Raw genomic sequence first — 102,266 nt, 5'->3', positions numbered from 1 at the left:
CTGGATTTTTTTTGTGGATTGCATGTGTAATTTGTCTGCTTAAATCTTAATAAGTCTTTCAGACTTGCGTTAGGAGGCGCAGCACAGGGCCGCCGCTAAGCTCCGCCCCTGGCCGCGCCTCCGGTCAGCTCCTCCTATGGGTGCATAACGCCCTTTTTGCGTTGCGCCGACATGCGCCAAACGCACCAGGTTTTATTTTTGTGTGCTTGGCGCAGTGCGAAAAGGGCGCATGCGCCGGCAAAAACACGGCCAGCGTACCCAACGCTAAATATAGGGTACGCTTATCGCATGCAGCGTCATGCGCCTATAGGAAGAGCTGACTGGAGGGGGCACGGCCAGGGGCGGAGCTTAGCGGCGGCCCTGCGCCTCCTAACGCAAGTCTGAAAGTAGCCTAAAATTAGTTTGTCACCAAAAAAGCAAGGTAAATGTTACGCTGTGTTTTATCAGCAATTTTGCCAGATTTCATGATTTTCAATGGATAAAAAAAAGCTGCAAAAATATTGAAAGAATTGACATGCTGCCGGTCTTCAAAAACAGTGAAGAAAAAAACCAAGCTTGTGCATGAGATATCTGAAATGCCACCTTTTGCTGGTACTGTAAAACGCAGCTTAATTCTCTGATAAAACTGCTGCAGAAACTCTACATGTACCAAAGATCCGGCTCTGGACCCTGGAGCACCGATCTCTAGTTAAGGAAGGGATTGCGGCATTTTTTTTAAAATTAACAAAAAAAATTTCTTCATATACAATTTTGTTTATTCTGCTTTTATTTTGGCCAAAAATGAAACTTGCTAGCAGAATGTGGGTCAGGTCAGGAGTCCTGTGTATGTCTGCAGGGTAGGAGATAAGAGCGAGCAGAGTCCAGGCACAACTCAGCACAGAGGATTTGGATTTTGGTGCCATTCAGTAGCCGTGGGGCTAAAGTCCGTAACAAGGAAAGCTTTCCACAGGGAATCTGACGTGGCTTTTTATTACCATTCTCACTGCGGCAAAGACATGACCTCATCCATAATCAGCTACTTTATCCTAGCTCTGGAACGCCATGATCTTGGTTGGATCCGTAAATGGGAGACGCTCACAATTTGGATTCTTTTTAATAATAATCCTGAAGCACAAACTGGGGTCTCGGTATGGTGACCCCTGATGGTTGCACACTGCGCCACTGATGTGGCGTGAACGCTGCCTAAGGCCCTGTTCACACAGGTTTCTACAGTGCGGTCAGGAGATCCGCCTTACGCCACATTCAGACATCAGTGTTTTTCACGTACTCAAACAATGGTCCCAGTGTCATCCAGTGAGGTTCACGCCTGGATAAGTCACAAAGCTTCTCCCATACATCACAATGGCACCGGCCGATGCTGCGCGCTTTTACAGACCCATAGATTTGTATTAACTATTCCTTCTTGATACTGTAAAAAACAGAAAAATACTACAACTGCAGTTTGCCTGCACCTGCTTGCTATGGCTTCTTCGAGGGATTCAGGCAGGTCCTCCTGCCGCACTCCAGAAATGTAGTGTGAACAGGACCTGAAGCTGAGTCCATGGCTTCCATAGGAAATGGATGATGAGCTCATTCTCTCACCAGGATCACCTCCAGCCTCAGGTGGTCCTGGATGGGATCAGCTAGAGCCTGTCCTATCCCTCTCACATGGTCGCGGTTATCAGTGGCTGCTAATGTCGCAATATCTGAGCAGAGACCTGTGAACTTTGTCTGCCCAGGAAGACGAGCTGCCGCCGTCAGCAGTCACTCCCGTCCCGGGCTGCGCCTCCTGTGTGACGGGAAGTGTCTCCTGTATGCCGGGAAGCACCTGCAGCACAGCACGCTGGCAGCCATGGCTCTCCCGGAGCCCAGCGGGCCCTTGTTACTCTCCCTCACCGCTATCCCCGTCTCCTACATGGTGAACTCCATGGCCGCCGTGTCAGAGTGAGTACCCTGCACAACGTGTGCGCCGGTGGGAGGCCGCAGTGTCCTAGTGCTGTGTGTCAGGAAGTCGGGGGGTCCCCAGCCCCTGCTGCTGCCTATGTACTTTATATACATGACCCTCCTAGAATGTACTTCTGATTTCACACAGTATTTTGTGTTTTTTTTCTAGTTATAAATATTATTGCTTTATGACTTTGAGGGTTGTCAGCTGCGGAGTTTCTGTAGATTAGCTGTGATTAGCGGTACATCTCATACACGATTGCATTAGATCTGCAGCATAAATTGTGCTGTGGTGGATATCAAACAACAAATAGTAAGGTTGCACCATAATATACAAAGAAGGATTACTCTACAGCATTGAAACTGCATTGCTGCTGTAGGAAATAGGAAGAAATGGAAAAAAAGCGCTATATAATGTACACATGAAATATTTATCTGCAAAAATTGCTATGAACAAAGGAAGGTTCTTCACGCATAGATTGGCCAAAATATGTGAGCCCAATTGCCACGTCCAGGCATCCTTCATAAATTGAGTCCCTATCCTGATGTGTCACCTCTCCTGGGCAAAAAAGCCTACAGTTTATGGGGCATGAATGGACCAGCTAATCTGCTTAAAATCACCTGTGGCTAATGGTGGATTTAAAAGTCGCACAGTAATTTGCGCTGAAGAACGAAGACGAGCTTTTGTGGGATCTCCTATGCCGCCGCCGCCACCACCACCACTACTGTGCCACTATTACTACTGCTGTGCCACTACTAATACTGTGTAACCGCTAATGTGTCACAACTACTGCGTCACTACTATTACTGTGCCACTACTAATACTGTCACCGCTACTATTACAGTGCCACTACTAATACTCTGTCACTACTATTACTGTGCCATCACTACTACTATGCCACCAATACTATTACTGTGCCACCACTGCTATTACAGTGCCACTACTGCTATTACAGTGCAACTGTAATTACTGTGCCATCACTACTACTGTGCCACCACTACTGTTACTGTGCCACTACTAATACTGTGTCCCCACTACTGTGTCACTACTGTTACTGTGCCACCACTACTATTACTGTGCCACCACTGTTATTACAGTGCCACTACTAATACTGTGTCCCCACTACTGTGTCACTACTGTTACTGTGCCACCACTTCTATTACTGTGCCACCACTGTTATTACAGTGCCACTACTAATACTGTCACCACTACTTTGTCACTACTGTTACTGTGCCACCACTGTTATTACAGTGCCACTACTAATACTGTGTCACCACTACTGTGTCACTACTGTTACTGTGCCACCACTACTATTACTGTGCCACCACTGTTATTACAGTGCCACTACTAATACTGTGTCCCCACTACTGTGTCACTACTGTTACTGTGCCACCACTTCTATTACTGTGCCACCACTGTTATTACAGTGCCACTACTAATACTGTCACCACTACTTTGTCACTACTGTTACTGTGCCACCACTGTTATTACAGTGCCACTACTAATACTGTGTCACCACTACTGTGTCACTACTGTTACTGTGCCACCACTACTATTACTGTGCCACCACTGTTATTACAGTGCCACTACTAATACTGTGTCACCACTACTGTGTCACTACTACTGTGCAACCACTACTAATACTGAGCGAGCACTACTGTGTCACCACTACTACTGTGATACACAGAATGCTTTGTGCAGATCTCACCCTCTGTATTTATGTTGTGTGTTTTCCTCACAGCAAGTGGATGAGACTCTCTAGAGCCTCCCCAACAATGCTGGTAATTTAAAGGGATTGTCAGTCCTTAGGCTACAAGTCTGCAGTTATTCTATGTGACTGCAGACTTGTGACTCCTCACACCGCAGGCACTGCTCCCTGTGAGGTATCTCAGGTGCCAGGATCAGGTACAGCAACCGCTACATTACGACTAGACTATTTCCGGCCTCGCTTAGTACACTTGCTCTGAGTGAGGCCGAGCCCATCTAGTTGGCATGTGACTGCATGTATGGAAATCAGAGAATCCTCACAGCGTGTGATGTTTTTACATCTGTATTTGCTAAGTATTCTGAGTATCTGTAAGCCAAAACCAGGAGTGGGTGATAAATCCAGAAGTGGTGACGTGTTTCTGTTATACTTTTGCTCTGATTGTTCCACTCTTGGTTTTGGCTTACAGATACTGATGAAAACACACAAACCACCCACCAATGCCAAACTTAGGCAAGAAAAGGAGGTCAAGAGTTATTTTATATATTCAATCATTTTATTAAATAGACAAAATTAGAAAATCAAAAAAGAATACCGCTAACCAAGCAGTTAAGTGGGGAAAGTTTCATCACAATAAATATAACCAGCTTCCGGATGTATAAAGGAAACCTTTATGGACCATAAAAAGATTTTATGCCTAGTATTAAATATAATAATTCTAAATAAAGAGCAAATGCTGTAAGAATTATAGTGCCAGCAACATAGGATTACAAAATATCATAATAAATACATAATAAAGTGACAGTGCACAAGAAAATTGCTAATGGCAATGAAAAAATGCCTTTAGTGCATATGACTAAGACCAGCAGTGCCCTAATCAATACCCTGGTTCATAAGACTAAAGTGATAGTGCACAGAGACTTTATCAATCTCGGACCGCATAAAAGCACGTCATGATGTCCACAGAATAAATCAATGACCTACCAAGTAGAGTACAGAGGCCAAAAGTTAAGTAACTTACATGTGAATGAAAATTAACCCCCGCCTGCCGCCTTAACGCGCGTTTCGCCGTTCTTCATCCTTAAAGGTTTCCTTTATACATCCGGAAGCTGGTTATATTTATTGTGATGAAATTTTCCCCACTTACCTGCTTGGTTAGCGGTATTCCTTTTTGATTTTGTAATTTGTCTAATTAATAAAATTATTGAATATATAAAATAACTCTTGATCTCCTTTTCTTGCCTAAGTTTGGCATTGGTGGGTGGTTTGTATGTTTTCATGTGTTATGCAGAGTTTGGGATTTTTTTGCCATTAAGTGGAAATTTATGTGTATCTTACAAATACTGATGTAAAATGCTTACAAAATACTGAATGTGTGAATGAGGCCTAAAACATGACCACCCCTTTAACCTCTTCCCGACATGGGACGAGCTGTGTTCCCGCAAACTGCCATATATATGCGGCTTGGTATTCGCGCTGGCTCACCCTGAGCGCCACCATGATCAAATGCAGGTGTCAGCTGACACCTTGCAGCAGTGCCCACGATCGGTGCCAGCACTGTTCGCGGGTGATTAACCCCTCTGATGCCACTGTCAATAGTGACAGCGACATCACTGGGCATCACAGAGGGAGGTCACCCAGGGATGGTGGCCTGTCATGTCAGCTCATGCTCAGAGCGGGAGCTGACACGCCTCCTCCATGTGCGAAAGACCCTGATCTAGTGCTATGCAGTGCAAAAGCATTGCAGAGTATTAGATCAGCAAATCTGTCAGTATAAACATGATGTCCCATCCTGGGACAATGTAAAATAAAAGTTATTAAAAATTGTAAATATATACATTACCATTCAAAAGTTTAGGGTCACTTAGAAATTTCCTTATTTTTGAAAGAAAGCAGTTTTTTCCAATGAAGCTAACTTTAAATGATTCAGAAATACACTCTATACATTGTTAATGTGGTAAATGACTATTCTAGCTGCAAACGTCTGGTTTGCAATGCAATATGTTCATAGGTGCATAGAGGCCCATTTCCAACAACCATCACTCCAGTGTTCTTATGGTACTTTGTGTTTGCTAACTGTGTAAGAAGGCTAATGGATGGTTAGAATACCCTTGAAAACCCTTGTGCAACTATGTTAGCACAGCTGAAAACCGTTTGGCTGATTAGAAAAGCTATAAATCTGACCTTCCTTTGAGCTAGTTGATAATCTGGATCATTACATTTGTTGGTTCCATTAAACTCTCAAAATGGCCAGAAAAAAAGAACTTTCATGTGACACTCGACAGTCTATTCTTGTTCTTAGAAATGAAGGCTATTCCATGCGAGAATTTGCCAAGAAACTGAAGATTTCCTACAACAATGTGTACTACTCCCTTCAGAGGAGAGCACAAACAAGCTCTAACCAGAGTAGAAAGAGAAGTGGGAGGTCCCGCTGCACAACTGAGCAACAAGTCAAGTACATTAGAGTCTGTAGTTTGAGAAATCGACGCCTCACAGGTCCTTAACTGGCAGTTTCATTAAATAGTACACGCAAAATGCCAATGTCAATGACTACAGTGAAGAGGCGACTGTGGGATGCTGGCCTTCAGGGCAGAGTTGCAAAGAAAAAGCCATATCTGAGACTAGCTAATAAAAGGAAAAGATTAATATGGGCAAAAGAACACAGACATTGGACAGAGGAAGATTGGAAAAAAGTGTTATGGACAGACAAATCCAAGTTTGAGGTGTTTGGATCACACAGAAGAACATTTGTGAGACGCAGAACAACTGAAAAGATGCTGGAAGAGTGCCTGATGCCATCTGTCAAGTATGGTGGAGGTAATGTGATGGTCTGGGGTTGCTTTGGTGCTGGTAAAGTGAGAGATTTGTACAAGGTAAAAGTGATTTTGAATAAGGAAGGCTATCACTCCATTTTGCAATGCCATGCCATACCCTGTGGACAGCGCTTGATTGGAGCCAATTTCATCCTACAACAGGATAATGACTTGAAGCACACCTCCAAATTATGCAAGAACTATTTAGGAAAGAAGCAGGCAGCTGGTATTCTATCTGTAATGGAGTGGCCAGCGCAGTCACCAGATCTGAACCCCATTGAGCTGTTGTGAGAGCAGCTTGACAGTATGATATGCAAAAAGTGCCCATCAAACCAAACCAACTTGTGGGAGGGGCTTCTGGAAGCATGGTGTGAAATTTCTCCAGATTACCTCAGCAAATTAACCGCTAGAATGCCAAAGGTCTGCAATGCGGTAATTGCTGCAAAGGGAGCATTCTTTGACGAAAGCAAAGTTTGAAGGAGAAAATTATTATTTCAAATAAAAATCTTTTTTTTCCGAACCTTGTCAATGTCTGGACTAGATTTTAAATTAATTTGGCAACTTGTAGTATCGCTGTAATCATACTGACCCAAAGAATAAAGCTGCCTTATCAATTTCACCACACGCGGAATGACATAACACCCCCTCCAAAAAACAATTCCTGAATTGCTGGTTTTTGTTTATTCTGCCTCCCAAAAATTGGAATAGAAAGCGATGAATAAATGATATGTCCCCTCAAATGGTATCAATAAAAACGTCAACTCATCCAACAAAAACAAGCCCTCACGACTCCAGCCGAAATATGGAAAAATTATAGCTCTCAAAATGCAGGAATGCGCAATAAAAAGCGTCTTTTAGTGTGTGACAGCAACTAAACAGAAAAACCCGATATAAATGTGGTATCGCTGTAATCCCACCAACCCGAAGAATAAAGCCATCTTATCACTCATACCGCACGAGGAACTTTCATCGGGGTTTCTGTGTAAATCTCTGAAATACGTTTCAGATGGAACCCCCAGTGGGAGATTCCCTATAATAAGGCAGATGGAGGCACTGTGGACGCCGTCTGTGATCCGGTGGTGTCCGTCATTTTAGGCTTGCATAAAGCGCAGTTGGCCACAGTTGTATGTACTTCTGAAAAGGACAACACTAAAGAGAGGCCAGACGGAGTCCAGAGTAACTTTGCTCCCCCCATTTACATGGGTCAATTAAGACTGAGTAGTCACTGAGTGATATTGTTAAAGGGGTTGTCCGGTTTCAGGGTATGTCACGAATTACCAGAGAGGATATATTCATATATCCTACTGCTGCCACCAATTTGTCACATACCTTCTTCTCAGCACGCGACTTCGGGTTGCGCCTGCAAGGGTTAATCTGTCTCCTCTCACTCAGTCCAGCATTCAACCTCTCTTCTATGCTGCAGTGGGAGCATAAATCATATCCCAACACAGATCACACACCCTGCTCAACACCCTGCCACCACTCAACGAACACACGGGCGATGAGTACAGGGTTCATACTTATTAAAATTATAAGCTTTAATATAAAAGGTACAGTTCTTACAATAAAAAGGATATAAAAAGGGAAATAAAAAGTGACATGCAAAAACAGTGATAAAAGGGATAAAACTTACAGAAATATCTAACTTTGCAGTCTGGTATTTTGTCCCTGAGGGAGGAGGAAATATGAAATGGAGCACATCAGCTGTCCATGCTGCCCTCACATGTGAACCTTTTTTCTTTGTGTGTAGGCCTAATTTATAGATTTGACATGGAGATCCAATTTCTAGACCAGCCTCCCATGTTAATATTCTAATCCTTGAGTTGTGACTGGATCCTAGTTATTTTACCAATGAATACATTATTTTTTCCTTTGAACACTATTTGTGTGACCTTTCTCATAGTAAGATAGTGTCATGCTGCAATTGGCGTCTCTCCATCAAAGACACTAAGAGGTGTGAAATGTTTCCACTTTGTGGTTCTCAATAATCTCCCTGGCGAGATTGGAGACAGGAGACTGCCTTCTCAGGATGACATATGCTGTGAACTTTGTGAAGACCTGCAGTCTAAGGACAGATGTTAAATTACTGCTGGTTATACATCCATACATATACATATTTCACTACAAGGTACAAGTCACTTGTGAATCCTTACATTGCTTTGAGGACTCGCTAGTGCCAGATTTGAGAACAGCAGGCTCGTGACTGCAAGTGTGTGATTGGCATACATGCCATCATGTGCCGACTGGAAGTGCGGCCTCTCTCAATGCAAGTGTATTGAGCAAGAATAGCAAGTTTAGTTGGAATGTGGCTGAAGTATGTAAATCGCATACTTGCGGTCACATGTGATGGAAAACCACTGTTTGGGCTTATGGCAGGACTCGGAAGCATAGGAGTGACAGTTTAGAGCGCAGACTTTGATAGAATGGTCTGCACGCACCATGTCCTGTTTAGAGAGTCCCTGATGTGCCTAAACAGTGGAAACCCCCCACATGTAACCTTATTTTCTAAACTAATCCCCTGAAGGAATTTATCTAGAGGCATAGTTTTATAGTAATCATTATAATGCTTTTGGTTTTACTGGTGTATGAATTTCTTCTGCTGGAAAATGTTGACCTGGGACAATACGGGCACTATCAGTTTCATAAGTCATCTTCCTGAGTGCCAAACATTAGGGTATGTGCGAATGTTGCAGATTAGCTTTTGTAAAATTCTGCATGGATTCTGCATCTCTTGGCAGAAAACACAGTTGAAATTCTGCGTGGTTTTTATACATTTTTGATGCAGACTCTCATGCAAATTTTTCATGCGGATTTGTATGCATTTTTGTAAACTCTATAATAAAGATATATTATTTAACCCAAAAAAAAAGCATTGAGAAGTCATTTCCTTTTCCAACCTCTTCTTTTTCATTCTCCATTGAAGACCATAATATTTTTACATATATACATACAATTATATGTAAAAAAACAAAACAAATATAAGTGAACATATACAGTGTGTGTGTGTGTGTGTATATATATATATATATATATATATATATACATATGTGTGTGTGTGTGTCAGCCAGATACCTCATTAATAAAACTGACATACACACGAAATTTGCGTGAAAAACAATATCTGTTTACTTATTTTTTTTTTTTTAATTGTGTGGGCTCCCTCGTCATTTTCATAACCAGCAGAGGGAAAGACAACTGCTGAGGGATCATGTTAATATTCTGGGAAGGAGCCAATAGCCATAAAGGTTCCCAGGTTACTAATATCAACTCACAGATGTTTGCCTAGCCTTTACTGGCTAGTTTACAGGGGAACCCCTATCCAACCAGCAAAGGCTAGGTAGACCGCTGCAGGCTGATATTAATAGCCTGGCTAAAAACATCAGCTCTCAGCCGCCCCAGAAATACGCCAATTCTGGCCCTTAATTCGCTCTTCCCACTTGCCCTGTAGTGGGGTAATATTTGTGGGGTTGATGTCACCTTTGTATTGTCCGGTGACATCAAACTCACGGCTTATTAATGTAGAAGCGTCAATAAGACACCTATCCATTACTAATCCTATAGTTATATGGTAAATAAAGACACAGCCAGAATAAAGTCCTTTTTTAGAAATAATCACACAGACTTCTTTATTGAATCTAAATTAACCATACTTACTGAACGCCTTATCCCCGAATCCCTCGATCTCCTGCAACAAAAATAAAATAATAAACCAACATAAATATTCCCTGTCCGATGTAGTCCAATTACCGAGTGTCCCATGACAATCTCACATGTAGAACAGTCACATTGGGAGATGTGACTGCTCTACCCGGCCTCCGGTGATACACAGTAGATAATCGCTCCTGCAGTGTATCACTGAGAGTTCACCGGAGTTCATGCTCTCACGGCACCGCTGTGTGAGAATTTTCTCATGCAGTGATGCTGCAAGTGACAGCACGAAGTCCAGTGACATTTCATGGCTGGCCAGTGATATACTGCGGGAGGATTACCTCCTGTTAGTGTATCACCGGAGGCAAGGTAGAGCGGTCACATCTCCCGTTGTGACTGCTCTACATGTGAGATCGTCGTGGGACACTCGTTATTAACTGCACTACGGCGGAAAGGTAAGTATATGTTGGTTTATTATTTTATTTTTGTTGCAGGAGACGCAGGTGTCAGGGATTAGGTGTTTGGTGAGTATGAATGTTATTTTTTTTTGTTTTACAATTGAACACAGACTACTGTCCCATCATCGGCTCATGCTGTCACTGTTATATGTGAATATGTGACAGCAGACATAGCAGGATAGGAGTAGTCGTCCCATCAGACGATGCCTGGCTACACACACAGACACCCACAGACAGACAAGCACATAGTCTCCACCCACACACAGTCTCAGTCCACACACTCTTCTTCCTCCTTCCTTTCTGCAGCGTTTTTGGCATGCAAATCCACAGACCTTATTTACACCTGTGGTTTGGCTGCGCATTTGACTGACTCAGTGGTAGTCAATGGGTGCAGAAACGCTGCAGATCCGCAAAAAGAATTGACATGCTGCGGAAAATAAAACGCTGCGAATCAGTGCTAAATTCTCCGCAGCATGTGCATACCACTTTTGGATTCCCATTGATTAATTTTGCTTGAGCATTCCTTTGCGGATTTGGTGCAATTCCACGTGGAAAAAATGCTGCGGATCCGCAACGTGTGCACATAGCCTTAGAAGCTTGATGACTACCTTTTGAAACTGAAGGAAGGTCCCTGTATTGCCTGCAGATCTAAACAGCACAAAAGCATTGTACAGTGCCATCTGTACAATGTGCATGGCCAATTATTTGTACCATACTGTAGCGTTTCACATGGCACTGTATTGTTTCAGGGTATAATCTGAAAGATCTACATCCCCTATGTATTTATTATAATCCAAGATACAATCTGGTTTTGGGACTTGTGTTGTGGTACCTCGGACAGTTACATGGGAGTTGTTGTCAGGTGTATGGTTGTCAAAATAAGGGCATCCCTTTTGTCCTTATACTCGACCACCAGCATGTGGGCGTTGCAGTGGGCTCTGCTGTTGCTCTTTCTTAGCATTTCTCCAATTAGCAGCTTAGGGAGGCCTCTCTGGTTTTTTCACTGCTACTGTACCTCTGACCGAGAGGGTCTTGAAGATTGGTATGCTGGCGTAAAAGTTATCTCTGTATAAGTGATAACCCTTATCCAGCAGTGGGTGCAGCAATTCCAACACAATTTTCCTACTCACCCACAGGACAGGGGGGCATTCAGGGGGGTCAATATGGGTTTCCTTCCCTCTGTTGACCCTGAATCTGTGGGTGTGCCCTGAGGTACTCTTGCACAATTTGTGCAATTTAATTCTGTACCTGGCCCTCTTACTGGGCAGGTAATGTCAGAATTTTAGCCTCCGATAGCGATGTCCCTTTGGGATCTGCACGCCTCAGCAAATTTTCTGCTGAAGTGTTTAACTACTGGCTGAATTTTACATAGATGATCAAAGTTATGATCATCTCAGGGAGGACACTGCGCATTATCACTATAATGCAAACATATTTTGGATCGCTTCAAACCGTGTCCTTGTCACGGCCATACGGAATACCGTTGTGCTGTAGGGAATGTTAGTACTCCAGTATTGCCAAGCCTTGTTTTTCATGACTATGCCTGTATGCAGTAAAATACCCCAAAATGTGATCATCTCTGCTGCAGTTACAGGGGTCCATCTTGGGTATGATGATGTAGGATTTTCAGTGAAAAATTTATGGGCATGCAAATTTGTCTGGGCCACCATAAGATTTATTATTTCCTCATTGAAAAAGAATTTAAAGTCAGTTTCAGTGAGGCCTGTAACATCAAACTGGATTCCTGAGCTGCAGATGAAATCCGATATAACAGGCTGATACTTTTCGCAGGGTGGAATCCATATAAGAATGATTGCTGAAGGGGTTATCTGGTTTCTAAGATGCCTTGCTGGGGGTCACTCCTCACTAGATGAGGAAGAGGAAGAGAGATAAGAGTAATGTGGGATCTTCCTCACTGCCTGAATCTGTGTCGGAGTCAAGGAAAGTATATGCTTCCACTGCTTAATAGCTCTTCAAAACCCCGGGGGTAATGTGTGGTGCTTTTACACATTTATAGTGTGGAGTTTGTGTAAAGGGTACAACTTATTCTAAAAAGTAGAGAGAAAAAAGTTAAAAGGAAAAATTAAGAAGCACTTTAAAAGAAAAAAATTGAAAAGAAAAATCAGTAGATGTAAAAAAAAAAAAAAAAAAAAAAGGATAGAAGTTTGTATAAAATAAATTACATTGATGTTCACTACACTAATGGCCTGCCTATAAAGTTACTCAGCACTAACTATTCTTTTTCTTTGCAAAAGAAAAATGGACCTCACTAACTCTGGGACATATGCTACCCTAAGTCACTACCTATTAATTTACTGAGCTAACTATTCTTTCATGCAAAATAAAAATGGACGTCACTAACAAAGTGACATATGCTCCCCTATTGCACTAGCTATAAATTTACTCGGTGCGAACTATTCTTTTTTTTTTTTTTTTTTGCAAAAGGAAAATGGACGTCATTGACACTGCAACATACTCTCACCTAGTGCACTAGCTAAGAAGTTACTCTGCAATAACAATTCTTTTTTTATCGATCACCTGTGACGGAATCACGATAGAGGCGATCCGCCCACCAAGGACAGGAAGCCTATAGACTAAAAAGGTGGCACCTCTCCCTCGCATCAGCTGGTTACTTGTCCTTGATGAGGAACCTGTGCAAGCTTACCTGTGAAGATATCAAGGATGAAAGTTTCTTTCCCAGACCTGGTCTGCTGGCTGAGGCAGGATGCCTGGAAGTGCCACGATTGGTCCAAGGGGACTTCACACATGAGTGAACGCAAGGGAAACGGCATCCCCTCACTGGGGATGGACAGCTCTGGTGTGGCACCAGTTCCTGCTCTGTCCTGCATACGTTGTGCAGAGTGGCCAAAGCTGGAAGTAAGGGGTGGATGACGAGTGGTGACGCGACTGATGACATCCTAAGGACGCACCCCGTGACACGAGGTGAGGCGACCAGAAGGTGACAGCTCCATGGAATCACACTGAAAGGTGTGCAGAGGATGCGGGGATGCGATTCCTGCTGGAGGTGGTATATCATAGCGACAATGCCAGGAGGCATGTCAGACAAGAGCTACGTGTCCCATAAATGCCGGAGGGTACTGGTGAATGCAGGTTCCAGTATAAACGTAAGCTGGCACCAAGCTTTATTAAAAAATGCAATGAATGTTTAAACCGCGTAACTGTGTCTACAATTATGATGGAATCTATGAATAATATTTAATGTAGTAAATTTTTGCAAGCTTTGAAGCTCTCTTCATTTCTACAAGTGGTTCCTTGCAGATACGTGCCTTCTGGGATGCCTAGCTTAGGTGATCTGGTTAATACTTTTCTATCTCCCTGATAGTATGGCTGGGCAGATTGGAATCCCAGTTAAAGGGCAGGGTGGCAAGGGATGACATCTTGGCCACCATTCCGCTTATGCAGGTGGCAGTGGCCTTCCTATCTGATGCCTCAGCGGACTCTGTAAGTTTGGCAGCAAGATCGGCCGCCCTTTCCAATGCAGTCCGCAGAGCTTTATGGCTGAAATGGTGGCCAGATCGAGCATGTGTTCCACAGGACAGATGGGTGACCCTTTCCAATTGGCACTAGAGACGGAGGTCCTGAACTTGGTTCAGAAAGCCATCCTCCTGGAGGTCTCAGAGTTTCATGAAGGGAGGAGGTTCTACTCCCCTCTCTTTCTAGTAACCAAGCCAGAAAACTCCATCAAAACTATAGTTAATCTCAAGGCTCCAAACAAGTTTCAGAAAGTCGAGTGCTTCAAAATGGAATCCATTAAATCAACAATAAAGTTGCTTTTTCCCAGTTGTTTTATGGCATTCCTGGACATGTGGATTTCCTTACACATGGAACATCAGATATACCTTAGGGTTGCATTTACCATTGACAGAGTGGTTAGGCATTTTCAGTTTAGGTCCTTCCCATTTTGGTTGGCAATAGCCCCTAATGTCTTCACAAAGGTGGTTGTGGAGGAAATGGCTCATATCCGGGAAAAAGATGTCTTGATCATTCCATATCTAGATGATTTCCTGCTGCTAGGTAAATCAGTCCACCAGTGTAGTAATCGGTTAGATGTGTTGATGGCTACCTTAAAGGGCCTGGGCTGGTTAATGATTTTTAAAAAAAATCCAGATTAGTCCCCCTTAAGACTGAAGAGTTTCTGGGGCTCATATTGAAATGCAGGAGTGTCACCGGGTACTTTGACCTCATGATTTTCGGCAGTTCTGTGGGCGCAATTTCATTTGAGAATTCTGCAGTGGGATGTGTTACATAATGAATCTTCCATTAGGGGGCACCTGGAAGGCAGGATGACACTATCTCTACATACAGTTCAATCCCTTCAGTGGTGGTTGAATGAATCAAACCTGTCCAGAAGGGTTTCCTGGGTTGTGAATATTTCACAAATTGTCACCACGGATGTGAGCCCCATGGGATGGGGGCTCATCTAGGAAAGAATGTGGTCCAGGGAATATTTACTTAGAGTGAGAAAACAGTGTCATCAAATGCAAAGGAATTGCTGGTGGTAGAGCAGGTTGTAAGTAAATGCCTTGTATAGCTACAGGGCCAGCATGTCAGTATCCTCTAAGTAGACAGTCATGTATCCATGGCTTATATAAATCAACGGGGGAACTCATTCTAAAACTTTGAACAAGGTGACACAGAGTGATTGTTTTAGCTGGCAGAGAGTCATCTACTCTTCCTGGTGGATATGCATATAAAAGGGAAGGAAAATACCAAGCGGACTCCTTAAGCCGCAATCCTCTAAGATAGGGGTCCCCAACCTGTAGCTCGGGAGCCACATGTGGATTGCGGTCTCTTGATTTGTGGCTCACGGCTGTCTGCCAGCATGGTGCATAAGCTCCAGGTTGAACAAACATGTATGAAAAGCAAATCTCAAAATGGTGATTTTTTTGGGGTAGCCCTGCACAGAAGAGCAGATCTGGATGCACATATACTGGTCTTTGGGGTTTAGAGATAAGGTACGCTGGAGACAGGATGATACTACCTGTCGGAGGAGGTGCCTGAAGCTGGAAGAGACAGTGTGTTGGGAGTGCTGGATAGGAGAATACTGAATGGGGGTATTGTAGGGACCTCTGGATCTAGGTATAATGCTTTGGGGTGATTTCTGTGGAAAAGCTTTGGTTATCATTATACCCATAATGGGGACTTTGGTTGCCACTACTGTGAGAGGGGCAGTAGCTGGATGTGACTCGCAACCATCTCTCAGAGCTGAATGTGGCTCTCTATGTCAGAAAAGTTGGGGACCACTGCTCTAAGACAAGGGGAGTGGGAGCTGAGTCAGGACATCTTCAGTTAGATGTGGGGTCTTCCGGTCATAGACCTGTTTGCTAGCAGCTTAAACAGAACAGTAAAGGTGTTTTGTTCCCTGGACCCCATGGAAGATCCAATAATAGTAGATGCATTCCTGGCCTACTGGAACTTCAGCCTAGCATACACTTTCCCTTCAATTTGACTGATACCCCTAGTCATAAGAAAAATGAGGGAGGACCGAGAGAGGATTGTATTGATTGTCCCCTTCTGGCCCAAAAGATCATGGTTTTCGTGTCTAAGAAGAATGTCTGTGTCATGTCCATTGGTTCTGCTGGAAGTGCCAAATCTGTTTTCTCAGGGGCCAGTGTTCCATACTCAAGTAACCAGCCTCCACTTGACAGCATTGAATTTGAAAGGGCACTGTTAAGGGAGAGAGGTTTTTCCCCAAATCTCGTATATACTCTGCTTCAGAGTAGGAAAGCATTCACGAGCAGGATATATACTAGGACTTGGAGAACATTTTTATCCTCTTCATGTTCTAAGGTTGAAGAGAGGGCACCAGTGGTGAAGATCTTGTAATTTTCACAGTCCATGAGTTAGGGTTGTCCACCAGTACACTAAAAGTACAGGTCACAGCTTTTAGGGCACTGTACAGCGGTGATCTGGCCGTTAATTATTGAGACTTACGATTTATAAAAGCATTAAGATGCAGACCCATTTCTAAATTAAATTTAGTGCCCTGAGACTTAAATTTGGTCTTGACAGTCTTAATGGACTTTCCTTTTGAACCCATGGAATCGTTGTCCCTAAAGATTTTTTCACTTAAAACGGCTCTGCTGGTAGCAATGACATCAGCCAGAAGGGTCAGTGATTTTCAGACTCTCCCTATAGCCCCACCATTCACCCAAACTATAGATGATAGGATAGTCTTTAAGCCCGATCCAGCCTACCTTCCCAAAGTAGCGTTTCGATTCCATAGGCTACAAAAGTCGTAATCCTCTCCTTTTGCTCTAATCCAAAGAACCAGAATGAGAAAAAAGTGCATACTCTGGATGTTAGGTGATGTGTAGTTAGATACCTGTCCACTACAAAAGAATGGAGAACGGAGGAGGTCTTTGTTTGTATCCTTCCAGGGTGCTAGGAAAGGGTGTAGAGACTCAAAACCCACATTTGCTAGGGATATTGGGGAGGCCATTTCTCTAGCCTACTCAGCAAGTGGCAAGACGGTCCCAGAAGGTCTATAGGCTTATTATACTCAAGTCTTGGCAGCCTCCTGGGCGGAGAGGTCAGACGTCTCGATAGAAAATATCTGTAAGGAGTCTCCTGGTCCTCTCCTTCTATAGGCATTATAGATTGGATGTGGGTGTGTACGCCAACCACACCTTTGGGCGAAGGGTGCTTCAGGCGGTGGTCCCTGCCTAGATTGTTATTTTACTCTATAATCTCTTGTGGTGCTGTCATGGGTGATCGATAAAGTCTTAGTTACTTACTGGTAACAGGATTTTTCGGAACCCATGGTAGCACCCTTATATTCCCTCCCATCACGTGTGGGTGAGCACTCCTTTCACCACCATTATGTTTCCACACATTTAGTGGTTTAGGTGGTGTTAGTTGTTTTATGTTCTTTTTATTGTAATAACCATTGGTGGTCCTCTCATGCTCTGTAACCCAACTGATGCAAGAGAGAGGTGCCGCCCCTTTTAGCCTGTAGGTTTACCTGTCATTGGTGAGCAGATCCCCTCTCTCGCGGTGATGTCATGGGCCCCGAAAAATCCCATTACTGGCAAGTAACTAAGCCTTTTTTTTTTTTTAAGAAAAACGCTACATCTGTACCTATAAAGCTACTCGATACTAACTTTTTTTTTCTAAAAGTAAACCAGATGTCACTAACACTGTGTCGTACGCTACTCTAATGCGTTACCGCCCTACCTATTGTCATGATCTAGGTTGGATCTGACAGATAAATGCACAAAGTAACCTTTTTTTTCCTTTGGCTGTGTGCCAAGGTTTGGTTTTTGCCCCCTGTGGCCATTAGGATTATTGCACTGTGGTGTCTTTTGTTCTAAATTTTCCCCCCGGTGGTGGTGAGCGTCATTGCACTTGGTTACTTTAGTTTGTGCATGCAATTATGTAACAGGTGTGACTGCTCTATAAGCGAGTATCAGGTATGTTAATAATAATAATAATAATCTTTATTTTTATATAGCGCTAACATATTCCGCAGCGCTTTACATTTTGCACACATCATCATCACTGTCCCCGATGGGGCTCACAATCTAAATTCCCTATTAATATGTCTTTAGAATGTGGGAGGAAACCGGAGTGCCCGGAGGAAACCCACGCAAACACGGGGAGAACATACAAACTCCTTGCAGATGTTGTCCTTGGTGGGATTCGAACCCAGGACACCAGCGCTGCAAGGCTGCAGCGCTAACCACTGAGCCACCGTGCCGCCCACTGTTGGTGATAAGTTCCTCATTTGCAAGCAAGCCTGGGTAAAGAATGGAGCTGAAGGAGAGTCACTGGCAGCCCAGTCAGAGTGCTGGAGTAGCAGCTATGGTGTCTGCAAGGAGGGCTGGCATGGATTGGTGGAGTGTCAGCTATGGTGTCTGCAAGGAGGGCTGGCATTGCTTGATGGAGTGGCAGCTATGGTGTAGAGCTGCACTCAGGATGCTAGACTTGGTTGCTGAAAGCTGGACTCAAAATGTTGGACTCTTTGGCAGAAAAGCTAGACTCATTTTCTGGACTCTGTTTCGGGACAGCTGCACGCAGGTGTGGACTCTGTTTGCTCCAAGGCTGCACTATGGTGCTGAGAAGATCCGTTTCTGGACAGTGCACCCAGATGTTGGACATGGTGGAGGAAAAGATGTGCGCAGGTGGTGGGCTCTGTTGCTGGGAGCGTAAGCAACAGAACAAAGCTAAGTGGTGTTCCCCTGTTTTGTCACTTTTCCTTATGTGTGTTTAGTGCAGTGGTGGGATTAGTTTCCGCACCGACCAATTCCCTAGCGAGGGTTTAGGTGCAGGGCGAGTCAAGGTTTTTAGGTTCCTGATCGGCGCCCGGTGCGGAACCGGCCTAGGGAACGTTAGGAGTGTAGAGACACTGACTCAGGGGAGTGCAGGAGGTCTCCACTTCCCCGTTCCCTATTGAAGGGCCACCATTGTTATTGTTACCCAGGTTTTCCCTATTTCCTTGTCTTATTGTATTAGTTACCGGCCTGCGGGCCGTGTCACATACAACAGAACGCGGCACGTGTAATTGTCCTATCAGTTACCGGCCTGCTGGCCGTGTCACTCAGGACAGGGCACGTGACACCTATAAAGCTGCTCTGTACTAACTACTATTATTTATTTATTTTTTTTCAAATCAGTCTTCAATTACACTGGGATGTCCATTACGCTAACTAGCTAAAAAAAGGAAAAGTCCCTTTGGATCAGACTCTGATCAGCATCAATACTGATCAGAGAGCTGCGGCCACAGGAAGAGCAGGAATGCACAGCGCAGAACGCCCCACACATACAAAACCCGCAAAATAAGTGTTCAAAAAATACAGTTGGTAGTGGATTAGGTGGAGTGATGTGAAGGGGGTTGGAACAGGGATTGGGGAACTGCTGCTGTGATCACAGATCACTCACACAGCCGCTAGCACAGATCGCAGCAGACAGATAGCAGGTGTATCACACTGGCCAGCAATTATTTTCTCTCTATCAGGGTAACAACTCCAACTCTGATGGCGTGCAGTGCGGTGATAGCTGTTTCAGATTAATCCCTTTGGTGCTGATTGGTCAGTAACTATTGTTCAAGCAATCACCGCCATAGGCATTAATCAGGAGAGATGACGTCGTGATCACGCCGTCCATTGTGACTGCTTTGATTGGTGCTGTCTCACACTGCACCAGTATGTTACTTTTATTTTTATTTATTTTTTTTTAAAAACTTTATTGTGACATATCTGTGATATGCTGGTCATAATTGAATAGCCAGTCACAGCAATCTCCGAGGTGGGGGATGCTGTACAGCCCCCCCAGGGCAACGTTCATGGATGGCCTGCTGTCAGGAACAGCAGCCATCTTAACTCGGTCACCGAAAATAGTGGCTGCACTTTGTGGGAACACAGCTCCTGTAGCGCTGTATATATACAGTGCGTGTCGTGAAGGGGTTAATATTGCAATGAATAGGAGAAACTTTGCAATTTCCTTACTTATCACAGATGGTGAAACTGACACACTGACCAAACGCTGAAGGAAATTGAATCAGAAACACTGATGAACAGAAGTATGTGTTATTACATACGTGAAAAATCACAGATATCTAAATGAGGCCTAGACTGATAAAGTAGAGATGGAAGTTGGAGTGGTTTGCAGCAAATTTAATTAACACTTATTGATGTCTCAAAAAGGTAGAATAGGAAATATATATCCACTAAGTTTGGCTCTGGAAAAGTACACCATTTTCAACTATTTGGAGATCAGACACTGTCTTTTCTTGTTAATTTAAATAAAAATTTGGTCTAAATTTGGATATGCAGATTTTCTGGTTTCATAGATAAGAATTTACCTAATTTATTTTAGGCTGTTCTATAATATACAGGTTTATTGTCGCTATATGAATAAAACATGACAATAAAATACCTCTCTCATTCCTATTATAGTATCTGATTCCAGGCAGAAGAATCAAATAATTCAATTCTTGCAAAATGTATATTCTATAGTAACTTCTAAAAATGGTTATCAACCAATGGCAATTATTCTTAGGAGTATTTCATCGTTTAGAAATCCATATCCTTTTTATAAAGAGATCAGATTCAATTTTCATGCCAAGAATACCTGCAGTGTGAGGTTGAGTGTACAAGTGGATTCATTTTATTACCCTGGTAATGTGGAGCAGTTCACATGTGACCTTTGCCTCAAGGTATTAAATAAATGAAATCATGTGGCACATTCAGAATGGAGCAATACTTCTGAATGCACCTACAATACACAGCATCACAGTATCTTTAAGTGTTTACTTCTGTTTCAATAGACTTTTCATAAATCAGAATTATAAGCGAATATAAGAAACATTGTAATAAATTGCAGCAATTAGAAATTAGCTTCTTTCTCCATTTTCAGTCACATTTTCTTTCCCTTGCCTCCTGAATAGAAGCAGAGTGAGAGGCTGAGAAATGGTACTGCTGTTTTCTACTGAGTGTTTTATCTAACCCCAGTTTAGATTCTCTATTTCAGGGGTCAGGAGATCGCAGCGTTTGTCTACACGCATGCCTGAACTGATTGAATCTACCTTGCTTTCCAGTTAGCTATGCAGATTACCCTTGTATGTTGGTTTCAAGGGTTAAACGGTTTTGTTTGTCTCCTAGAGCTCTCCATGCTGAGTTATCTCAGCTGTTCTGATTTCTCCACTCCCCTCTGTTATAAGTACTCACCTTTTAGCTTGGGTAGTTACCACTGATAACTTTCTATATCTTGGAATTGGTTTGGAGCTGTGACGGATGGAAAGAGAAGTAGTCTCTGGAGATTTCTGTTTTTAACTTGTCTGGTGTCTTCCCTCTCCATATCTCCCTTTTGGTTTGCCTTTCCCTACCTTATCTTTTATACAGTCATGGCCAAAAGTTTTGAGAATGACACAAATATTAATTTTTACAAAGTCTACTGCTTCATTTTTTCTAATGGCAATTTGCATATACTCCAGAATGTTATAAAGAGTGATCAGCTTAACAGCAATTACTTGCAAAGTCAATATTTGCCTAGAAAATGAACTTTATCCCCCAAAACACATTTCAACATCATTGCAGCCCTGCCTTAAAAGGACCAGCTAACATCGTTTCAGTGATTGCTCCATTAACACAGGTGTGGGTGTTGATGAGGACAGGGCTGGAGATCAATCTGTCATGATTAAGTAAGAATGACACCACTGGACACTTTAAAAGGAGCTGGTGCTTGGCATCATTGTTTCTCTTCTGTTACCCATGGTTATCTCTAAAGAAACACGTGCAGTCATCATTGCACTGCATAAAAATGGCCTAACAGGGAAGAGTATCGCAGCTAGAAAGATTGCACCTCAGTCAACAATCTATCGCATCATCAAGAACTTCAAGGAGAGAGGTTCCCTTGTTGCCAAAAAGGCTCCAGGGCGCCCAAGAAGGACCAGCAAGTGCCAGGACCATCTCTTAAAAGTGTTTCAGCTGCGGGATCGGGCTACCAGCAGTGCAGAGCTTGCTCAGGAATGGCAGCAGGCAGATGTGAGTGCATCTGCATGCACTGTGAGGCGGAGACTCTTGGAGCAAGGCCTGGTCTCAAGGAGGGCAGCAAAGAAGCCACTTCTCCAGGAAAAACATCATGGACAGACTGATATTCTGCAAGAGGTACAGGGAGTGGACTGCTGAGGACTGGGGTAAAGTCATTTTCTCTGATGAATCCCCTTTTCGATTGTTTGGCACATCTGGAAAACGGCTTATTCGGTGAAGACCAGGTGAGCGCTACCACCAGTCTTGTCTCATGCCAACTGTCAAGCATCCTGAAACCATTCATGTGTGGGGTTGCTTCTCAGCCAAAGGAATGGGCTCTCTCTCAGTCTTGCCTAAAAACACAGCCATGAATAAAGAATGGTACCAGAATGTCCTCCGAGAGCAACTTCTCCCAACCGTCCAAGAGCAGTTTGGCGATCAACAATGCCTTTTTCTCCTTCGTCTCATTGGGGGACACAGAGACTGTGGGTGTGTGCTTCTGCCGTCTGGAGGCCGACACTAAGTGTACAAAAAAAGAGTTAGCTCCTCCTCCGCCGCATACACCCTCGCCCCTAGGCCGGGCGTAACTCAGTTTTTGCTTAGTGTCTGATGGAGGCACACGCAGTCTGGAGCTCCAGACTAGATTTTTTTTTTTTTTTTTTCCCTTTTTTTCTATGAAGATAAGACAGGGGCGACGGATCCTATAGAGAGGATCCGATCTCCCCAAATCATCAACGGGCGACCACGTGTGAGTAAACCTCCTCGTGTCCTCTCCCGCACCGAGGGACACATCTGGGACTTTTTTCCAGACAACTATTTTTTAAAAGAGGGGCAACGCGTCCTGATAAGAGGATTCGGTTTCCCCATAACTTCATCAGGCGAGCACGTGTGAGCAGAACCAGGGGTCAGCCTCCACGTTGTTCCTCTCCTACAACAACAATGTATGGAGGCCCCTTCCACCCCTTGGTAGTGAGTCCAGGGGCTGAATTGGAGGCGCAGGTGAGCCGATCTAGTTTGTGGACGTGGCGAGTACAGGGGGAAGAAACCGGTACCAGAAGTCCCCCCCCCCCCCTGCCGGGGATGGAGCCCACGGCGGATGGCCCTGCTCACCTTTAATATTTGGGGGATCCGCTCCTGGAGCGCACCGCAAGTTTGCCCCGGTGAGTAACGGTAGCCAGAGTGGCGTTGCACCCGGACGCCGCACACCGCGTGTACCGGAGTGCGGCCGGAAGCCCGCCGGCGGCCGCGGCCCCGCTGCAGGAGGAGGTCCGTGAGTATCGCGCGAGGCCGCGCGCCGACTTCCGGTGGTAGCCGGAAGTCCCGCCCACTGACGTCGGGGAGACGCGCTGCATAGGAGCAGGAGGCCTGGAGGTCAAGGGGTGGAAAACGGCGGGCGCACAGGTCCCGGAGAGGAGACTTCCGCCCTACCACCTCGCGTCCACGCATCCGGAGCTTCCCGGGGTACTTCAAACAGGAGTGGGACCCTGCCGGTGGGTGAGTGTAACTCCGTTTGGAGAACCACACTGGTTGTCAGGGAAGGGGTTACCCTCCTCCTCCTTCTACCCTGCCTTCAGCCTGTGCAAGTATGTCTGCCAAAGGGAAAGCTCACTCTTTCCTTTACGCGGTTTGCGTGTCCTGTGGGGTCAGGCTGCCAAGGGCACAGGCGGGTAAATATTGTGAAGCCTGCGAGTCGGAGCGCGCCCAGGAGCCCCCCACTGTTTCTGAACCCAGGGGTCAGGACCCCCCGGAATGGGCGGTGTCCTTATCGCATTCTATGCTGTCCCTTACAAGGGCAATTGAATCCCTTCAAGGCCCGGGCAGGAACAAGGATGGTGGTCTGCCAGCGGAAGAGAGCTCGTCCTCGTCTCAGGACCCTCCAACCATTAGAGGTCGCTCCAGTACCAGGCAAGCTCATATCAAAAGGGCTCGTTCCCCGTCGGCCGGGCCCTCCGGGGCTTCGGCGGCGGGTATTAGGGCATCCCGTTCCCCGTCGCTGAGCTCAGGGAGCGATCAGGATGAAGGAGAGGAGGAGGAGGCCTGGAATCTAGAAAGCCTGGGGTTCCAGGACTCGGTGGACAGTCTCATTGAGGCAGTCAACCAGACATTAGAGATCGAGGACGATGTGCCCACAGCCTCAGGTCACAAGGTCTCTTTCAAGAAATCCAGGCGACCACATAGAAGGTTTGCCACGCATCCGGAGTTTGAGGAGCTAGTCCAGAAACATAGAGAACACCCGGATAAGCGTTTTGCAATGCAAAAAGCGCTGCAAGCAAAGTATCCGTTTCCTCCTGAGCTCCATAAGGGTTGGGTAGAGTCGCCAGTAGTGGACCCACCGGTATCACGTTTAGCATCAAGATCGCTATTGTCGATACCCAGTGTTTCTTCTATAAAGGACCCAACTGATCGCCTCATGGACGGGCTTGCCCGCTCGGTATATGAGGCAGCAGGGTCGGCTCTGGCCCCCTCCTTTGCGGCAACTTGGGTGGCTAAAGCCATGGTTTCGTGGGGGGACGCTCTGTATAAGGCCCTCCAAGACAAGGATCTGCCCGCGGAGGTCTTGAAGGTGGCAAATCAGATATCAGGAGCGAGTGATTATCTTGTCAGCGCCTCACTGGACGCGGCCGAGTGTTCGGCTGTGGCGGCAGCGAATGCGATCGCCATTAGGCGTGCATTATGGCTGAGGCTGTGGAAAGCGGATTCTATCTCTAAAAAATCCTTAACCTCATTGCCTTTTCAGGGCAATCGGCTGTTCGGTGAGAAGCTGGATAGGCTTATCTCAGAAGCCACAGGGGGGAGAAGTAGTTTCCTCCCGCAGCAGAGAAGTTGCCCGGCATTCAGGCAAATGCAGAGGCGTTTTCGACCCTTTCGTAGCCCCTGGGGGGGGACTTCGGCCAGGGCATACTCCTCCGCAAACGATGGCCAGAGTAGGGAAAAGCAAGCCTCTTACAGGGCCAATCCGCTGGGTAGAGGCCGAGGCCGTTTGCCCAGAGCGAGGGGGGCCAGGTCCCAAAAACCTCCAGCTAAATGACTGGAGGCGCTCCGTACCTACGGACGACAGAGTGGGCGGACGCCTACTAGGGTTCAGCCACGTTTGGGTCGCAGTGACACGCGACACTTGGGTGGCAGAACTAATATCGTCCGGGTACAAGATAGAGTTTGTCGGACGGCCACCACAGCGATTCTTCCGTTCCCGACTTTCCAAGACAGATTCGCAGGCGGAAAGTTTGTTACAGGCTATAATGACGCTACAGCGCAAAGGGGTCATCGCCCCAGTGCCGCAGGGCGAAGAGTCGCAGGGGTTTTACTCCAATCTGTTTTCGGTCCCCAAAAAAGACGGGACTGTGAGGCCAGTACTGGATCTAAAGATCCTGAACAGATTCATCAGGGTCAGGCGATTCCGGATGGAGTCCCTCCGCTCGGTCATTGCAGCCATGGATCCAGGGGAATTCCTGGCCTCGATCGATGTGCAGGATGCATATCTGCATATTCCGATATTTCCCCCACACCAGAGGTTCCTGCGATTTGCGATCGGAGGACGTCATTTCCAATTTGTGGCTCTGCCCTTCGGCTTAGCCACTGCCCCCAGAGTCTTTACAAAGATAATGGCGGTGGTTATGGCCATCCTGCATGCACGGGGCATAACGGTGTTACCTTACCTGGACGACCTTTTGGTAAAGGGGCCGTCGTTTCAAGAGTGCCAGGACAATGTCAGTATCACTCTGGATACCCTGGTCCGTCTGGGCTGGTTGATCAATCAAAGCAAGTCGTCCTTGGTTCCAGCCCAAAGAATCGTGTTCCTAGGCATGATTTTCGACACCTCCCGGGGGCTGGTGATCCTCCCTCAGGACAAGGCGCAAAAAATCAAGCAAGGGGTACGGAACCTTCTACAGCCGGGCACCAGATCCATCCGGTACGGCATGAGTGTGTTGGGCAGAATGGTGGCGGCGATGGAAGCAATCCCGTTTGCCCAGTTCCATCTCCGTCCGCTTCAGCATGCGCTCTTGACAGCATGGGATCGGAGGCTGCTGTCTCTCAGTCATCGGTGCAAGTTGTCTCCGCTGGTACGAGGTTCACTCCGGTGGTGGACTCGCGACTCGTCTCTGGTCCAGGGGAAACCCTTTCCCCCGGAACAATGGTTGGTGGTGACGACCGATGCAAGCCTGCAAGGTTGGGGAGCAGTTTTCCAGAGTCACATAGCCCAGGGGCGGTGGTCCGTTCAGGAGATAGTTCTCCCGATCAACATTCTGGAGATACGGGCAATACGATTGGCCCTGCAACATTTCCAGTGTTTCCTGAGACACCGGCCGGTGCGCATCCAGTCGGACAATGCTACAGCAGTAGCATATGTCAACCATCAAGGGGGCACGCGCAGCCAGGCAGCCATGCGCGAGGTCGGACTGGTACTGCGTTGGGCAGAGAAGAACCGCGTGGTAATTTCAGCGGTGCACATTCCAGGAGTCGAAAACTGGGCGGCAGATTTTCTCAGCCGACAGGGGGTCGCGGCAGGGGAATGGTCCCTGCACCCCGAGATCTTTCAGCAGATCTGCCAACGGTGGGGGACACCAGACGTGGACCTTATGGCATCCAGAGAGAATGCCAAAGTACAAAGGTTTGTCGCTCGATCCCTCGATCCGCAGGCAATCGCAGTAGACGCTCTGGTGCTCCCGTGGAGCCAGTTTCGTCTCCCGTACTTGTTCCCCCCGCTGCCGCTGCTTCCAAGAGTTATCAGGAAAATAAGGAGAGAGAAGGTTCCAGCAATTCTGCTGGCCCCAGACTGGCCCCGGCGGGCCTGGTATGCGGATCTGGTCCAACTAGTGGTGGACGTACCCTGGCGTCTTCCAGATCGGCCGGACTTACTGTCCCAGGGGCCGATCTGCCATCCGAACTTAGGGGCCCTGTGTTTGACGGCGTGGCCATTGAATCTTGGCTGTTAACACAGGCAGGATTCAGGCGCGATGTGGCGGCCACGATGGTGAGTGCCCGAAAGCCTTCCTCGGCGAGAGTATATCATCGAACTTGGGAAGTTTTTTTCCGTTGGTGTAGGGATCGTGAAGTGGCTCCTCTGGTTTTTTCGATCCCCAACGTACTGGCTTTTCTACAGGCAGGGCTGGACGCAGGGTTGGCTCCGAGTTCGCTCAGAACGCAAATCTCGGCCCTGTCGGTGCTTTTCCAACGAAAAGTCGCTTCCGTCTGGCAGGTTAGGACGTTTATGCAAGGGGTCGCACATTTAGTACCCCCCTATAAGGCGCCGACGGAATCATGGGACCTGAACTTGGTGCTCAGGGCCCTTCAGGAGGCTCCTTTCGAACCATTGCAAGAGGTCTCCTTGCCTTACCTGTCCAGAAAGGTCGTTTTTCTAGTAGCTATAACGTCTATTAGGCGGGTTTCGGAATTGGCGGCCTTATCTTGTAAACCGCCGTTCCTGACCTTTTATAAAGATAAGGTAGTTTTAAGGCCAGCTCCTCCCTTCTTGCCGAAGGTTGTGTCTGCATTTCATATCAACGAAGACATTGTCTTACCCTCGTTTTGCCCGGCACCGGTGCACAGGGTAGAGAAGGCTTTGCACACCCTGGATCTGGTAAGAGCTCTTAGAAGGTATGTGACAAGGACAGCGCCATTCCGCCAGACAGACTCTCTATTCGTGGTTCCAGAGGGGCGGCGGAAGGGGCTCGCTGCGTCCAGAGCGACTTTGGCCAGATGGGTTCGCCTGACGGTCCAAGAAGCTTATCAAATCAGTGGCACGCCGGTTCCGGCAGGGATCAAGGCTCACTCCGCACGGGCAGTGGGTGCCTCATGGGCACTGCGACACCAGGCTTCAGCGGAGCAGGTATGCAAAGCAGCTACCTGGTCCAGTTTGCATACGTTTGTCAAACATTATAACGTACATACCCAGGCATCCTCGGATGCAAGCCTGGGAAGAAAGATTCTCCAGGCAGCAGTTGCGCACCTCTAATCAGGGGCGCAAATTAGCATGGATTGGGTGAGCTAAGATCCCGCCCAGAGGACTGCTTTAGAACGTCCCACAGTCTCTGTGTCCCCCAATGAGACGAAGGAGAAACATGGATTTTTGTGAGTACTCACCGTAAAATCCTTTTCTCCGAGACGCTCATTGGGGGACACAGCACCCACCCTATCAGCCAGTTGGCATTTACTTATTTTGAGTTATACAAATCCTTGTACAAGGTTTAGGGTGGCCCCCTTTTTTCAGACATATAGTTTCTTGCCTGAGTTTAAGGCGCGTTCTCCTACTGCTTATGCACTAAACTGAGTTACGCCCGGCCTAGGGGCGAGGGTGTATGCGGCGGAGGAGGAGCTAACTCTTTTTTTGTACACTTAGTGTCGGCCTCCAGACGGCAGAAGCACACACCCACAGTCTCTGTGTCCCCCAATGAGCGTCTCGGAGAAAAGGATTTTACGGTGAGTACTCACAAAAATCCATGTTTCAACATGATGGAGCACCTTGCCATAAAGCAAAGGTGCTAACTAAATGGCTCAGGGAACAAAACATAGAGATTTTGGGATCATGGCCTGGAAACTCCCCAGATCTTAATCCCATTGAGAACTTGTGGTCAATCATCAAGAGATGGGTGGACAAACAAAAACCTTCAAATTCAGACAAAATAAAAGCATTGATTTTGCAAGAATGGACTGCTATCAGTCAGGATTTGATCCAGAAGTTGATTGAGAGCATGCCAGGGAGAATTGTTGAGATCCTGAAGAAGAAGGGTCAACACTGCAAATATTGACTTGCTGCATTAACTCATTCTAACTGTCAATATAACCTTTTGCTACTCATAATATGATTGCAATTATATTTCTGTATGTGATAAAAACATCTGACAAACACACATAAAAACCAGAGGCCAGCAGATCATGTGAAAATATAATATTTGTGTCATTCTCAAAACTTTTGGCCATGTCTGTATACCATTCCATTGTCTGGGTGCGCTTTTAGTGACTGCTGTTTTCTGCACTGTTATCTGTTTCCCTTTGTCTCTTTATATCTTTATTATAAAGCAGGACTAGCGTACCTGCTGCCTCACACACTAGCTAGGGCCATGCTTAGGGCAAGACAGGCATAGGAAAGTGAATGCCGCACAGGGTGAAAGAACCCGTTTAGGGACTTCAGGTAGCTTGGGCTTGCACAGGGGAAGTTTCAGGGGTTGTCCCTTTAACCTTTTCCTAGTGGCAGTGCTCCCCTTCCCATCCTTCTCGCTGTGCACTTTGTTTCCTTGGTGAAGCGTGACACATACAGCTCAGTACTGCGATATGTTGGGCTTTATGCTGCTGTTACTGTCTGTGTGTTACAGAGAAAGAACCGCAGAAACTTAGACATACTGCCTCAAGAGGGGAAAACTGGTAAAAAATTGCAGAATACAGGCCATATAAAGGACAGAAATGGTGTAATTTCTCATGTTCACCCGCAAGACAACTTATTCCAAAAAGCCACCTGAAGCAACAAAAAAATATAAATTATTGATCAAAATGCTTCAAAAAGAAAATAATTATGCTATACTTTTAAAAGAAAAATCCATTTTGTTTTCATAAACAATACATGAATGGAATTTTTATGTCTCAGCTCTTAAAGGGTTGTTAGTGGACCTTGGATTTTCCTTTGACCATTAATTTTAGTTACCCCTTTGTCTTGATCAACTACCTTCCTAATATTCTGACCTCAGACTGTGACCTGAGTACGCTTTTGTCTTTTCCTTTTGTCTATTACGAGCCCTCTTGGTACTGACCCTGGACAAGACTATCCTGCATCACATTGAATAGTGACTAGCGTCACAGAGATTACTTAAAGGAAATTCTAATGTTCATTTAAAGGATTAAAGTGTTAAATTGTGCTTGAGATTGTGGGGGTTTGTATATTACAAACCCATGGCATCCATACCTAATGATTGATCTCCCTAGTGTCAGCCAGGGAAGCATTAATTTTTTTTATTGGTGACCTCCTCCTGGCAGCAACATGTATTCTAGCTGCTATAAGAATGTATTACAAAAGCTTATATAAACTAAGTATAAAATCCTATGGTTATTTGGTGTTTGAAAAATGATTGCAAACATGAGTATTACAGCTTTAAAGGGGTTTATCAGGAATAATTTATTTAGGCCCACGTGCTCCTGGAACATACAGTAAACTCAGAGGAGGCCTGTAGGTAGTCAAAATCTTCTGGCTCCTCCAGCAAATTATTTCCTAATATATTGTCAAATTTACTGACAACATTTTTAAAATAAAAATTTTAATTTTATTAAACAGAACAAAAATTAAGTAATCAAGTTTCAGCATAACCCAGAAAATGTAATGAATGTCCACTTTAGATGTAGGCCTATATATTCCCATCTGTGTTTCTTAAGCTTTTACTCATGCCGAATGCTCTATTTTGACCTAGAGTCACCGAGAATTTGCGGTCACAGTTGCCATGTATGATTGCATAGATGCCCCTCCTCTACGACTCGTGAATTCTCGAATATACCCGACAACAGCCAAGACATCACTGTTGCTTGCTGTAATGTTCACATTGGAGCTCCGTTGCCCCAGCTGGCTGGACTGTCACCCTGATTATAAATTATTTAGGACCATAGGCCGGTGTCTACTATGCCTAATTGGTAAGGTAATTTGTATGTTGGCCCAGTGTTCGCCTAGAGGCAGTGATGCTGATGTAGATAGCACAAATCCAGTGATTTGGTGCAGTTTTTACGTGTGCTATAGTTGTGACCTCACCACTGCAGCCTGTGAACAAGGACAATGCAGTGATGGAGCAGGGGAGGATAAGTGACGGCTGAGTTTATTTTCAAGGAATGCAAGCCAATGGCCCTTAAAAAATATTACCGGAAAACCCCTTTAAAGGGAACCTAACATGTAAGACATGCTGCCCTATCCATGGGCTGCATGTATCAGACCGTGGCTGTATGATTTCGTTCATGTATGTGTAACTCTGAAACGCTGTAGTGTTTCAGAGAGAACCTAATTTAAATAGCCGGCGGGAACTAAGCCACATGGGAGACAGGATGGACAGGGTCCCCAGCAGCTTCTCCCCACTTGCTGCCCTGCAGTGACACATCTCTCCATTTACACACAGAAGAAGAGACCTGTCACTCTAGGGTAGTGGGTGGGGAGAAGCTGCCATGGACCCGTCTGTCCGACTAGTGAATCGAGCAGCATGTTTCAGCTGTCAGGTTTCCTTTTAGATATGCAATTGGAATACCAGAACTTTTTATCCTCTGCCTGGTCCACATGTCTGAAACGTGTTCATATTTCCTGACAGCTACTAAAACAAAGTGGTAAATTATCGGGGTAGATTTGATGGAACGATGAAAGTAACTGTCTTTGCGGATTATGGTGCAGACTCATGCCTCAGGGTCTGATCATACATTTTGTCCTTGTTTCAGTCCACTTGTCATAGCTGGCATGGGAGTGCTGGTGCTGCTGTCCTTGTTGGTCGTGTTATTTTTCTTTGCACAAGGAAACCCACCCAAAGATCCTTTATTTTATGGTAAGCAAAACACCAACTTTAGTTTCCCAATGATAAGAACACCTTGGGGATGCATTGCTTATACATGATTCTTTGCATTAAACTTTAGATTAATTCTGAGTGACTAGTGTTTCATACAGAAAACAAAAAAAACAACCTCCACCAGCAATGAAAATTGTGTTGTTTTTTTTTTTACACTCCTGCTTTCATTTCAGTTTCTACGGGGTGATAATTACCCGCTATAACATATCTAGGCAGCGACTGACCTCTGCGTAGGCAACTTGTGGTGTCGCTTACCCCTGTGACAGGGGAATTTTCCAGTAACCCAGCAGCCTTTCCCCTGAAGTGAGCACACTGATGGTGACACTAGTGCAGTTTAGGCGTCGCTGACCTCTAAGGCTGTATGCACACGCTGCGGATTAGGTGTGGATTCATCCGCGCGGATTTTGTAAAATCTGCAGGTGAAACCGCAGGTCAAAAGACCTGCGGTTTTACCTGCGGATTGCTCTGCAGTTTTGCCCTGCGGTTTTTCATCTCCTCAATGGAGGAGATGGCAAACCGCAGCAGAATCCGCAGAAAGAATTGACATGTCAATTCTTTCTGTGGATTGAAAACCGCAGATAATCCACGCGGAAAATTTTGCACCGTCTGCATTGCGGTTTTTGATTCCCATAGGGAATCATGGTACTGTACACCGCAGTAGAAACTGCTGCGGGTCCGCAGCAGCCAAAACCACTGCGGAACCGCAGCAAAATCCTCAGCGTGTGCACACAGCCTAACATTTGCTCCATCCATGCCACACAGAGCAGCGCCATCCCATGGCTACGGATCAGCCTCAGTCACAATAATAGAGGCCATTACTTCAGCGCAGACCAGTTATTGACAGGACGGAGCAGTTCTCACTGGTGTTCAGTGGTCCCTGTGACAGCTGCATTTTTTGGACAGCACATTAGCAGTTTATCAGTGGCCTCAGGAAAACTATAAAAGCTGTCCATCTGTATAAATCTTTTATTCTGCTAGCAAGCACTGAAGTGGGAAGACTTGTTTCACCTTAGTTTCTTTATATGGGTTTAATGTGTCTTAAAATGCTCTGTTTCATTTGATGTTGTGACTATGAAAATATTTCATTTGTTTAATGCCTCTGTCCTCCTGCTTGTCTATTAAACATTGGCATGCCACTTGTCCATTTATGAATATTTATTTCCTTCCTTTCCTTTCTTCAAACATATTTAGTCTTCGCAATCTTCTCCTTCACAAGTGTCATCGACTTAATAATCTGGATGGAAGAAGACGGCTACATCAGCGGATTTATGGAGTTCTACATGAAAGAGGTGAGCATTACAGTCAAGTGCACAGTCACTGCAGATGTGTCCTTCTCTCTAGGGTTCTCCGAGTATGGCTAATGAATTTCCACAAGAATTGCTCCTAAGAAATGGCCACCTGCTTTGAGTTTTTGCCAGTTTCAGTAAGATCCATATTGACTTTCAGCTTAAGCACTTTGTCTTCCTATAAAAAAAGAAACTGCAGGGATTGTTGGCCTAAACTATCTACCATAAGTACAGTAAGTGATATTAATAAAACAGCACGGCAGCTAGAAACATGAAACTAAAAAAATTGATTTTGACACATGGAAATATGTTTCATTCATAGCATGGCTAAAAACCTTTAGAGCCACCTGAGCGGAGGTGCTGAATATGCCGCCTCAGTACAGAAAGTATCCATTATACAGCTATTGAAGTGTTTATACAGCAAATTTTGCCTCGTGAGAACTATTTTTTAAAACAACAATTATTTCTGATGAATTAAGATTGATTGAGCCCGTTATAGATTTTTCAGTATATCTGTAAAGCAGTACCAGAGTCTGTAACAGATGTGCTGAATTATGCATGTAGGCAGTCAGTATATACCTCCTATACAAGTGCTGTGTCAGCTTTCTCAGTCTTCCAAAGAATGAGCTCTTGAACACTGAGTGAGTTTTGGATTTTCTGTGATTTTACATATGGAAAACAAGTACGACCTGTGTCATCTGCGCTCTTCTTGATCACTTGTGTTTGGAGGAACAGCATTTAGTAGGAGTATCCTCTTTCTGAAGATCCGAGCTTTCAATCCTTTTCTGTTGTTTCCTGTTGTTTCTCGTAAAGGGCACACTGCGAGCCACCGACGCTCTATTGTAAACCATCACAAATTCTGGTATGTCTTTGGGAATCATTTCTAAACTTGATAGTCCAGTGCCGGAAAAAAGGGTCAAATGAAAAGCTTTGTTCTCTCCAAATAGTAATGCAAAGCAGGTTGAGCAGAAAGCATAAAGGCACGTGTATGTTTTTTACATAGTGCCTACTCTGTTTCTGTGTTCAGTTTATATCAGCTGATTAGATTCATGCAGGCCTCCAATAATGTGTCCATGAAGTATTTAAAATAGAGCCTTTTTTGGCCTGATTAGTCAAGAGTAAACAATGTGATTGCTTTCTTGACACCATTAAAAGAAGTGAGAGCCTATAAAAAGTCAGTGTCAAGTCTATCTCACTAATCTTTCTGAGCCTGTGGCCTCAGATGGATGTAAAAGGGAGAAGCACAAAGACACTGAAGCTGGCTGGATCTAATATATCGGCAACCCTTCTTATACCTCCAAAGAAGCCATATTCAGCTATGAGAGAGGGTGGCGAGCCACTTCCTGAGTCCCCTTGAATAACATGCAGCTCCTGCCTCCCCCACTGTAATTACGTCTAGAGCCCCCATGAACAGTATAATAACAGCCAAAGCTCCTACCCCAGAAATGACACCAAAGCAGTATACCTATATCCATTTTACCCCCATTCGGTATTCTTGCATCAAGCATTCCCACCACACTATTGCATCCAGCTTCAAGCATCTCCTCTATTTGGCAGTGTCCTCCTATGTCCAGTTTAAAAAATGTACTTAATTTATATGTCCAACCCCAATGCCAGTATGTGTGCTTCCAGATTGACTCTTCTGTTAGGTGCAACTCAAAAGTCTGTCAGACAGCCGCACCTGGGAGCCATATGTGGCTCCTGAGCTACAGGTTGGGGATCCCTGCTCTAAAGCATTGAGCCTACTCTATGTAACCCAACAAATTGTACATAGTAATATAATTAAAAATCTCTCTTGTCTTGAGAATGGAGAGGATTTTTATAGGTAAATTGCAAAAGTTGCTTGTTTTTAGAAGCACTTGGCACTTTTAATGATTTAAGAACACAAGACAACCACTTTAAAGGTAGCCAAGCAGCCAGGGCTGGAAAAATGAAACGCCCAAAACATCCTGATTTATATAATTAAGACGAAGATTTACATTTTAAGCTGAAAACCACATTACCACTTCAAGGAGAAAAAAAGGAATCTGGTCATAACAGCATGAACATGCACTTAGCACACTGTGCTCATGTTGGTGGATTCACGCAGTCTGTGTTGTAACCAGCAGGCTAATTATTTCAGAGGAACTGTGAAGAAGAACTACGGTATCTAGTGAGAGGATTTTATGTCTTCTCTAGATTTGTGGAAAGATCCTAAAGCTGACAGCCCTCTTATTCTAAGTTTTAAAAAATGGAGGCGGCACACCAATAGAGGGGTGAAAAACTTGTGTTTTTTAAATAGCCCGTAATGGCAACGTTTTGGTTCTAAATGAGAAACTTTCTCAAGCAATGCAAGTGTGCACTTGTTTTATAGATGCTTCAATTATACAAGTGATTAAAAAATATTATATAAGAAAGACGTCACAATAGTAATAACATGATATATAAACAGCAAACAAGTGTAAAACATACAAGTATCATGTTCAAGTGCATAATAATCACAAAAATCAGTTCATAAAGCATAAAAGCCATTAAACACGTGAAAAAATTATATATAGCTACGGTATTACTCCCCCCATCATGTAGTCACAAAAATGCCATTTCCGGCGTCCTTACAAATCAATTGTGCATGTCTATAACATAAGAATAAGGAGAGAAAGGAAAAAGATCACCGCGCGTTCGCAAAAGTTCTCTGAAGTCTACTGCACATCTTAGTAATGGATTAGAATAAGGGTATGTACAGACATTCGGTAATTGGCAGCACTTTGGACGCATCATGTTCGCCGCGTCCAAAGCGCTGCCGGCTACTGAACGCAGGTGAATCCGCATGTGTTCCTTTAACCGTGCAGAATCACGGTATCCAATACATTGTATGGATGAGATTTACCCTGCGGAGATTTGCGTCTTCACAAGATAGAGATGCTGCGGTCTGGAACGACGCGCTGTATGTCCGTCTCTGCGGGTGATCCGCGGGTGTCTGTGCATGCTGTAACATCTGGATGCTGCAGGTTGGACGCTGTGCAAGTACTTGGCGTCCAACCCGCAGCATTTACTGACCGTGTGCAAGATGTGCGCATGCGCTGGAGTCGTTAATGGCATATTAATATTAACAAAAGCTCCAGCAGGGTTCACACATGACTCACAAGCACTTTAGGTTATTCGAACCCACAAACACCATATTTGAAAGGGGAAAAGACCTTTGTTTACCGGAAATATAGAAATGTGCATTTATTAATTTGCCAAATTTAGTGAATAGCTATTAAGATAGAGGATTTATATTAACCTGACCATACAATAGCAGGACAAATCCAACAGTATAACAGTATGGTTGGCAACAGTATGTATACCAGCCCCAGCTCATGGAGGGTTTCTCTGTGACTTTTGGGTTTGGCCTGTTATTTTATGTGGCGGATAATATAAATCCTATGTTAGCAGCATATTGGGAGTTGTAGTTTTACAGCAACTGTAGTGTAGGTATTTATTCCTGGTCTATGCCATAATATCAGGGACATAGTATCTTAGTCACGTTGCAATGATGTGCTGACACAGCAGGCATCTGCGAGAATTATACTATTTAAATTAATATAGATTTGCTGATATCACTTTCTACCTGTAGGGGGAGCCATACCTCCGTACTGCACATGGAATGCTTATTTGCCTGTGGGATGGGACTGTGCATTACCTGCTTTACTTGATAATGTTGGGAGCAATTGCTCAGGGGTAAGTAATGGAATTATTTGCTCTGGGATTTGGATATGTTATCTTCACATTTCTAAGCTTACTAGGCAAGTCTTAAATTAATGAAAAAATATAAGCTTTAACTTGTGAGACGTCATTTTCTTCCATGTATTCAGAATCGTGGAAAAACCCATTGTTGAAAAATATAAATTTATATTTTTCAAACTATAAGGATCAACAATGTTTTGGTACCAGAAAATAGGAAAACATGTCTCTGGTCATCTAAGGAAGTATAGGGGGCACCTTAAATTCATTTTCATATTTTTTTCTTTTGTGTTTCTCTGTTACTCATTTAAAACAACTTGTGGCAAAGCATGTGGCAGAGGGGTTGGGGGAACAAAGGATTGTTAAGAACATTTGCAAAATTGAACCAACATCAATTTTGTCTGATTCAGCTTTGCATAAAACTCAATAAAAGAGATACACTGTGGAAGAGCATACAGGAGAAAGCAGTACCTATTATTATAAAGCTGAATCCTCTTACAACAAAGACTAATTGCCGTCACAGACAAATGTTGAGGTTGGCCCGGAGGTGGATGGTGCTGTTCTTGGGGGCTTTAAATGTCTGCACAGATCTCTCCACGACCGCTATATGCGTTTAGCTTCTGCTTCCCTGTAATAATCTGATCAGCTTCCCTGGTCGGTGCTGGGTAGTGGGAGGAATAAAACTGGAGCAGCACAGTTCTCTCAGTAATCAAGCTAAGAACTTTTATTAGTGCCCGGTCATTAAGGAATCAATCATGGGGATGAGGCTTTCCCTCTTGATTATAGACAATAAGACTTTTTTTTGAAGATAGTTTTATAAAAAAAATAATCTAATAGTCCAAAAATACTGTTAAAATGGTGGAGAAAAGGTTGAATTTAATTTGCCCCAGGTCTTTTTTTTTTCAACCTATGTAACTGTTATCAAGCATGATTAGTTTGAGATAACCTGATAGTCCACACATGGACCAGTGCTCCATTGGGTCAATATGACTGTCATAGTATGTGGTCTCCCTCTTTGCTGGCTGATGAACGTTATTTCAAACCTAACTGCCTCCATACACAAGTAAAAAAAAGGGGAGAAGCCAGCGCTGCTTGTGGTCAGAACGCAATACATAAAGTGCATATGCACATATTAATTTCTAACTGTATTTCAAAATGAGACATTTAGCAAAAAAATTGATCAATCATTTGAGCTACCTCGCCACGCCAAGGCAATCTCAAATTCGGCAATCCTACTCTACGTTTTTTATATTCGCTGTGCCATTGCGGCCTCCTATATGTATTAAAAGCAAGACCATATTAAATGCACACTATACCTGAAGCGTTTCTGAATCACTCCCATGAAGCCAAAAAAGGTGAGCGCAGATAAATGCCAACCAGGTCCAGACAGACATTTCAGGTTTAACCTCCACACTCTCCTCACCAGCAATCACAGATGAAGGGTGATACAGGCCCAGACACAGGTGCACAATTAAATAGAGCCCTGGGGCAGGGCTGGGCTGCTGTGTGTGTACAGCAGCCTAGATCAATCATAATGAATACAGAAAAAACGGCGAACGTAACCCAGCGCAGACGGCAAACGTGGTGGTCAGCCACCACCCTGTATCACCCTTTATCTGTGATTGCTGGTCAGGAGAGTGTGGAGGCTAAACCTGAAATATCTGTCTGGACCTGGTTGGTCTTTATCTGCGCTCACCTTTTCTGGCTTCATGGGAGTGATTCAGAAACGCTTCAGGTATGGTGTGCATTTAATATGGTCTTGCTTTTAATATATTTAGGAGGCTGCAATGGCACAGCGAATATAAAAAACGTAGAGTAGGACTGCCCCCATATGAGATTGCCTTGGCATGGCGGGGTAGCTCAAATGATTGATCAATTTTTTGCTAAATGTCTCATTTTGAAATACAGTTACATAGAAAGTCATGTGTGCATATGCACTTTATGTATTGCGTTCTGACCACAAGCAGCGCTGGCTTCTCCCTTTTTTTTTTACTTGATGCCTCCATACACAGTAGACTCAAGTTGTTCGAAACGGCGGATGCGCCTACAGTCTAGGGGGGCATTGCGTTCTTTTAACCCTCCCCCCAATATTATTTGGAATTCTAAATGCTAACCTTTATGTTTGGCGCCAAGACGACCTGCTCTCTCGTAGAGAACACGGGAGCGCACGGTAAAGCCGATTATTCCTGTATATGGTGTAGTCGAGACAGATCGCTGCCGGTCAAACCATCCAGACGACAGTAATGTATACCAGATGTATGAAAAGATATTTCCAACAATGTGAATCATTTTCCTTCCCCATGGAGAATAGTCTGTTACCATATCCTTCCTGTGCGATACAAAAAGTTTTCCTTGGGTGACTGTGTGATAACTGCTAGGGCAGCAAAACTATATTAATCACAACAAGAAGTGTTGTGAATAATCGAGTGTGTACTTATTGGTCAGAATTAGTTATTTGGGCAACATATAGATAATAATAGCAGTCTACGATCGCCATGCCAGATTGTTCACGGCTAGGCTAGGGTCTTGGAGGCTACGGAATGATTTTGGTACTGTCCTGTAACCTTAGCCTTCTTTCTGATAAGAAATGTTGTACTTTCATATCTTTCTGTCCAGGAAGAACTACAAGACAGTGGGTCTTTTCTGGCTGGGCTCACTCGTTATGAGCATGCTGGTGTTTTTGCCTGGCAATGTGGTTGGTAAGTCAAGTTTAGTATCTATTGTTCATCAGCTTCAAGTATCCAGCGTTTATTTATATGGCACCGCACCCCTTCATTATTTACATGGCACAGCTCACTCACTGGTTAAGGGCCGCCGGCCCTTCACTCAGTTGATTGGAATGGAAGGGTTACCAGAAGTCAAACCTGCAAAAATCTAATATTGCAACCCTTTCCTAAGGCTAGATGACCATCAGTGTTTATTCTCTCTTTTGAGAGAATCTGTCGATTATGAAGATCACATGCTAATCAATCTCTGGTCAGCGTGTGATCCGATTCTCTTGTATGAGGAGAAGATGGAGAGAAAAATGTCTTGATCCTCTCCATTCTGTCAATCCGCATAAATCTGACTGCACTCAGATATCATCAGAGTGAAGCCCTGCTATGTGTCGCACAAGCTTCAAGTCTTCAAAGCGAGACTATTGAAGCAAGTAAAAAGTAGAAAAAAAAATATTTTTAAAAATATAAAAAAAATATAAAAGTTAAAATCACTCCCTTTTGGCCCAATCAAAACAAAACAATAATAAAGAAAAAAAAATACACGTATTTGGTATCGCTGCTTCAAAATATAAAAATAAATTTTCTGATCATTAAATGGTGTAACAAGAAAAAAAATCTACACCAGAATTACATTTTTTTAGTTGCCTAAGCATTGCAATAATAGGCAATCAAAACATCATATCTACCCCAAAATGGTATCAATAAAAACATCAGTTTAAGGTGCAAAAAAAAGCCCTCACCCAGATTCAGATACTGAAAATTTGAGATGCTATGGGTCTTGGAAAATGGCTATTTTTTAATTTTTTTTAATTTTTTTTTTTTTTTTTTTACAAATTTTGGATTTTCTTGTCACCACATAAATAAAAAAGAACCTATACATGTTTGGTATCTGTAAACTCGTAATGTCCTAGAGAATAATAACGGCAGGTAAGTTTTAGCAATGGTGAACATGGGAGAAAAAAACAATTGTGGAACTGCATTTTTTTTTTTAAATTTCATCTCACATGAATTGTTTTCCCTATTTTCTAGTACACTATAAGGTAAAATCAATGGTGTCATTCAAAAGTACAACTCGTCCTGCAAAAAACACGCACCCACACAACCATTTTTACAGATAAATACAAGTTATTGCTCTGGGAAGAAGGGGAGGAAAAAACAATAATAGAAAATCTCAAGGTTGTGAAGGGGTTAAAGGCATAGGAATCAGTTATCATGTGTAGGGAAAGATGTGCCATATATAGTGAAGGGGTTAAATGTCTAAAAGTAAAAAAGAAAAATGGAAAAATCAGAATTGCTGTTTTTGATCGCTGCCTTCCATCATTTTTCCCCACTTGAGATTGTTTTCCCTTGTTTTGTACATTTTTTTTTAAATGAAGGGTGTCATTCAAAACTACAATTCATGAAGCAAAAAACAAGCCCTCATATGCCTATGTCAATGGAAAAATATAAAAATTATGGCTATTGAAATAACTTAAGAGGAAAAAAAACAAAACAAAGAATCGCCAAGTCTTGAAAGCATTCAAGAGAAATTAGTAGCTACGAATTGACAAAATTGGATCAGGCTTTGTGTCACGCAATTCTTCTTCCATCCATTCACTGGGTTATACATTTTTTTGTACATATGTCCGTTACTTTGCTGCAGAAGCAAAGCAGTGTCATATGTCCCTTACTTTGCTGGGTGAGGGCTCATATGGCCGTGACTTTGCTGCAGAAGCAGTGTTATATGTCCGTTACTTTGCTGCAGAAGCAGTGACATATGTCCGTTACTTTGCTGCAGAAGCAGTGTCTTATGTCCGTTATTTTGCTGCAGAAGCAGTGTCATATGTCCGTTACTTTGCTGCAGAAGCAGTGACATATGTCCGTTACTTTGCTGCAGAAGCAGTGTGATATGTCCGTTACTTTGCTGCAGAAGCAGTGTGATATGTCCGTGAGTTTGCTGCAGAAGCAGTGTGATATGTCCGTGACTTTGCTGCAGAGGCAGTGTCATATGTCCGTTACTTTGCTGCAGAAGCAGTGTCATATGTCCGTTACTTTGCTGCAGAAGCAGTGACATATGTCAGTTACTTTGCTGCAGAAGCAGTGACATATGTCCGTTACTTTGCTGCAGAAGCAGTGACATATGACCGTTACTTTGCTTCTGCAGCAAAGTAACGGACATATGACACTGCTTCTGCAGCAAAGTAACTGACATATGACACTGCTTCTGCAGCAGTGTCATATGTCCGTTACTTTGCTGAAGAAGGAGTGTCATATGTCCATGACTTTGCTGCAGAAGCAGTGTCATATGTCCGTTACTTTGCTGCAGAAGGAGTGTCATATGTCCATGACTTTGCTGCAGAAGCAGTGACATATGTCAGTTACTTTGCTGCAGAAGCAGTGACATATGACCGTTACTTTGCTGCAGAAGCAGTGACATATGACCGTTACTTTGCTGCAGAAGCAGTGACATATGTCAGTTACTTTGCTGCAGAAGCAGTGACATATGTCCATTACTTTGCTGCAGAAGCAGTGACATATGTCCATGACTTTGCTGCAGAAGCAGTGACATATGTCCGTTACATTGCTGAAGAAGCAGTGTCATATGTCCGTTACTTTGCTGCAGAAGCAGTGACATATGTCCGTTACTTTGCTGCAGAAGCAGTGACATATGTCCGTTACTTTGCTGCAGAAGCAGTGTCATATGTCCGTTACTTTGCTGCAGAAGCAGTGTCATATGTCCGTTACTTTGCTGCAGAAGCAGTGTCATATGTCCATGACTTTGCTGCAGAAGCAGTGACATATGTCAGTTACTTTGCTGAAGAAGCAGTGACCTATGTCCGTTACTTTGCTGCAGAAGCAGTGACATATGTCCGTTACTTTGCTGCAGAAGCAGTGACATATGACCGTTACTTTGCTGCAGAAGCAGTGACATATGACCGTTACTTTGCTGCAGAAGCAGTGACATATGTCAGTTACTTTGCTGCAGAAGCAGTGACATATGTCCATTACTTTGCTGCAGAAGCAGTGACATATGTCCATGACTTTGCTGCAGAAGCAGTGACATATGTCCGTTACTTTGCTGAAGAAGCAGTGTCATATGTCCGTTACTTTGCTGCAGAAGCAGTGACATATGTCCGTTACTTTGCTGCAGAAGCAGTGACATATGTCCGTTACTTTGCTGCAGAAGCAGTGTCATATGTCCGTTACTTTGCTGCAGAAGCAGTGTCATATGTCCGTTACTTTGCTGCAGAAGCAGTGTCATATGTCCATGACTTTGCTGCAGAAGCAGTGACATATGTCAGTTACTTTGCTGAAGAAGCAGTGACCTATGTCCGTTACTTTGCTGCAGAAGCAGTGACATATGTCCGTTACTTTGCTGCAGAAGCAGTGACATATGTCCGTTACTTTGCTGCAGAAGCAGTGACATATGTCAGTTACTTTGCTGCAGAAGCAGTGACATATGTCCGTTACTTTGCTGCAGAAGCAGTGACATATGTCCGTTACTTTGCTGCAGAAGCAGTGACATATGTCCGTTACTTTGCTGCAGAAGCAGTGTCATATGTCCGTTACTTTGCTGCAGAAGCAGTGTCATATGTCCGTTACTTTGCTGCAGAAGCAGTGTCATATGTCCGTTACTTTGCTGCAGAAGCAGTGTCATATGTCCATGACTTTGCTGCAGAAGCAGTGACATATGTCAGTTACTTTGCTGAAGAAGCAGTGACCTATGTCCGTTACTTTGCTGCAGAAGCAGTGACATATGTCCGTTACTTTGCTGCAGAAGCAGTGACATATGTCCGTTACTTTGCTGCAGAAGCAGTGTCATATGTCCGTTACTTTGCTGCAGAAGCAGTGTCATATGTCCGTTACTTTGCTGAAGAAGAGTGTCATATGTCCGTTACTTTGCTGCAGAAGCAGTGACATATGTCCGTTACTTTGCTGCAGAAGCAGTGACATATGTCCGTTACTTTGCTGCAGAAGCAGTGTCATATGTCCGTTACTTTGCTGCAGAAGCAGTGTCATATGTCCGTTACTTTGCTGAAGAAGAGTGTCATATGTCCGTTACTTTGCTGCAGAAGCAGTGACATATGTCCGTTACTTTGCTGAAGAAGCAGTGTCATATGTCCGTTACTTTGCTGAAGAAGCAGTGTGGGACAGATCAATTCAGCCAAGAGAGTTACTCCGCTCCTATAGTGCTGGTGTTTGCAGTCTGTCTGTGTATTGACATGGCAGTGCTTCGGTTCAACATTACTTCCGTACTATCTGCTTGGTAAGAAGGTATACATTGGGGAAGATACAGTGATAAATGCAACTGCATTCTGGTTCAATTTATACCAAAAAACTAGGGTCCATGTCTTGCATTACAATTTAAGATATTTGTTTTTCTCCATACCTGACAGTGGGGCACAGCTTTGCATGGGAAGATGAATGGCTTAAACATGACCAGTTGCACCATGATTGTGGTGTTAAATATTTAGGTAGACTAATCTAATCTGTGGTATAAAATTATAAAACAAAATGTCTAGTTTTGTCATCCAGCATGAGCCACAGTAATAAATTCGGCACATTTTCGTGTAAGTAGATTTGTATCTAGCTCACCGTTACAGTTATAGACAGAGATAATGTTATCATGACTGAAGTGGAGTTGGGACCGTAAACATTTCAACCTTCTCCAGCCCTTGCAGATGTTGAGAATAACAAGCACAGCAATACTCACCTTCTCCTGTAGACGGCGCCCTCTCCAACACGGATTATTTTCAGGCCACAGTGATACACGACAGTTGCAGCCGATCACCAGACTCTGTGGCTCTGCCACTGTTGACAGCTGCTGAGCCTAATGATTGCCTGCAGCGGTTATGTGTGTTTTATTCATCACATCGCCACTAAAGCCTGTAAAAAAATCACCAGGAGCAGTGACAACGAGGCAGTGCTGGAACAGAGGAGGGTCTCATCCACAAGTCCTATGTCCTGAGAACACAGATTCTTTGTGACTTATTTTTGCAAAACAAGAATGGCGTATTTCATGTTGTCATTTTATTCTAAGCTTATTTCCAAAACAATCACATATAACTGTGTGAAAATGGACATGGAACGTAGTCATGATATTTAGATGCTATTGAAAATGTACGCTAAGAGCGTTTGTTTATTTGGTGGTGATAAACCTCATGAAAACCTCGCTAGAGTTTGCTCCTTCAGTTCCGTCAGGACGAACTGGTAAAACTAATGTTTGATTTCATAAGACTTGGGAATAAGTCTTGTCTCCTATATCCCACAGTGTCACAGTGATTTATATGCTGGTGTGTCATAGTGTCTTGGGAGACAGACGTACGTTTCTGCTGGTGGATCTGGGAGCGTATATACAGTACTGCCATGAAAACTCACTAGGGGGCCATGACTCAGTCAATGTCCCTTCTATCGTGCTGTAACATAAGGAATGCTCTGCGGATTTGGCCGTGCGGATTTTGAAAAATCCGCAGGTAAATCTGCAGGTCAAAAGACCTGCAGTTTACCTGCGGATTAGCCTGCGGTTTTGCCCTGCGGTTTATCATCTCCACGATGGAGGAGATGGTAAACCGCAGCGGAATCCGCAGAAAGAATTGACATGTCAATTCTTTCTGCGGTTTAGAAACCGCAGCAAATCCGCACCGAAAAATCCGCACCGTCTGCACTGCGGTTTTTAATATCCATAGGATATTATGGTACTGTACACCGCAGCAGCCAAATCCGCTGCGGGTCCACAGCATGTGCACACACCCTAAGAGGGATTATTTGGTCTTGTTCGTGTGTGATGGAATTTATATCTTTCTGCTGCAGTGAATTTTAACAAAGTCGTATTATTCTATTTCAGGGAAGTATGGGACAGAAGTCCGTCCTGCCTTCATTCTTAATGTTCCCTACCTGTTTCTTCCTGTCTGGGCAGGAATGAGAATATTCAGAGAAAAGCATGTCCTTACCAAAATACCAGCTGAACAGGTAACAGTGGCCGAAACATCCTTACACCCCAGTGTCCTGTACGGGATTTGGATGTTTCGTCCCCAGCACTTCGCCTCCGGGTACATTTCACCCCTCGCACATTTCGTCCCCAGCATTTTGCCCCCAGGATGTTTCACCCCCGCACATTTTACCCCAGCAGTTTGCCCCCGGATGTTTGTACCCTGTTTTGCCCCCCAGAATTTTGTATTTGGATGTTTCGCCAGTTTGTCCTTGTGGTTCATGAATTCCCGTCCGTCATCAATGTTTCGCCCCCGGATGTTTGTACCCTGTTTTGCCCTCGATGTTTCGCCCCCAGCAGTTCTCCCCCGGGTACATTTCGCCCCCGCACATTTCGTCCCCAGCATTTGGCCCCCAGGATGTTTCACCCCCGCACATATCGCCCCCAGCAGTTTGCCTCCGGCAGTTCGCCCTCGGATATTTGTACCCTGTTTTGCCCCCAGGTTTTTGTGTTTGGATGTTTCGCCAGTTTGTCCTTGTGGTTCATGAATTCCAGTCCGTCTTCAATGTTTCGCCCCCAGCAGTTCACCCCCAGATGTTTGTACCCTGTTTTGCTCCCAGAATTTTGTGTTTGGATGTTTCGCCAGTTTATTCTTGTGGTTCATTTATTCCCATCCGTCATCAATCCACATGTCACAAAAGTACTGTACAGAGTGCTGCACTTTTGTGACATGTTAAATCAACTGTTTCTATCTGTAAACCTCACAACTGATTGTATTATGGTGTCAGAGCATTTTGTCCGCAATTTTAACAAGACATTTTCCAAAACGTTTCTAAAACGTTTTTGTGTTACAAAAACAACACAAAAAAAATAAACGGATTCAAAAAAATGTTGTGTGAATGAGGCCTGATTTAGGTGGGGAATGTAAACCACTCTGAAATCAAAACTCTTCTACCTGATCTCATCGCGGCACTGCGCATGCGCAGCAGTTTCTTGGTGACAGGAGAGGCATCCTGCCCCCTGGATTGACTGATGAATGGGGCAGGAGTGACGTCATGTCAGTGAGCGGCCAGGAGACATTCGACCTCACTACCGCGGCATTCTTCATGCTTCATGGATAAGTGATCCAGGCAAGATGAAAAGACAGCCGGAAGCAGGAGAAGACATCACGGGGAACCGCTAGACTGCACTCCGTGATCCAAGGAGCTGCAGCTGCGACAGGTATGTATGTCAGTTTTTTTGTGTTCTAGGGTGACAATACTCCTTTAAGGCCAGCCAGAAGAGACACTGGGTGAGCTGCTGAAAAGGCAGCCACAGGAACCCCCCAGCAATTGGGGTCCTGTATATTGCAATTGGGTTCCTGTATATCTTACCCCCAGGTATGTTCAGCCCTAGATGTTTTGTTCTCTGCCTGTTGACCCCAAAAGCTGAGGGTGAAACTTCTGAGGTCAAAATGCTAGGGGCGAAACATCAGATGGCGACACATTCAGGGACAAAATGCTGTAGGTGAAACATCCGGGGGCGAAACATCCGGGGGCGAAATGTGTGGGGCGAAATGATAGGGGCAAAATGTGCGGGGGGGGGGGGGCGAAATGTACGTGGGGGCGAACTGCTGGGGGTAAAACTTCCTGTAACCGTCCTGTACAATATAAACCTTCTATTTTTATTGTTTTTTTCAGATAACATTGGCTCACAAAGAAGGAATTTTTCAACGCCCAGTAGATAGTGCACTGATTTTGTATCTGTTGGGCGCAATTACATTTACTCTTTTCAGAGGCCTGGTAAGTATAAATATAATGATGTTTGATCCACTGTTTCCCATTGTGGGCACAGTAACAACCCACTATATTGGTGCGATAGCTAAATGCCATGTTAATTGCACATTGCGATAGAATGTGTGATCTAGAAAGCAATATTATAATGAATAAACTACAAAACGCATTTACAATATATACTCAAGTATAAGTCAACCCGAGTATAAGCCAAGGCACCTAATTTTACCACAAAAAACTGGGAAAACTTATTGACAAATTTAAGCCGGGTATGCATTGTCCCCTCATCCCTATCCCGGTATGCATTGTCCCCTCATCCCTATCCTGGTATGCATGACTCCTCATCCCTATCCTGGTATGCATGGCTCCTCATTCCTATCCTGGTATGCATGACTCCTCATCCCTATCCTGGTATGCATGGCTCTTCATCCCTATCCTGGTATGCATGGCTCTTCATCCCTATCCTGGTATGCATGGCTCCTCAATCCCCATCATGTTATGCATGGCTTTGCATCCTTATCCTTGTATGCATGGCTCCTCATTCCTATCCTGGTCTGCATGGCTCCTCATCCCTATCCTTGTATGCATAGCTATTCATCCCTATACTTGTATGCATGGCTACTCATCCCTATCGTTGTCTGCATGGCTGCTCACCCCTGTCCTTGTCTGCATGGCTCCTCGTTCCTATCCTGGTATGCATGACTCCTCATCCCCATCATGGTATGCATGGCTCTTCATCCTTATCCTTGTGTGCATGGCTCCTCATCGCTATTCTGGTCTGCATGGCTCCTCATCCCCATCCTAGTATGCATGGCTCCTCATCCCCATCCTGGTATGCATGGCTCCTCATCCCTATCCTGGTTTGCATGGCTCCTCATCCCTATCCTGGTGTGCATGACTTCTCATCAATATCCTTGTATGCATGGCTCCTTATCCCTATCCTAGTCTGCATGGCTCCTCATCCTTATCATTGTATGCATGGATCTATATCCCTGTCCTTGTATGCATGGCTCCACATCCCTATCCTTGTATGTATAGCTCCTTATCCCTATCTCGCAGCATCTTGTTACAGTGCCAGCAGCTACTTTATGCTTGTAAGAGGGACATCATGCGTTGCTTACAAGCAGAGCACAGCTGCCGGAATACTCGCTGCTCTCCATGCTGGGACTATGTGCATGGAGGGCAATGGGTATTCATTGCTATTTAGTAGCGTGCACACTGTCAGCCACCAGCTTCCTGCAGTGGCCGGGCGGTCACGTGTGCCCACTATTTAAGAGAAATGAATATTCACTGCCCTCTACTCTCATGGGAGTGGAGAGAAGTGAATATGCATATGCGGCGGCTGCAACTACTGGTATCGCTATTACAGAGAATGAATATTCACTGCCAGCACAGTGAATATTCATTTCTCTTTAGCAGCGGACACAGACTGTAGCTGCATTAGGCAGCTCCTGCCTCCTGTGACCCGCTGCTCTGCCGCTGCTGCTCCCCCTCCATCTTCTGGGATCCTCACTCGAGTAGAAGCCCAGTGGAGAGTTTTCAGCACCAAAAAATGTGCTGAAAGACTCACTTATACTCGAGTATATATGGCAATTAACAAATCACGTTGATTTAGTCAATAGCACATTGAAATGGATTCCACCTTGTTACACGAATAGATACCTGACATAAAATATGACAAATGAGCATGTGAAGCGAGTATGTGAAGTTGAAGGCTATGCAAGATTTAAGATTAGAAAGACAGGGGGAACAGCAGTGTGATACCCCTGGTATCTCTAGTATTATATCTGAAAGTCAAGGATACAAAGAGAAGGCTGGTAGTGCAATAAGAGACTGCGCTGCTGTGGTAGAGTTCAAGGTATCTTTATTGCCAACGCGTTTCCTGAGCCAGTCCCAGCTCACTTCATCAGGGCATCAGTTGCCCTGATGAAGTGAGCTGGGACTGGCTCAGGAAATGCTTTGGCAATAAAGATACCTTGAACTCTACCACAGCAGCGCACTCTCTTATTGCACTACCAGCCTTCTCTTTGTACCAAGTCCTTGGACCTTGTGCAGACTGCTGCAGCTGTTTTATGCGATTATAGGTGTTGTGACTCTCACAACCCTATCAGGTGAGCCTAACACTTGCTGTGCACTCATCTACTTTCCATACAGACCTACGCATTGGAAGCGTCCTGTCTCCCCCTTTTCTTTGAAAGTCATTGATGACAGTAGCACGAATAGTTTCTTCTTACCTTAACACTCCGGGTTTTCCCAATATTAGATTAGAAAGTCAGGGTAGACAGCAGTGAGCAGCTTCTTTCCAAAGTGATCTTGCTATAAGGTGGACAGCAGTGTGAGAAGCCTCTTCTTACATCAGCACCCCTGATAGCTTCAATTTTAGATCAGATAGATATGGTGGACAGCAGTGTGAGCAGCCTCTTCTTCAGCATCCCTGGTATGTCCAGTATAAGATCAGGTAGACATAGAGGACATCATTGTGAGCAGCCTCTTTCTATCTTAACACTCCTGTTATCTCCAATATTAGATCACTAAGACAGGATTGACAGTAGTGTGAGCGGCGTCAGCACCACAGGTATCTCCATCATAGCTATAGACAGTAAATGGAGTAGAGGGCACAAATGCTTGCTTTTCCTCCATTCACACAGAACTATGTCACTATCAGTGTGGGTCCCAGGTTGGGATGCCTGTCTATTATACATTTATCACCAATCTTGGGAATGGTGATATGTTACTTATTGACTTTCAAATGTTTAAACGTATGCGTTCTTAGGGTGTTTAATGTAAATATGTTTAAGCCCAACTACTGGATAAGGTGTAATATTTTATATTCTACCCTCATTTGCATTTATAGTTGGCACTGGACTGTCCTTCGGACTCTTGCTTTACTTACATCTACCAGTATGAACCATACATACGGGACCCTGTGGCTTATCCTAAAGTTCTGGTAAATGTTTTCGATGTTTACTGTTGAAAAGCTTGAGAAAAGCATAATTAAATGAGCAATACTTTGAACCATGAAATTCTTTGAAAAATAAATAACCTATTTATCATTCTCTTAACTCTTTAGTGCAAAATTATGTATGTGTACTTCAATGCTGGGGCCACCATGTGCAGAGTGGCTCAGCAGTTGAGCTCTGTCCAATCTTTGAAATGGCATTTAAAGCCTACCTGTCATATTGTACAGTCCCATATGTGGACAGCTTGGTATAGAGAAGTAGAAGCTGAGCAGAATGATGTATAGATTTCTTGGAAAAGATTCAGTATTGATTTTATTTTATTCATTCAAATCAGTGGGTGGTCTTACTCAATGATTGATAGCTATCTCTGCATCCACAGTCATACAGGGAAGACTGTCAATCACTTGTATGATCGCCCATTAGACTCATATACATACAAACACCAAGGATTTCAATGAATAGAATGTAAGTTTTACGTAAATTTTACTGAATATTTTTCAATATGCTATTTTGAAAAAGTCTGACTTACCCCCAAAGGGTGCAATAGTTAAGTCAAAATTCTGACATACAGTCATTGGTCTCCTGCACAAGCCCAAATAAATAATATATCAGCAATAGTTAAATAACATAGAAACAAAATTTAACAGTTATTAGTTTTCAAGGACCTTCTGTCATCTGAATCTCAAACATGTCAAGAGATGTGTTTTCTGTGTTACATTTTATCTAGAAAGCAATATCTTACAGATAATTCCAAGAATGTCTGCAGCACTAACTGGTTTATTTACCTGAAGTCCTAAAAACATGACTTTATAAAGCTGCTATACAGTATAACTGGCATATGGCAATTAAAGGGGATCTGTCACCCCATTTTAGCCCTATCAGCTGCCGGCACCGCCATCAGGGGCTTATCTACAGCATTCTGTAATGCTGTAGATAAGCCCCCCGATGTAACCTGAAAGATAAGAAAAAAGAGTTAGATTATACTCACCCTGGCGTTCAGTCCGGTCCGATGGGTGTCGCCGTCCCGTCCGGCGCCTCCCATCTTCATATGATGATGTCCTCCTCCTTGCTTCTCCCTCAGCTCCTGCGCAAGCTTACTTTCTCTGCCCTGTTGAGGGCAGAGCAGAGTACTGCAGTGCGCAGGCACCGGACCTCTCTGATCTTTCCCGGTGCCTGCGCACTGCAGTACTTTACTCTTCCCTCAATAGGTCAGAGAAAGTGCACCTGCGCAGGAGCCGAGGGAGAAGCAAGGAGGAGGACATCATCGTATGAAGATGGGAGGCGCCGGACTGGACTGCGACACCCACCGCACCTCACCCGCCCCCCGGTGAGTATAATCTAACGTGTTTTCTTATCTTTCAGGTTTCATCAGGGGCTTATCTACAACATTACAAAATGCTGCTGATAAGCCCCTGATGGCGGTGGCCGCAGCTAATAGCGTTAAAATAGGGTGACAGATTCCCTTTAATGTAACATATTGACAAATTATAGATTATAGCTGTATTGATTATTTTCTTTATCAGCTCCCTCCTTTTGTCTATATATATAATTGCCTTAAATTGTCCGTCATCCACTTCCTTCTGGATGTCCCCAAATCCCACAATCCACCGTGCCGCACCGGAAGTACGCCGAGCGCCGTATTGGAATACCCAAATGATGGGTACTCCAATATGGCACCCACTGGTGGTACCAGGCCCTTCCACAGTACCACCAGCGGGACACCGCCCGGGACCCCGCCACCGCCGAAGCCCTTCCGCTGCCGCTGCTGGACCCGCCGCTGCCTGCCCACCCACCTCCGTCACAGCCGGCAGGAAAGACCGTGGCTTGCAGCCTGTGCTGGAGATGGGGTGCGGGCGCCCTCTGGTGGCGCCGCGACCCACCTCCTGCACAGGCCTCAAGCCGCGGTCTTTCCTGCCGGACCCGCCGCTGCCTGCCCACCATCTACGTACATACATACACACACACACGTACATACACACACATGTACTTACTCACATACATACACACATACTCACATACACACACACGTACTCGCATACACACACTCACATACACGCACACTCACATACACACATACTCACACACACACACACTCACATACAGTCATGGCCAAAAGTATTGACACCCCTGAAATTCTGTCAGATAATACTCAGTTTCTTCCTGAAAATGATTGCAAACAAATTCTTTGGTATTATTATCTTCATTTAATTTGTCTTAAATGAAAAAACACAAAAAGAATTGTCCTAAAGCCAAATTGGATATAATTCCACACCAAACATAACAAAGAGGGTGGACAAAAGTATTGGCACTGTTCGAAAAATCATGTGATGCTTCTCTAATTTGTGTAATTAACAGCACCTATAACTTACCTGTGGCACCTAACAGGTGTTGGCAATAACTAAATCACACTTGCAGCCAGTTGACATGGATTAAAGTTGACTCAACCTCTGTCCTGTGTCCTTGTGTGTACCACATTGAGCACGGAGAAAAGAAAGAAGACCAAAGAACTGTCTGAGGACTTGAGAAACCAAATTGTGAGGAAGCATGAGCAATCTCAAGGCTACAAGTCCATCTCCAAAGATCTGAATGTTCCTGTGTCTACCGTGCGCAGTGTCATCAAGAAGTTTAAAGCCCATGGCACTGTGGCTAACCTCCCTAGATGTGGCCGGAAAAGAAAAATTGACAAGAGATTTCAACGCAGGATTGTGCGGATGTTGGATAAAGAACCTCCACTAACATCCAAACAAGTTCAAGCTGCCCTGCAGTCTGAGGGTACAACAGTGTCAATCCGTACTATCCGTCGGCATCTGAATGAAAAGGGACTGTATGGTAGGAGACACAGGAAGACTCCACTTCTTACCCTGAGACATAAAAAAGCCAGGCTGGAGTTTGCCAAAACTTACCTGAAAAAGCCTAAAACATTTTGGAAGAATGTTCTCTGGTCAGATGAGACAAAAGTAGAGCTTTTAGGGCAAAAGCATCAACATAGAGTTTACAGGAGAAAAAAGAGGCATTCAAAGAAAAGTACACTGTCCCTACAGTCAAACATGGCGGAGGTTCCCTGATGTTTTGGGGTTGCTTTGCTGCCTCTGGCACTGGACTGCTTGACCGTGTGCATGGCATTATGAAGTCAGAAGACTACCAACAAATTTTGCAGCATAATGTAGGGCCCAGTGTGAGAAAGCTGGGTCTACCTCAGAGGTCATGGGTCTTCCAGCAGGACAATGACCCAAAACACACTTCAAAAAGCACTAGAAAATGGTTTGAGAGAAAGCACTGGAGACTTCTAAGGTGGCCAGCAATGAGTCCAGACCTGAATCCCATAGAACACCTGTGGAGAGATCTAAAAATGGCAGTTTGGAGAAGGCACCCTTCAAATATCAGGGACCTGGAGTAGTTTGCCAAAAAAGAATGGTCTAAAATTCCAGCAGAGCATTGTAAGAAACTCATTGATGGTTACCGGAAGCGGTTGGTCGCAGTTATTTTGGCTAAAGGTTGTGCAACCAAGTATTAGGCTGAGGGTGCCAATACTTTTGTCCGGCCCATTTTTGGAGTTTTGTGTGAAATGATCAATGTTTTGCTTTTTGCTTCATTCTCTTTTGTGTTTTTTCATTTAAGACAAATTAAATGAAGATAATAATACCAAAGAATTTGTGTTTGCAATCATTTTCAGGAAGAAACTGAATATTATCTGACAGAATTGCAGGGGTGTCAATACTTTTGGCCATGACTGTACATACACACACACGTACTCACATACACACACGTACTCACATCTCCAGCACAGGCCGCAAACCACCCTCTTTCCTGCTGGCTGTGACTGCATGGAGGTGGGTGGGCAGGCAGCTGCGACACACACACGTACATACACACACACACACACACGTACACACACACACCTACTCATACAGACACACACACCCCACACACACACTTCTAGTTTATACATAAACACTTTTATCAATCACAAATTAATGACATTCAGTAGTTGCTTTCATGAGCTGGAAGTACATTGTTTGCAACATAAAAATACACCAAAAAATAAAGATAGTAAAAAAGAATTTCAACCACTGGTTTGAGGAATGAGCGAAAGGACTAACCAAGCTCCCATGGACCCCATATATGAGAACGTGTCCTAGTCACCCATCTTAGGTGTTAAAGAGGTATTCCCATCTCCAAGATCCTATCCCAATATTTAGTAGGTGTAATAATGATTATATTAGCAAATGCCTCCAATTAGAAATGTAGTATAGTTTTTCTGATTCATTATGTCTACTCATTATTATTATATTATTATTATTACTACTTTCCTCGTGTAGGACATTGCAGGACCTTAGATATCCATGGTTGTGACCACTAGCAACTAGCCAACTATATCAGTGGCATTTAACTTCACAACTTATGACGTATAGGTATGTCATAGATTGTGTCCCGGCATTTGATGCGGACTCTGATCAGCTATCATGTGCCCCTAACAGCTGCGGATGGAAATGCGTTCCCCCTCCGCCACTTTTAACATATTAAATGCTGCTGTCAATCTCTGACAGTGGCATTTTACTTGCACAAACCGGATGCGTATCACTAGATCAGAAATGCTCGACTTATCAAAATATGAAAAGAATTAATCCGATCGGTAAGCGGCGCAATGAAAAAAAAATCAAAATGCCAGAAATACGTTTATTTTTTGTTGCCATAGCATTGCAATAACAGGCGATCAAAACATCATATCTACCCCAAAATGATATAAATAAAAATGTCAGACCTGCGCACAAAAAAAATAAGCCCCCACCCAGAACCAGAACCAAAAAAATGGACAGGCTACGGGTCTCAGAAAATGGTGCCTTTTTTTTTTTGTTACAAACTTTGGATTGCATAAATAAATAAAAAAAGAACCTGGAGAATCATAATGGCAGGTCAGTTTTATGATGTAGTGAACATAGTTAAAAACAAAAACATCAAAAAGCAATTGTGGGATTGCACTTTTTTGCAATTTCACCGTACTTGGATTTTTTTCTCGTTTTCCTATACACTGTATGGTAAAATCAGTGGTGTCGTTCAAAAGTACAACTCGTCCTGCAAAAAACAAACCCTCACATGGCCATATTGATGGAAAAAAAAAGTTGTGGCTCTGGGCAGAGTGGGAGGAAAAAAATGAAAACCCAAAAATGGAAAATCCCAAGGGAAAATGAAGGGGTTAACAGGTTAATTGTGGGAAGCGATTCGTACCATCCACGATTGTTGGAGGCAGGTCCTAGCTGTAGCACCTAGCTATTCCCTGCACCCTGTGAGCCCACTCCATACACCCATTTCCGATTTGAGCCATATATGTACGGAAGATTTCGTGAAGGGGTTAAAATATCACCCCAGTGTCTTATTTTTTTATTGCAGCGCTGGAGTGGTGCTACTAATCTGTGCTTCCTGTACTTGTAACATATGACTATGGAAAGAGCTGACAGATATTTCTTTTTTCCAGATGTTGGTGAACATGTTCTACCTACTTCCATTTCTGTGTGTTTCCATCTATGCTCTGCTGGTTCCTGGCTGTACATGGATGTTGAGCTGGGCAGTTGTATATGCCGGTGCAATGGCACAGGTAGGCTTAGGCCTTTTACTTTAGTTTCCACTTGGTTGCTATTGCCTGCACTGTTTTTTACATGTGTCTCTAGAAATTATTTACCCTCATTTCTCTTTGTAGGCTCAGTTCGCTCACATAGGATCTTCAATCTACCATCGAACTCCATATACTTACCGTGTTCCTCGAGAAGCATGGTGGGAGTTCATGATACTAAATGTTCTGTACACCCTGGGAATGCAACTACTGGCTTATCGATGTGTTCGAAACCCTGCCTACTTTCTTAGAGACACAAAGCAAACTGTGGAGGAAGGCAAGAAACAAGATTAATAGGATTTGTTATTGGACTAATGTGCTCCTTGAGTAAGCCTTGAATATGAAACAGGCGCTTCATGTTGTTGATAAAGCAAAAAAGGACACGTTACCTGTAGGAGGAACTCCACAACAATGCTTTTTTGTGTGTTTTGCACTGGATTTCTGCTAATAAATATGATTTGTCTAGTTCTAGTTTTCACTGTTTATTTTATATATGTAACACTTTTATTTTAAAAACATCTTTTCCTAAAAGGGTTATCTAGTTCTTTTCAATTGAAAAATGTTAATATTAGCTGGACTGGGATCGGATTCTGTCCTCCCCCTACCAATCAGCTATAGGAAGAAGTATGAACAATAAAGAGGTAGGTACCCAAGTCCCACAGCCCTTCCAAACAGAAGTGAGTCGGATCAAATATTGTTGGCAGGTTCTAAAGACTAACTATGTATTTTTTAAAAATCTAAATTTTTTAAAATTTAATATGTGATTATAAACAGCGACACACTGTCAAATGTGTTGTATTTGGTATTGTAGCTCATCACCATTCAAGTCCATAGACATTCACTGAATTCCAATACAGAGCCAATAAATGAGCTTGGTTCTGTTTTTAGAAGACAGAAAAAGTGTTTTTAAACTCCTAAACCCCCATCAAAGGAATGTTAAACTGAGAAAAAAGAGCATGCAAATAATTTCCCTGTCATCTGCATAATCTTCTCATTTTTATTCATGGTATTTGGTTCAAAGTAAAAATATACCTGAAATCATCTCTGTGAATTTGAGAAGCTTAGCCATGCCCCTCCTCTTCCTCTCTGTTCTGTTTCTGGCTGTAAGACAACTGGTTGCAGCTGAAGCCTCACCTCAGTTCTATTTTTGCAGTTGGATAAAAATTTGAAAATCTTTCTTCCAAGATAAGGGGACAGGTGTTAAAAAGACCACTAGGCAAAGAAGGAACTAAGATGGAAGGGTAAAATAATACTTGTGCTTCCTGCAATATTTCTACAAGACTCACAAGTTCAAGATCGGGCAGAAAATGCTGCATATTAGGAAGGCAACTATATTTCATGTTTAAAGGGATTGTTCGGTCCAAATTGATCAGTCTGTGTAACTGCAGACTTATGAATTCTTCCAGCGCACACACTGAGCACTGCAGGGATTCACTGTATTCTGACCCGAGAGTATGTATGAGCTATACACACTCCAGGTGCTGCCTCGCTTCCAAACACTTGTATGGCATTCTTTGTGCTATAAATTGTTCATAACCACAATGTGTTTGCAAACCACATCCATTCCCTTTTTATGTTTTTCGCTAAATAATGTCTCCTTTATAAATCACCCATGACAGCACCATGAAAGAGGGGATCCACCCTTCAAGGACAGGAAACCTACAGGCATAAAAGCCGGCACCTCTCCCATGCATCAGTTGGTTTCCTGTCCTCGACAGGGAAACCTCTTGCAGGCATACCTGAAAATCAGAAAATGGATGACCGTTTTCCCAGGCCCAGCCTACTGGTTAAGGCAACGGTATTTTCCCTGCTTCAGCCAGTGCGGGGCCCCTGGAAGCGCCACGGTGGGTCCAGGGGGATGTTCACGTTTGTGTGCGGGCGCAGGTGACCAGTATCTCTGGTAGGGATAGATGTCTCTGGCATGGCATGCGCCAGGAAAAAATAGGGGGCATGTGCAATGCTCCGGAGCGCCACCGGCGTGTTCGTTACGTGCAAGAAAGTGGGGGCGTGTCGAAGGAGGTACTAAGGTGTCCAAGTGATGTGCTCTAATGATACGGCTAGGGCGTGTCCAGATGAAGGGGCTTGCCTTGCTGACATGCAAGCCATGTGATCAACCTGCTGACCCGGAACTTCCGTGGGTTACTGGAGCCTGGAGGGGCAGGCAGTAGTGCTGCTGCGGCATTTAAGAAGCTACTTGGAGCATGAATCGGCGCTTCTTTGGAGGAGAATGGATGCAGCAGCATTAGCCGCAACAGGTCGTTGGGAAGCCCCAGCAACAAGCGGAATGTTAGCGTCCACATAGCCATATTGGTGGCTGTGTGGGTGAGATGGATATCTAGAGACAGTGACAGATCCAGTCAGAGGAGCTCCAGCAGAGAGTCTTCAGCCACTCCAGAAGGTCTTTCGACTGAGATGTGTCTTCCTCATAATCCAGTAAAACTTGATTGCCTCACACTGGTAAGTGATTTTTGTGAAAGTTCACTCTGTGATGTAGCCTTTCCCTTTTTGGCATTTTTATTGCCAGGGAAAGAAATGTACAGCAAAGTATATGCACAAGGAGTGTGTGCTTTGGAGAAATCTATTGCCTGACTGCTATCTGAAAAGACTTCATCAGTCTTGTATAGAGCAGACAGTAGCGGCGAAGACGCCTAGCTTTGCCACCAACTTAAGATCAATCATCAGGGCGGAAGTTAGAGAGTTCCTAAAATCCCTTTGACATGAAGATGTCCATAAGGGGAAGAAGGATAAAAGGGCTAGGTCCCCAGGGTCAGATGTGTCTAGTATTTCAGATAAGGATGAAGACTCCTCTGAATCCTCCCCGTCAGCCTCCTCCTCTTCAGACAATAACACAGGTCGTTTCTTTTTCCCTATAGACCAGATGGACAGACTTGAAAAGGCAGTTAGGACCATGATAGGGATAGTAGAGTGCAAGCTTGAAAAATCTGTTCAGGATATTATGTTTGGAGGCTTGGACCAAAATAGGCATTGGTCATTTCTTTTAAACAAAAAGATCGGCAACTTGAAACAGAGGGAATCGGGGGAAAAAAAAAGAAAAGAGAGCCCCCATCCTATGTTATTTAAGAGGAGATATCCTTTTGATAAGCCTTCCTTGTTAAGCTAGGACAAAGCCCCAAAACTGGATGCGGCCGTAGCAAAGGCTTACACAAAAACCTCTCTCCCCTTTGAAGACATGGGGAATTTTAAAAGTCCCCTTCGATAAGAAAGTAGACACCTTCCTTAAAGGTGCATGGAAGACGTCGACAGGAGCACTAAAGCTGCTACATATACAGCTAGATTCTTAATGGTTTGGTTAGACCATCTGGAGACCCAGTGTTATGGGTTTACCGTTACAAAGAGGAGACAGAAGACCGCATCTTCTGATTTCTCCTGCTCCTGCACTGGTTAGAAGCAATTCGCTTTCAGATTAAACGGTGTAAATTTCTTTAGGCAGTGCATGGGTTAATCTGCTTTGTTGAGAGCTTCTGGGGCTAAGGCTCTCAGCTGTGCACTGTTAGCCACTTCCATCTCCTATAAAATCTGGGTCCTGGCTAGCACTCATTGTCAGAGTAGCTTTAGCTGCATTGGCTGAAGGTTGGGAAAAGAAAGGAGAACACAATAGATTGTGTAGATTATGCACAAATAACCAATGATGATATTAAGGATATATAGAATATATCAATTAAAAAATGCAAGATGTGTACCAAGAATAAAATGTGTAAAAAAACAAAAAAGTCCCACAGTGAAAAATGTGCACTATTTGAAAAGAAATAATAAATAAAAATGCATGAAATGTGCCAAAAAATAACACAATGGTGAAATATGAGCTGCCTAGAAAACAGACAGTAGGTGAAGGAATGAAGCCACAGAGCGCAATGATATGCACTGCTAAGAAAACATGGGCCAAAAAATCAAGATGTAAAATAGGGCTAAATACCTGAAGGTCAGACCTGAGTGGGAGAAGCGGTATGCCAATAGAACGCGCCCCGACGCGCGTTTCGGAAAGCTCCTTCATCTGGGGGATGGTACAGACTCAGCTGGAGGGCTTATTTATAGTACGGTAAATCCGGTGTATGAAGCGATGCGGCGCATGCGCGGTCGCCGCTGACCGTAATTAACATGGCAATTGACGTCATGTGAGCAAACACCGCCCTGAAGGGGCGTGCTAAAGCAAATAAAGACGCCATTGCCATGCAACCTGCCAGAACATCAGGCCACACATGCGCACTGCTGCATACATGGTGGAAGGACATGATAGCTGCATAAGTCTGTGACACAGAATGTAATGCTGGCAGATGCTGCTCGCAGCAATATATTCAAATGCATAGGGAACCTAATAGGCATAAAGTAGAGCTATATAACAAGATATAATATAGGCAGATAAAAAACATCGCTCACAGCATAATATTCAGACAGAATGCTTGTATGCATAAAGACAAATAAACATTATATAAAAAAATTATGTATTACACGCTAAAAAATGAACATGATTACAGCAGGTGATAAATCATCTGTTGTCAATGAGTAGATCTTCTTCTCTTGTTCCTTCAATGAAATCTGTTCATATGGTGGCATACATATTTATAAGGGTCCACAATTAATGGCCACAAACCACATAAGCTAAGAAAAAATAAATATAAAAGGAAAATTATTTTAAAAAAGTATAAAAGAAACTATAAAAATGGTATAAAAGAAAGACTCTCATTGAGACCCAGTGGGGACACAGTACGTAGTGTCCAAATCCACTGGGTCTCAAGTTGGGCAAGTTTTTTGCTTATATTGCCACCTCTAATACCAACATGTACCATGTCAATACCAACCACTCTAAAGTAGAGTCACAGTTGTGGTACAGCTTGAAATGTTTCGGCAATGTCTTGAGAGATGAGATATCTTCTATGTCCTTGGCTGCCTTTATGCCTAATACGTGCTCAAGGACCCTCACCTTAAGTTGTCGGGTGGTGAACCCAACATAGGTGAGGGAACATGGGCACGTGGCATAATAAACTACCGCCGTAGAAGAACAAGTGATGTTTTTCATGATATTAAAGGTGTGGAACTTATCAGAGCTGGTAAAACAACCCGCTCTGATAATGTTTGGGCAAACCACACAAGACCCACAGGGTCTACATCCCCTGATAGAAATTTGTTTAAAGACAGAATTACTACTAATTATACCTTGAACATAGTGGCTTTTGACTAACTTATCACCTAAATTAGGTGATCTCCTGAAGGTGATATTGGGGCGGTCACCAATGTATTTGGAAAGAATAGGATCACATTTTAGAATTGGCCAAAATGTAATTAAATGAAATCTAAGACATTCGTGTTGTCCATTAAATTGCGTAATAAAACGGACCACATTGTCGGGTCTAGAGATGTTTGTATTGTATAAAGCGTCTGGACGCGACACAAATCTAGCTCTATTAAAGGCTCTTTTTATCGAGCGTTTGCTGTATCCTCTTTCTAAAACCTATCCTTCAAAATATCTGCCTGTTGATAAAAATCAGCCTCGGTGGAACAAATACGTCTAAGACGTAAAAATTGCCCAATCGGAATTGAATGAATCAGAGCTTGGGGGGTGGGATGATGAAGCATGAAGTAATGAATTGATGGCCATTTGTTTCCTATACAAATCAGTTTGAAGACAGTCTTCAGAGTCCCTCATAATTCGTACATCCAGGAACTTAATGACCTCAGTATGACAATGGTAAGTAAAATGCATATTAATAGAATTAGAATTTAGTTTCTAAATAAATTCTGATAAGGCATCATGGGTGTCTTGCCAAAATAAAGAACACGTCATCTATATAACGTGTCCAAAATGGGACATGTTCCACTTGTTTAAAATTACCATAAAGGAAGAGGTCCCTCTCCCACAGGCCCAGGAACAGATTGGCATATGAAGGTGCAAAAGAAGCACCCATGGCTGTTCCCTGGGTCTGTAGGAAGAAGGACCCCTTAAATACAAAAAAATTATGAGATAAAGCAAACTCTAATAAGTTGGTGAAGAAAATTATAGAAGCCCTGGAAAATGAAGAATACTGTAAAAAATAATTGACACCATTACAGACAATGAAAAGTTGTTAATGGCTAATAAATTGCTCAGTAGCACAGATGAACCATCAGAGCACGCTAGGGTTGTAAATCCAAAAGTTAGGAAAGAAAAATTAAAAGAGGTAGGAAGTAATCGACTTTAACGACCTTCTGACAAAAGATGAAGAACAAAAGCAATATGTCCTGCAAGTTGTAAGCAAATGCCGAGCATTATATTCTGACGTTTCTAAAACTACTTTAACAAAAGCTCTAGAATAGATTAGATAACTATGTAAAATTATCAACTCATGTAGGTTAGCGTGCTCTGATGGTTCATCTGTGCTACTGAGCAATTTATTAGCCATTAACAACTTTTCATTGTCTGTAATGGTGGGATCAAAAAACGATAATCCCACCCACTCTGCATTCAAATACCACAAATGGTTCGAAAATTTGGTCAGGGCTATTTCTGCAATGTTGTTGTCACATTCTTTATAGTCTAACAGACTATGCAAAATACCTAAAACTTAAAATACCTCAATTTGGATTTTTTCAAACTTTGAGCGACGAGCGGCATGGGTTAACGTCGTTTGATCGAGCTCAAATTTTGGCTCTCTCAATATCTGGAAAGGGGAATCGTTTTGTGGGGTCCAGACGAACAAGATTCTGACATTTTTTCCCCCCCATATGAGATCCGGTCACCCTACTGTCCAGCCTCTGTTTGAGGACTTCGATTGAAGGAGAACTCACCACCTCTCGTGGCACCCTGTTCCACTCATTGATCACTCTGTCAAAAAGTTTTTTCTAATATCTAATCTGTGTCTCCTCCTATTCAGTTTCTCCCATTGCTTCTAGTCTTTCCTTGTGCAAATGAGAATAAAGTTGATCCTTCTACAATGTGACGGCCCTTGAGATATTTGTAGACAGCTATTAAGTCTCCTCTCAGTCTTTTCTTTTGCAAGCTAAACATTCCCAAATCCTGCAACCTTTCCTCATAAGACAGGGTTTGCAGACCGGTCACCATTCTGGTCGCTCTTTTCTTTTTTTTTTAAATTCGTTTATTAACCATAAACAAGACAAACAACATACACACTTATATATGATAATAAGCATTACATAAAGCACATACACTTTCCACAGTATTGATATAAAACAAAATGCATATGTCAGTTTACACATGGAATAAAATGTAGTGTCAGGTAAACCATTCAAGCTTTTATATTGTTATTCGATCAATAAAATCTTTTTAACTTCCTAAACCAAACTATAACTACCAGTTCGCAGTCTAGTTCTACATAATCAGCCAATTATTATGCGATGTCTCCCTCCTACAAGGTAAGGTGAGAGGAATTCCATCTCTCCCAGATCTATTCGAATTTGCCCGGGCACCCTCTATTTCGATACAGCGTGCGCTCATATGGAATAACCGCATTCACCAATTCGATCCAAATCCTGAGAGAGGGACATGAGCTCCCCATCCAGCGCAGTGCCAGAACCTTTCGTGCCATAAATAACGTTTCCCGTAAAAAATCCCGATATAATGACCCCAAGATTCATCATCCCACACCCCAAACAGGCAAACCAACGGCTCAAGGGGAACAGGAGCTTGTACCAGGTAAGCTAATAATGACGTCACCTCCTTCCAATATTGTGCAATAATAGGACACCAAATCATGTGTATAAAGTCTGCATCCAATGAGTGACATCTCAAGCATTCCGATGATTGGAATCTGCCCATCCTGAATAGTTGGGTCGGGGTCAGATATGATTAATTTTTAATATATAATTGTGTCATTCTGTTATTGATAGACGGAGACACCCCGATCGGAGATTCCAGAATTTCTCCCCATTCCTCTCCCTGTGCATCGGGGATGAGCCTCTCCCACTTCCCTTTAACCGAGTTTATGGTGGATTCCGCCCCTACCGATAGCATATATGTGTACAAAGTGGAGATGAGACCCTGGGGACCTTGCGATTTAAGGATGCCTATCAAGGGCAGAAACGATATAGCTTTGTTTACCCCCATATTTCTCATGTGTGATTGAAAGGCCGACCTCAATTGTAGATAACAGAAAAATTGGGATCTTGGGATGTTACATTTGACCTGTAATTGTTCAAAAGACACCAAGGTTCCATGATCGTGCAAATCGCCTACCGAGGAAACATTGTGTTGAGTCCAGAACTCGGCAGACGGGTGTTCAAGCAATGCCGGAAAACAATCATTATTCCACAGGGGCATTTAAGCCACTATGTCTCCAAGTCGAATTACTCTCTTAATCTGCCTCCACACTGATCGTGCCAGGTGAAGCAGGGGCAGCAAACGGGGGACATTTATTTTTCTCAATTCTAAGAAGCCCAGCGGCAGCTAACTCGTGCGGCGTGGAGCAAGTGGCTTTCAGAGTTAGGGAGGTGATCATCAGGCATACACTTGCATATGACTTTGGCCTGTCTGGCCAGATAATATCGAAAAAAGTCTGGTAGCGCTGCCCCACCTTCCCTTTTTGGTCTTTGCAGAGTGGACAGCCTGAGTTTGGGCCTAGCTTTTCGACATATAAAAGATGTAATTTGAGAGTTCAAATTTGCAAAGAAGGATCGGGGTACTACCACAGCACTGTGCTGAAGAGAGTAGCTGAGTTTAGGAAGCAGTATCATTTTGATTAAATTAATACGTCTAGCTACAGAAAGCGGGAGTTTACTCCAGATTAGAAATGTAGCTTTAACCATTTCCAACAATGGGTGTATGTTGAGCCGCAAATCTAACAAACTGCTTCGAGGTAGGTGGACACCTAGATATTTGAAACTGGGTACAATAGGTAATGAGGAGAGGGCCTCTAGTCGTGGCATCGGGGCATGGGAGAGGGGCATCAGGGCAGACTTTTCCCAATTTATATACAGTATAAACCAGAATATTTACTGAATTTATTGATAGTGGCTATTACCTGTGCCAATGTAGCCTCCGCGCTACCCATAAAAATCACCATGTCATCAGCGTATAAGCCTATGGTGTCTACTCGACCCGCTATTTCTATACCTTCAATATTAGGGGAAGATCTTATACGAATAGCCAATGCCTCGATCACCAGGGCAAAAAGGGCCGGAGAAAGGGGACAATCCTGACGGGTTCCCCTATGTAATGAAAAGGACTCAGATATAGAACTATTTACAATGACACAAGCCTTAGGTTTCATATATAATGTACTAGCCTATTTTAGAAACCTGTCACCAAACCCATATTTCTGTAAACATGCACATTGGAAGGGCCACTCAAGGGAGTCGAAAGCCTTGGCCGCATCCAGCGATGCCAATGCCCATTGATTATCTGGTACCAGGGAGCTATATTGGACCACCGACTGGACTTGTCTAATATTAATAGAAGTGCTTTTACCAGGCATAAAGCCAGTTTGATCAGGATGTATAAGTTCTAATATAATCGAATTCAACCTTTTAGCCAAAGTTTTCGTAAAAATCTTATAGTCCACATTCACTAAAGATATGGGACGATAAGATCCACAGTCTAATGGGTCCTTCCCCTCTTTTTTAAGTACTATTATGTTACCTTCATAGAAGGGCTCTGGCATAGACCCTCCCTCCCAAATCCCTTGGAACACCATCAACAACAGTGGCGCTAATATCTCCCGGTATTTCCTATATAATTCAATGGGAAACCCATCAGGTCCAGGGGCCTTCCCAGACGCCATGTCCGTTATGGCATTCTCTATCTCCTCCAGAGTAAATTTAGCATTCATAAAGGTCCGCTGGGAAGGGCTCAGAGTGGGAAATGTGATATCCGACAGGTATTCCAAACACCCCTGACTATCAACATCACTTCTAGAGTTGTACAGTGATCTATAATAGTTATGGAAGCAGCTCAGTAATTCTTCAGTTGAAGACACCAGAGTACCATCTGAGCTACGGATCTGTAATATTGTGTAAGTAGTGTTGTGCTGACGTAACAAATAGGCCAAGAATTTACTTGCCTGGTTCCTCAGCTCAAAATAAGATTGACGGGCAAAAAATAATTTACGTTTGGACCTGGTGTCTATGTGTTGAGTATATAATCTGTGAGCAGCCAGCCAATCCACCCTATTGCCACTAGTCTGATCAGATATGTAAGTGGCCTCCGAGTCTCTCAATCGCTGCTCCACCTCATCATCCTCCCACGATGTCACACGTTTTATAGAAGAGATCGTAGAGGATAAGCAGCCCCTCAAGTATGCCTTAAGGGCATCCCAAAATAAGTTAACATTCTGAGGTTCAGGGTGGGACGAAATGAAGCAATGTAATTGATCGATCGTCCTATCGGGTGATTCTATCAATTTCAGCCAAAAAGGGTTTAATTTCCATGCCATCTTGTTGCTGAGTGGTCCGTATTTAAGTTTAAGAACGACAGGGCTATGATCTGAAATTCCCCTACTGCCATGTTCTATACTATCTACCCACGTTACTAGACCACTAGATCCAAATATGTAATCTATACGTGACAAGGAGTGCTTAGTGGATGAATGACAAGTATATTCCCTCTTCTCGGGATGTCGCATTCTCCATAAATCCAGCCATCCACTGCACTCCATGAATCGCGATAGTTGGGATATAACCTGTGGGAGAGACTCCCCCCGCCCTTCATCACTCAATCTCACCCTGTCAAGACGATTATTCATGACCTGGTTGAAATCCCCCATGCATATGACATCTGCGTCTGGAGAGTTCAGGGCGAAACCCATCGCCTTCTGGAGAACAGACATATTGGCTGGAGGGGGGTTGTAAATACATAGAATAACATATTGTCTGGAATTAATAAGTGCATGCACAAATACAAAACGTCCCTCAGGATCCCTTTGGGCTTCCCTGGCCTCTCATCTAACATCCTTATGTATCAATAGCGAGACCCCCCTTGAATAACTGGTATGAAATGAGTGGATATACCATTGTGCCCACGGTTTCTGCACAAACCGAGTAGTATCCCAGGTCAGGTGCGTCTCCACCAAGGCCACAATGTGCGGACGGCATTGCCTGATGTGCGAGAATACCTTGATTTTCTTTCGGGGGGGGGGTCTTAATGCCCCTCACATTCCAGATCATACATATTATTTCAGACCCCATTTTTGTCTGTCAGAATATGGCGTATGCTAGTACCCGAGCAGAGATTAGAAACATCACACAGAAGACAGGGTTGCCACTGACTGCGACTACTACCTAAAAAACTATTACAACTGAGACTATAAAAAAGAAAAAAGCAAAACATTAGTCTAGTGGTATAGGAGCAGAGTCCCACGCCCCTATTGAAAAAAGAATAAGGGGATACCATCACTGAACTCAGTGTCCGGTATTGCTGTTAAACTGGATACCCACCAAGGAAGCCCCAACTGGGCCTCTAATTGAAGGATTCAAATTGGCAGTGAGTACATTAGGATTCCTTTGCAGGGGATCCCCCATGGGACCGCAGCCACTCAGTCGCCTCTACTGGATCTGTAAAAAACATAGATGAGCCCCCGTGTACAACCCGGAGCCGGGCCGGGTAGATCATGGAATACACGATGTTCCTCTCTCTGAGCCGCCTCTTAATTTCGATGAATTGTGCCCGTTGCTTCTGAAGTTCCATGGAAAAATCCGGGAAAATGGAAATCACAGCATTATCAAATTTGATGGGGTTTTTTGCCGTGCGAGACTTAAGCCAACATTCCAGAAATTGCTCAGGATGTTGACCCTCTGAACGCTCCGAAAGTCCAATGACACGAATGATATTTCGACGCATCCTGTACTCCAGATCGTCCGCTTTTTGCTTCCAGGCGTTCATAGAGCCTGCCACCTTTGTCAACTTGACCTCCATAGGTGCGATGGTGTCTTCTAGCTGGGATACTCTCGTCTCTACTTCCGTAATGCGTCCTTGCATAGCTTGCATGTACTGTCGGAGTTGCCCCACCTCAGTGTACACGTCTTCTATCTTCTTCGTCAGAGAAGTCCTGGTTAAGGAGATGGCTTGCATTAGCTGTTCAGACGACTGTTTGAGGGTCAGTTCTTCCTGCTCATTCTCCTCCTCGCAAACAGGGGGACGGCTTTTTCGCTGAGCTTGTGAAGGGTTATTTTTGGGAACCCGAACTTTCAGAGGGGTTGGATCTGGCATATTCTTTTAATTTTTCTGCTGCTGCTGATCCTTTAGATTGACTCATATTCAGTGACAGTGCAGTGCCACAGGACAACCAGAGGTGCAGGCTCTGGGGACTTTCCCCCAATTATATGCACAGCAGGGCTTGTAAAAAGAGATATATCACAGAAGCAACTCCTATGTAGGGGGAAATCACATAGATCAGGAAGGGCAGTGTCTGGTGCTGCAGCAGCGAGGTTTGTCACAGCCGGGGGGGATAGAGACCACAGCCCTCGCAGAGACAGCGGCAGTGGGGGGGTACATAAGTCCCCACAGAAGTAGCGCCAGTGGCACAGTGAATCTATTAATGAAAGGGAGGAACGCAGGGCTCAATTTTTCAGTGCACTCACTAAGAGTCCCTTGTGTCCTCAGGATGTGAGTCACCGTCCAGTAGCACTGTGGCAATGGAAGCTGGACGCCGCAGCTGTTACTGATAGAGCGCGCGTCTTAAGATGGCCGCTGCCCCGTGCAGGCACTGCCGCCCACTCCGGCTCCCCCGACTTTCAGCTCACCAGAGCTACCTCACGTCTCCCAGCGGGGTCCACCGGGGTCCCCGGCATCCAGATGTCACGAATGTTGACAGGTGCGTTGCAATTATGAGGCCACAGACGTAGGATGCAAGCAGGATTTTCAGGAGCTCTCTGTGTGCCTCCTTCTTCCTTGGCTACATAGCCACACCCCTGGTCTCTCTTTTCTGAACTTGCTCCAATAGGTTGATGGCTTTTTTAAAATGTGGCACCCAAAACTGGACACAGTATTCCAGAAGAGGTCTGACCAAAGAGGAGTAGAGGGCGATAATGACTTCACGTGATCTAGACTTTATGCTTCTGTTTATACATCCTAGAATTGCATTTGCCTTTTTTGCTGCTGCATCACACTGTTGACTCATATTCAGTCTGTGATCTATTAGTATACACAAGTCATTTTCACATGTGCTGTTGCTTGGCCCTATTCCTCCCATTTTGTATATGCTTTTTTCATTTTTATTGCCAAGATGTAGTACTTTGCATTTTTCCTTGTTAAAAACCATTCTGTTAGTTGCTGCCCACTGCTCCAGTTTATTTATATCTTTTTGAATCCTCTCTTCTCTAGTATTATAGGTAATGCTTACCATGTGGAACTGTGAGGAGAGCAGGAGGAGGAACAAAGCGCTGATAGAGATATGCTGTATCGCTATGGTGCAGTGCGCTAGTTACGGCTGTGTCTGGTCAGGGTTAAATACCGGACATGAGTGCATGCTAAAGCGCTCCTGTGTGAGCTGGCAGAAAATTGCCTGAAGAGAGGAATCGAGCGCTCTCTGAAGTGAAAGCCGGAAATGCCTCTAGCTAGATGGCGGCGACAGGAAGTAGTCAGTGAAATGCTGGGTGAAGTTCAGTTCAGCTGCATTAGTGAGATCCACGGTGTCTGAGCAGTTCAATATGGCGTGACACAATATACTGTGGGAGGAGAAACATATTATAGTGAATATACAGATTAAAGTGCGGCATAATATATGTAACAGACCAAATAATGGGCAACTTGATAGTGTCAGAATAGAAGTAAGGTAAGAAGGTCATGAGATAAATATAAAGAAAAATAAAAATAAATGAAAAAAATTAGAATATAAAAATAAGGTGAAAATAGAAATAAAAAAAGACTACTAAATTTGAGAAAAATTGCGAATACTGAATTTGAGAAAAACTAAGTAAAAATAGAAAAAAGAAAAAATAAAGAATAAAAAAATAAGAATAAAAATAAAAAAGAAATATAAGTAACCATACCCCTTCCCAGGAGCATTCTCTACCGCGGTTGCTGTTGCTGTAGAGAATGAAACAAACATATTAGATAGGAATACACTATTAGCACAATTAAAATAGACTCATAACATCGTATTCTCTATTTAACCCTTTTGGTTCCAAAGTTTGCAGTGTGTGATCCAAAAAGCCTCTCTGAGTTTAAGTGACCTAATTTGATTGCCACCCTTCCTGGGGGCGGAGACATGTTCGAGAACAAGAAACCTCAACTGGGCTACAGTATGGCCCACGGTATGAAAGTGGAAAGGTCTGGGTAAATGATGTCTACCACACCGTAAATCAGACTTGTGGTGTGAGATCCTATCTTTCACTCTCTGTGTGGTTTCACCTACATAAATTTTGCCACACGGGCATTTGATTGCGTATACGACAAATTTGGAATCGCAGGTGTAGAATCCCTTGATGGGGATATCAGCACCTGTCTGAGGATGTGAGATCGAAGGACCTTTTAAAACATTAGCACACTGTGAACATCATTGTAAACACGGGAAAGTTCCTTTCCTCTGTGTCTGAAGAAAGCTCTGCCTTGAAACTTTAAGGTTGTGTGCACATGTAGCAATTTTTAAGCGTTTTTGCCGCGATTTTCGGCGCGAAAACGCTGCGAAAACGCTTAAAAATCGTGTACAGAATGCCCCCCATGCATTCCTATGGCATTCCGCACATGCTGTGCTAATGCTGCGCTTTTTTCCGCTGCGGAATTGCATCGTGGAAAAAATCGCAGCATGCTCATTCTTTTGTGCGGAATCGCAAAGAATTGCCGCGATTCCGCACCCATAGGAATGCATGAGAATCGCTTACTTCCCGCATGTGACTATGCCTGTGGAATCGCTGCATTCCCGGCCTAGGGTTCCCAGTAATGCCTTGCGGCAAGGCCCTGTAATGACGTAGTCTCGCGTGACTCTAGCGGTCTCACGAGATCGCTATAGCAACGCGAGACTACGTCATAACAGGTCTCGCAAGGCATTACTGGGAACGCTGAGGCCCGGGAATGCAGCGCGGGACGCCGGAAGGTAAATATACCCCGATTTTTTATTTTTTTTTAGCATTTTAACATCCTATCTTTTACTATTGATGCCGCATAGGCGGCCTCAATAGTAAAAACCTGGTCACACTTGTCAAACACTATGTTTGACGAGTGTGACCAACCTGTCAATCACTTTCCAAGCGATGCTTCAAATCGCTTGGAAAGTGCTTGAATAACGCACGTGAAAATCGCGGCAAAATCGCGATCATAATCGTGGTAAAATCGCGGTGAAATCGCGCGGAAAAAACCACGCGATTTCTGGGAAGGAGTCCGGTTTTTAGTGAGCGTTTTAAACGCTACGTGTGCACATAGCCTTAGTGTAGAGCCAATATCTGTTCGTACAATCCTGTCCCTAAGATTACTTGGTCTCCTGAAGCTTGGGAGAAAGGGGACTTGAAATTCTGGAACATGTGGAAAGCTATTCTCAAGTATGAGCCAATGCTTACGGATTTTCTTGTGTAGTCTGTACATAAACGGGTGAAAGGTATGGACAAAGGGAATCCTAGGACCCTTCCTTGACTTACCGTGGGACCGAAAGTAGATGACGGGGATAACGCCTCTCTAAGGCAATGAGAAAAAACTTTGTCCAGCTCCACGATGTAGTGAAAAATATTCTTTATTCACTCAATAGAAATGAGGTTTAAAAGCCAGCATGAGTTACAAGGCATGCGATCGATCTACGCGTTTCGAGTGGCTAGGCACTCTTAATCATGATCATGTTCATGATTAAGAGTGCCTAGCCACTCGAAACGCGTAGATCGATCGCATGCCTTGTAACTCATGCTGGCTTTTAAACCTCATTTCTATTGAGTGAATAAAGAATATTTTTCACTACATCGTGGAGCTGGACAAAGTTTTTTCTCATTGCCTTGGATTGTGCGCTTTGACACAGCGGTCTCGTGCTCCGATGTTGGAATGCCGTATCTGGTGAGCTGGATTTGTATCCTGATAACGCCTCTCTGCAAATTTTTCTTCCATATTGTCTAGACGTTCAGAACATTTTAGGGGGTCACTGACTATCCTTTTAACTCTGTCAAATTGTGAAATAGGAATGGATTTCTTAACTGCCGCTGGATGACAGCTTTGATACAGTAACAGGTTGTTACAGTCTGTTTCCTTTGTGTATAGCTCAATAGACAGGTTACCTACAGTATCTTGTATAATCTTCGTGTCTAGAAAACTAGTCTCGGTTGGATGGTTGTTCAGAGTGAACGATAATTCGAGCCAAATGCTATTGAGATATATATCGAATTCCTCTAATGATTCCAATGATCCATGCCAAATGCAAAAAACATCATCGATGTATCTACGCCAGAGAAGACAGTGGGATTGATAATAATAATAATAATAATTTTTATTTATATAGCGCCAACATATTCCGCAGCACTTTACAATTAAGCGGGGACATGTACAGACAATAAATTCAATACCAGTTAAGACAATTCAAACAGTGACATTAGAAGTGAGGTCCCTGCTCGCAAGCTTACAATCTACAAGGAAATGGGGGGACACAGTAGGTGAGAAGTGCTTGTTAATTCAGGTCTGGCAATTATAATAAATAGGGATTTTCATAAAAAGCTGCATGATCCGGTCATCAGCCCGTGTTTTTAAGTGCAATAGACAAGTATCAAGTGCAGTTATCATGTGCATGGAGGGTGTGGAGACAGATGAATAGTAGGGTGCAGATTCAGAATAGTATTTGGAAGGAGGGAACAGGGCAAAGTTAGTTTGCTGAGTAGTTGATGTGGTAGGCTTGTTTGAAGAGATGGGTTTTCAAAGCGCGCTTGAATAGGTCAGGGCTAGGTATCAGTCTGATCGTCTGGGGAAGTGCATTCCAGAGAGCTGGAGCAGCACGAAAGAAGTCTTGGAGACGGAGGTGCGAGGTTCAGATTACGGGGGATGTTAGTCTTATCTCTGTTAGGATATATGTACTCTGACTCAAAATTGGCCATGAAACAATTTGCATAAGACCCCATGGCTGTCCCCTGTATCTGAAGAAAAAAAGAATCTTCAAAAAGAAAAAAAAATTCTGTTAGTACCAAATTTAATAAATCCATCAAAAAGTTAATGGCAGTAGGTTCTGTGGTGGATCTTTCTAATAGGAGTCTAGTTGCCCTCATCCCCTTTACATGTTGGATAGAGGTATATAAACTGTTGACATCAAAGGTCACCAGTAGGGTGCCTTCAGGTAGTTGACCAAAATTTTTGATAATATTCAAAAAATCCCCTGTGTCCAATATAAAAGAGGGGGTGTTTTTAACTAGTTGAGTAAGTACTTTCTCCAGAAGTTGGGACAATCGGGATAGTATGGAGTCGCTTGAAGCGACTATTGGTCTGCCAGGGGGATTCGTGAGTCTTTTATGTATTTTATCTATTATTCCATCCCCCAAAGCACGTGTCAAGACACCCTCAATTTTCTCCCGAACAGATAGTGTGGGATTATGGGGTAGAGGTAAGTAGACCTCCCTATTAATCAATTGTGAATGGATCTCATTTCGATAGGCCAAGCGGTCCATGATGACAGTGGCTCCGCCTTTATCGGCTGGTTTTATAACTATGTCATGGTCATCAATTAATGTTTTTAGGGCATCATGCCTGATTAAGATTAGCATGAAAATACAATTCACCCCTAGCGATCTGTTTAGTGTACAAGGAAACTTCCTTTTCTATTAGGGAGATAAATGTTTCGACTGGTGGACTAGTTCTAGGTGGGTTAAAAGTGCTCTGTAATCTGAGGCCTAAATCAGCAATGTTGACCGATGCTTTAGCAAGTTCTAATGTTCTAGGAGAAGTAGAAGCCTGTGTGCTAAAGTGAGCCTTTAATCTAAGGTTCCTATAGAACCTCTGTGTCATGGTTAGGACATGGTTAATGTCCTGTTCTCACAGGTTTAACTTTTGCCGGCCTCTCTTTGGATCTGGGAGGGGTATTTATACTCACTCCAAACTAGCATTCTCTGTCAGTTATACTGCTGTTCTGGTGTGTCTGACCCCTGGTGTGCGCGTACTCTGTGTTGTTTGTTTGCTTCCCGTGTATGACCTGGCTTGTTCCTTCACTCTGTACTCCGTCTCTCGTTTTTGTACAATTGTCTTTTCTGGTTCTGACCTCCTGGCTTGGCTATCGTTACTCCGTTACAGGTTACCCCTATTGTACAGTCTAATGCCCGTTCTGGTTTTCTGATCTATTGCTACGTCCTGACTGTCCTTTCTGTCTAATCCTTTGGTACTGTATTGCTATCTCGTGCTTTGACCTCGGCTTGATCTGGTTTCTGTCTCTGTCTATGCCCCTTGGTAACATTGTCCTGTAGTTACCTTTCTAGGAGTTTCCCTGCAGCTCCTAGCTCTGTGGAGCTTAGGCCACGCCGCCAGCAGTCACGTGCTTCAGGTCCTGGAGCATGCATTGAAAAATGATGATGATTGACCTCATGGAGATCAACATCTGACACTGCGGAGACACCATCACTAGTGTTGAGCATTCCGATACCGCAAGTATCGGGTATCGGCCGATACTTGCTGTATCGGAATTCCGATACCGACTTCCGATATTTTTTCAATATCAGAATTCGGCATCGGAATCGGAAGTTCAGTTGATTGACGGCCTGACGTCATCATGATGCGCGGTGTGTGCGCATCATGATGCGCCGTCATTTCGGGCCTTCCGGGGGTCTCTGCCGGCCTGCCGGGGGGCTGTGCCGGCCTGCCGGGGGGCTGTGTGGACTGCCCGGGGTCTGTACCGGCCTGCCGGGGGGCTGTGCAGGCCTGCCGGTGGTCTGTGCACCCTGTGGGGGTCTGTACCGGCCTGCCGGGGGGCTGTGCCGGCCTGCCGGGGGGCTGTGCTGATGTCCGGGGGTCTGTGCAAGCATCGTCCGATGGGACTACAAGTCCCATCGGGCGATGCCTGCTACCATGACAGTGATTGACACATTAGCCAATGATGGGACAGTAGTAGTCCCATCATCCGGCTAATGTGTTAAATGTTAAAAAAAAAAAAAAAAAAAAAAATACTACATACATACTACATGCATGCTACATACATACTACATGCTACATACATACTACATATATACTACATACATACTACATACATGCTACATACATACTACATGCATGCTACATACATACTACATGCTACATACATACTACATGCATGCTACATACATACTACATATATACTACATACATGCTACATACATACTGCATGCTACATACATACTACATACATACTACATACATACTACATGCATGCTACATACATACTACATATATACTACATGCATGCTACATACATACTACATGCTACATACATACTACATATATACTACATACATACTACATACATGCTACATACATACTGCATGCTACATACATACTATACATACTACATACATACTACATGCATGCTACATACATACTACATGCATGCTACATACATACTACATGCATGCTACATGCATGCTACATACATACTACATGCTACATACATACCACATACATACTACATACATACTACATACTACATATATACTACATGCATGCTACATACATACTACATGCTACATACATACTACATACATACTACATACATACTACATACATACTACATGCTACATACATACTACATATATACTACATGCATGCTACATACATACTACATGCTACATACATACCACATACATACTACATACATACTACATACATACTACATGCTACATACATACTACATATATACTACATACATGCTACATACATACTACATGCTACATACATACCACATACATACTACATACATGCTACATATATACTACATGCATGCTACATACATACTACATATATACTACATGCATGCTACATACATACTACATGCTACATGCATGCTACATACATACTACATACATACTACATGCTACATACATACCACATATATACTACATACATACAATACATTCATACAATACATACATAGACATACAGTACATATAACATAGAGTAACATACTTACCAATACTTGTCACATTGTTCCCCGAAGCCATTGTCTTTTCCGGAATAAATATTAACATAACAAACCACAAAAATACTCACCCACGATCCGAAGCAGTCCACGAGTGTGTCCCACGACGATCTTGGGTAGAGAACTGCAGCATCAGATGATGCTGCCGTTCTCTACGGGCTGCAGGAATCCAATGACGGAAGGTAGGTATCCTTCCGCACTGTATTCCTCCGCCACTTAAAAAAAAAAAAAGTCCCTAGTCTCACTTTATGCCATTGCTGCGTGGGAATTTCCCACACAGCAATGGCATAAAGTGAGACTAGGGACTTTTTTTTTTTTTAAGTGGCGGAGGAATACAGTGCGGAAGGATACCTACCTTCCGTCATTGGATTCCTGCAGCCCGTAGAGAACGGCAGCAACAGCTGATGCTGCAGTTCTCTACCCAAGATCGTCGTGGGACACACTCGTGGACTGCTTCGGATCGTGGGTGAGTATTTTTGTGGTTTGTTATGTTAATATTTATTCCGGAAAAGACAATGGCTTCGGGGAACAATGTGACAAGTATTGGTAAGTATGTTACTCTATGTTATATGTACTGTATGTCTATGTATGTATTGTATGAATGTATTGTATGTATGTAGTATATATGTGGTATGTATGTAGCATGTAGTATGTATGTAGTATGTATGTAGCATGCATGTAGCATGTAGTATGTATGTAGCATGCATGTAGTATATATGTAGTATGTATGTAGCATGCATGTAGTATATATGTAGCATGTATGTAGTATGTATGTGGTATGTATGTAGCATGTAGTATGTATGTAGCATGTATGTAGTATATATGTAGTATGTATGTAGCATGTAGTATGTATGTAGTATGTATGTAGTATGTATGTGGTATGTATGTAGCATGTAGTATGTATGTAGCATGCATGTAGTATATATGTAGTATGTATGTAGCATGTAGTATGTATGTAGTATGTATGTAGTATGTATGTGGTATGTATGTAGCATGTAGTATGTATGTAGCATGCATGTAGTATATATGTAGTATGTAGTATGTATGTAGTATGTATGTGGTATGTATGTAGCATGTAGTATGTATGTAGCATGCATGTAGTATATATGTAGTATGTAGTATGTATGTAGTATGTATGTAGTATGTATGTGGTATGTATGTAGCATGTAGTATGTATGTAGCATGCATGTAGTATATATGTAGCATGTAGTATGTATGTAGTATGTATGTGGTATGTATGTAGCATGTAGTATGTATGTAGCATGCATGTAGCATGCATGTAGTATGTATGTAGCATGCATGTAGTATGTATGTAGTATGTATGTAGTATGTATGTAGCATGCAGTATGTATATAGCATGTATGTAGTATGTATGTAGTATATATGCAGTATGTATGTAGCATGTAGTATGTATGTAGCATGCATGTAGTATATATGTAGTATGTATGTAGCATGCATGTAGTATGTATGTAGTATGTATGTAGCATGTATGTAGTATATATGTAGTATGTATGTAGCATGTAGTATGTATGTAGCATGCATGTAGTATGTATGTAGTATTTTTTTTTTTTTTTTTTTTTTAACATTTAACACATTAGCCGGATGATGGGACTACTACTGTCCCATCATTGGCTAATGTGTCAATCACTGTCATGGTAGCAGGCATCGCCCGATGGGACTTGTAGTCCCATCGGACGATGCCTGCACAGACCCCCGGAGCCTGCACAGCCCCCCGGCAGGCCGGCACAGCCCCCCGGCAGGCCGGCACAGCCCCCCGGCAGGCCGGCACAGCCCCCCGGAGCCTGCACAGCCCCCCGGCAGGCCGGCACAGCCCCCCGGCAGGCCGGCACAGCCCCCCGGAGCCTGCACAGACCACCGGCAGGCCGGCACAGACCACCGGAGCCTGCACAGACCCCCTGGCAGGCCGGCACAGCCCCCCGAAAGGCCCGTACAGACCCCAGAGAGGCTGTACAAGGGCAGGAAAGGGTTTTTCTTATTCCGATACCGGAAGTCCCATAGACTTGAATGGGACTTCCGGTATCGGAATCGGCGATACCGATACTTTTTTTAAAGATCGGCCGATACCATCCGATACGATACTTTGAAGTATCGGACGGTATCGCTCAACTCTAACCATCACGTGTTTCTCAACGCAGTGATTCTAGAGCACTGCCCCCATCCCTTATGGGAAATATGTAAAACATGCAAAACAGAAGCCGCGGAGACACCATCACATGTTTCTCAACGCAAGCAATGACTAGCCAGGTCTTTCACCGGGAAGGAACAACCACGGGAAGGGCAGTCTCCAATGAAGGAAACCACCTATGCCAAAACATGGTATCCATCCACAGACAGCTGTTTCGGGGTATTTGCCCCTCATCAGTGTGGAGTAGGAAACTGGCTAGTAGGAGCAATGCCTAATGGAAGACTATGAAAAATGATGATGATTGACCTCATGGAGATCAACATCTGACACTGATGAAGTGAGCCAGCAGGCTCAGGAAACGCGTTGGCTGAATAAAGAACCCTTTACTCTACCAGAAGCAAGCGCAGTCCTTATTGCACTTCCACGTCATTTCTGCAATTCTGTCCTAGGACCCTGTGCAGACTTGCTGCTGCTTCTCAAGCGTTCATGGGTGTTGTGACTTCCTCACAACCCCAATAGGTGAGCACCTTCCCTACTGTTCCACAATTTTAATTGTTTTATACGGATTTCACACAGTGGATGCACCCTGTATCTCTCCTTTTAACATCTGACACTGCGGAGACACCATCACGTGTTTCTCAACGCAGTGATTCTAGAGCACTGCCCCCATCCCTTATGGAAAATATGTAAAACATGCAAAACAGAAGCCACCACTGCTGCCCGCTCCGCAGGTATCTTTGTGCACAGTCTTTGTACTCAGGACACGCGCACTGGCTCAGTGAGCAAGTGCAGTGCGGTGTTCCTGACACTCTGTAGATCTAAATCTAACTGGAAGGTGTTGAATTTGTATGTGGGACAGAATGACAACCCTTTTTGAAGTAGACTTATCTGTGAAGGATCAAGAGACTTTGATGAAATGTTCACAACCAAATTTGTTTGATTACCTGTGTTCTTGTATTCATTGTATGACGTACGATATCTGCGGCATTTGCCCCCCCTCCTCGTCCTCTTCTTAGATTGTATATCCTGTCTTGACCTAAAAAAGATCTGCCTGCATTTCCTCTCTCGTTGTCCGACCTTGACGCTGAAGAGACGTCTGTAAACCTGTAGTTGTGATAGTTCGAGCGAGAGGAGCCGGTAGAGCCCTGCCTTCTATAGACCTTTCTTTGTAGGTAGTCCTGTGTGTCACGGATACATTGTTTTCATTTATTTTTATTTTTTCACATTTTTCTTTATATTTATCTCATGACCTGCTTACCTTATTTCTATTCTGACACTATCAAGCTGCCCATTATTTGGTCTGTTACATATATTATGCCGCACTTTAATCTGTATATTCACTATAATATGTTTCTCTTCCCACAGTATATTGTGTCATGCCGTATTGAGCTGCTCAGACACCATGGATCTCACTAATGCAGCTAAACTGCACTTCACCCAGCATTTCACTGACTATGTCCTGTCACCGCCATCTTGCTAGAGGCATTTCCGGCTTTCACTTCAGAGAGCGCTCGATTCCTCACTTCAGGCCACTTTCTGCCAGCTCACACAGGAGCGCATTAGCATGCACTCATGTCGGGTATTTAACCCCGACCAGACACAGCCGTAACAAGCGCACTGCACCATAGCGATACAGCATATCTCTGTCAGCGCTTTGTTCCTCCTCCTGCTCTCCTCACAGCTCCACATGGTAAGCATTACCTATAATGGTATATGACTGTTAGCAGCTTCGTTTGCACTGAATGTTTCACACAGGACTATCTTGTCCATTGTCTCTCTACAGAGCAGCTTGCCTATGTTGCTACACGCTATTCTGAACCCACAGTCACATTTTTTTTGGAATATTAACAGGTGTTGCCATTGGTAAGGTTTATGCCTTTATAGTGTAATTTTCTTTTTTTCTCTTCTTTTTCTTTTCAAATTGTGTCCATAAGCACTTCTAATTGAGTGTTTCCATACCCCTGTTCCTTGTTTTTTTTTTCTCCACTTCCCTATTATCGTGCTACCAAATACTACAGGTCTTTATGGTCTATTTTGTGAATAATTTACCGTCTCCTTCTGAGCCAAATTGAATGTTTAGATAATAAAACCACTCATGATTTTCTCTTCACAAACCCATCTATTGGTTAATCCAAGTTTTCCTGGTATTTTTTTGAATATATCTCTGTTTGCTCTGTAAGGTATAACATGTCTGATGTCCTGATAGGGATTGTATATTTTTTCCTCTATATGATGGAGTTAATCCATTCTTTTGGGGTTGGAATCCGCTTTACATAAATGTTCATTCATGTGTAACATGTGCTTCTATGTAGCTTTAGCTCAAATATGACTCTACTGGATTATGAAATGTCATTTTGAAACCAGTTGTATGTTATTATGTATGTTTATGTTAATTCATTATTTTTTTGTTATTTTTCCTCTGCACTGTACACAGTCTGAAGAAGGTCGATGATAGTGACCGAAACTTAACAAATAGAATGTACACCATGTGGATTATTAAGCTGTGAATAAAACTAAACTATTTGCTCTTCTCCAGTCTTCTGGGACTTCTCCTGTTCTCCAAGAATTTTCAAAGATTATGGAGAGGGGTTCAAAAATTTCTTCTGCTATCTCCTTCAGTACTCTGGAGTGTAATTCATCTAGACCTGGAGACTTGAATTCATTTAGGTTAGCTAAGTGTTTCCTCACTATCTTTCTGTTTATAGATATCCTGGATTCTTCTATTCCCTTAATAGGACAGTGAAGAACAGTTGATGTTACATTTCCTTTCTGAGAGAAAACAGATGCAAAATAGGAATTTAAAAGTTCGGCCTTCTCAACATCCTGTCTTACCATTTCATCATTTTCATCCTGTAAAAATCCTATAGCATCTTTGACTATTCTTTTACTTTTGACATATCCCCAAAAACCTTTATTATTGCTTTTGACATTTTTTGCAAGCCTCAGTTCATTGTCCGCTTTACTTAATCTGATTCGGGCCCTGCAGGTTTGGCAGACAGCATTATATTCTTCTTTAGATATGCCTCCCTCTTTCCATTTTATAAACATTTCCTTCTTCCTTTTTAGCATGTGCTTAAGTTCTGTGTTCATCCATCCTGGTTTCCTTAAACGCTTCTTATTCTTCCCTCTTTTTGGAATTGTTAACAATTGTGCTTTGAGAATTTCATTTTTCAAGATTTCCCATCCTTCCTGGACATTTTTGTCCTTAAGGATATCCAGCCATTGGATCCCTCCAATTCTCTTTCTGAATCCCTTAAAATCTGCCATTTTGAAATCTAACCTTGACGTCTGAGTCTTCACAGGTCTTCCTCCTCTAGTTATCCAGGGACCTTGACGAGACTGCTAACTCAGCCGACAACACTGACACAACCACTCCAGTCGACAGTACTGACCGTGGGAAGCAAGATCTGTGTAAGGGATACAGACGCACAGCGAACCAAACAGGCCATTGTGAACTGTGTTGGGACCATGTCATAGGCCCCTATGGTGCAAGGACTCTCACCGCTGAGGGAAGAGTCAATTCCCTCTTCCTCCCTACATCCGTTGGGGCCAGTGCCAGTGCTAGAACCTTGGACAATCACTGCCATCGTCAGGATCAAAAGAAGACATCGTCGTCACCGGGACCATGAGAGGACATTCTCAACTCCAGAAAAGCTTTCCCCATTTCCACAGGACTGTAACCGATTCCTGTAGTGGCCCAATCCAAGTGGCCCCAGTTAAAGAGAGGGGCACATCTGTGGCTGGTGCCAAAGTGATAAGTGTTTAGTTTATATTATTTTCCCTTATTAGTTAAACCCCCTTAGACCCCCTTTGAAGTATTCTTTGTATTAGGGAAGAACTCTTCCCCCATTTAAACATCTCCCTGCGAGGAGTAACCTCCTGTCAATTAAACCCCTTGTTAACTCTTGGTCTGCCTCTTGTCCGTCACTGCATCCCGCTACCTGCTTACACTGTCATGGGTGATCAATAAAGTCTTAGTTACTTACCGGTAACAGGATTTTTTGGAACCCACAACACCATCCTTACTGTATATTCCTGTAAATTCCCTCCCATTACTTAAAGGGTGAGCACTTCTTTCACTAATATATAAGTTCACATTTTTTATTTCGATTTCTGGTGCTGGTAAAATTTGTGTTTTTTGCAATAACGATTGGAGATTCTCTCGTGATCTGTAATCCAACTGATGCGTGGGAGAGGTGCTGCCCTTTTATGCTTGTAAGTTTCCTGTCCTTGAAATGCGGATCCCCTCTTTCATGGTGCTGTCATGGGTTCCATAAAATCCCATTACCAGTAAGTAAACTAATACTTTTAACCACCTGTTCTCTGAAAATGGTATGTGTTGAAATTTGACGCATCATTTGTCCCTTTGATGCCATTATTTGAAATTTCAGTACTATAAATGTGTTTGTCTTATGTTGCATGCAAATTATTTTATTCCTGAAGAAGTATTCAAACTTTGAAATGCATTGATAATAAAAATCACAAACCTTTTTTGTGTGTACCTGGACTTGCCTCTCCACCCACCAGCAGCTCGAAATATCCACAATTCCTTTCTTCACGCATTTGATGAGGTAATAACTCTGGAATGTTTCAACATATCCCATTGATTCTGTGAATGTTTTTAGTGACACAATGTACTTTGTTAGTAGTAAATTTAGGTAGATTTTTGGATTTTTATGCCCTTAAAACATAAAGTTATACCACACAAAATTGTTAATAAATAACACCACTTGTCTACTTTACATAAGCATCATTTTTTAAACCATTTTTTTTGTTAGGAAGTTAGAAGGGTTAAAAGTTTATCAACAATTTCAATGTTTTCCACCGTGGTCTAAGGGGTAAGGTTTCTCCTTGTGGAGAGTGACATGCCAGCTCTGGCTTGTCAAGGTAAGGAGGCTTATTCCCTGTGCAATGCTCCTCTGGGAAAATAATATGCAAATTGCCTCTTCAGAGAAAAAGAGGACTTGAACTCTACCTGATTTGGCTTTTATCCTAAGTCACATTACAAGACTCGTTAAAGGGTTGATTGGGACTTGTAGGATTGCTACTACCAACAGGTGGCGCTATAGAGTTCAGATCCTCTTTTTCTCTGAAGAGGCAATTTGCATAATGTTTTCCACCAAAATGTAAAAATACGTTTTTTTAGAAACCACATCACATTTGAATTGACTTTGAGGGGCCTATATGATAGAAAATACCCAAAAGTGACAGTATTTTAAAAACTGCACCCCTCAAAATGCTGAAAACCACATTCAAGAAGTTTATTAAATCTTTAGATGCTTTACAGGAATTAAAGCAATGTGGAAAGAAAAAAATAAAATTTTTATTTTTACCACAAAAATGATGCTTTAGCCTCACATTTTTCATTTTCACTAGGGTAACAGGGAAAATGGACCATTCCAATTTGTTGTGCAATTTCTCCTGAGTATGCCGATACCTTATATGTAGTGGAAAACTATTGTGTGGGCACACGGCAGGGCTCGGAAGGGAAGGACAACCATTTGACTTTTGGATCGCAAAGTTGTCTGGAATATCTAGCGAACGCCCTCATGTGACTGAACAGTGAAAACCCCCCACAAGTGACCCCATTTTGAAACTATACCTCTCAAAAAAATTTATTTTATAGTTGTAGTGAGCATTTTTAACTTTCAGGCAATTATACATGTCATTGGCCTGAGTAAATTAAATTTCCACTAAAATGTTTCTTTGGCCGCAAATTTTTGATTTTCAGAAGGGATAATAGGAGAAAATGAATGGTACAATTTGTTACGCAAATTCTCATGTGTACGCCAATACTCCATGTGGGGTCGAAAACTACTTTTGAGGCACAGTACAAAGCTATGAAGGGATGGAGCGCCATATCACAGTGAAGATTTTTCTGTTATGGTTTGGAGGTGCCATGCTACGTTGGTAGAGCCTCTGAAGAGGAGAACCCCCCATAAGTTACCCTATTTTACAAAGTAAACCTCTCAATAAATTCATATGAATGATCATATTGACACCACAGGTGGGTCACAGAACTTTATACTATTGGGCGGTGAAGACCAAAATAATTATATTTTTACCACAAAAATGTTGTTTTAGCCTCATATTTTACATTTTCACATATTAAAAAGAGTAAAAATATCACCAAAATTTGTCACACAATTTCTGCTGAACATGGCAATACACCATACGTGTCTGTACAGTACTGCTTAGCCACACAGCGAGACTCTGAAGGGAAGGAGTGCTATTTGACTCTTAGAGCACAGATTTCCCCAAAATAGTTTGTGGACTCCATATACAGAGCCCCTAAATACCAGAAGAGCAGAATCTCCATGCAAGTGACTCTATTTTGGAAATTACACGCCTCTAAGAATTTACCTACAGGTATAGTGATTATTTTACCTCCATGGATGTTTTCCAGAAATAATCAGAAATGCATTTTGTTGAGTGTAAATTGCAAATCTGCCATTGTAGCGCACGTATACTGTAGTGCCCAGTACGTTGTAGTGCCCATACATTGTGCTCATCTTGAGCTTCTGGAGACATGCACCTTGTAAATTAAGTGGACTCTCATCACTACAGAATTGCCAAACATGTGGGCGCTAAATGTGGTTTAGGCACACTGTGGGGCTTAAAAGGAAGGGGGGCTTTTTTTTTTGTGAGCACAGTAATCACTGGATTTCTTTTAGGGGGAGCCATTTTCCTTCTCCAAAGCCTTTGTGTTACCAGTAACTTGAAAGACCCTTATATTTCTGCTACCATATGACAGCTGAGTGAGAACTTTATTGGGAACATTTTACATGACATTTTGGATCACATTTATTCTGCGCTCTACACTGAGCACTTACATCGGGGTTTCCATCTAAATCTAATGACATGATTCAGATGAAACCCCAGAGGAATTCATTCACTACAATGTAGTGAGGCAGAAGAGTTACACTGGACTCTGTCTGGCCTCTGGTCAGCTGTGTCCTTCTTTTCAGAGGTGCACAAAACGGTGGAAAACCCGGTGTAAGTGCTCAGCGTAGAGAACAGGATAAACGTGAGCCAAGCCTTACTGCGATCTTTGGGAGGCAGAACAAACAAATCAACAATTTTTTTTTAGACCATTCCTGAAACGACATAAGTGATTAGACGACTTTATTCTTTGGGTCGGTGTGATTACAGCAATACCACATTCATATCTTTTTTTATGTTTGGCTACAACCACAAACAAACAAAAACATTTTTTCCATCGCCATATTTTGATTTCTATGATTTTCCTATATTTCCGCCCACTGAGTCATGTGAGAGCTTGTTTTTAGCGGAATGACTTGAAGTTTTTTTGGCACCATTTTTAGGCAAATTAAATTTTTTTCATCACTTTCTATCCCGTTTTTTCTGAGACAGAATGAACAAAAACAGCAATTAAGGTATCGTTATTCTGGATTTTTTAATGCCGATTGATATCCCCTATTGACAGTGGCATCAGAGGAGATAAACACCTGCAATCGGTACTGGCACCAATCGTGGGCATTACTGCAAGGTGTTGTAAAGCTGACACCCACTGATGATCTGTTAGGCGTCAGGTTTCTGCGTCTGCTCTGCAGGAATCTAGAGCCTCACATTCTGCGGTCTCCTGCTGTCTTTCTACTGCAGAGAAGATTACTTTGCAGCAGACCGCTCCAGAGACTAAGTCCCTCTGTGCTCCTACTGAGCATGCTCACGAGACGATCTCCCATTGGAGATCGGGAGTCATGTGCTCAGGTCCTGCTCCAGATCTCATTGGTCCATCTCGGAGATCTGGAAGCTTCCGGAAGGTCCCGGCTGCTATAAAAAGAGCGCATGGCCGTTCCCCCATGCGCTAGTATATATTATACTGCTATGTGTGAATGGTGACAGATGTATGATTCTGGTGACTGACTTATTATGAAACCCCTTCCCTCTGATATTATGCATGTGGTTAGGGAATTAGTTCAATAGTCTGCGCCAGTCTGTGGCAAGCCTTAGGACACTGTGCACACCGCACCTTTGCACTAGCGTCCGACATAGTGCCTGCTTTGTAGCTGTGTCGTCCAGCGGCAGTGTCCTGCACCGCGCTGCAGTTGCAGCCCTTCTTGGCGTTCGTAGTAGCGACACCGCACACACGGTAGGTCTAGATGGACGCAGCCCCTCTGTCTTAGTTCCTGCTCCTGTGACCTTATACCGTGTGTGCATTTACCTGAGGCCTGTGACTCTAACAGGCTCAGCCTTTTTGTATGTATTTGTTGCGGCGCCTCTATGTGTGAACAGAGCCTGCTCTGCGCACTTCGGGTGAAGTTGAACCCGTGCGCATTGTATCGCCATATTGCTCGTCTGCCATTACTCAGCAGCGGTTGTAACACCTACTGCATGGTGGACCCCGAGCGGCGAATGCACTTTATCATTTTTATTTAGTGCATTCCGCCGTTCCTAATATGATCATGCTAGCTCTACGCTATACTCATACACAAGTTTGCGGTAATGCAGCACGTACAGTAAAGGAAATAAGTATTTGATCCCTTGCTGATTTTGTAAGTTTGCCCACTGTAGAGATGTACATTGGGCTATCTGATATACTGCATGACTCATTATGTGTAAATGGTGTTATGTCCTTTATCACTGTATATGTGTAAAATACTTGTACTAGGGAAAGTGCAGTACCTAGATAATCCACAAGAAGGGGAGCAAATAGTGTTTAGTTATACAGCACACTGTAAATAGTTTAACATAGGAGGAGCTACTGTGGGTAAGTCAGGAGCATTTCCTGGATATAGGCAGTAGGGGCCAGGGAGCCCATGGGATCCGGTCGGTCTATAGAGTGCAGGACAGCACAGTGGCTGCGCAATGTTCAAGCCAGTAGCCCAGATGTCCAAGCAACAGAGAGCAGCAGTGGCAGCAGAGGTGGGAACGGAAGCTACAGCCTATGTCACAGTAGTACAGGGACGCAGGTTGCTCTAGGATGTGTCAGCTTACTACTTGGGCAGATGCCCTCATGTCCGAGGCGAAATGGACGAAGGAACTCCTAAACGTGGTAAAGCTGAACAGGGAGGACGCTGCGTTACCGTGTGAGATGGTACGACCCCGTATTGTACTAAGGACCTAGGACAGAGAACAGGGAAAGTGAAAAAAGCGCACTTTTTGGAAACTGTATCTGATGCTGTAATGAATGTGGAAGTGCTGAGATTTGATACAAGTAAAGTTAACCATTTGAAGTTTAAGCTGGACTCTGACTCTGTATGTGCGCAATCGGCGGGAGTGAGCTTACAGCGTGCCAGAAGTGTACCGGATGGCGTAGAGAGCAGAGTGACAGGTACGTTGTTGAATGGACATTATTTTCATGTGATGGGTGGCCAGGGCGCGAATACACCACTAACCTCAGCCAGGGCTATGGCCCTGACGCTCGCTCACACAAGCACAGCAGCAAGGGATCAAATTATTATTTTCTTTACTGGACATGTACCTTGCATGTCGTGAAGGGGTTAAACTTCCTGCTTTCTAAATGCGATCTTAGGATAGATTGTAGGGTGACAACAGGTGAACTTTTTTGTGGGTAATATCATAGCTGTATGTTACAGTATGAGAGATGGCACATAGGAATTCTTCATCCAAAAGGAGCATTACTTGCACAGTGAACAATTTTCAAATTCAGTGACTTCAATAATATATTCAGTGTCACACTGTGCTTATTGCTTACACCTGCAATATCTGATTTACAGCGCAGGAGCAGATTTACTGATGTAGGCTATACTGCAAATATATAAGGCCAAATAATGTCATCACAACATTCAATTGAAGCAAAACCAGAATGGATGTATAATAGAAATTAGCTACTATATTTTTATAATTCTCCATTTAGACAAATTAAACCATGTAGGTAAGATAAAAGGAATTAAAAGCTCTCTAATGAAATACTATTAGTTATGCCCCCGCTTCCATCCAATTTAAAGTCTTGAGAAGAAAATTGAAAATAAGTCCTTTTTACCCCTGTGACCAATTATGCATACTAAACCTTAATCACTTTCATTATCTTGAAAAGATAAGAATTAATTTTAATGTCCCTCTTAAAATATTGTTGGATTTACATGCATGTGCATATGTCTGTTCTGTGGGTCTAAAGTCACAGAAGGATCACTGTGAGGAGGATGAATAAATATAGTACATAAGGGATTGCCTGCAGGATATATAAATAATATTATATGGGACCTTTAGCAGACTGTATCTGTATAGCAGTGGGTGATGAGTGTGGCGATGCAGCGTCCTCCCCGATGCGCGTTTCGGTATCTGCCTTTGTCAAGGGGGTCACCCTGATTGTTGCCATGGTTACGTGATGTCGTCATGATGATATCTGGGTCACCAGGCACTTGCAATTTGGTTAGGTCATGTGCAATGTATAATCCAGCTAACTTGTGCATGCATTGCTATACCTTATAACTGCGATCAGAGTGCAGAAGGTGAAAGTCCCATAGTGGGACTAAGTAAAAAAAAGTAAAAATTAAAAAAAAAAAAAAAAAAAAAGTGAAAAGAAAAGTTGTAAAAATATTTAAAAAAAAAAATCACAAAATAATAAAAAATCTATATTGTACATATAAATAACTATTATTATGAAAAAATAGAAGTACGGTAGATATATTTTCTATCGCAGTGTCCAGAACTACCCGACCTATAAAAGTGATCCACTAGTTAACCCCTTTGGTGAATCCATAAAAAAATAAATAAAAAGCGATGCTTTATCATCATACAGCCAATCAAAAAGTCAAATAAATCGCGATCAAAAACATGAATGTAAAAAAAAGGTATCCCTGAAAATGTCATCTTGTCCAGCAAAAAACAAGCCACTATACAGCTCCATCAGCAAAAAAATAAAGTTATAGCTCTCAGAATAAAGCGATGCAAAAATAATTATTTTTTCTATAAAATAGTTTTTATTGTGTATAAGCGCCAAAACATAAAAAACTATATAAATGGGTTATCGCTGTAATCATACTGACCAGAAGAAAAAACTGCCTTATCAATTTTACCATATGTGGAACGTCATAAAAAACAAACAAAAACAAAACAAAAAACAATTCCTGCCTTGTTGGTTTTTGTTTATTCTTCTTTCTAAAAATCAAAATCAAAATTGATCAAAAAATTTCATGTGCCCGAAAATGGTACAAATAAAAATGCCAACTCTCCTGCAAAAAATAAGCCCACACATGACTCTATCGGCCAAAATATGTAAAAAATATGGTGATGCAAAAATTAGTTTTTTTAAAAAAAGAAAAAAGCTTGGCGCATATTTATCCTGCATGCTACGCTGATCTCTTACACCGGGGTTTCTGTGTAAATTTCTGAAATATGTAATTCAGATGGATGCCCTGGCAGAAGAGTCCCTATAGTGAGGCAGATGGAGGCTCTTTGGATGCCATCTGAACTGTGATCCGGTGGTGTCCGTCTTTTTATTAGGTATGCGTAAAAGTGCTGTCAGCCACAATTTTGTTCACCTCTGAAAAAACTTTCCTTGCATATACCAGCCCCCCTAAATTTTCATTGACCCCTACTGTCTCACTCTCTTTGTCTACTCTATCTATCCCCTTATTTGCACAACTACTCTTCCCCCCAGATCCTAGTTTAAAAGCTTCTAGGTCAATCTGACATTTTTTTCTCCCAGCACAACTGCACTCTTTCCATTGAGGTGCAGCCCTCCCAACCGTACAGCCTGTAGTCAACAGAGAACAGTTCTCAATGAACCCAAACTCTTCCTTCCTGCCTCAATTTCTAAGCCCTCGGCTGTCTACCTAGTGACGCTCTTGTTTGATGAGGGCTGTGAAAATATATGGAGGATAATGACTGTATGATGGCTGTGAAATGATGAAACAAAACCGTTGGCACAACCCTGTGGTATTGGTGGTGCTCAGGTAGGATCCCAATCCGTGACTCGTGATATACAAAAACTTGGCACACACTAGTGGATTCTGATGCAGAAAAGTGATGGATTTTAATAAAGTACAGTACATACAAATAGACGTTTCGGTCTATGACCTTCATCAGTGTACTGTAGGCATGAAACAAAAAAATAAAAAACAGCAATAAACATAGATACAAAGAAAGTATATACAAAAACTGGGTCGCTCGAACAGAGTCGATCATAAGCATATGCAGAGACATCAAAAACATTAATGCACATATGTGTAAGGTGTAAATGAAAAGGGAATAGTAGTGGAAACCAAGGTCTACTGAGTAAGAGACAAACATACCGTGAGACTGTACTGTGAGCTCAAAGATAACTGGGCATAATTCTAGAAATCCTATGGGAGAAGGGTATTGTTGTAGGACTTAAGGTACACTGAATGGTGGGAGTATTTAACATACCCAGATTACATACCGATAAATGAGGAGGCACAAGAGGCCGTTTCTCTGTAAAAAAAGGAATATATGGAGCTAATGAAAAGGGTCCCATATCAAAGTATAGATAAACTAAGTATCCATAAGGGCTTACCGTTGCTTATAAATGGTAGATGGACGCGGTATCCGCCGCAAGTCAATGGCGCTAAGTGATAGGGGAGCATCAGGGTTTATATCCCTGAGAAAAGTGGAGGCTGAGTGAAGGAGCGCGGACCGGAAGTGCGCAACCGGAAGTGAGCCTGGCGTGCGCTCCACTATCATCATTGTGCGCTCCAGGCACTAAACTATGACAAGAAGGGGGCGTAGATAGGAGACGCCAGTGTGTGTGTATGAATACTAATGAGTGGGATGGATTGAGAGGAGATACAAGGTGATGACTAGGTTACCATAGTAACCGCTAGAACGTAGTTACAGGAGGTGCCAGAGAATAATGTAGAGAAAGTTCAGTGCTCTGGTGACGGTGATTTCAAGACAATTCACAATTGTTGGTTCTGAAATAGAGATGAAAACACATTAGTATACGGTATGCAAGTTTAAATACATAGTATGTTTATCATATAGACCATACCGCCTCGTATCCCAATAATAATATCATATGATAGCCCATAGATTAGTACATAGATTGCAAAAATGGTTATGATGGAAGAAAGGATTGTATATCATAGTCCTTATTTAACCCCTTCGGCGCCAGGGTATTGAGCTCATGGATCCAGTAGGCCTCTCTTCTTTTTAATATATTGATCCGGTTGCCCCCCCTGCGTGACGGATGAATTTGTTCTATAACTTGAAACTTTAGTTGTGCAATAGTGTGTCCAGCAGTGATGAAATGATGAGGAACCGGAAGGAGCATATTTTTACATCTGATAGTAGATTTATGTTTGGATATCCGATCCCTTATATGCTGTGTAGTTTCCCCCACATATAGTAAGCCACAAGGGCATTTAATGATATATATCACAAAAGAGCTGTCACAGGTATAATACTCTCTAATGTCATATTTTCTGCCTGTGTGGGGATGATGAAAGGTATTTCCTTTCTGAATGTTATTGCACTGTGTGCATTGAAGGCAAGGGAAGGTACCATATCTAGGATTTTTAAGAAAGCGTTGTTGACTGTAGGGACGAGGAGAGCCTATGTCTGCTTTAATTAAGATGTCACGTATATTTCTCGGTCTCCTAAAACAAGGGAGAAAAGGTTTTTTGAAAGCCTCTATGTTTGGATAGGCCGTTGTCAGAAGGTGCCAGTGGCGTCTTATGTTGGAATGTAATCGATAGGCTAAGGGATGGTAATCATGTACAAATGCGATCCGGTTGGTTATCTTTGGTTTGGGAGGGGAATTTAAATCTAAATTGTTCAATGTGTCTGATGGATAACCCCTCTCCAAAAATTTAGTACGCATCTCATTCATGTGTACTTTCTGTACCTCCGTGTCTGAGACTATCCTCTGAACTCTCTTCAATTGCGATTTTGGGATAGCATTCTTCATTTTGGTCGGGTGAAAGCTTCCGTAATGAAGCAAGCTATTACGATCAGTTGGTTTTCTATATAGATCGGTGGAGAGGTTGCCTAGGCTATCTTTAATGACTAATGTGTCCAGAAAATTAATCTGGTCATTGTGATGTGTCATTGTGAAACTGAGGTCTGGCCAGGATGTTTGTAATAAGGAGAAGAAGGAATCCAAGGTGTCAAGTGATCCACTCCAGATGCAAAAGATATCATCGATGTATCTCTTCCACACTATAGAATAGGTGCGGAAGAGAACATCACGATATATGACACAGTCCTCAAAATGGGCTACGTAGCAATTTGCATAAGGGGGTGCAGTGTTAGAGCCCATCGCGGTCCCCCTGGTCTGTAGATAATATTTATCCTCAAAGAGAAAAATTTTTTTTGTTAATACTATGGACAGGAGTTCACAGCAGAGGTTAGTCTGTTGGGGATGAAATTGAGATAATTCAAGTAGCCTACGTACTGACTGGATACCCTCCTTATGAGGAATAGATGTGTATAAATCTTTGACGTCAAATGTAACAAGGATGGCATCCTTGGGAATTGGACCTAGATTATGGATAATATCCAGGAAGGCTCCTGTGTCTAGTAGGAAAGATGGTGTTGATTTTATGAGAGGTGTGAGAATTTTTTCCAAATATTTCGAGATGGGAGAGAAGATGGACTCTGTAGAGGCCACGATCGGTCTACCTGGTGGATTATTTAAGTTTTTGTGTATTTTAGGGAGAATGTAAAAGACAGGTGTGATTGGAGATTGTTTAGTTAAATAACCACAAGTTTTGTCATCCAACATTCCACTAATTTTATATTTGGATATCGTGTCCTGAATTAATAGTCTGACTTCATTAGTAGGATCATGAGGAAGTGGTTTGTAAACTGACGTATCGCCAAGTTGGCGATAAACTTCACCTAAATACATGGATTTGTCTAGAATTACAATAGCTCCTCCCTTATCAGCCGGTTTGATGATAATCTCCTTATCCTCTTGTAGATTTTTGAGCGCTAGTTGATCCAGTGTAGTGAGGTTTGATGGGAAGTGAACATTGCCCTTATTGATATCACCCCTGAGGCTCTGAAAAGTGTCATCTATGAAAGAGATGAAAGTCTCCAGGGCATGAGACCCCATGGGTGGTCTATAGTTACTCTTATTCCTGAGTCCCAGGCTGTCGGATGATATCAATGGTGAATGTGATGGTATGGATTCGTTTCTGTTATCAATAACACTGGAGAAATGTAATTTAAGTCTTAACGATCTATAGAACCTTTGAAGGTCCATATCAAGATTAAATGTATTATATTTGTAACTAGGACAGAATGAGAGACCCTTCTGTAGCATACGATGTTCCGCTGTACCTAGATTTTTTGAAGAAATGTTAACTACGAGTGGGTCATTACCTGTGAGCGTGTTATGCGACCAAAGTCCGTATTTCTGCGTAGGTCTCTTCCCCCTCCGGGTCCTCTTCTTTTTGAGGGTCTGCGTCTCTGTCCTAAAAAATGACTCGATGGCGCCTGTCTCTCGTAGTCTGAACCTGAAGAAGAAATGTCCGTGGTAGACCTGTAATTTGAGTGAGTGTGGAAGTTCCCGGAACTGTAGGATTCTCGCCATTTATACACTCTGTTCTGTTCGTAGTCCTCCGTATCTCGAACGAATTTATTCCTTTTCCTTGTCTCGGTGTCCCGTCGATGTTGTTCAATGACGCTATTAATCTTGGTTTTCAAATTGTTGAATTCCTCAGTAGTAGTAGAAGATGCTAGTTGTGTTTCGATGTTGGAAATCTCTTCCTTGCACTTAGTGATTCCCAGGTGCAGATGCTCTAACGTTAGAGTGATAAGGTCAAAGGAACATTTATTAATAATTTGCTCAAACCGCGAGCAAAAATCATGTGAATCACTGAAAAGAGTGGGACGTAAGGGGACCCGTAGCCCCCTAGGAATCCTCTGAACTTTGAGGTATTCCGTAAGAGTAACACAGTGTAACTCAACGTTAGTGCATCGCCTGAGTGTTTTCTCCAAATCACGACCTCTGGTCTCTTTAGGAGGAAGTCTAAGGAAATCACTCGGCAAGGTAGACTGTGCTATAATGTTCGATGTCTCCTCTGCATTATACGAAAAAGTCAATGAAGACATAGCCCAGAAAGGGTGTGCTCAGCGTAAGGGTTACTATTAGAGTTGAGCGATACCGTCCGATACTTCAAAGTATCGGATCGGAATGGATCGGCCGATCTTAAAAAAAAGTATCGGTATCGCCGATTCCGATACCGGAAGTCCCATTCAAGTCTATGGGACTTCCGGTATCGGAATAAGAAAAATCCTGTTTTTCCCTTGTACAGCCTCTCTGGGGTCTGTACGGGCCTTTCGGGGGGCTGTGCCGGCCTGCCAGGGGGTCTGTGCAGGCTCCGGTGGTCTGTGCCGGCCTGCCGGGGGGCTGTGCCGGCCTGCCAGGGGGGCTGTGCAGGCTCCGGTGGGCTGTGCCGGCCTGCCGGGGGGCTGTGCCGGCCTGCCGGGGGGCTGTGCAGGCTCCGGGGGGCTGTGCCGGCCTGCCGGGGGGCTGTGCAGGCTTCGGGGGTCTGTGCAGGCATCGTCCGAATTTCCCACGCAGCAATGGCATAAAGTGAGACTAGGGACTTTTTTTTTTTTTAAGTGGCGGAGGAATACAGTGCGGTAGGATACCTACCTTCCGTCATTGGATTCCTGCAGCCCGTAGAGAACGGCAGCAACAGCTGATGCTGCAGTTCTCTACCCAAGATCGTCGTGGGACACACTCGTGGACTGCTTCGGATCGTGGGTGAGTATTTTTGTGGTTTGTTATGTTAATATTTATTCCGTAAAAGACAATGGCTTCGGGGAACAATGTGACAAGTATTGGTAAGTATGTTACTCTATGTTATATGTACTGTATGTCTATGTATGTATTGTATGAATGTATTGTATGTAGTATGTATGTAGTATATATGTGGTATGTATGTAGCATGTAGTATGTATGTAGTATGTATGTAGCATGCATGTAGCATGCAGTATGTATGTAGCATGCATGTAGTATATATGTAGTATGTATGTAGCATGTAGTATGTATGTAGCATGCATGTAGTATATATGTAGTATGTATGTAGCATGTAGTATGTATGTAGTATGTATGTATGTAGTATGTATGTGGTATGTATGTAGCATGTAGCATGCATGTAGTATGTATGTAGTATATATGTGGTATGTATGTAGCATGTAGTATGTATGTAGCATGCAGTATGTATGTAGCATGCATGTAGTATATATGTAGTATGTATGTAGCATATATGTAGTATGTATGTAGCATGTAGTATGTATGTAGCATGCAGTATGTATGTAGCATGCATGTAGTATATATGTAGTATGTATGTAGCATATATGTAGTATGTATGTAGTATATATGTAGTATGTATGTAGCATGTAGTATGTATGTAGCATGCATGTAGTATATATGTAGTATGTATGTAGCATGTAGTATGTATGTAGCATGCATGTAGTATGTATGTAGTATGTATGTAGTATATATGTAGTATGTATGTAGCATGTAGTATGTATGTAGCATGCATGTAGTATATATGTAGTATGTATGTAGCATGCATGTAGTATGTATGTAGTATGTATGTAGTATATATGTAGTATGTATGTAGCATGTAGTATGTATGTAGCATGCATGTAGTATATATGTAGTATGTATGTAGCATGTAGTATGTATGTAGCATGCATGTAGTATGTATGTAGTATGTATGTAGTATGTATGTAGTATATATGTAGTATGTATGTAGCATGTAGTATGTATGTAGCATGCATGTAGTATATATGTAGTATGTATGTATGTAGTATGTATGTAGTATATATGTGTTATGTATGTAGTATGTATGTGGTATGTATGTGGTATGTATGTAGTATGTATGTAGTATGTATGTAGCATGTAGTATGTATGTAGCATGCATGTAGTATGTATGTAGTATTTTTTTTTTTTTTTTAACATTTAACACATTAGCCGGATGATGGGACTACTACTGTCCCATCATTGGCTAATGTGTCAATCACTGTCATGGTAGCAGGCATCGCCAGATGGGACTTGTAGTCTCATCGGACGATGCTTGCACAGACACCCGGACATCAGCACAGCCCCCCGGCAGGCCGGCACAGCCCCCCGGCAGGCCGGCACAGACCCCCACAGGGTGCACAGACCACCGGCAGGCCGGCACAGCCCCCCGGCAGGCCGGTACAGACCCCCACAGGGTGCACAGACCACCGGCAGGCCGGCACAGCCCCCCGGCAGGCCGGTACAGACCCCGGGCAGTCCACACAGCCCCCCGGCAGGCCGGCACAGCCCCCCGGCAGGCCGGCAGAGACCCCCGGAAGGCCCGAAATGACGGCGCATCATGATGCGCACACACCGCGCATCATGATGACGTCAGGCCGTCAATCAACTGAACTTCCGATTCCGATGCCGAATTCCGATATTGAAAAAATATCGGAAGTCGGTATCGGAATTCCGATACAGCAAGTATCGGCCGATACCCGATACTTGCGGTATCGGAATGCTCAACACTAGTTACTATAATTAAACAAAACCGTTGGCACAACCCTGTGGTATTGGTGGTGCTCAAGTAGGATCCCAATCCGTGACTCGTGATATACAAAAACTTGGCACACACTAGTGGATTCTGATGCAGAAAAGTGATGGATTTTAATAAAGTACAGTACATACAAATAGACGTTTCGGTCTATGACCTTCATCAGTGTACTGTAGGCATGAAACAAAAAAATAAAAAACAGCAATAAACATAGATACAAAGAAAGTATATACAAAAACTGGGTCGCTCGAACAGAGTCGATCATAAGCATATGCAGAGACATCAAAAACATTAATGCACATATGTGTAAGGTGTAAATGAAAAGGAAATAGTAGTGGAAACCAAGGTCTACTGAGTAAGAGACAAACATACCGTGAGACTGTACTGTGAGCTCAAAGATAACTGGGCATAATTCTAGAAATCCTATGGGAGAAGGGTATTGTTGTAGGACTTAAGGTACACTGAATGGTGGGAGTATTTAACATACCCAGATTACATACCGATAAATGAGGAGGCACAAGAGGCCGTTTCTCTGTAAAAAAAGGAATATATGGAGCTAATGAAAAGGGTCCCATATCAAAGTATAGATAAACTAAGTATCCATAAGGGCTTACCGTTGCGGTATGATACGAGGCGGTATGGTCTATATGATAAACATACTATGTATTTAAACTTGCATACCGTATACTAATGTGTTTTCATCTCTATTTCAGAACCAACAATTGTGAATTGTCTTGAAATCACCGTCACCAGGGCACTGAACTTTCTCTACATTATTCTCTGGCACCTCCTGTAACTACGTTCTAGCGGTTACTATGGTAACCTAGTCATCACCTTGTATCTCCTCTCAATCCATCCCACTCATTAGTATTCATACACACACACTGGCGTCTCCTATTTACGCCCCCTTCTTGTCATAGTTTAGTGCCTGGAGCGCACAATGATGATAGTGGAGCGCACGCCAGGCTCACTTCCGGTTGCGCACTTCCGGTCCGCGCTCCTTCACTCAGCCTCCACTTTTCTCAGGGATATAAACCCTGACGCTCCCCTATCACTTAGCGCCATTGACTTGCGGCGGATACCGCGTCCATCTACCATTTATAAGCAACGGTAAGCCCTTATGGATACTTAGTTTATCTATACTTTGATATGGGACCCTTTTCATTAGCTCCATATATTCCTTTTTTTACAGAGAAACGGCCTCTTGTGCCTCCTCATTTATCGGTATGTAATCTGGGTATGTTAAATACTCCCACCATTCAGTGTACCTTAAGTCCTACAACAATACCCTTCTCCCATAGGATTTCTAGAATTATGCCCAGTTATCTTTGAGCTCACAGTACAGTCTCACGGAATGTTTGTCTCTTACTCAGTAGACCTTGGTTTCCACTACTATTCCCTTTTCATTTACACCTTACACATATGTGCATTAATGTTTTTGATGTCTCTGCATATGCTTATGATCGACTCTGTTCGAGCGACCCAGTTTTTGTATATACTTTCTTTGTATCTATGTTTATTGCTGTTTTTTATTTTTTTGTTTCATGCCTACAGTACACTGATGAAGGTCATAGACCGAAACGTCTATTTGTATGTACTGTACTTTATTAAAATCCATCACTTTTCTGCATCAGAATCCACTAGTGTGTGCCAAGTTTTTGTATATCACGAGTCACGGATTGGGATCCTACTTGAGCACCACCAATACCACAGGGTTGTGCCAACGGTTTTGTTTAATTATAGTAACCCTTACGCTGAGCACACCCTTTCTGGGCTATGTCTTCATTGACTTTTTCGTATAATGCAGAGGAGACATCGAACATTATAGCACAGTCTACCTTGCCGAGTGATTTCCTTAGACTTCCTCCTAAAGAGACCAGAGGTCGTGATTTGGAGAAAACACTCAGGCGATGCACTAACCTTGAGTTACACTGTGTTACTCTTACGGAATACCTCAAAGTTCAGAGGATTCCTAGGGGGCTACGGGTCCCCTTACGTCCCACTCTTTTCAGTGATTCACATGATTTTTGCTCGCGGTTTGAGCAAATTATTAATAAATGTTCCTTTGACCTTATCACTCTAACGTTAGAGCATCTGCACCTGGGAATCACTAAGTGCAAGGAAGAGATTTCCAACATCGAAACACAACTTGCATCTTCTACTACTACTGAGGAATTCAACAATTTGAAAACCAAGATTAATAGCGTCATTGAACAACATCGACGGGACACCGAGACAAGGAAAAGGAATAAATTCGTTCGAGATACGGAGGACTACGAACAGAACAGAGTGTATAAATGGCGAGAATCCTACAGTTCCGGGAACTTCCACACTCACTCAAATTACAGGTCTACCACGGACATTTCTTCTTCAGGTTCAAACTACGAGAGACAGGCGCCATCGAGTCATTTTTTAGGACAGAGACGCAGACCCTCAAAAAGAAGAGGACCCGGAGGGGGAAGAGACCTACGCAGAAATACGGACTTTGGTCGCATAACACGCTCACAGGTAATGACCCACTCGTAGTTAACATTTCTTCAAAAAATCTAGGTACAGCGGAACATCGTATGCTACAGAAGGGTCTCTCATTCTGTCCTAGTTACAAATATAATACATTTAATCTTGATATGGACCTTCAAAGGTTCTATAGATCGTTAAGACTTAAATTACATTTCTCCAGTGTTATTGATAACAGAAACGAATCCATACCATCACATTCACCATTGATATCATCCGACAGCCTGGGACTCAGGAATAAGAGTAACTATAGACCACCCATGGGGTCTCATGCCCTGGAGACTTTCATCTCTTTCATAGATGACACTTTTCAGAGCCTCAGGGGTGATATCAATAAGGGCAATGTTCACTTCCCATCAAACCTCACTACACTGGATCAACTAGCGCTCAAAAATCTACAAGAGGATAAGGAGATTATCATCAAACCGGCTGATAAGGGAGGAGCTATTGTAATTCTAGACAAATCCATGTATTTAGGTGAAGTTTATCGCCAACTTGGCGATACGTCAGTTTACAAACCACTTCCTCATGATCCTACTAATGAAGTCAGACTATTAATTCAGGACACGATATCCAAATATAAAATTAGTGGAATGTTGGATGACAAAACTTGTGGTTATTTAACTAAACAATCTCCAATCACACCTGTCTTTTACATTCTCCCTAAAATACACAAAAACTTAAATAATCCACCAGGTAGACCGATCGTGGCCTCTACAGAGTCCATCTTCTCTCCCATCTCGAAATATTTGGAAAAAATTCTCACACCTCTCATAAAATCAACACCATCTTTCCTACTAGACACAGGAGCCTTCCTGGATATTATCCATAATCTAGGTCCAATTCCCAAGGATGCCATCCTTGTTACATTTGACGTCAAAGATTTATACACGTCTATTCCTCATAAGGAGGGTATCCAGTCAGTATGTAGGCTACTTGAATTATCTCAATTTCATCCCCAACAGACTAACCTCTGCTGTGAACTCCTGTCCATAGTATTAACAAAAAAAATTTTTCTCTTTGAGGATAAATATTATCTACAGACCAGGGGGACCGCGATGGGCTCTAACACTGCACCCCCTTATGCAAATTGCTACGTAGCCCATTTTGAGGACTGTGTCATATATCGTGATGTTCTCTTCCGCACCTATTCTATAGTGTGGAAGAGATACATCGATGATATCTTTTGCATCTGGAGTGGATCACTTGACACCTTGGATTCCTTCTTCTCCTTATTACAAACATCCTGGCCAGGCCTCAGTTTCACAATGACACATCACAATGACCAGATTAATTTTCTGGACACATTAGTCATTAAAGATAGCCTAGGCAACCTCTCCACCGATCTATATAGAAAACCAACTGATCGTAATAGCTTGCTTCATTACGGAAGCTTTCACCCGACCAAAATGAAGAATGCTATCCCAAAATCGCAATTGAAGAGAGTTCAGAGGATAGTCTCAGACACGGAGGTACAGAAAGTACGCATGAATGAGATGCGTACTAAATTTTTGGAGAGGGGTTATCCATCACACACATTGAACAATTTAGATTTAAATTCCCCTCCCAAACCAAAGATAACCAACCGGATCGCATTTGTACATGATTACCATCCCTTAGCCTATCGATTACATTCCAACATAATACGCCACTGGCACCTTCTGACAACGGCCTATCCAAACATAGAGGCTTTCAAAAAACCTTTTCTCCCTTGTTTTAGGAGACCGAGAAATATACGTGACATCTTAATTAAAGCAGACATAGGCTCTCCTCGTCCCTACAGTCAACAACGCTTTCTTAAAAATCCTAGATATGGTACCTTCCCTTGCCTTCAATGCACACAGTGCAATAACATTCAGAAAGGAAATACCTTTCATTATCCCCACACAGGCAGAAAATATGACATTAGAGAGTATTATACCTGTGACAGCTCTTTTGTGATATATATCATTAAATGCCCTTGTGGCTTACTATATGTGGGGGAAACTACACAGCATATAAGGGATCGGATATCCAAACATAAATCTACTATCAGATGTAAAAATATGCTCCTTCCGGTTCCTCATCATTTCATCACTGCTGGACACACTATTGCACAACTAAAGTTTCAAGTTATAGAACAAATTCATCCGTCACGCAGGGGGGGCAACCGGATCAATATATTAAAAAGAAGAGAGGCCTACTGGATCCATGAGCTCAATACCCTGGCGCCGAAGGGGTTAAATAAGGACTATGATATACAATCCTTTCTTCCATCATAACCATTTTTGCAATCTATGTACTAATCTATGGGCTATCATATGATATTATTATTGGGATACGAGGCGGTATGGTCTATATGATAAACATACTATGTATTTAAACTTGCATACCGTATACTAATGTGTTTTCATCTCTATTTCAGAACCAACAATTGTGAATTGTCTTGAAATCACCGTCACCAGAGCACTGAACTTTCTCTACATTATTCTCTGGCACCTCCTGTAACTACGTTCTAGCGGTTACTATGGTAACCTAGTCATCACCTTGTATCTCCTCTCAATCCATCCCACTCATTAGTATTCATACACACACACTGGCGTCTCCTATCTACGCCCCCTTCTTGTCATAGTTTAGTGCCTGGAGCGCACAATGATGATAGTGGAGCGCACGCCAGGCTCACTTCCGGTTGCGCACTTCCGGTCTGCGCTCCTTCACTCAGCCTCCACTTTTCTCAGGGATATAAACCCTGATGCTCCCCTATCACTTAGCGCCATTGACTTGCGGCGGATACCGCGTCCATCTACCATTTATAAGCAACGGTAAGCCCTTATGGATACTTAGTTTATCTATACTTTGATATGGGACCCTTTTCATTAGCTCCATATATTCCTTTTTTTACAGAGAAACGGCCTCTTGTGCCTCCTCATTTATCGGTATGTAATCTGGGTATGTTAAATACTCCCACCATTCAGTGTACCTTAAGTCCTACAACAATACCCTTCTCCCATAGGATTTCTAGAATTATGCCCAGTTATCTTTGAGCTCACAGTACAGTCTCACGGTATGTTTGTCTCTTACTCAGTAGACCTTGGTTTCCACTACTATTCCCTTTTCATTTACACCTTACACATATGTGCATTAATGTTTTTGATGTCTCTGCATATGCTTATGATCGACTCTGTTCGAGCGACCCAGTTTTTGTATATACTTTCTTTGTATCTATGTTTATTGCTGTTTTTTATTTTTTTGTTTCATGCCTACAGTACACTGATGAAGGTCATAGACCGAAACGTCTATTTGTATGTACTGTACTTTATTAAAATCCATCACTTTTCTGCATCAGAATCCACTAGTGTGTGCCAAGTTTTTGTATATCTCGGCTGTGAAATGATGGACACCGATTTTGCCTGACGGAGACAATTGACTATAATTCATTACATGATTCTGTTATTGTGTCCAACATTTTGGGATCAAAGATAAGATTCCAGGATTGGAATTATTTCAAGGGTTTATTTGGGCTCCTGATTGGGTTGTCATGGCAGCCAGGGGCCTATTGATGGCCCACGAGCATGTTATTTCAATACTCCCATTAATCCTGGCTACAGATAGGCACAAAAAGAACATTGATAGAACAATAGACTGCAATGCAGAAAAA

The 102,266-nt window shown here is 43.2% G+C and overlaps 1 protein-coding gene across 1 annotated transcript; it reads left to right on the top strand.

The window, feature by feature from the left end:
• The first annotated feature begins 1,575 nt into the window (after positions 1 to 1,575).
• TM6SF2 (transmembrane 6 superfamily member 2) lies at positions 1,576 to 55,973 on the top strand. Its single transcript, XM_073555132.1, has 10 exons — positions 1,576 to 1,923; positions 31,431 to 31,534; positions 32,747 to 32,844; positions 36,437 to 36,540; positions 39,160 to 39,242; positions 45,085 to 45,209; positions 46,848 to 46,949; positions 49,795 to 49,887; positions 55,374 to 55,493; positions 55,596 to 55,973. The coding sequence occupies exons 1-10, from the start codon at positions 1,613 to 1,615 to the stop codon at positions 55,800 to 55,802; spliced, it is 1,347 nt and encodes a 448-aa protein (XP_073411233.1). The 5' UTR covers positions 1,576 to 1,612; the 3' UTR covers positions 55,803 to 55,973.
• The last annotated feature ends 46,293 nt before the right edge of the window (positions 55,974 to 102,266 follow it).

Source organism: Dendrobates tinctorius, unplaced genomic scaffold, assembly GCF_039654945.1.
Source record: "Dendrobates tinctorius isolate UK_male_01 unplaced genomic scaffold, ASM3965494v1 ptg000219l, whole genome shotgun sequence".
Lineage (NCBI taxonomy): Eukaryota > Metazoa > Chordata > Amphibia > Anura > Dendrobatidae > Dendrobates > Dendrobates tinctorius.
This window is presented reverse-complemented; position numbering and strand designations above follow the sequence as displayed.

Excerpts from the sequence above, each read along its gene's own strand:
- TM6SF2 (XM_073555132.1), top strand. The coding sequence starts at position 1,613 with ATGGGATCAGCTAGAGCCTGTCCTATCCCTCTCACATGGTCGCGGTTA. Across the intron at positions 1,924-31,430 it reads TCCATGGCCGCCGTGTCAGA|TCCACTTGTCATAGCTGGCA; the intron begins GTGAGTACCCTG and ends TCCTTGTTTCAG. Across the intron at positions 46,950-49,794 it reads TTACTCTTTTCAGAGGCCTG|TTGGCACTGGACTGTCCTTC; the intron begins GTAAGTATAAAT and ends TTGCATTTATAG.